Source organism: Amia ocellicauda, chromosome 3 (assembly GCF_036373705.1).
Source record: "Amia ocellicauda isolate fAmiCal2 chromosome 3, fAmiCal2.hap1, whole genome shotgun sequence".
Classification (NCBI taxonomy): domain Eukaryota; kingdom Metazoa; phylum Chordata; class Actinopteri; order Amiiformes; family Amiidae; genus Amia; species Amia ocellicauda.
The window spans coordinates 30,312,409-30,447,777 of NC_089852.1; the positions used below are offsets into that span (position 1 = coordinate 30,312,409).

The 135,369-nt window shown below is 48.7% G+C and overlaps 6 protein-coding genes across 13 annotated transcripts; 4 read left to right on the top strand and 2 right to left on the bottom strand.

The window, feature by feature from the left end:
• Positions 1–765: 765 nt before the first annotated feature.
• Positions 766–6,782, top strand: amer2 (APC membrane recruitment protein 2). Its single transcript, XM_066699988.1, has one exon. It carries the CDS (start codon positions 766–768, stop codon positions 3,127–3,129), a length of 2,364 nt encoding a protein of 787 aa, XP_066556085.1. The 3' UTR covers positions 3,130–6,782.
• A 5,755-nt stretch (positions 6,783–12,537) lies between these two features.
• phldb2b (pleckstrin homology-like domain, family B, member 2b) lies at positions 12,538–52,445 on the bottom strand. Of its 5 annotated transcripts, XM_066699001.1 has the most exons (23): positions 52,252–52,445; positions 51,413–51,794; positions 44,126–44,206; positions 43,879–44,002; positions 43,003–43,185; positions 35,696–35,812; positions 31,576–32,801; positions 28,832–29,182; positions 27,958–28,101; positions 27,091–27,228; positions 25,589–25,717; positions 24,427–24,582; positions 24,143–24,253; positions 23,742–23,831; positions 22,344–22,493; positions 21,367–21,507; positions 21,183–21,285; positions 18,506–18,713; positions 16,242–16,332; positions 15,840–15,986; positions 15,444–15,663; positions 15,124–15,209; positions 12,538–15,008 (listed from the first exon to the last, which is right to left on the bottom strand). In XM_066699001.1, exons 2-23 carry the CDS (start codon positions 51,443–51,445, stop codon positions 14,868–14,870), a joined length of 4,170 nt encoding a protein of 1,389 aa, XP_066555098.1. In that variant the 5' UTR covers positions 51,446–51,794; positions 52,252–52,445; the 3' UTR covers positions 12,538–14,867. The 5 variants fall into 5 exon arrangements, with proteins under 5 accessions (XP_066555098.1, XP_066555097.1, XP_066555099.1 ...); XM_066699000.1 differs by lacking the exon at positions 51,413–51,794; XM_066699002.1 differs by lacking the exons at positions 25,589–25,717; positions 51,413–51,794.
• A 384-nt stretch (positions 52,446–52,829) lies between these two features.
• Positions 52,830–65,906, bottom strand: plcxd2 (phosphatidylinositol-specific phospholipase C, X domain containing 2). Its single transcript, XM_066699006.1, has 4 exons — positions 65,568–65,906; positions 61,135–61,601; positions 57,975–58,216; positions 52,830–55,825 (listed from the first exon to the last, which is right to left on the bottom strand). Exons 1-4 carry the CDS (start codon positions 65,668–65,670, stop codon positions 55,672–55,674), a joined length of 966 nt encoding a protein of 321 aa, XP_066555103.1. The 5' UTR covers positions 65,671–65,906; the 3' UTR covers positions 52,830–55,671.
• Positions 65,907–69,053: 3,147 nt separating this feature from the next.
• LOC136746485 (SH2 domain-containing protein 1B2) lies at positions 69,054–75,365 on the top strand. Its single transcript, XM_066699011.1, has 4 exons — positions 69,054–69,253; positions 71,788–71,851; positions 73,692–73,854; positions 74,551–75,365. The coding sequence occupies exons 1-4, from the start codon at positions 69,069–69,071 to the stop codon at positions 74,589–74,591; spliced, it is 453 nt and encodes a 150-aa protein (XP_066555108.1). The 5' UTR covers positions 69,054–69,068; the 3' UTR covers positions 74,592–75,365.
• A 1,931-nt stretch (positions 75,366–77,296) lies between these two features.
• On the top strand, positions 77,297–87,384 carry cip2a (cellular inhibitor of PP2A). Of its 4 annotated transcripts, none has more exons than XM_066699010.1 (22): positions 77,297–77,655; positions 77,949–78,084; positions 78,331–78,478; positions 78,869–78,981; positions 79,104–79,198; positions 79,348–79,444; positions 79,642–79,764; positions 80,013–80,158; positions 80,345–80,420; positions 80,807–81,034; positions 81,444–81,603; positions 81,949–82,090; positions 82,303–82,402; positions 82,551–82,669; positions 83,391–83,583; positions 83,693–83,767; positions 84,013–84,123; positions 84,358–84,554; positions 84,969–85,082; positions 85,318–85,400; positions 85,504–85,643; positions 85,993–87,384. In XM_066699010.1, exons 2-22 carry the CDS (start codon positions 77,983–77,985, stop codon positions 86,140–86,142), a joined length of 2,712 nt encoding a protein of 903 aa, XP_066555107.1. In that variant the 5' UTR covers positions 77,297–77,655; positions 77,949–77,982; the 3' UTR covers positions 86,143–87,384. The 4 variants fall into 4 exon arrangements, with proteins under 4 accessions (XP_066555107.1, XP_066555104.1, XP_066555105.1 ...); XM_066699007.1 differs by having other exon boundaries at positions 77,297–77,555; XM_066699008.1 differs by having other exon boundaries at positions 77,297–77,555; positions 77,952–78,084.
• Positions 87,385–89,842: 2,458 nt separating this feature from the next.
• Positions 89,843–114,599, top strand: LOC136746486 (myosin-7). The gene is made up of 42 exons (XM_066699012.1): positions 89,843–90,585; positions 90,935–91,038; positions 91,282–91,425; positions 91,636–91,792; positions 92,103–92,130; positions 92,526–92,622; positions 93,220–93,312; positions 93,517–93,580; positions 94,504–94,602; positions 94,933–95,036; positions 95,152–95,290; positions 96,489–96,607; positions 100,143–100,292; positions 100,577–100,747; positions 101,062–101,241; positions 101,404–101,536; positions 101,618–101,631; positions 101,680–101,739; positions 101,878–101,965; positions 102,155–102,272; positions 102,658–102,781; positions 102,970–103,106; positions 103,289–103,544; positions 104,455–104,697; positions 104,973–105,149; positions 105,348–105,493; positions 105,615–105,705; positions 105,834–106,223; positions 107,188–107,314; positions 107,550–107,668; positions 108,413–108,609; positions 108,783–109,132; positions 109,287–109,411; positions 109,515–109,630; positions 109,773–109,965; positions 110,344–110,547; positions 111,838–111,963; positions 112,302–112,472; positions 112,843–112,947; positions 113,137–113,232; positions 113,393–113,527; positions 113,698–114,599. Exons 1-42 carry the CDS (start codon positions 90,492–90,494, stop codon positions 113,710–113,712), a joined length of 5,799 nt encoding a protein of 1,932 aa, XP_066555109.1. The 5' UTR covers positions 89,843–90,491; the 3' UTR covers positions 113,713–114,599.
• Positions 114,600–135,369: the final 20,770 nt, after the last annotated feature.

The following is a 135,369-nucleotide window of genomic DNA, read 5'->3' on the forward strand; positions in this document are numbered from 1 at the left end:
GCCTTGCTTTCAGTGCAGTGTGAACAGCCGTTATCAAACGATTCCTCTCTCTTCCCCCTCGCACTGGCTGCGCTCCTGGCTGTATGGAGATTTCATTGAATGTGATAAAAGCAGCAGATGAGTCACAGGAGAGTCAGTAAACCCTCTTCACAAGTGGAGGAGGGGAGGAGGGGAACACAGCACAAACCCCCATGTGCCAGACAAACGTGCGGCAGCGACTTACAAAATATGTCAGCGCTGCTCAGCGTAGCGGCTGATCACAGACATTAGGGCTGAAGGATTACGCTGCATATTCTGTATTCCTGATATTATTTTTAGATTCATATCTGGTAAATACCTTTCTCTGCATTGGCTCATGTGTGCTGCTGTTGTTGTTGTTTGTGTATTGATTGATTTCTTTGGAGGTCTGTTTTACCGTCATAAAATGATGGGAGCTAGGGTGTGTTTGTCTGGTGAGAACGAGGAGCAGTGATCACACCGAACACTTGAGAATGGATTTACATCCGATTGAGATGTCACTGGTTCTGGAGACAAGGGGGGAGAGACACAGAACCAACATCAACAAGGTTGATCAGCATGCTCTCCCCCCCCAAAAAAAAAACCCCAATAACATTTGTTTTCAAAATCAATCATCAATCAAGCAATCAATCAATCAATCAATAAATATGTGCTCTCGCACTGCTGCAGCGCAGGTTGATTTAGGATGATGGCAGGCCTTGGCTCTGCTCCATCGCTGACGAAAGCTGCTTATCCCCCCCAGTTGCCATGGAGACAAGCAGGAGCAGCAGAGAGAGAGAGAGAGAGAGAGAGAGAGCAAGGGAGAGAGAGTGCTCCAGTGGGGAGTGCAGAAAGGGGAGAGCAGCAGCAGCAGCAGCAAACACAGCAGACATGGACCTGCATTGTGAGTGCAGCGAGCCGCCGCCGGCCGAGCAGCCGCCAGGGAGGATCAACAGGGCTGCCTTCAAGCTGTTCGGCAAGAGGCGGTCGGGCAGTGCGGTGCCCAGCATCTTCGGAGTGAAGAACAAAGGGGAGGGCAAAAGCTCGGGGAAGACGGGACTCGTTAGGAGCAAGACTCATGACGGATTAGCCGAGACGGTGGTGGAGGGCGTCAGGAAGGAGGAATCCTCCAGCAGCGACCAGCTGAGCTGCACGGTCCCAGTCAGGAGCGAGCCAGGCCCCGGTGTGGCAGCAGGCAGCTCAGTCACCAAGTCCCTGAGCTTCTTCTCCCTGTTGAAGAAGAACGGGCGATCGGAGGGCAGCGCTGAGCACAGGACTGGCAGTAAACAAAGGAAGGGGCTGAAGGGGCTGTTCAGCAGCATGCGCTGGCACAGGAGAGACAAGAGCGGCAGGGAGGACAGAGAGGAAGCGGTGCTGGAGGCTCAGCCCCCCGCTCCTCCAGCCCCCCAGCGGCCCGACGCCACTGAGCCACAGACACAGGTGCTGCCCATTGCGGCCTGCAACAAGCCCCAGCCCCCGGCCCTGGCCCCGGAGGCTGTACAGGATGCCCCTGCAGAGACGTCCCCACAGGAGACAGCTGGGCAGCCAGCGGTGGCTAGGGAGGGTGGCAGGCCGCTAACTGCGATACAGAACGGGGAGAGCTCACCCAGGCAACCCGAGTCCCGGCCAGGCCCCAGCCCACAGCTGGAGCAGGGGTTTTCCACAGCGGGCGCCCCAGCCCCGTCCCGGGAGGAGGCAGCCACAGGGCAACTGAGACCTGTGACCCCGCTGCTGCAGCACAAATGCAAGCACAGCCGCCCCGAGGCTGCCCCCTTCTCCACAGCCCCCAGCATGACCGTCACCCCCCCACCTGAGGCCTCAGCTGCCGACCCCCCATCCGAACCCTCCATGGACCGCATTTGCTCCCTGTTTGCCGATGTCACCTCACTCAAGAGCTTTGACTCGCTAACAGGCTGTGGGGACATCATCGCCGACCCCGAGGAGGAGGCCGGTAGCGCGGGCAGCAGTGGCACTGGCAGCAGTGGGGGGGGTGCAGCAGGGGGAGGAGGAGCAGGGGCAGCAGTGGTAGCAGGGGCATCAGTGGCAGCAGGGGTAGTATGCATAACAGGGGCAGCTGGGGGAGGAGGAGCAGGGGCAGCAGTGACGGCAGTGACAGCAGTGACAGGGGCAGGGGCAGTACGGGGAGGAGGAGGTGGGGGGTTGATATTGGAGAAGGCCCTCCCTGCCCCTGTGAGAGCCAGGCTGGCCCCCAGGAAGGCCCAGGGTGGGGGTGTGGTGGCGTACCAAGGTGGGGGGGAGGAGATGGCCAGCCCTGATGAGGTGGATGAGGCTGACCTGCAGGGGTTCTGGGAGATGCTGCCGCAGACGGAGACAGAGGGGCCGCCCCACCAGCAGCCCAGGAAGGAGGCCCCTGCAACCCTTCAGCAGCCCAGGGCGGAGGCCCCTACAACCCGCCAGCAGCCCAGGGTCGAGGTCCCCGCAATCCCCCAGCCCCCCAAGCCCTCATACTCTCCTCCCCAAGCCTCCCAGCCCCCCCAGCCCCACCACAGAGCTCGAATGGAGAGGTGTGGCGCCCCTGCGGTCAAGGCACTGGGACTCAGCAAGATCCCAGTGAGTGGAGGCAGCAGCAGAGCTGGCAAGAGCCACAAGGAGCCTGAGGAGAGCCGCGACAAGGAGGCACAGGACGGCGTGCCCAACAGTGACGAGGGCTACTGGGACTCCACCACGCCCGGGCCCGAGGAGGAGAGCAGCAGGGGCAGCTTCCTGGCCAAGGAGTCCCTGCCGCGGGACAGCTGCAGCGGTGATGCGCTGTATGACCTCTACGTGGACCCGGACGAGAGCCTGGCAGGGAGGGGGTCGGACGAGGACATGTCGTCGCTGTCTGCCTGCGAGCCCAAGCTGACGCCACCCCTACAGGCCACTTTCCGCTCCCTCAAGGGCAGTGCCAGTCTGCCCCGTGACTCCAAAATCCCCGTGAGCGTCAAGCAGGTGCCCTCGCACTCGGCCAGCCACGGAGCACTAGTCCCCTGCCACGCCCCCGCCGGGCACACCCCCCCCGCCAAGGCCGAGCTGCCGCGCACCAAGATCCCCGTGCCCCGAGCGCTTGGCAAACGGACTGGCAACAAGACTGTGGGCGGGAAACTCTCCCACCACGAGCACATCCGGAAATAGACCCCCTTGGGACTGTGCAGGTGAGGGGGAGGTGGCGAAGGTGAGTCACGGAGAAACAAAACAACAAACTCTGGATTTATCATCAGTATAAATCAATCAATCAATCAATCAATAAAAGACAATTCAGAGCTTTAGTACACAACCAGGTTTTGATTTAAAAAAAAGAAAGGACACCTTGGATTCACTAGTTTCACTGTATTTGTAAGACTAACAAAAGGACTATTTGTATTTTTTACTTTATTACTATTATTTATTTTTGTTAATCGTTATTTTTTTCCCATTTCCTTTGTATTTTACTATATAAATATACTGAGTTAAGCAGGGAAAAACAAGCTGTCTTAGCTGTCGTCTTTCTATCAGGAATAAAAGACTGGACTCTCTTCTGCCTTTTCACAGTGAGACACAATCCAACAGCTAAACCAGAAACAAAACGTGCCAAGAACTCCCAAGAGAGGCAGCAAAAGATAAAACGAGAACATCCAAGCACAACGTTGCGCCACTAAAGACACACAGGATAAGAGCAAGATAGGACAGCAACAGCAGCAGCTAAAACAGCAACAGCAACAGCAGCATCAACAAAAACTGCAACAACAACAACAACAACAACAACAAAAACAGCAACAACAACAGCAACAACAACAGCAACAGCAACAACAACAGCAACAACAACAACAACAACAGCAGCAACGGAAACAACAGCAACAACAACAGCAGCAGCAGCTAAAACAACAACAACAACAACAACAACAATCACACTCCTGCCAGCTGAGGATGCCTGCTGTGGGCCTGCTGTGCAACATCTGGAGGATGCACACTCTCTGACCGTTGGGAGACTTACAGAACCAGCACTGCGTCACGCGGATCAGAAAGGTTTCTACGTGTTCTGCTCGATTTTTGTATCTGAACCAAGTTGAACTGAACCGCACCACTCTGGGATGCCCATTCTTTGCAGCCAAGGGTGGGAGAGCTAAGCAAAGGATGGGACAGAGCCCTCACCCCACCCCGCCCCACCCCCACCGCCAGGTCAGACATCTGCGCGATTGTGAGATTGTGATCGCTAGTGATTACAGCTCCAGGATCAGGGAACACTGTCCACACAGAGACAAAGTTTGTACAACGCGAAATTTGCCTCCCGATGTGAAACAGATTTTTTTCTAAGATGCTTTTTAAGAAATCTTTGTTACGTGTCTTTTTGTAGGATCTCTCTCTCGCTCTCTTTCTCCTTTTTTTCTCAGTGGAAACAATACAAATAAAAATCCTCTCCAGACTGGGTTTCTCTCCTCGGGAAGTTCACGGTGGTCTGCACTTCACTCCGGGGCCTGGAGTTGGTGAGGCCACGAGCCCCTTGAAAGACCTGCACCTGCAGCCCTGTTACTGATCAGGAAATCGCACCCCCACAGTGTGATGCCACCCAATGTGTGTTTGCACAGAGCATGGCACCCTTAAAAGCCCTGACTGTTCTTTGTATGGGTCCTTCATGCACAGTCCTCCTGAGCAGTCAGTCCATTCCTTTGGCCCCCATCGTGTCCTAACGGTAAGACTGTTTCGAACAGAAAAGGAAAAAAACGTGAGCAAAAGGAATTGAAATGTTGAGGGATGCTTCCCCTTCTTCCTCAGCTTTTCAGTGTTTCTGTGTTTGCTTTGCGTTGCACGTCTGTCAGAAGCTAAAGATTTATTTGTGTTTGTGTGATCTCTTTTTTATAGTTTTTAGATTTGTTTGCTCGTTTTTGTTGTCGTTTGGTTTTGTTTCGTTTTCTTTAATACTATGTGTGCACTTAGGACGACTTTGTAGGTTTTGCTGTAACTTCTGATGTCCCTCTCTGTCGATTCGGCAAATGTGCTGTAGTCTCTAGCCATGGACGCCATCGGCAGTGTACAGTGAGTTTGTGCTTGTTTGTATTTCCCCTTCCTGTTTACCATCAGAGGTCTCTCTTTCAATTCTGGCGGAGGGGTGCACATACGGAGATGCTTCCATCTGAGGCTTAAAAAAAAAAGAAAACTGCCAACGTAAGCAGTTAAGCTGCACATTTTAACATCCCCCCCAAAAAAAAACAGTTTTTCTGGACCAATCGGGTTTGCGTGTTACAAAATACCAGCTGGGTTCTGGACGTCACCCAGAGCTGGCATGAACACACTCTGGCAGGATTCGCAGAGCTCAGCATCTCCTTATGTAAAAGCTGTTATATAACCTGTTATATAGTGCAGAGTCCTCGGCATTGGCAGGCTGGAGGGCAGGAGCAGTCTTGTGAGCGGGTAGAATATAGAAAGATATCTCTCAGCACACTTGTTGATAGAGTGAACCAAATTTTTCTTGAGTTTCTCAGTGCAGCGGGACACACCGTTACCCCCAGATTTCACAGCTGATTTTAGTAAACACTGAAAAAGACAGAGCTGGCAGCTGGGAGAGAGGGAGGGCTTCCACACTGAAATTATTATTAATAGTAAAAATAATTTGGCAGACGCCTTAATGTGAGTCCAGGGCAACTTGAACATAATGTAATTGATATTATTTAACACTTTATTTACCACATAGCACGATCAGATTTGGATACAAAATGGACACCTGCGCAGTCTCAGCCCAGTTTGATGCACAGCTGCAGCCACCTGGGCGCTGCCAGAGCACCATCAGGCGGGATTAGGCTAACTGGGCCCAGCAGCAGCAGGGATGGGGCCTTGTAACGAGCTTTTAAAACCCCTGACCCCTGTCACGGTGCCATTAGCTGTAATGAACTGGCGACCGGGGAGTGAATTCCCATAGCACCGCCCTCATGCTTTTTAATAACAACAGGTTACAGCGGGAGACGTTTTCTTGGTTTATTATTATTATCGTGATTATCATAAAGGTGAAAAACAACAGCAACAACAATGCCGCTAGTCACATTAGCCTGGCACGTTTTCTAATGCCATGTAGGAGCAGTGTTTGTCACAGTGGCAGTGCTGCACAGCACCTTTCCACACCACCTCGGGGGCTGTCCCGGCGGGGAGACCCTGTCCTGCTGCTGCAGTTGCCGACATGTGCAGCCCATAAAGGCCTGGCTGTCGGCTCAGTGCAGACGGGAGGCAGCAGGTTTTCATGGGGGTTTTCAGCAGGTGTGTTGTGCTCTGCCTCTCCAGCGAACTCTCGCTCAGGGACTGTGCGCACAATGGCAGGGCAGGGCAGCTGCAGTGCAGGCAGGACAGGGAATCACATATGTGTGTGAGGGAGGGACTGCGGTAGACAGGTGGGGGAGAGAGGCTCGTAGCTGATCTTTAATCTGTCAGAGATGATTTGTTGGGAGATCAGAGTCCAGCGGGCTCAGAAATGGTTTCAACAGATTTACAGTGCTAGCTCACACACACACGCACGTGAGCATGTGCACACACACACACATTCGCACACGCACGCTCGCACACACGCACGCACATGAAAACGAGTTTCAACCCTTTAAAAGAAAATACAATCTTGATGAAATAAAACAATTATTAAAGAACCCAAATTCTTGTAAAGACGCGGGCGAGTGCAGGGGCAGGTCTCCTGGCTTCTGAGAGAGGGACAGCAGGCAGTGGCAGGCTGAGTGGAGGGGGACCACAGTGTTCCCAGGCCTGGCGTGGGGGGTGCCTGGCTGAGACATTTTCCAGACGCTCACTGTGCTCTCACAATGACAGGCTCTGTCAGCACCCTCTGTCATGGGGACGGGGGCGCTGTGGGGGTTGGGGGGGCTGTCTGTATACATGTTCATTGCGATTGTCAAATTATAATTAACCTGAGAGTGAAATGGAAGTGCAGGGAGGAAGGCCAAACTGCTCTGGGGCCAGAGCAGGAGAGGGGGGTGGGAGGAGGTGACTAAGTGACAAATGGGGCTTTTGTGAAGAAGAAGAAGAAGAAGGACAGAAGATTTCCCGTAAAGCACAGACCACTGATCTCGCATTACAGTTTAATATTGAACTACTGGTGTTGTTTGTAACCTTCTCACTGAAGTTGCAGTTTCATTTTGGGCCGTATTTCACCATTCACCACAATTCACTAAATTTTGTGTTGCGCTGAAGTGAGGGAATATACTTACATATATATGTCAGAGAGAGAGAGACAGAGAGAGAAGCAGGTCAGGGGCCCGGGGTCCTGCCCAGGACAGTAAGTCACTGCGCTCTCTGTGCTCTTCCTGGTGGACCACAGGCCTGCCAGCCCCTGGCATGCACTGCAACTCCCTTCCGTGTCTGTAAACAAGAGCAAATATGTCAGCCTCCCCTGGCTCTGGCTGTCCTGAATCTCCCTGCGAGAGCACCTATGTTTCAAAACAAAGGCAAATTGAGATGTTTATCATTATTGGGCTTCTTCACTACTTGCATTGATGCATTGATGCATTGATGATTAACGAACAGAGAGGTTAGTTGCTGGGTGGGCAGAACCGGGCAGAGCAGAGCGTGCAGGCAGGAAAGGCAGTGTCTACAGTGTTGGGTATCTGGGGCAGGCATGCATGACGCTGGGCTTGGGCTGCTGCTGCTGCTGCACGCGCTTCTGCCACAAACCCAGAACAACAGCCTCCAGCGCCGCCAAAAATAATAGAAATAACAGCGTTAATCACTTCTCATCCGCAGCAGGGTGGCAGCACCCCAGCAGCCAGTGCGCTTCCCAGGGAGGCGTCGCCCTGAGCTGCTGTGTGGGACAGCTCCTGCTTCACGGTCACCCAAACCCCGCACCCCCCGTCTCCTGGCACATCTGGCTCACCTCTCCCTAAGACAGGCTCTGTGTCCTCCAGTAGGACATCAGGATGTATGAAAAAAAAACACAAAACAAAACACAAAGACCAGAGTGGTGGTGATGTGATGTGATGCAATGCGATGTTTGGTTTAGTTTCTTCTGGTGCTGCCCGAACGTCAGGGCTTCCCCCAGCGACGGTGCGACTGTGTCTGGAGTAGACAGTGTAAAGCAGGTGTTTCGGTCAGGTTCACAGGCAAGTGAGGAGCAGGTGATAGGAAACGTACTCTCGAACTGGTGGCACAAGATGGGACAGGCAGACAGCAAGTACAGAGAGCGGGAACATACAGTTCACAACTTCTGTCCTCAATCTTACTCTTATTAGGACTGACAGTGATATCTGGCACTGTCTTGAACTTACTGTATAGATTCTTGAAACGTGTGGAGGTTTTGACAAGTGGGCAAGAGTATCTGTGGCCAGTGTGGCCAGTGCTGCGTCCACTAGAAGGAGTTGTTCTCTATCACAGCAGGCGGGTCAGGCAGAGGGGCCGTTGGGGTTAATGGCAGTCACTTAGTTTGCATTGATTAACGGCCGAGTGTGAGGCTCATGAGAGCAGAGGGAGTCCTTGTCGTTCGATCGCTGGAGATTGCAGGGGGAATAGACAGGGTCAGACGACCAGTCAGACAAGGTGACAGCGACACAACAGCCAGGAGGAACAGGCAGCGAGTGACTGCAGCTCTGTGCCACGCGGGGAGAGCGGAGGCAGTGATATGTCAGAGAGGGACGGGGTATGAGCAGACAGGAGAGGGTGGCGTAGTGTTTCTGTGACACACAACAATGACACGACACGACACATGAAATGCCACTTTTCACAGCTAACTCGCGCCCCTTCTTGCGAGGCCATCAGAGTAAAGTTCAGTGCCAAGTGAAGCGGGTGCTGTTGGACTCAGCTAGAAGCAGATACCAACATGGCTGCTTCTGAGCATGACACACTGAGACTGGGTGTGGAGCCTGAGCATTAGAAAGCGCACGCACGTTAAAAAAGCGACCTGGCCCCGCGACCCGTGTGCTTGTGTACACGGACCCCAGAAACCCGTGAGTCTCTGTGCCCGGCTCGGCCTGCAGTGGCACTCCCGCAGACGCTCGGTTGGAAATCCATGCCCCTAATGTTGCACACCTCACTTCAAAAGTTCCCATGGCAACCCCAGTAGGTCAACCAATGGAATGCGCCAGATCCAGTTCGCATTGGAAAAGACAGAGGGAGTAGGTGCGGGGGGGGGGGGGGGGATTGCGAGTTGGTGTGTTGGTGGATCAGGAACAGCCCTGCAGAAACAGACAGCACCCTCCCCCCACCCCCGACACCCTCACACCCCACTCAGGGTCTTGCAGCTCCCTGTATGGAGAATTCCAGAGCGGACTCTTTAATAAGTGATAAATCTGGTCCAGGAGAGTCGGCAATGGGATGTTATTTTCATGGCTCTCCGCAGCATCTCTCCAGATAGCCAGAGGCCAGGTCTGCAGGTTCCTCTGGCAGCCAGCCAGTCCCACCCTTGCAGGACTGTGCTTCAATCTCTTCTCCTGTTTTTTTCTCACACTGTATTTGCATTTTTCTTTATCATGTTCGGTCTGTTGTTTGTGTACCTCTTCCACTCTGCTCTGCTGCTGCATGTGAAGCTACAGGGAAACCCCCCCCCCCCCCAGTAGGAGAGTGTCAAACGAGGGCCCCCCCTTCACATCACGGCCATTTCAGACTACACATGCAAATCGGTTGTTTTCTGTGTTATGAGATGTAACAAATGATAATAATGAGAATAATAAGAATAAAGTCCTTTGGTTGTTAGGATGAGCCTCCTGTTCTTTTTCTTCCCTCGGTCTGCTCTCCTGCACTTGCGATTGTACATCACAAGTTATTGCGCCTCAGTCTCCTCTAACGCGTCCCCGGGGAACGCTGCTGGCAGCCTCTCTCTCCTAAACAGTGGCTCAGCGATCGCACACAGTAAAAGCCATCACTAAGAGGCCTTGGCACATCAGTGTACACCACTCACTGAGGCAAACAGAGCCTGCGCCATTTCATAAGACTGAATCAGTCTGCTTGAAGAGGTTTTTTTTTTTAATCCTGAGAAATAACGAGGGCATTGTGTACGACTGAAAGGAAACGACAACAATGGTGACGTTTGTGGCACACCAGCAGGACTCACATGAGCCACTGTGCTGCCGTTCATCTCTGGCAGCAGATGGGTACGGCGTACCTGAACACGGAGCTGCATGCCGGTCGACCTCTCTCTCTCTCGCTCTCTCTCTCTGAGGTTTCTGGTGAGCGACTAGTGAGGAGGAGCAGTAAGATAGCCAAGATGTGTAGCAGGAGACTTGAAAATGGTCTATTTGTTGATTTAACTCCAATGAGGACAGTTAGCGGTCAGCTGGGTCAGAGCCTGCCAGCACAGCTGCACACAGCGGCCCTGCGAACAGGAGACACAAGCTGCTCTGTGCAGCTCCAGGCTGCCACCCCCTCCTCAGCACGGCAGCATCGCAGCCCCGGCTCAGCTCCGAGGGTAACCAGTGCTCTGTTGTTTACAAAGGTCATGTGAGGAGGCCCGACCCGCGAAGTCATCAGTGCTCTTTAACAGGGTGTGACCTGCAGCCCTGGCACACACGCTGCTGTAACCAGGGGGCTTCAATTGCTCAGTGTGTGCAGACCAGCGCCCAGAGCTCCTCAGAGTCAGTGCCCCCCCCTCTAACTCTCACACAAATCCTGCTCTGAGCACTGACACTCTCACTACACTGATCCGTTTCTTTTTGCTTCCAATAATTTCTCCTTCCCCCTGTGGCGTCTCCTGAAGATGGGCGCTGCGTCTGTGGAGCTGCTGGGAGCAATAACACCAGTGTATGCGGCACATATATTTATATGCTACTGAAATTTTCATACGAAGCATGCGCCACTTACGGCAGAATCTCTCGGGGCATGTGCTCATGTGTGTGCTGCGTGTGTGTCCACGTGTCTGCATATGCCTGCCTGTGGTTCTGTATGCGAGCCTGTGTACGTGTGTGTGTGTGGTGAGTGGGGAGTGGCCTGTGTGTATTCATGTGTGTGATTATTGTACATGCATGGTGCTGTGTGTTGTGTGTTGGATTGCAGGCTGCGCTGTGCTGCCTGTGAGGACCAACGCATCCTCGGCCAGGGGGGATGGAGGCAAGACAAAGGGGGCTGGATGGCATTAGGGGGGCATTAGACTAAGCTGTTCTGGCACCGTGCCTTAGCTGTGACCCCTGAGACTCTTCCCTTCTGTTGTCTCTGTCTCCAGCTGGGAGAGCCCCTCCTACTTGTGCCCCCACAAGACCATGCTCGGAGACGGACGTTGTGCCCTGGTGTGCTGAGTCACACTGCTCCAGGAATGAATACATTCTCAAAACCAAAACCAAATGCAAAATTGTACATACATTTCTCAATGAAATGATCCTGTCAATTTCTGTTACTACAAATCCCATCAGATAACAAATGTATGTATACACTAAAAACGTCCCAAGCTTTGAAAAACAAAATCCAATATATTTGATACACATAACACAAGTTAAATATGAAAGTGAACCAACAATGTACCTGGAGACCCCTGCTGTATTTATACTGTAGTGCACTGAGAGGTACTGTCACAGTTGCACTGTTATAGATTATATATAACCACATTTTTATTGCAAGTCTCCAAGACCAAATTATTTGTGTCAGCAGATCTGGGATTTGGTGAGAAATTTCCAATGTCCTTCTACATGATCCCCTCAGAGAATTGAATGCATAGAAAAGGCCAGGGTGTGAATGAAGCCACCACCATTAAAACCCACAACACAACAGCCTACCAGAGGCCGTATCCCTCTCTTCATCCACACGCTGCCAGCACAATGAAGGGCACTTCTCTCTTCACATACAGCCTCTGTGCTGGCTGCTATGGTGAGGAAGATTGGTGATATGATATGGTGTCTCCCTCTGAGACACCCTGGAGCGCATCGCTTTATAACCCCCATTCAGCTGCATTGAAATTGACTTTGTTATTTCACACTACAAAACTGTAGCTTTTATTTTTAAATGCATCATTAAGAAAAACAGTTCCGCAAAATAAACGAAAGAGAACAACATGCCAACCAGGATGAATGTAAGTACCCATGAAGTGTCAGTGTATACAACTGAATACACTTGGTTGTCTGAATTTCTCAGTGTATGCGAGGTTTCACAGGGGACTGGGGTCATATAAAAGGTCAAACAAGATCATTTGGGATTTTAATATCAACTCAGGGCTCTGACTGGTCGAAGCTGATTTTGCAGAGTGGATGTTATTCCTGGAACAACATCACAGAGATGGTCACGGTTCGGTCCAGAGTATATTGTCCCAGGTACAAACAGCTACACAGCAATATCAGGTTGCTTAGGTTCGATAATGGGTCGTTTAACAGGGGGATCATCAGACAGGCTGTTTTTGTGAGACGAGACCGGCCATCACAGACTGAGGTGCAGAAGGTGCATTTTCTGGCACTCTCAACGATGCACGCTAGAGGGAGACAGAGCCACACGAGAGTCGGACTGCAGACATTAAAAGTGTCGCAGGATAATGGGGCAAAGGGGGTATCACCAAGGGTCTACTTGCAGTTACAGTGCACCAAAAAAATCAATACCACACATATGCTCCACACCATGCTGTTATTCAGACAGTAGTGTACCGGGCACAGCAGCACAGACACAGGGGAAGACCATGAAATTCGGCTTTATTTCTTTGTATGCAAAAATAAACGAAGCATGCAAGATAAACAATAGCATAAATACTGAAATAAAACAAAACACAATACATCAGACACAAGGAGGATTTGTTTTCATTTAGAACTGGAAGGAGATTCATGTTTTTCATAAATTCATGAAATAAAATGTTTGGGTGCAGTGTGCTCAACACTTCTCACAGACCATTCCGTTAATTATCAATCATTCTTATTCATTATTGCTGAAATTAACTGGTCAGTTCCCATTGATAATGGACAGGGAGGTAAGGTCTGCAACTGTGTCAGTCTCACACACAGCACCGGGCAAACAACATACCTACCCAGATGTAAACTGGCAACACACACACACACACGCACACACACACACACAGACACACACCTACCTTCTAAGCTTGCTGACAAAAGGTCATGGGAGAACGACAAACAAAAGTGACTGGAAGGATGTCGGCTAAATTGGTGTGATGGCAGCATTGCCACCGAGGTTACCAACCCTCCCGCCGCACCGCCACAGTAGCCACAGCCACAAAAACAGCGCGCACAGGGGCCAACGCAGGGGGCCGACTCCAGTCCTGGGGGCCGCAATGTCTGCTGGTGTTTGTTCCCACAGGAGCTCTCAATCACTCTGTAAATGCTGTGATTTTCTCAGCTGGGCTCATTTAAGATTTCCCCCAATTAAATTGTATCAACATCAAATACGGTGACTTACACAAGATAGTGTCCCCTCACCACTGTGGAGTCCCGGAGAGAAGTGGGAAGCCCATCCCGTTGCTGCTTTAACTATGGAGCTGCCGATAGCTGGGCTGGGACAAACCTCAGACACCACAAGCCCCTAGATGGGAGCTTGACACCCCATGTTTAACAGAAGAAGGCACTTCCTGTGAGTAATGCCATTCACAAGGGTTTAAAGCTTTATATAGATAAATGCAAGCAAGAATGAATGCGATTAATAAAATATATATACTTTTTTCTTAAAATACATACAAAAAAAGGATTTAAAAACATTCAGCTAGCACTTTAGATACAATCTGGTTAATAATGGTTTAACGAATGATATGCTTGACGTATAAAAATATAGTGCGAGCCCTATGGAACGGCACAGAGCCGGGGTTCGGGTCTGGACCTGCCCGAGGTCACGGTGGGACACCTGCTCTGATCACCGGTGCCATTACGGCATTCCTGCGCCAGGCCCAATACCTCTAAGCACTGAACACCTCCGACACTGGGCAGGGAAGGCTTCGAAGTACCGTATCAGTATCTTGTTAGTTAGCACCCCACCCCACCGCACCCAGCTCACACACACACACCCCCCCCAAAAACTGTGTCCTCAGAGGGGCGGAGTCACCTGACTGAGCACTCTGCGTTACGACACATACGACATATCTTTGGTTAAAATGCGCAGCTGTGGCATGATCCTGAATCTCTCTCTCTCTCTGGACGTTCAGTTTTTGAAGTTCGTGTTAAAGGATGCTTTGCGGGTTCAGGTGTGATTATTGGCTGCCTCTCCTTTTTTCTCAATTGTTCCTGAGCAACATCTGTCAAAATGTTTTCTGAAACGCAAGCACATGGTGACACAGGAAGTGAACACACACAGGGCTGGGGACTCAGTGACACTTCTCGGATGAAACGTCAATGACATTTCCTCTCAGGTCCGGATTATTCCTCGGATTGATCAGCTCAAAACCCCGGCCATGGGAAGTCACTGACATGCCGGATTGAATCGGCCTGGCAGGTAGCGATAAGGCACAGTAAAGGTGAAGATGACTATGAAGATGATGATGATGGTTGCTTGGTCGCACTGCTCAGCTGGTCCAGGCAGAGCAACTCCTGCAGCAAAGGCAGAGGCTCCGACGGTGGCACTAGCTCCTGGGTGGCAAACCTCGAGGGCCGTCCATTCTGGCTGCTGTCCTCACTCTCCCCAGGGCTACGGGCTTCCAGAGACCCCACCCGGCGAGCCGGGGTGCGAGGGTGGGAGGAGCTCTAGGTGTTTTCTATTGCATATGACTTAGACTCCCCCCTGACGGAAAAGTGGGTGGGATTTGTCTTGTTTTTTGGTTGTTTTTCCCCTGCTGCTTTTATAAATGCATGGAAATAATAATACAAAAATACAAATAAGATAATATAAAAAGTAAAAACAGAGGACAGGCTGACTGGCTGAGTGTACCCGTTATCTCTTATGGAAGGACACCGGTGCACAGGGCCCGGGTCCGAGTCTGTCTGGGCCTGGTGGGAGCCCTGGCTGGCGCAGTTCTTGCCGAAAGGTTGTCGTTGTCGTCATTGTTGTCGGCTGCCCTGCTCGCCCCTTGGCTACACCATGAACTGGGTGTACCCCTCGGCGCCGGTCACGATGACGTCCATCCAGATCCTCATGGCCTCGGGCGAGGGGGCCACCATGTAGTACACGCGGTCGTGGGTCTTCACGCTGAACGTCAGCGAGGGGTTCGGGCTCTGCAAGGGAGAACGCAGAGTCAGACCAGCAGGGGGCAGCAGCTGCACCACAGCGATGCACTGGCAGGCAGAATCTCATACGTACACACGGACACACAGACGCTCTCGCGTTCACCTTGTGCGCGTTCTTTAAATGATCGTAGTACACTTCCTCAATGGCCTGGAAATATATCACCCCTTTCAGCTTCGCCTCATGCTTATCTGTAACAAAAAGACAAACCAGGACATGAGCCTGTGCCAAGATTTTCAGGAGATCAACGCCACGTTACATGATCACAATATCCTCCCAGACACCGGCAGCATCACGATGATAAATACACATTTACAAAGTACCACTTTGGCAGGTGATTTCTTATCCCCGTGTGTGTGAGGTAACTGTTAACCCCTCGGGACTCAAAAACACGGCAGGGGGTTTGAAAATTGAAAGCCGCCAACCTGCGAAGTACGACAGCGTCCTCCGGCTCCTGTCGAAGACGAACCAGCGCTTCTTCCACGTCTTGATCTTGCCGCCCATCTTGACCAGGAAGCCGCGGCAGGTCTTCTCGGTGAGGCACACGTGGCAGCAGGTCTCGGTGTTGTGACCGGCCGACTCGATGTGGCTGCGCAGGTCGAAGTCGTCCTTCCTCACTGGGAGGTAGCGCGTCAGGGGTCGAGACTGGGGGACGGGACAGAGAAAGACACTGGACATCAGGAGCTGGCGTGAAATTCTGTAAACGTTACTATAAAAAGGACAAAAATAAACTAAACAAGTCAACTTCCTAGTCATTATTATTATTTTTATGCACATGGTAAACACTCCTCCTGACAATGCTGGGGGGCTGGGGGCCTCACCTGTGCCCTCTGTTTCTCTCGCAGTTTGACCTCCCTCTCGATCAGCTTCTGCCGCCGACTGGTCTCCTCCTGCAGCCTCTTCTCCAGGTCCTCCCGCCGCCTCCGCTCCTCCTCCAGAGCCTGTCTCCGCGCCTCCATCTCCCGCTCCTGGTGGGGGGGCACCACACCACATTGAGGCTGTGGCTGAAGCTCTTACTCCCTCCATTTTTTATTTAATTAAATTTGACAGTTTTTTTTGGGCCCCAAGATCTTGCCGACACACACTTGGGCAATAACCTGTCCTGTTTGTGGTTTGTGAATGTGTGCTGTGACTTTGGAAGGTGTGTGTGGATGTGTGCATGTGTGAGTGCGCGGGCGGGAGGGCGAGTGCGAGGCACCGCTGGCACACGGGTCTGCCCTTACCCTGCTCTCTAGTAGGCGATTTTTCTCCGCCTGGGCTTCTCTCAGCAGCCGCTCCATCTCCTCCAGCTTGGCCACATTGGAGGTGCTGGCACTGCAGGGAGAGAGAGGGAGGAAAGAGAAGGGATGGAGATTGTTACAGGTGAAGTTGCAGGGTTTTCGTTCACAAACTACTGCTCTTTGCCACGACAGTCTTCAAAATCAGCACGAAAATCAAATCAAACCCATATATTTTCGTTTTTTTTTTATCACACGTCATGACGGCCGACCCTCCTTATTAAGCACAAAGGTCATGCGTCAGTAAAGGTCTGTGTTGAGACCTAATGTGAGGCAGTAGCCACGCTCTCTCCAGGCCTGGAGGTCGATTGTTCATGGTGATGCCCTACCCTGGCAGCCCAGAGAGGCCCAGTGAGGCTCCACACACACACAAGGAAACAATAAGGCACGCGAGCCTGGGAGAGATTAGCTGATGCGAAATTCCTATCCTGCACTGCTGACAGCCAGAGTCATCCGGTTCCAATTTAAACATCAAAAGAAACACCTGGAGAAAAGAGAGGAGAATGACAACGCCGGCACCCCCCCACACTCCCAACACAAACAATCCCTGCCACCCCTCCCCCTCCCCATAACACAAAACATGAGTTCTCTCCTGCTGCACCTCCCCTTAATACCACAAACATGCAGTTAAAAAGAAATAAACACAACACAGCAAAAATAAATACAAAGCCGATGAGAGCCGCTTGTTGTTTTCCTGGAGCGGGAGGCTCATATTGGGCTGTAAACCCAAAGCATCAAAGCGCTTTCCCAGAAATGTGCCGCCACTCAAGATGTCTTTCCCTCCTGCTTCGAGTTATTAATAATAAAACAGCGAAGTTTACAGCCCATTGTGAATATCACCACAGAAAACAACTCTCCAGCTACACTGGGAATGCGGCTCAATGCAGGAATTATTCCTCACAAAAAACCTGAACTCAGAGACCTTCATTTCTGGGTTGGTATTGTACACCTTGCCACCTTCTCTGGCCTGGCACAGCTGCCCCTCAGAGGCCAGTGTCACCCGAGACTGCACACCAACGCCCCCTCAGCACCGAGAGCAGGGCTAGGGGTCGGAAACCATACAAACTGACTGCATTCAAATGTATTCGGACGGGCTGTAGAGACGCAGAGTCCCCTGCAGCGCATGGGAACATGAGGTCAAGCACAAAGTAATAAAAACTAAATAAAAACTGGCCAAATCCACTCCGACAGACCCCCTGCTGCTCTCTCATGGTCCTGCCATCCTGCCCGCAGTGCCCAGGCTGGTATAGTTACCCAAACAGACAGGGAGGGGTGGCGCTGGGCAGCCGGAGCAGCCCTCCCCCTGAGAGACAGCTGTCCATCGGGGTCCAGGACAGGACTGACCCCGCGCCCGCCGACAAGGACACCCACACAACCCGAGCGCGCCCTGCCAGCCAGTGACCCCCAGCAGCACGACTGCCGAGGAAACGGACACAAACCAACAAAAACAACGCCGTCCTTGTTCCAGCTGCGGCAACAAACGGCTCTTTTCCCGCAGGACTTGGATGGGGGCGGGGGGGGGGTCTGCTGAAATCCAATCCCTCTCACCCTGTGGATGGTAACTCTATATTTAACTTCCCAGAGAGGCTGCTCCCTCCCCCTGCCCCCCCTGCCCCCTGACACTGAGGCCAAGCCACAAGCGGAGATCTGATCTGATCTCAGTCTTATCCTGTGCCGAGGAACCCTTCCCTCGTAATCCCACTGATTTCATCTGTCCTGGTAATCAGAACAATACCCAGTCAGAGCTTTTTTCTTTCTCCGGATACAAAAAAACCTATGTAAACATCAGAGCTGTGGTCGGACCCAAAATCCCAGCTCCACACCGCTACTTGCCTCCCACTCTTACGGTTGTATTTATAGTTTTAATCCCCAAGACCACTCGGGCCAAACACCGTCCTCCACACTCCTGCCACTCAGAGAATTTGCATATTTCAGTTTTAAAAGAGTTTTAAAGAGAATACATATAAACACACAACCAGGATCGTGCTGGACTTGTTGGATCGTGCTTAGAGCCCACTCCCACACCACACCTCTCCTGCCCTCCACACATGACTGCCTGGACATAAACCCGTGTCACATGAAAGCCACCGTACCTACACCACACAACACAGGAAGGCATTCCGGTCCGTTTATCTCAAACGCCCCATCTCTCTCCCTCTCACTCCTCCACCCCTGGACTCAAAACGCCGCCAATAAACGGGGGGTGTTACCTGGAGATGTTGTCCGGGGAGCAGGCCGAGATGCTGGTCTCCATGCTGTCCGAGCTGTCGATGCTCAGCGTGTCGTAGGCGTGCTCCTTATATCCATTGTCAGCATAGTGGAAAGAATCCAGATACACATTCGACTCGGATGCCGTTCTGCTGCACAGCTCAGTCAGTCTCTGCCGCTGCTCCTCGCTCATATGGTCGTGATTATGCCCTTATGGAAAGAATAGAGGGGGCAAAAAAACAACACAAGGTAATATTTCTGTCTCCCAGACCCTACCCCCCCCCCCTCGGTTACTCCATTACTCAGGTAGAAAACACGCAGCTGGGGCAGGAGACCGCATGCGGAGTGAGTGAGAAACACCTGCAGGGTTACCTGGGTTCAAAGCACCATAATGAGGCTCCTGCTGCACATGCTGTAAAACACGCCGGCTTCCCGAGGACGAGATGCGAGACGCATGCTGCCCCTCCGCAGTGCAGAGCCACTGAGGATGCAATGCCACAGGGCCGAGCTCTGCCCTCGCATCACTGCATCCTCTGGCCACAACCCTCCTGCCTCCGGCGCAACGCGAGACAGAGGAAGGAGCCCGATAGAGATCATATCAGGCCATCAGAGTGGCCGCCCCACAGCCCAGACCCCTCCCCAGGGACCCAAAAAATAAAGGGGCTAATTACAGGGGGCAAGGAAGGGGTTCAAAGGGAAAGCACACTACATCTCAGGGTTAATCACACAATGGCTAGGGGTCTGGGGCCTCTTGAAGAGATGCAAAATGAAAATGACAACCGGAGCACGACAGCGTAACACACACACACACACACACACACACGTTTGAAACACTAGGTTAGAAATCGGAGAGCCTCAGAATACACAGACACCACCGCACAGAGAGCTTGCCCTGCGGGACGGGGATGGGGACAGATTAGGGATGGGATGGTAGGGGCTGGGATTCATGCTCCGGCAGCACTCAGCCCCTTATCATGCGCTTTCACACGCCCGCAGGGTCCCCTAATAGATACGCACATGTCAGGGCGGTACTGCCCGTGCACACTGAACACGGGGGATCTGATGTCGGGACACACATTTTCATTTTTAATTTTGCAATATGCGTCACTGTAACTGTACTCCCCGTACAGACGGGTACTCAGTGTGTGTGTGTGTGTTTGAGAGTAACAAGGTGTCACAAGAATGAAATAACTACTTTAATTAAATAATTAAATATAACGTGTATTTGCTTACTTTTAAATTAGACAAACACACAGGCTCAAATGTCCCATCAGAAGCAGCAGTCAGTGGACCAGGCTGCGAGTGTGCAGCTGTTACACCAGACACAGGGGCCAATTCTCAGACTGCGCTGTGCTGCTCTGGCAGGTTTTGTGCCAGGCCAGGCAGCTCCCCGTGTGTGAGAGGCGCTGGCAGCTCACGGGCCAGACAGCAGCACAGCGAGGGGACAGAGCAGCAAGCTGGGCACACCGTTACCTGCTGGCAATTACCTTTCTTAGGGGGTGCCTTGGAATGTGCTGTTGCTCCTAAGGGCAGGTTGTAAAATACAGCAAATTAAGCAAAATAAATTAAACCCCATTGGAAAGAACAACAAAACAAAACAGCCACTAATGCAAGCAGCACAGTGGGTTTCATTCCGGTCTAACCCTAAACTCTGTTTTTATGTTCGTGATAAATACATGCATATATACATTGGTCTCCTGTGTGCGATATCACTAAGTACTGTGACTGGGCATCTCTTTGCATGCTAGGTTCCCTCTCCTCACACAAGCCGTGCTGCCCAGTTCCGGTCCCGAACACACATGGTCTCACTCATTGGTACCTCAGGAGCATCACCAAGTCCCTGCCGTGTCACACACCAGGCAGTTTAAATATGATTTTCAGCACCGCTACTCTTTGGTAGGCGAATCGTTCTAGAGCTGTGAATGAAATGGCCCGACTCAAGCTGCTGAACATCAGGGGGGAATCGAAAAAAAACGAAACGACTAGTATATTCTGAGCTCCAGTATACTTGTGAAACCTGTGAAACACGAACTCTCTACCTGAAACCCTTGCAACCCACTGTAAAATGCGAGTCCCACAGAGCTGGACAATCTATGGCATGATTGTGAAAAGGGTGTCACAGGGACCAGGACTCATCCAGCAGACATGGACAGCTGGGCCTGTCAGCCTCATGTCCTGCAGCCCTCAGATACAGGCAGGCGGCCGCTCAGAGCAGAACCCCAGAGCCATTATCCACCACCCCAAAACACGCATTCATCACAACCACAGACAACTGGAAGAACCTGAAGAGCACTGAAGACAGAGACCCCGATTGAGTGGGGGGTGGGGGTTGGTGATCTCCAAACATAGGTGGGATGGACCAGTGTCTAGCCCAGATGGGAGTCTCCCATCTCCCAGTGGGCATAAAGGTACCCTGGGAGTGGTGAAGACTAGGGGGGGGGTGTTTATCATATATTGGTCTACAGCCGCTTCTGCCAGTTCTCTGCAGGGATTTGTCAGCACACAGGACATCCTACCTTTCTTTGACTTCCCTGCTGCGAGGGGAGAGGGGAGAAAGAAGGAGGGTGATTTAGGGTGCGGGAGTAACCTTGTCTAAACCAGGCGCTTAGACAAGATGAAGATGGAAAAACCTGAGCAAAGTTATGCAAGCAATCTCCCTGGCCGTGCGCTGAGACTCACCTTTGTGCAGCCGGCGAGAGTCCAGGGAGTCCTTGGGTGACACGGCGAGGCTCCGCGGAAGGACACTGCCACAGCTGGAGCTCTGTGCCAGCGGCAGGTGAGACTGCGGACAGAGACACGAAGTCAGAGACACAGATAGAGACACTTGGACAGAGGCCCTGTGATGCCAGTGGCTCACACCCACCTTGGGCGTGATGCTGCGGCCCAGCGTGGAGCTGCTGAAGTGGGCAGACACTGCAGGGGAGCTCTTCTTCCTGGGCAGGGTGTCGCTCAGGTGCGTCCCCTCCTTGCCGGACTTCTTCCTCTCCTCCAGGTTTCGGAAATGCTATAAAAAAAAAGACGGGTGCAAAAGTCACCAGAATGCTAAGGGGAGGCACTTACACGCACACCCTCTCAGCCCGCTCCATGGCACCTGTTGTAAAAAAAGTCAAGACAGATTCCACCTCGAAGAAACAAATGCCCATCGATACAGGCTGACTCAGACACAGTGCCATGCGCACACAGAGATCACCAACAAAGCAACAGAGCTGCAGGAGGGCCCCTACGGGAGCACGGTGCACCGGGCAGTCACGCAGACGCGGGGCAGACTCGGCCCAGTGCGGGGCCGCTCTTTACCTGCCTGTGGCGGCGGTGCTTTTTGGCTGGCAGAGGAGGAGGAGTTTCAGGCAAAGGTGAAGGGTCAACATAGGTCACCATCACCTCGGGCCAGTGTACAGAGGGGGGCTTGGGGACTGGACGAGCAGGTGTCGGAGAGGGGGAGAGAGGGGAGCCCTTCCCACAGGACACGGGAGAGGAGCGAGACAGCTTTGAGAAAAGGGGAGGGAGAGAGAGAGAGAGAGAGAGAGAGAAAGGGAGGGAACAAGAGAGAGAGAGGTGGGAAACTGAACAGAAAAAGACAGACTCCCATACTGAAGTTAAAGAGTTGCAGGAAATGCAGAAAGACATTGTTGTGTAACTGGCAAGAAACACAAAAGGGGAAACGCAATGAGAAGTCAGATGTCTACCCTGAACCAATAATCAATTTCTCCTCGTTTCCCTTTTGAAAGACTTCTGCTCTCAGCTGCTCATGGGCTGGAGCGCGATGCTGGCTGGCCCCCTTTCATAAACAGACTTGGGACACAGACACTGCCATCTCCCGCACACAGACACACACTCACACACCTCTTCCTCTGGTGTCTGTGGGGACTGCATCTGAATGGCTTCCTCTGGACTAGACTCTGGGGAGGGAGCTTCGGGAGGGGGCTGACAGGGCGGGGGTGCGGACACCACCTCCCCATAGAGCTCATTGATTTCACTGACTGTGACATAGCCCTGGGAGGGAGGAAGCAGGCAGGAGAGTCAGAGGAGAAGCACACAAGCTGAGGAAATAGAAAAGACTGACATTATAAAGAACAAGGCACAGTGTGTCATGTAGACAGGCAGGTAGGCAGGCAGTTGGGGTGTGTGTCAGGCAGGCAGGCAGTTGGTGTGTCATGCTGATTTGCAATACCTTGGCTCTCTTAAGGGGAAGTGAAGAAAAGAGAGATGACAGAGCCAGCAGGTCAGCTGGTAGCGGAGGCCGGAGGGGGCGGGGGGAGCCGCCACAGGCATTAACCCTACACACATCTGCGAGCGCCGAGCAGCCCTAGTGCAGACAGAGAGACCCCCCGGCTGTCAGGACAAACAGACAAGTGTCCATGGCTCAGCACTATCGCTACGGGGAGGGCCCACCGCTGACTACACCCGCGAGACGCAGGCGGACAACGTGGACAGACAGCGAGATGGCACCGCCACGACACCGACACTCCTGGAACACCATGAGCGGATCTGTGCAAGACGGGGGGCGTCGGGTGTCAGACCTTCCAGGACTTCCAGGCGTAGGATCTTGGCACAACCAGCGTGTCATTTCACAATTAACATTGATCCAGAACCTCTGTTGAGTAATGGTCAGCTGGGTGCACCTAAAGGCAACCAGCAGAGGCTACAACGAGGGAAAGTCTGGCATTTCCTGATGACCTCCAGCTGCCAGAACTCGGCTTGAATGCAGAAAGATTAACCAACCCCCCCCAGTCCCCGTCCACACTGCCCCAACTCCACTATGGCACGAAGCAGACAGATGACATCACCGTCAGCCTCATTCACCACAGAAAGCCAGCAGGCACATTATAAGCAAGAGCTGCAGCTGGCTTTGCTTGCCTGCAGGGGCCTCTGAGCCCAGACTTGGAGGAGTGCATCTGTCGGTTTTTCATTACCCAGCTCAGCTCTGTTACCCTGCTGACCTTTGTTACCACAGACCTTTTGAATTGCTCTCAGCTGTAAAATACTCTCACACAAACTGATTGGGCAGATTGAGGTTTGAGTGGAGTAACAGAGTTCAGTGGGAATAAAAAGCAGACGACAACAGGGTCCCTTTGAGCTGGCGCGGCCGCCACACTGTACAGAGGTCAGAGGTCAGGGCAATCTCACTGGAAAATCACACCCAGGGCTCCAGCAGAAAAAACTAATAAAAAGCTGAAGCTCGAAATCTGGCAATGATGTGACTGTGATGCTGGGTTGGCCTAGGCGTGCCGCTGATCGTACCTCCTTCATACTGACAGGGCTCACTGGGAAGCCCCGCCCCCCTGTCAGTTCCGTGTATCTCTTCTCCAGATGTTCAAGATTTTCTTTTTCCTGCAAAACAGAAGGAATGAAAACTCCTTAAAAAAGGGAAGGCACAAAAACAAAAACAATATATTTTATTTCCATGACAGGTATGTCTAATTCCCAAACATTCTGGTATACCCACTGCCATGCTAGTTTTTGTTGCAACAGATCTCAATTGCTTAATTGAATCCTTAAATTGATCTAACAGAATATTCAGCTGAACTAAAGGGCCGATTGGAATGTCGCGTCATCTTTAGCAAGACACAGGAGAGAGAAAATCAAGACCCATTCTGTTGCTACACCTCAGCTGTAGGCCTAGTCTAGACAAAACCACCTACCCTCTGCAGCATCAGCAGCAGGTTGTTCTTCTCCTTCAGGAAGTTCTCCTTGTCTCGCTGGGCCTGCTGGCTGATCTGGTTGGCCTGCTTCTTCAGTGTCAACAGCCTTTCCTGCCATGGAGGATACAGAGCGAGAGGGAGGAGGCTATGAGTGTGAGGCTGTGGTTTGATCACACTGACCAACCAAACAAACACAAATCAAGACACTTCCTGAATGCGCCCAGACACTCTGCATCCGCTAAATCATTTTAAATCCATCAGTCGATCAGTCCAGGTTGCTGTACCTTCCTGGAGACGGTGCTGCGCTGGTACTCGGCCATCTCGCGCAGCAGCTGCTGTGTCTGTGTCTCCTTCTCCTCGTCCTGCCGGCTCTCGCGCTCCAGCTGCTGAAACTCCAGGTCCTCAAAGCGCTTGGTCTCCCCCTCCAGCAGGTCGGCGTCCTGCGGAGACACAGCAGCCCAGCCCATGTCACAGGCCAGCCCAGCGCAAAGCACAGCAGCACTGCAGGTTCTTATTCTATAGTTTTACAAAGATTAATTTTTGTTTTGCAAGAGGGACTGTTTATAATCATTATTGTGCATTTCTATTTTTTATTATGAATGTGATCACTCTCTCAACAACAACCTCAACAAATAAAACTGATCTGCAAGTGCCAGGCATCAGCAGTGGAGTCAGACACACTCAGAACAGCGCACTGTGAATTCCTTTTCCTTCTGTACGTTTTGTTTTGTCAGGGGGTAGAAGCGTGGGGCGTGCCCAAGACCTGTGACAAACCCCTGAACGTGACCAGTGCACAACATGCAAGCAGTGAACTAACAGAGACAAGGCACCGCAGGGGGGGGTGTAAAGGACAAAGCAGAGAAGGAGCAGCGTGATCAGGAGGAGCAGCGTGCCAGGACTGTGCCGGTGAAGGGGGAGGAGCTTCACCACGATGCCACTGTGTGCCACCTCTTCTCAGGAACCCCCAAGATTAATCTACACGCAGGGGGTGGTTACAGTCTCTGTCTCTCTCTCTCAGGCTGTGAGCGACAGTACCCCCACAAGCATACAGGGCGGGGAAATGGAGATGCCGTCACAATCTTGTAAGTGTCCCCCCACCCACTCCCACCGGGGCCGACAGCAGCCTGACATTCCTGGTCAGCATTCATCCGCCTCTAGATAAAGTCGGCGTCCTTCCCCTCCTCCCTCTCCACCTCATCCACACAAACTGGCACAGAGGCACGGCATGGGAAGTGGATTTCATACCAGATTGGAAGGCTTATGGCTACCAGTCACCTCTTGCTAATCCACGACAATTAAAGTCAGGGAATCAGTGTGATAAAGGGCTGTGCGCACTTCGTGGTACTCCCGCAGTGGCTGTGGTGGAGGCTGTGGTTAGCAACAGGCCAGCCCCTGCTCCCTGTGTCCCGGCCACCGAGTGACCCCCGCTCCCTGCCCTCCACTGACCCTGCTCAGCTGCTGCTGCAATTGCTCCCTCATGGACTCAGGACAGTTATCAAGCTGGGTCTTCTGCTCAGTATAAAGCTCCTGCAGCTTCTCTATTTTTTCCCTTTCAGCATCAAGCTTTGCTTTCTCCTATGAAGCAGGGTGAAAAAAGAAAGAAAAACAAAACACAGGAAAAAAGAGAAAGAGAGTCCTTGATTAGTGCAAGCTTCAGCGGCAGGGAAGATGGGAGTTAGCTGTATTAGTTCAGTTGTCTCTACGCCGACTCATGCTTTCAAATCAAACGCACTGAGAAAACGGACCAGAGACTGGGATGAAGAGGCAGTAAGCTCCAGCAGGAGGAGGATCTGACAGCCAGGGAAGGGAAGGGCACATACAGGCCAAGAAGCTCAGGGTACAAACAGTCAAAGCAAAGAATATCGCTGGCCAGCACCAGACATGGACAGACGGACAGGCCAACAGGTAACACTGTCCTCTCCCAGCCGATCACAAACACGCATCCTGTGGAAGACCTTTTTGATCCTCTCAAGACCAGCGTGCTCCCTGGCATGGCCACTGCGAGTCCTGAACCACACGGCTATAAACAGCGAGCTCTGACTGGACCGCACCGGAGGGCAGATCAGAAACTGAGAAGCTGTCTGGGCCAGATCTCGGGCACACAAAGGGGCACGTTCAGACGGCTCTGACCACCACACACACCGACTGACTGACTTTCCCATAGACAGCAACAATGTAATGTGAAAATTCATTCTGTATTTCTTTATTTATTTTTTTTGGTTGTTTTGTTTCAGACAAGTTCCCACAGACCTCTTACATTCTTCTCCCCTCTCTCCCCCCTCCCTCCCTGTCCTGCCGTGGTGACGGCAGGGGCAGCAGCAGCATGGCCGCCGGGGCTCCTGTGTCGGACAGCTGCCAGCGTTAACGAGAGACGCCGGAAACTGGCCTGAACACGAACCCCCCGGCAGGAGACACAGGTGCCACTTCAGTCCAGCCTGGGACTTATATTTACTACCGAGCGTCCTGAAAATAGACACCCAGCCTCCTGCCTCCAAAGTGGATGTTAACATTCCTTTCAGAAGCGCACAGGGTTTTGCTTTTTTTTTACACTTCATTTTATAAGGCATATATAGAGCCGCTAAGGCGCGAATCAGAGGTCAAAGGTGATCCTCTGTCCACACAGTCCTGTCCAAAGCAGGACACACAGCTCCCCATCCTGTCATCCTCCGTAGGGCTCTCTCCACTTCCTTCTACCCTAGCTTTTAAATTGTCGAATTTTAACACTACCCAAAAAGAAAGCATGGTGAATGGGCAACGGTTTCATACTGTACCCGTTCCTCCTCAAACAGGGAACGATAATGACACCTACAACGTGACAAACTGATGTAGAGTAGCAAAACAGTACAGGTGTGTGCTTCACAGAGAACCTCTGCTGAAATGACCATCTTCCCTCCACCCCACTCTCCCCTTACATCCTCCTCCTCCTCCCCTCACCCATCCTGCATTACCTTGGACTTCTCTGACACCACGTCCCTCTCGAGGTCGGCGATCTTCTCGTTGAGCTGCTCCAGCACCTCCTTCTCGTGCTGCAGCTGCGTGCTCTCAGCATCCTGCTCGCCCTCCAGCAGCGCACGCTCCATGTCCATCTACAGTGCAGACACACACACACATGCAGACACAGAGGGACGATGCATTAGAGTGAGCAGGACCTCAAGCAGACGTCTAGTCCTGCCAACTGGGACTCTGAGACTGAAAGGACCATTCCCAGAATTCCCAGTGTTCAAAACGATGTTCACAACTGTCCCTATGCTGTCTGTGCTGTTTGGAAAATCGCGGGCCCTCGCGCCAGGGATCAGTAAGAGCTATGGTAAAGATGCTTCATCCCGTTTCTGAGGACTGCCCATGGGTTGTGACAGTGTAGCTCCAGGACGCTATACAGGCCCCTCAGGTCTCACATCACGCTGTGCTGAACTGCCTGGGGAACACGTACTGCGCACCCCTGGCGCTAATGGACAACCCATAGGGCATTACCCAGCTACGAAGAGAAGGCCAGGCACTAGACATCGTGCATCATAATTGCAGGAAATAAAAAATCAAAATGAAAACACACTGGAGAAAACATGCAGCTTAACCAGGATGGCTAGTGTCTGTCCAAAATCTGTTTTTTTTTTAATTGATTTATTTTTGCGTGTGTGCCAACAGGACTCCACTGCCTCCCGCCACATCTCCAGTCATGGATTACCATCCAAAATGAAACTCTAATGCGTCTCAGAGGCCAGTCAGACCTTCGCTCACCCTTCCCCTTCCGGCGGCAGTCTGCCCTACGCCCTGCTCATAGGACACACACTGACCGACAGACCACCCCTCTGACTGACCTCTCTGACGGATTCATCCATCTGGTTGTCCAGGTCCTTGATCTTCTGCTCCAGCTCCTCCAGGTTGTGGACCGCCTGGAACCTCTCCTCCTCCACACGGGTTACCTCCTGCCTCCGCCGCTCGTCCCCGGCCGACTCCGAGCCCTGCGACCACAGCACAGCCAATCAGCCCTGGGCGCCCGGTGTCTGACTGCACACCTGGACCCACACACAAAAGCCCACCCACACCAAGACCCCCAATCCCACCGGGCACAATATGGCAAAGTAGGCAATGCAGTGCATGAATGTGTACATCAAACTGACCTTATAATAATGACTTGTATACCTGCAATGACTGACAGCTACCTGCGGCACAAACTGAGAAACAGAAAAGAGTTCTGGAAGTTGTAGAACATTAGCAGTAATGGTGAGAGGGAGGAAGAGGCAGAAGAGGAGGAGGTGCAGCCATGCGACTGTTTCCTGACAGCCTCCAGCTCACTTCACACAGCTCAGCTCCCTCTCAATTCCCAGCTGGGTTGTGTGGTTTAAAGGTTTTGTTCCTGTCAGAGAAGTTTCCATTGCCTCTGCCTCTCCATCTGCCCATCCAATTAGAGCAGCTGGAAACGAGGAGGGAGTCTGGGCCGAGAGAGACAAAGCTGGGTTCATATTTAAAGCTGCTTTTACAGTGAGGCCTGGGAGTCGCCCTCTGAAAAGTGAACGATTTTCAAATTTGTATTTTCTGGTTCAGCGTTGTGTGTCATCATCGCTCATGATTCCTGTTTATATATGTGTGTTTATAAATATACATAGCAAATACGATCCCCACAAGAGTGTTGTGAAGTCGTGCTCTGATATCTTCTGGAAAACAGCAGAGCAGCAGACAGAGGGCACCCACCTTGTTACTCCTGAGCAGGTGCAGGGAGGACCCGGTGCCCCTCAGCGATACAGAGGGGGACTGCGACCCTAGTCCCGGCTGCCCGTGGTGTTTGGAGGGAGGGGTGGGGGGCAGGCGGTCGTCCCCAGGGCCGGCCTGGTAGGGGGCCGGATGCCGGGTCTGGTAGCCGTTCTCGAGGGAGGCGGTGGCGGCGACGGAGTCCGAGGACGCGGACTCCTCGTCGGAGAGCTGCAGCTTCTCCAGCTCCTTGTTGATCTTCTGCAGGTCGGCCACAGCGCTGCCCGCCGGCTCCCGGTCCGCCCGGCCCAGCTCTGAGCACAGACTGAGGATGGTCTCGAGACGCTGCCGCTCCTGCAACACAAACCGACACTCAGCAAAGGAGCTGACCGAGGAGGAGAGAGGCACCAAGGGCAGAGGTTGACCAGAGGGAGGGGGAGAGAGACCGAGGCCAATAGCTGATAGGAGCACCAGAATATCAGATAAGGAGGAAGATCTACAGATCTCGCCCACTTCTCCAGGTTCACTCGGCAGCCTCTCTGCAACACCCACTATCACAGTATTAAAGGATTTAATTTTTCGTTTGAAAACAGCTCCAAACCACAAGAAAGCAGGACCAACATGCACTGCGAACATCAAGACACGAGCTGGGTCTGAGAGAACGAGTTAACCAGATTCTCTGAAGGTGACGTGTCGGAAATAATTCACACCATGTTTCAGCAGAGCACAAAAACACCAATAAAGTTACTATTAAAAGCCCTGGTATAAATCACACCATTCCATGTTTTTCTTTGGTGTAAGCGCACTCCCTTTTTTTTTTTTTTTTTTTTTTTTTTTTTTTTTTTACAGTCAAGCTGTTTTTCTAATTAACCAATTACGCAATCCCTGCTCTCACAAGAACCATTTCAATCTCAGAGCTACAGCACACAAAACAGACTGCTTGCTCTGCTCACCGTCTCTTTGGTTTGCAAACACCGCAATGGATAGGGAAGCACAGTGTGAGTTGGAGAGCTGGACCAGGCATGAACCACTGACTAAGAACACCGAAGAAGACAGATTTGTAGTCGATTCTCACAGAAACCACAGTAAAAATAATCATTGAAAAAACAGATCGAAGAACCAGTTTATACTGAAAGTGCCAAACAACAAGCATCTGAGCGCGACGAACTCCGTGATCAGGACTTACCATGCCCTCCGTCGCGGTGGCCACCGGGAGGAACCTCATGGCCACCACCTCCCCTCTGGAGCTGATCACGATTCTGATGAGCAGGTAGGGTTCGGGCTCACCTGCGTCACCCAGGGTTTTAGCGGAGTGGAGTTCTCCACAGTTTACAGGCCGACTGAGTAATCACACGCGTTACGGAAATAGAGAGAGCGAATTCCAAGTGTTTATATAAACGCATATATGTATATATATATATATATATATATATATATATATATATACATACATATATATAGATATACAAGTCTCTGTAGGAACCCCCTCCCCAGTGCAGACTGATGCCCGAGGTCCGATGCAGCAGTGTGTGGGCGAGCATAGAGTGGGAGGCAGTCAGGGCAGCGAGACACTGCAATACATCTTGGAGCAACTGGGCACTCGAAATTCAATATCATCAAAAACACATTTGGCATCTGATAGGGAAGGAAATACAAATATAGGCGGCGCTGCGATTCAATCCTTCCGCTTTCCCTCCACACCGCTCTGGAGGACCGGCATGCCTCCGGAGGGACCCGCAGCTGCAGATTCCTCGCCGGCCACTGGACACGCACGCCTGCACACTGAAGCCACTAATCCAGCTCGTCTGAGGATATTTAGTTTGTTTTCTTGTTTATTAAGAAAATCCTCTTTATTTCCTGAGCTTTAACTTCCGATCTCCACAGGTCAACCACTGCTGTTATTATTGTTACATTTTCAGTTTTTTTTACCTCCCAGTGTGTTCAGAGAGAGAGAGGGAGAGGAAGCACTACACAATTTATTAAAATTAAAAACACTTTTTTTTTTCCGTCACAAAAATTATTTGCATTTAAAAGCAAAACTCCACAAGACGTGGCCTGGGCTGACAGAGGACTGCAAAATCTTTAAACGCCTGTTTTTCTGAGCCGGGTGACGAGATGTGTGAGCTTTGCTGGGATCAAGGGTAATGAAGGCAAGACATTTTCGCTGGTTCCTCCATTGAGGATTTAACCCACAGAGCTCCTGGCCACAGCCTGCCTGCCAGCTGTGGATTCTCAGGAATGTCAGAGGCAGCAGCTGTGAGAGCGAGCGGCCAGAGTCTTGAACCCTGCGAGAAAGGGCTGCCGGTGGGCCTGATGATTATACTGCACTGATTTATGTCAGGGCATGGCCAGCAGAGTGGACCCCCCAGAGGGTGGTCAGCGGGGCTTGGCTGATGCCCCAGTGGCAAACTGACAGAAAGCAGATCCCTGGCAGGCAGCGCAGAGCTGGTGCCCAACACTCATCCATCGCCTTGCACAGCGCAAAGAATTTGTAGACAGAATGTAGAATATTTTGTCAGGATGATTACTGCGATTACTTCACAGCAGCCCATCTGACTCCCCAGTACCTCATACGTCTATTTTTAGGTTAATGCCCTTTACCAGTCTGGTGAATCCTTAACAAACTAGAATCACAATAACAACAAACCTCAGGGAGCAACAGGAAGACCTCAGACTTGATGACATCTATAATAAGAAACCCAGCAGGTCAGTCCACAGGCACATGTGAAAGCAGGGCCGCTACTCACCAGCCTCTCCACCTCCTGCTCACGCAGCCGCTCGTCCCGCTGCCTCTGGTGGTAGTCCCGCAGCTCCTCCTTGCCACTGAGCGAGCTGATGCTGCCCCTCCTCTCTCGGAAGGGCGGGGGCTTCGCTGCGTCCCCCCCGGCCACCTCGGGGCTGAGGCCCGCGCTCCTGCCGAAGGAGAACTTCCTCTCGCCCAGGCCGGGGGATGAGCCAGGCAGGCCGTTCCTCTCGAGGTCGCAGGGGGAGCCCGGGGAGGTCAGGCTCATCTTCTTGGCCACCCTGGGGCTGACGGGGACGCTGGAGGTCACGGAGCCGTCGCAGTCCCTGTCCACAGAGGCCAGGCCACGCGAGGTCTTGGAGGCCAGGGCCACGGAGAACTGATCCAGATCCACCCCATTGTGCGCGGACTCGGGGGCGGGCGAGCGGCTGCGGTTGTCCAGGGAGCGGCGGGGGGGCAGGGTGAGCGGGGCCATCTGGCTGTCAGCCGCCTTATAGAGCCTGGGCAGTGAGCGGCTGTACGCCCCCATGCTGGAGAGGGAGCCAGCGGAGTACTTCCTCTGCCTGGGCGCGCAGTCGAGGCCTGGTCTGGCCTGCAACGCCTGGCTGTCCTGCAGGTTGAGTCTGCGGGCCAGGCGCGGGCTGGAGGGCATGCTGGCCGGCCCGGTTCCGCCCCCGGAAGGCAGGCTGTCTCCGAGCGCAGCGCTGTTCCACATGGACAGCAGCGAACCCCCGGCCACGCGGCGGCCATCCAGGGGGCTGGAGAAGAAGACGTTGTCCTGGGACTTGTTCCGGGGGCTGGACCTGGAGTAGGACAGCAGGTCTGCCGGGCTGAGGGACCGCTCCCTCTCCCGCTCTCTGGAGTGCAGGTCCGCAGCGTCCGCTGCCTGCAGGGAGCGCTGGCGTGGCGAGGGGGGCATGCCGTAGGACAGGTGTGAGGAGAGCTTGATGGACAGTGGGGGGCGGTCTGCGCTGTAATGCCTCAGCCCCCCCGCCCAGCCAGAGTCCTGGCCATGTGAGCCCGGGGGGGACAGCAGGCCGGGGCTGACAGGGGGCGTCTGGGCCAGAGTGAAGTAGGAGGGGCTGTACTCCCCGTTGGAGCGCAGGCTGGGGTCGGCAGCCACCTTCCTCCTCTGCAGTGAGTCCACGATGTCCTGCAGCTCCGCCCCCCCACGCACCCCCCGCGCCCTCGAGCCTCCCTGGCCGAACTCGGAGCCGTGTTTCAAATAGTCTGGGAAAAGAAAAAGCCAGAAGAGGTGACATTGAGAATCAAGAGACTAAGGAGTTTAAAAATATGCTGCACAACAAACACAGAAGCACCTTAATGTGCAATTTAGAGGCTTTTATAGTTTATGGTATAGACCTCCAGCAGATTGATCCTGTAGCCAGCGAGCTCTGAGCCGGTACATTGTCCACTCCCAGCGGTTACTAAATTACCCCCCAATAAAACAACTGCATAGAGTGGCCTTGAACAGCTGGTGTGAGAGCAGGAGAGTGATGAGGCTGCTTTTTGTTTTATGCTTTTTGGACATAAAAAATACAACCCCCAAAGACTTGAAAATCCACATCTAAATATAGAGGTCTCGGTGTGGCCTGTAGCCACGAACCTGCTGTGTGTGTGAGAGTGAGAGTGTGTGTGTGTGTGTGTGTGTGTGTGTGTGTGTGTGTGTGTGTGTGTGAGAGAGAGTAAGTGAGTGTCTGAGCTGAGCATGGGCAGATCTCCTCTTTCTGTAGCACCCCCCACTCAATCACACAGACCACCTAGGCTCTCCCACACTCTGCTCCAGCCCTGTTCCTTCACCCCCCGCCCTCCCCATCTCCCCTCCCAGGCACGGACAACACAGTTCACACGTCAGGTCAGCCCGAGCACACGCAGCACACGCTCCGCATGATAACAGAAAACGATCCTGGTGCAGCGCAGCTCAGTCTCCGTCGCACTCCCAGCCCCCACTCACCCTTTCACCCCCATTCAACTCACGACGTTCCCAGAGAGCAGCCATTGAACACCAGGGCCGCTCTGTTAATGGCAGGGTACTAAAATTAGAATGTTATTTCCTGGCCACCTAGTCCTGTCTCCACTGCCCACACCGCGCCAGGAAGCCGGGTGAAGCCGCTCTGAAACAGCTGACCCGCTGCACGGGAGCCTGGGCCTGTCCTGGTGTGACGAGGTGTGCCAAGCCTGCATCCTCAGTCAGGGAGGCTGACTGGGGATCCGCTGAAAACGGCACCGCTGTCTGTAGTGGTCCGATCAGCAGTGTGAAAGAGCGCCACCTGGTGGGCACACTGCAGTTCACAGCAGAGACTGAGAGCGGAGATAAAATCCCCTGTGTGTTGAGCTGCCTGTTGCCTACCTCTACTGCCATCATTTTAAAGACTTACTTCCCCTCCTCACACCCCGATGGCCCCTCTCCCGAGCACCGCGGGGGTGTCCATAGCAATACTACACCCCCCGCACTGCCAGAGTTTCCTGTGCCGTGCCCTGCCCTCCCCTGCCCAGTGAACAGCGTTTGGTTTTGGAAGCAGCACCGGTTCGACTGTGGGAGTGGGCAGACTGACGGCACACTCCCCGGCAGCTCTTGAGACTCTGCAGCCTCCCTCCCTCAGAGCAGGATCGGAGGCCCCTGCTGAAGACAGGGCCGCCTTCCTGGGACAGGTTCTCACGTCATCCGATCTCCGCTCACCGCATTCCTTTCTCTTGTGTAACCGTTTCCAATACAGCCATTTCCTACTGGAGGGTGAGCTACCGGCTTGGCCCCTCGGCACCAGGCCTCACACAGCCAGGAGGAGCCCCAGAGCCCTGAGCGCTGAGACCCACACTCCCCTCCGACCACACAGTACACTTATGGCTTTCTGTGTTGCTTTTATTTTTAATTTAACAAAGCTCTCTCCTGAGGAATAATGAACATTTTAGGAAAATCACTGCCAACTAGCTGTGGCATCACAGCTGCCGCACTACTGTCTACCATGGAAACCCCACCGAGACAAACAAATCAAAACAAAAACAAAGTTTCCTAAACTGGTGTCAGACTTTTCTGAGCCCTGAGTGCCCAGTCCAGAAACAGCCCGCCTTGCCATGCCCACTGCTTTAACTTATACAGATATACATAAAGGCTGTATTCTTTAGAATTAACTGCAATTTGCACAATGTTACACCTTAAATGTAGGATCTGACACCTGACATTGAGCAGGTGATGGTTGATTGACCTAGAGTGTTGGTGCACAACTCAAACCCCGCTGCCCCAGAGGTGCAGGGCTATGCAGCGCAGCGAGGCCCTGAGAGGCAGGGCAGGCACTCATGGGCACACTCCTAATGACTTCGCTGCCACAGTGCCTCTGCCAGGTTCCGGATTCCTCCGCTCGCAGAATGCTCCCTTCTATGGAACCGGAGATCCAGGGCAGGAAGAACCTCTCAGCGCGGCCCCTCTCTCGTGCTGACGAACTGGCACGACTCCTCACCACAATTCGCCCCTGAACAATCTGCACTTTCTAACCATAAATGGGAAGCTTAAAAAGTCTCAGAGAGCCTTAGGCAACATACTTTCCCTCCAGCTCCTGGTAAAATGCTCTGCTATTTCAACGCAGTCTTTTTTTTTCCCCCTCGTGCTTCCAGAGCAGGCAGGAGACGTTCACCTTAAATAGCACAGAGCGGCAGACAGCCCGGCCCGCTGGCTGTGGCTGCGCGTCTTGTCCTCACGGCTCAAGTTAGGAGAAACAACAGAGTGTGTTTATGTGGGAAGAGCACATTCCTGGCCCGGCGGCGGCACAGCCTGGCTCTCGGGAGGTCTCTGCAGGCTTCACTCCCGGTAGTAAACACGGCTCAATCAAACTCACCTGCAGCACCGACACACTGACGCTTCCAATCACCCGCTGAACTGTATGAACGGCTTCTGCACTCAACAGCACAAACAAAGCAGTCTGCGCTTTCCTCAGCTCTCGCTCTGTGCCGAGTTCACGGCTGCCTTTCTGATGACTTGGAAGAAGAAAATACCCCCTTACACTAAAATAGATTTTTTCCTGGGTGGTGGTGGGATTAATATATGTATGTATGTGTGTATGTATGTATGTATGTATAGTGGGTCCGGTGACGCTGGCTTTGTTGGCGCTGGGACTCGGACCCCTGTGTACCTGGACTGAACCCATAGGACACGGGGCTCCGCTGGGGCAGCATGCTCTTCATGCGGCTGGCCTCCTCGGGGTGGTTGAAGCGGAAGTAGTAGGATTTACCCAGGCAGAGCGTGTACCCTGAAACACAGAGCAGACAATGTCATCACAATCACCAGAAAAGAACTGGCAAATAGATGTGATACAGATATTTCTTTGCAAATATATATATCATAATTTTAAGTCCTTAGATTTGTACAGATCAGTGTGATGATGCCAGTTCACTGTAAGTGGTTGTGTTGGGACCAGGTAATCTGCTACTGAGAGCAGGGTGCTCGATATTCCCTAAGGGGCAGGGAGAGGGGAACTGAAAGCACTAGAGTTGCAAACATTGGTTCGCTCTGGAAAGCTCCGACCAACAGAACTGCGATAAAAGCAGCCGCTTGAGCCTCAAACTCTAAAGCCAGATGATAAAATGGCTTCATACGCTGCTGCTATTGTATGACGCCGAGTCCAGGTTGTGCTCACAAGTGAGATCCATACTGTGTGATGGAGATTGCTTGTGGGCTGACTCTAAAACTCACACACTCTCACTGTGAGCACATGGAAACCATTCAAACTGTAGAGAAGTGATGAGATTAAACAGTGTATTTTGTATTGTGTAGCACAATTGCTGCAAAAGCTGCTTTAAATAATCTGCTTGATCCCTCCTCACCTTCATATTCATCAAAACAAAACAAAAAATAAACAAACAAAAAAAATGATCAATCAGCCAGAATAAGTCTCCTGTGTGGTGTATTTAGCAGCAGCTCTAGCCTATTAGGCACAGAGTAGCACTTGGGCAACACAGGGACACAGCCACCTCCTCATTTGAAGGAAGATGCACAGGGAGGGTTGCTAACACGCTCAGGGGCCACAGCCCAGGTTTGAACAGGTCCCTTCCTGATCACAATACCCAACACTGAGACTGTGTGCTCCAGGTGTATCAGAGGTTTTAACTGCAAAATCCTCTCAGGTGCTACAGTAGTTTCCCCGTAGACACCAGGCCGGTCTCCAGACTACCCTCTCCCCAGAACGTCACTGACTTGCAACACGGTTATTATTTTTGGACAGGAGAAAAGAAAAAAAGATTAATTTCTTTAAGCATCAACTCCTCTGGCCACAGAGATATTTACATAGGGACTTTGATCTTTCATTTGTAGAAGGAGCTGTATATGAAGCATGGGCACATGGAAGCGTTTTAACTCTCCATGTAGCATTAGCGATGCATTAGAGGTTTGTCAACGAAGGCTGCAGCTGTGAAAATACACAACCGCAGAGAGCATGAGCTGCGATACAGCAGGCCTCAAACAGCTCTGGAAAGCAGAGGAACACGGGAATGATGCACCACACTACACACTTCAGTCATCGTGATACAGGCCGTAATGAAACCCCACTTTCAATTGCCCGGTCTTAACATTTCCTGCAGGTTTAACTTCACTTCAGTTTCCTCAGAGGTCTGAAACTTAGAGGGAAAAACAATGCGGGGAGTGTCCCACACACGGACACAAATATCACTGACTCATTTGCCCCGTTCAGCTGAAGTGAAACCAAAATCAGCAAGGCTCCCATCACCCCCCCAGCGCTGGCCATGCCTCCCAGTGCTCTCCTCTTGTTGTTGATCGCCTAGTGGATGAACAACCTGCTTTGTCTGATGCTATCGTATCCCCCCAGCCCAGCCTCTCCGCCTCCTCTTCCTCTTCCTCATCCTGCCTCGGCTGTTTGGAGGATCTGCCCAGAGAAAACGTCCCTTCTCCTAATCAGCAGTTCAGGAAGCCGCTTGCCAGGTCCCGAGCCCCTCCGCCGCACGCCCACAGCTTGCCGCATCACAATGCCAGCCTGCTCACATACCGGGCCCTCCTCGTAGGGCCAAAGTGTGATACGCCACACACTGGCACTTGTGTATTTTAATGTTTCACAGAACACACCGACTGGAGGGTCTTATGCTGCAAAACATGCCTGGCTTCTAACAGCTAGTGCAGGCAAAGGCTTGGCAAGAAGATCAATGAAACCCAAACCAATCTGGCCTGGGATTAAGTGGGACTTTCCTGGTTTCTTCTGCCTTTTAATTTCCACCGGCCAGCCCCCCCCCCCAAACTGAGAACATGATTTTTTTATTTGAGGTTATGATTTCATTGTTATGTAAATGCTGACTCATTCCAAGAGCAGCTAATAAAACACCCACAGCCCAGGCCCCGGACTCGGAGGAAAGAATTTCTGTCTGAAAGCTGAACAAACAACAGCCAGCGATTATGGCGGCTTCGGTGGATTGTCCTGCTCGCACTCACCGACACCAGGGCACAAGGAACAACTAGGCTGTCAGGATAGTGCCCTCCTCCGCCCACTCCACGCACTTCAATGCCAGAGGCCCCAGGTAACACACTAGACAGACTGTTGTCTACAATGAAAACAAGCCTACCTCCCACCAGACATGATGGGAGCCCCACCGCTGAGGCACCTTTTCTGAGGCGTTATAAAAAGGAAATTTCTCTCCAGCCAAATACGAAGACGACTCCCTGACTAGGTTTCTGGAGGAGTAAACCTCCCTCTCGTTTACTGGTGGGGGCCAAAACGGCAGTTTTAATTGGGTGTTACCATTTACAGCATCTTAATTCAATTAAGATATTGGGAAAGTGGCTTCTCACGCTGCCCTGCCCCCTGCAATGATTTGGAAGAGGCTTGCTAGTGCGTGAGCTCAGCGCTAGACCCCCGGTGTCTAACGCACTGCAGCCTGTGAATCACGGAACAGACTCTGGACTGGAGCAGGCCTGGCAAGTGAACCTCCCCGAAAAACAACTCCGATCGGCTCCCCCGTTCATTGCTCCGACTGCAGGAGGGATTCGATGACACGCATATCCCAAATCCCTTCACCAAAAACGTTGAGAACAGAAACATCTGCCGAAGCCCCCTTTCAGATAAGATAAGGACATTGCACCCATGTCTTCATAGCAAAGAGTCAACTGCCAGGAAACTAACGAATTCCCCTTGTTTCCCCTAGACAGTGCCTGACTCGGCCTCTCAGGTATGCTGGGGGTGGGGGGGCGGACATGAGTCGGAGAAGACCGTCTCCCCAGGATCTGCCTCGACCTCACAGAGGGAAGAAGGTGTTTAGTCTACACTGCTGGAGCCCAGCTGTTAAATTAAAACAGACTTTCAAACACAAACAAACACTCTCAACTTGACAAAATATAGGTTACACTTAAAAAAAAAATACACTAATAATCCAAACACAGGACAATAGGCAGCTGCGGACAAGCCTTAGGAAGGAGGGGAGGGGGTGACAGCTCTCGCTATGGCCCAGGTCCTCTCTACAGACGGACGCTGTAAACACGGAGCGCTCCACGCCTGCGACGCCATAACTTCGCTGTGGCTGTATAAACACATCTCACAGGCACACTAATGATTTGCAGCCTTATTTGACATTTAGCACCGGAGCGGGTCAGTGATAAATTAACCAGCTCCTTTTCCCTTCATTCGCCACTCTCACAATACCCACCCACCCACCCGAGCTCTACGCGAGAGAGAGAGAGAGAGAGAGAGATGGGGGAAGGGGTATGCTTTACTCTTGACAGGCAGGGTGTTATTTAGCCATCTAATCTAGGGCTGAAGTTAGTTATCATCATTACATATGCAGTAAACAGATCTGTCAAACATCGCCAACTATAACCACACACACAGGCCCGTCAGTGGCCTCACAACATGGTGGTCGCCCCTAGAGGTCCTTTTGACCCTTGACCCTGGGATCGAAGGGGATTCTCCCCTGATTGTGCAGATCTTCTCCATGGGGGGGGGGGGGGAGTGCTGTAACCACACATTAGCCCCACTGGTCACAGTTTGGCTGTGGACACGCAAACATGACTTAATGGAAACACAATGGGACTCTTGTACAGGGAGACCCCTGCGGTGACCAGGCATAAGAAACTGATTTCAACACTGTTAGCTAAACAAACAGTGTCAATCACCGATGGGGCAGCCTGTAAACCGATATACACATACATACATATAAAACATACAGCAGAACCTATAGAATCAACTGCATGCCTTGCAAATTGTGCTCCCACATGTTATTGCATTTTTGCTTGTTTCTTAGACATGCATTCATTGACCTGTATGTTTGCAAATGATGTCCTGGAAAAAAAGGCAAAAAATGAGAAGTCTGAATATTAAAAATGAATTGTTCTGCTTAACTTCATGCATATCGTCCTCTCATCTACCTCTCCCTCCCTCTCCGGGGTTGCAGAAGGGCAGAGAGGGGGTCGATGGGGGCAGGAGGGCAGACAGGCTGTCTGTCTGGCTGGGGGGCACCTCAGACCCGTGTTTCTTTGTTGACACAGCCCTCTTCTCCCGGTGAACTGAGCTTCCACTCAAACCCGCCCCCCGTCGCCAAAACGCACTGATTTATCGCGCATAATTACTATCAGAAGTCAGTACGAAACTTTCTTTTCCCCTCCTTTGTTTTCTTGCAGATGCACACATCCACACATCCGCACATCCGCCTACTCGTCCAAGTCCTTAAGTGCGCGTCTTAAAGACGGGGTTCAAGCGCAGTATCTGAACTCATGCCTGTCGGTGTCTGGGGAGAAAGCAGCGAGGCAGGGCAGCGAGGCAGGGCAGCGAGGCAGGGCAGCGAGGCAGGGCAGCGAGGCAGGGCGCAGCACCGTGTCCTGACTGCGGGCATCACCTCTGACACGCACTTCGTGAACTGGTGCCATCGTGTCCTAGTTTCACGCTTCGGTGCCGGGCACTGACCTGTAATTGTTCTCCACTCACGGGGGTCGCAGGAAGACACGCTCCTCTCTCTGGGGGGTTTGCATGACAAGGAAGGGGCTCTGCGGACAGACCCACACGGAGCGCAGCGCCTCTCCTCCCGCCCGTCCCGCTCCTCCGCGTCCGCTGCTCCACAGCAAGAGCACTGCTCCCACCGGGAGAGACCAACGCGCCGCGCAGGGGGGCGCGATCACTGCTGGACCGTGGTTCGACCCACCCGGGGGAAAAGCACACGCTCTTCCAATTAGCAACGTAGTACTTTGGGGTGGAGGCTGCTGGGTTATAAATGCGTTTAAATGCATAGGAAGAAGGAGACTATTTGTTAGTCGTGCCGAATCCAGCCGCCCCCGTTTTCATATTGGTACGTCCGCACTGTATTTAAAGACACAGCAAATGCTCGAACTTCATTCCCGTCTCTTTTATTATTATTGAGAGTTACAGTCACCGTTTAAGAACAAGGATCTTTTTAAAGGTAATTATCCGGGCTTTTATAATACATTTAATGTAAAAAAATATTATATTTGCTCTGCAGTTTGTTTGTTTGTTATTAAAATATTGTACCATTTTATCATTACAGAATAAGAAAAAAAATCAACTAAATGCTTTGATTACTTTTGATAAGATGGGAGCTACTGTGCAATAGTTACTCTTCATTAATGTACCATTCATCAGGTAAAAGAAGTCAGTGATTCTCAATAGGCGGGTATCATTCTTTCCCCCTCCCACTCTCTCTCTCTCTCTCTCTAAACACACAAGCACTTTTGCAGGATTTTGCATCCTTGTAGTGCTTGGTCTTGGCTGCAACAATAACGGCTCAGAATTCAGTTCTGGTCAGGAAAGTACACAGTCAGCACACGATGCGAGGAGTCAGAGCAGAGGGGGCTATTTTAACGAGTTTCACAGCTGCTCCCTGGAAGCTCTGGCCTCAGTCGCTAATTACTAAAGGGTCTGCTTTATTGCATCTGCCCCCACGCCACGCAAGGGCCCTACTTCTGTCCGACCGTGTATTCTGTCTATCTCTGGAGCAGAGTCCCCAGTGTCGGACCCCCACTGGCAGGGTGGTGCCGTGTGAGTAGGTGTTCTCTATTCAAATTCTGGAGCTATTGTATTATGATCCCAGACTCTGTTAGGTGAGTCCATTGTTGTCATCCCCTCCCCCTCCTCCCACTACTACCTTACTACTGCCCCGGCACTGAGCTGCGCTGTAACAGAAATGCACACCCATCGCAGGGCTTGGGCCCGGCCAGCCGCTGCTCGGAGCCGCAGTCACCATGCACTCCAGGCAAGTCATCACAGGCTGAGAGGGGGGAGAGGAGTTTGGATCAGTTCCCAAATCCTGATGATTATTTCCAGACAGCCGCCTGCAATGTAATTCTTATTTTTTACCCAGATTGAATGCAAAGGCGAATCCCCTGTGAGTCTATAACGTCCTCCAGGTTTACAGCTTACCTTCCAGAGCATTTTCCACATTGTATTTTTTATTGTATTGCATTTCTCATTTCTTGCATTTCTGCATTGCTAATTGGCTCATTTACGATGCCTCCGAGAAGCGAAGAGCTCAAAAAGCGACTGTGTGCTGCTGAAACACCGACTGTATCTCAGTGACTCAGAGGATGAATGAGGCAGTGGTGTTTACTGAAACTAAGTATGGGAGCCATCAGGGGCCAGCGATTATACAATTCATGAGCAACAGAGTCACGCCCCCGCAGCGCTCACGGTGATGGAGGAAGCCAACCTCTCCACGTACAGAGCAGGCAGATTGGAGGTCATTGTTTACCTTGCAGAGGCCAGACCTGTGTACTTGGCCAACTCCAAATATTTACCTGGGGCAGATAAGCAGACTTCCTGTAGAGCGGATCAGCCTGAGCGCTCCTCCGTCACCGAGCTCTGCCGAGTCACCGCAGGTTAAGTGCCCAGGGAGACTGCGAGAGACTTTGGCATTCCAGGCCGCTGCAATTACGCGCGATCAGGCCATAGCGTTGGCGTCCAAACCACACAATTATCAAGAGTGAAATCTCGACATAGCAGTGGTGTCCAGACTAAACAGCACCCAGAGGGCTACAGGCCAAGAAGTCTCCAGCACCGGCGTGTGCTGCAGGACACAGCTGCTCGGACTCGGACAACCGTCTGGACGACCGCCTCAGCACAGCAGCCTGGCCGGTATTGGGCTGCAGGAGCTGCACCGGAGCTGCTCATCCCAGTCCACCCCAGGTGCAAGATGTCGCCTTACTATGTGTACATTTGTTCGTGTGGAGCTGCGGTCATACGTAAGACATCAGTGTGTCTGCGTTTTGGCAGCTGACCTGAACTGGATTCCACCACAGAACAATGGAAACAGAAGAAAAAAGAAGACCGCTCACACCAGCCCAAGCTGAGTGAACTTCAGCACAGAGATGTGAATAAGTCACTGGGCGACAGGGCCAGAGCTTAGGCCCTGCATGCGTGGACACACCCGGGCCCTGTGACCGGCTGCACAAATAAACTTCACTTTCCGCTTTAGCAATCCTTCGGCTGTCTCTGCGTACCTTGTGTGAGCGGGGTGGGCTGTGTCACAGGCATGCCGTCCAGGGTGCAGAGGTTGCCGCAGGGGTCAAGCATGACCTGGACCCCCCGGCGCAGGATGCGGCAGTGCTCGGCTGCGATGCCTGGGCCCTCGATGGTGATGTCCTGGGGAGTGGGTGCATCCTCCCGTCCGATTCGAGTCACACCTGGGGAGACAGAAATTGTCAGCATGTCTGCCTGTGAGAATGTCTGACTTGTCTATCTGTCTGCCTGTATCTCAAAACGTTCTGTATATAATTGTTTTGTATTTCAGATCAGCCAATAGCACAACCAGATCTCAAATGTTTTTAGATAAGGACTTAAATGTAAAATAAAAGAAAGCTCTTTTTGTCCTTTTTTCTCTTGTGTGGCCAACCCATTCACTCAATTATGGACAAGGGTTTTCATTATTTATTTTTTAACAGAGGTTTTTTTGATTTACTGCAGAGGTGACTGTACGGTAATTGCCTTTTAATGATTTGTATAGGATTTCCCCCAGGGGGGAAAGAGCTCATTACCCAAATATGTTGGCATTCCTGAAGTGAGTGAAAACATGCTTGGCTCAGCGGGCTGGGCTGCATTGGGAGCGTGACCCGTGTGGAGAAGCCCTTCGCTCTGGGCTGAGGAGCTACGGGGTTTACAAGGGCAGGGGGCGACTCATTTCAGGTATCAGTACTGAACTCTCCTCACCCTGGGCAGGGTCTTCTTACCTGCACAGAGAACAGAGCCAGACTCTGAGGGGAACGATCATGCTTTCCTCTCATCCAGCGCCAGTGAAGAGTGATGGGGGCGTTCTATCAAAAGGTATTACAGTGTGTGTGTGTGTAAGAGCATGTCAGTGTGTGTGTGTGTGCACGTACCTTCCTCCAGGGGCAGCAGGGTGATGGCCACACTGAGTCGGCCGCTCCCCAGGCTCACCAGGTGGGGCTGCCCTGTCTGCACCTTCAGCCCCTTCCCTGTGTCAATCAGGTCCAGGGCTGCACTCTGCAGGGACAGAACAGCAGGGACAGCACTGTCATCGCTGGCTCACCACTCACACCACTACATACACCATGTGACCATAGTGGAATTACTTCACATCTCAATCATTAATATGACCGGCCTGACCTTGGGAGTGGAGGGAGGGCTGGTTTGGGGTGATGCCTCTTTCTGCTGACCCGGACTCTCCTCATTGTGTTCAGCTGCGTCCTACAGGGAAAGAGGACCATGACATCACCCTGTGCACTCACACTGTCACACTCACACAAAAACACTCTCACATACACACACACATGTCCTCAGGTTGGGGACTTGTCTGATATTATCATCATACACATGTTGCACAACTTGTGAGGGAGTCTGCTCTGTGATCCCATTGTGCACTGCGGCTGTAGCATTCCCAAACTGTGGAGAACACTGTGCAAGCCTCCCTGTGTGACCGGCAGTAGTACAGCACACTGCCCCCCTGAGAGGTCTCCAGAGATGTAACCTCTCTGCTACTGCAACACTTTCTTCTGGAGAAGCTTGCAGATATGGACAATGGCAGTTGTTGTTGCCGTTGAAGACATCTGTACCAGAGGAGCAAGGCCTTGTTGAATTGCTAATCCTCATGAACACAAAGAGCCTAAAACACGGAGCCTAAAAACAAGGGGGAATTAATTACAGACTTCCCTCCTCTGCTCCCACCCCAATTATACATCAAGTACTTTTCACATTCTGTACCGCAATCTTTGCAATGCATATGGTGTGTGTGTGTATGAAGGAGGAGGACGGGCTGGGGATCACAGAGAATAGTCCAGTTGTTGAAAAGCAGCTCGTATTCAGTGGGGTTGGCAATAGTAAGAGCCGAGTGACTCCAGGCTCCCGCAGGCTGCCTCTAATCTAGCCTGCAGTTACACCCTCAGCACCCGACTCCGCGCTGCAGGGCACCAGCAGGGTGAGAACTGGGGCTGGACGTGGTTGCACAGCGCTCACAAACCCCTGTGCAAAATGGGCTGTGATTTAAGACACACCATATTTAGTAATGGGCCTCAGCTCACTGCACAGCTTTTTGCCATTAGTCTAAACTCAGAGTCCCAGCGATGCGGGGATCCCAAGGGAGGAACACACTTTGCCAGGGCAGGGAGGAGGCGGCGGGAAAACGTGCTGTTTCTGTTTGTGCTGTTCCCACAAGGGCTGAAGACGTTCATTACTGCTTGTCAATGGTGATTGACAGGCTAAACACAGGGAGCTCCGGAGCCTGCCCTCCCCTCCCAGACTCCAGGACACCAGGGAAAGAGGAGCAGACCTGCCCCCCCACTCAGCACTGCCTCAAAGAGGCATGTGTGTCGCCAGGGGTGCCCTCCTCTCTCTTTGCAACAGACAGAATTACAGACATGTTCATTTACATGTGGAAAATTGTGCAACGTAGTTCATAACTGATTCCAATTAAAAACAGTGTTCATCTTCCCATGAACGGGTCATACGGCAGCAGTGTCCCTCCAGACTCGTCAAGCATCTTTCAGGAGGTCAGACAACCCCAATAAACAGATGTAGTAGGAGGTACATGGAGTTTATTTTGGCCTAGGTGACCTGGCCATGAGGATGACGTTGTAAGTGTACTGCAGGCACATGCAGCCTGATCAGGAAAGCCACAGCCGCAGGTCGAGTGCTCATGGCGGCCGTGCTGAAAGTGGGCAAGGCGGCACTGGAGTCTGTTTGTGGGTAGAGAAAATAAACAGTCTGAAACTGGAGTTGTGGATGTGCTTCTGTAGTGGGTAGCCAGCTGTGAGAGGCGGGGAGGGATGCGGGGGAAACATCTGCAGCCAAAACCAACACGTCTGCTTCTGAATCTAAACCTGTCTGAAATTTTGGGGGCAGGAGGTGGAGGGCTCCATTAATTGAAATGTATAGCTTAATTAAAGGAAGAAAATCCCTGCGGGTTAGAGATTCAGGAAACCGTTCAGCCGCACAGCCGGGCAACAAGGTAGTGAACGTATCTGTCCTCTGTTTCTATGGGCCGCCTCTCTAGTCTCGTACAGAGGAGATTACCAGGGGAATCGGCCCCAGCACTCAAAATCCTCCCTGGAGTGGGCAGGCATCTGCAGGTACAGTGGGACCCAGAAGTGACCAGTGGAAGAGTAGGAGTGACAAGTAAGAGGCCACTGCTTTACACAAAGAGTTGTGGTGGCCTGGAACAAGCTAGCCAAGCCATACAGCTGAAGCTGATCTGGGTTCCTCAAGGCAGTCCCTCTGAAGACCAGCCCCTCTGAAGTTAACCCCTTAGGAACCCGAGAGGGAAATGCATCCTGCAGGCTATGAACTGGCTGTTGCTGATCCTTAACCCAGTGGCAGCCTTTTCAATTGCTTTGTCTTTATTTTTAATTTTATAGTTTATTTATTCATTTTTCAAAGAGAATGCGCAGTTCTCACGGGTCATGTGCTCATGCCCTTGTTCCTGTACCTCGGATGTCTCTTGGATGAAAGTCAGCAGTGGATATCATATGAACGAGATGGGGCCGAGGACCGGTATCAGTCGGGATCCTTCTTGTGTTCTAATGCTCCTGCCAGGACTGCCGAAGGGGGAGTACACGTCACAGGAAATGAAAGAGCTCAACCTCCTTAAATTCTTGGAGCGCTGTTATCTTAGTCAGCATGTCCCCATAACCCCGTCTTAATTCCTGTTTGCATCAAAAACCTACTGCTCAGATTATCCCTCCCTTGCACAGTCACACTCCCCCGCCACAGGGTTCGCTTTGTGTTGAGCCGTTGTGTTTTACAGCCTGGGCCAAAGCTGATTAATGGGATATGTAATCAAGACCGCTATCACACTTCCAATCAGATCGGCCAGCTGTAATTCAACACAGAGAGCCGGGATAACAATAAACATGTTGCAGAATAAATCAATTAGAAGATCAAATTAAAAAATAAAAATAAAGTTGTAATTATGCACAGGAAACTGGGGGAGCTGTGGGGATCAGGCATGTGGCGCATTTCAGATGGTTGTTCGGACCTGAGTGCACGCCCCGTGTTTGCAGCCTGGGGTTTACTGTCAATGGCAGAGCAGGGGGTCAGATATTCGATGGCAGGGAGTGTGTCACTGTGTGAAATGCCCCCCCACCCCAGCTCTGCCAGCAACACATTTACCAGACCCGGTCACCTGGCCGCCAATTACACTGAGGTATGTTGAACTGGGAAACAGAAATAGCAGCACTCCAAATTCTTGGCACCCTCCAAACTGATGATATGGCCAGGTGTAGACATATGCAACTCTAGCAGGAGGATTCCATGAACAAAACTGCTGCATAAATGTGAGTAACTTAATATTTCCTTTGACGTATTATTATTATTATTATTAGTAGTAGTAGTAGTAGTAGTAGTAGTCATTGTAAGGTTATTATGTCAGAACATCTTCTAAAGCACATTATAGTATTTCATAGACAGGATGCTTTCAAAGTTGAAGAAATAAATAATTGAGAGCTGGCAGTTTTACTTTACTCCTTCTGACAAAAGCAAAATGCTCCAGCTTTGAAGAGCTGTTGAAGGACAGTGGCGAAGTCAGGGACCAGAGGAGGAGATACTGCCTGTGGCGTGACTTCTGAGGGCTGTGGCTTGGCACACACAGCTCAAGACAGGTTATTTTGACACTCGGGAACCTGATCAAATGACTCCAGAAATCAAGGACCCATCTCAGCCAGATCAGATGCCTTCATCCCCAGTTCAACACCTACAAGTTCAAGCGCATTCTGGACTGGCTCTGCGCCTCGCCTTCCCCGGATACACATGCATGTCACTCATCCTGGCCTCCTGCGACTCCAGATGCCGCCGAAGAATTTTAGGGAGGGACTTTTCAGCTGAACTGCAGATGGGAAATGATCAAAGGGTTTTTGGCAACCATGCGCACTTGATTACAAACTACAAGATCTAGGAAAGAGCTGTGGTTTGGACACTCAGGCTGCATTAAGAGTTCCTGAAATATGACACCCCCCCTCCTCAAAAAAACAACACAATAACGTGACCCTGCACGTTCCTTCACATACTCTTCTCTAATCAGAGATGGTCGCGCTGTTTGGCTGTTTCTGCTTCTCTCCTTTGTTACTCAAATACATTCATCTACAAAACCTCTCCCACACCCAGGTGCCCCCTGATTTTTCCTCTCAAGCTCCTCCGGGTTTTTGTAGCACTCAGTGATCCTTATCTGTGCTGTTTCAGGCTTTGCTTTGCGTCTCAATGCTGCTATTGTGCTCCACTGTCTCTGTGCAATGTCTTACACTGGCAGACCACGCATTTATGAGGGGAAGCATGTCACACATTGTAAAGCAGCCTCCCCGAACCACACGTTTGCCTCACTGAGGGCGAGTTGTACTCCGGAGGCACTAGCCGTCCAGTGTCCAGTCTGGAGTTGTGAGCAGCCGGCAAGCCTCTTCTTGGGAGAAGAAACCCAAGATCAGCAAATTCCAACTTCCAAATTCCAAATTCCAAGCCTTTTACAGGAAAACTGTTTTATTGCGGGAAAAATAAAATGTAATCCTGGTACGCTCAAATATAAGTGCTGCGGAGAGTCCACTGGAGAGCACAAAGGGGCTTTGTCTGGAGGAGTGAGGCTGGGAAACAGACGCCCAGTCCTGCAGGGGTTCTGGGAGGAGGTCGTCCCCCTCAGGTCCGCTCTTGTGTTCCAGCAACACCTCGTTTCCCCGACTGCTACAACACACGCTGAGGACAGACATTGCTGTGGGACCTGAACATGTTCGTTTTTACCCCATTTCTGCTTGTTAACCTCCAAAAACCACACAGTACAAACATGACTTTATATATATATATATATATATATATATATATATACACTCACCTATAGGATTATTAGGAACACCTGTTCAATTTCTCATTAATGCAATTATCTAACCAACCAATCACATGGCAGTTGCTTCAATGCATTTAGGGGTGTGGTCCTGGTCAAGACAATCTCCTGAACTCCAAACTGAATGTCTGAATGGGAAAGAAAGGTGATTTAAGCAATTTTGAGCGTGGCATGGTTGTTGGTGCCAGACGGGCCGGTCTGAGTATTTCACAATCTGCTCAGTTACTGGGATTTTCACGCACAACCATTTCTAGGGTTTACAAAGAATGGTGTGAAAAGGGAAAAACATCCAGTATGCGGCAGTCCTGTGGGCGAAAATGCCTTGTTGATGCTAGAGGTCAGAGGAGAATGGGCCGACTGATTCAAGCTGATAGAAGAGCAACTTTGACTGAAATAACCACTCGTTACAACCGAGGTATGCAGCAAAGCATTTGTGAAGCCACAACACGTACAACCTTGAGGCAGATGGGCTACAACAGCAGAAGACCCCACCGGGTACCACTCATCTCCACTACAAATAGGAAAAAGAGGCTACAATTTGCACAAGCTCACCAAAATTGGACAGTTGAAGACTGGAAAAATGTTGCCTGGTCTGATGAGTCTCGATTTCTGTTGAGACATTCAGATGGTAGAGTCAGAATTTGGCGTAAACAGAATGAGAACATGGATCCATCATGCCTTGTTACCACTGTGCAGGCTGGTGGTGGTGGTGTAATGGTGTGGGGGATGTTTTCTTGGCACACTTTAGGCCCCTTAGTGCCAATTGGGCATCGTTTAAATGCCACGGCCTACCTGAGCATTGTTTCTGACCATGTCCATCCCTTTATGACCACCATGTACCCATCCTCTGATGGCTACTTCCAGCAGGATAATGCACCATGTCACAAAGGTCGAATCATTTCAAATTGGTTTCTTGAACATGACAATGAGTTCACTGTACTAAACTGGCCCCCACAGTCACCAGATCTCAACCCAATAGAGCATCTTTGGGATGTGGTGGAACGGGAGCTTCGTGCCCTGGATGTGCATCCCACAAATCTCCATCAACTGCAAGATGCTATCCTATCAATATGGGCCAACATTTCTAAAGAATGCTTTCAGCACCTTGTTGAATCAATGCCACGTAGAATTAAGGCAGTTCTGAAGGTGAAAGGGGGTCAAACACAGTATTAGTATGGTGTTCCTAATAATCCTTTAGGTGAGTGTATATATATATATATATATATATATATATATATATATATATATATATTATATATTTATAGTCATTTTTTCCAGAAGTACAATATTTATAACCCGATATGAGGACTGCAAATACTTCGTGAGGCCTCCCTGCCACAGCAAAGACGTTCCCCACCCCTACTACCCCGCTGACAGCACCTTAAAGGAAGTCTTCCCTTGCGCATTAAATCACTTAACTTTCTGCTTTCGCTGGCACTGCTTAAAAGCACCTTAACTGGAAGCAGGTTTCGGCTCTCTGTCTGGGGTGGTACCGCAGGCAGCGCAGCAGACAGCTCAGTCACAGAGAGCGGTTAAGCATCTTCAGCAGAATGGGAACCAAATGGACGGGGCTGCAGTGTCAGCCTGTGTGCTGGGCTTGGAAACCCCCAGGTAACCCGCGGGGCATCACCAGAGCGGCCTGCAGCTGGAACCTGGGCCTGGGCTCACCTGCTGGTCACCTGTGTGCAGGGCTACCTGTGGCCCTACCTCACCTGAGCCAGAGATGACCAAGCGGACATCAGACTGGATTTCATCTCCAAACCCAGTACCGTTTCACCACAAAGTTATTTTCCCCCTGTAGAAATGTAACTGAACATCAGCTACAAATACAATATTTTTAAGAAGTAAAATACAGAGATCATAAGTCATACACAATCACTCTGTTGTGGCTGTGATTGTGATAGTGTGAGCAGACTGGGTCCTGTCCTGCCTTTCTGTGTGTACCTACAGGGCACTACTGTGAAGAGGAATTCACCTGAAAAATGAATGCCCTGGTAGTCCAGTTCTTGAAAACACGAAAAGTGGGTTTTGTGGATGAGGTGGGAAGTCAACAAGATCCCTTAAACGTTCAATCATTTAAAGTCCACTGACTTCACTGGGACTTGAAGTGTGATCCACACAGTGAGGTCAAACGCTTCTGCAGTGATCAGAGAGCTGCACCCCCACCACCGCTCTCCTCGGGAATCCTGACTGTCTGCGCTCCAGTGCATGTGACAGCACCCCCACCCTCACATCCCAGACATAACAACGCCCCCTTCGTGTCAAGCTTTGTATAGTAACTGGATCGGTGGCAATATGTAACAAAAACAAATCACGCAAAACAACAACACTGTACTGGATTAGGAATCGCCCTTTAATCAATCGAATTAGAATGTAACCTAATGATAATGAAATAAGAAAGCGAGCACACAGTAGTTGTATTTGAGTATATTTTATCGCGCAACTCATCCTTAAGAAGAAAACAAATACAGAATCATAACTAAAAATATGAATATGATAAAACACTTTGATTACACGTCTTCATGCCTGGCGCTGATCCTTGTAATATTAAAGCGGCGCTGCTACTGGGAGCTACTCACCGTTTTGGAGCCGGTGCAGCCCACGTCGGTCATTGTTGCTTTAGTGAGCAGGACAGGAGAAAGACCGAAACAAAATCAACTCCAAAGCCTCCCCTCGACGGGCTGTCAAACCCCCGAGGCTGTGGCCCGGCGCGTCAAGAGCATCCCGCAGCTACTCCCAGCCGCCTCGCAGGGTCTGCCGCACCGCACCGCACCGCACCGCTGAGCTCGGTGCTCCCTCTCCCCCTCTCTCTCTCTCTCTCTCTCTCTCTCTCCCAGCGCTGCTCCCTCTCCTTCCTCTCCCCGCCGCACAGCTCAGGAATGCGCAACAGCTGGACACGACCTGTGGCGGCGCGCAGTGGGAGTGGGGGGGGGCAACAGGGACCCAGCGGGCAACTCGCAGCTGGTGGAGGGCAGAGAGATCAGAGTCAGGTGTGACTTATAGACTTATCATTAGCTCCAGAGTCCCCGGCTCCCTTTGCCACCCAAACAGCCTGGCTTCGTGCTTCACCTCTGCTATGGTATCCGACACTCATGCAAAGTGCCAAGACTTGAGTGTCCTGTGAACTCAATTCTTCGCTCTCATTAAAGCCCAAAAGGCTGTTCCAGTCAACTCCGCGCCGTGTCCCGATCGACTGTCAAACGCACTGTTTTGTTCATGTTTTATTTTTAGGGTGAACAAGATTTTGGGCGTACAGGCAAATACACCAATTTACAGAAATAGAAAACTTGAAGGAACACACTGCACTTTCTGCACACCTCTTTTGGTTTAGTAATGAATAAACCTGCTATAAAGGCATCAAGTGAGAGCAGAAATAAACAAGGTGCCAGTCTGGGTCAAGCCGACCCCTCTGCCCTACCTGCAGTGTCTGTGCGCCTCGGTCGAGATCAAACGCCCTTAGCGCCGCAAACATCTGGCGCCGCAGCTGGGGGACGGGACGCGTGAGCAGCGTGCGTGTCTATCGGCGTGGAGATCGCCGCGCCACATACCGGGAATGCAAGCTCCCAGAGACGGACAGAGAGGGAAGGGGGAGGCAGAGGAGATGGAGTCGGCTTCGGGTTTCTCGCAGGGAAGGATCTCCTGCGTAAACAGGAAGCCGTGGCTTTGGAGGCGAAGGCAGGCTGATGGGGGCTGATCTCTCTCGGGAAGCTGCAGACGATAAACACCTTCACTGCCCCGCACACACGGGTCCACACCGACCCCGACTACCACCACGAAGCGGGCAGCGGAAGACATGGCGTAATGCTATCCTATGCACTAGGAAACTGTATGTATATACAGCTCTGGAAAAAAATAAGACCACTTGACATTGATTTCTGGACTTGGAGTGGTCTCTTATTTTTTTCCAGAGCTGTATGTATGTGTGTGTAGGTGAAGTCCTTCAGATTTACATGTTACATTTTCAATTAGAACAAATAAATAAACCAAAACACAAAATACAATTGAAACGGTTTATTTGGCAAATTCACAACATTCCATCGAGATGTATGTAGAATTTCCTTTCCCATAAATAACAGCTCTCCCTATTACAGAAGAACCCACAGAATGGTTAATTAAAGTGCATTGCAGAAACACTCAACTATACAGCATGTCCAAAAGATTCCAGAGGAATTTCGTACCCACGCAGCAGAGCACATGCTGTTGTAGATCACAGTCCCTCAAAGACCTCTATACGGCTGCAGTCTATAAAGACAGTGCTTCAAAACAACACCCCTCAGCCGTTACTAAGCCCCGGGAAGATATATTGCACAGGTGATTATATTGTCCCCGCTTTCTAAGACCCTCAGTGCATGTTTGCAGCCATCGTGCTGTATATACACAGCGAATGAGATGATATAATATATGGTCCTGGCAGTGGCATCGCTCTGGGACCTGATGGAGTAACCACTGCATTCCAACCCCTTCCTATAGCGATGAATGACATTCCACAGTGACAGTGATTGCACAAGGCAAGGATGGGTGTCCTGCAGCTGATCCCTGAGGTTTCCTGTGAAGCACCACATCCCAGCGGATATTGAGATGCACAGGGCCCTATAAATCACCTGCTGCTTTTTATAGAGGTCGGTTGGCCAATCAGACTCACATTGTTGAAGAATGTGGGCAGAGTACAGGGTGTAGGGATGGGGCTTGTGCAGTGCCCAGGCACAGTCACATTTCTGCACCGTACCAACAGCGGGAGACATTTCACAGTGGTGCTCGTAATGGCCCTCTGGTACGTGCCTCAGGTACGTGCCTCAGGACCGAGCTCGTACATGCTTTGGCGCGATTATGAAATTCAGTCTCAGACACACATGACCAAACACAGGCAGGATCAGTAAATATCCTTATCTTGCTTTGACCCTCCCCCATCCCCCCAACACTATCTGATGTGCATTTACTGAAAACATTCACATTCAGTCGCTTATCTTTACAAGCCCTGTGTTGGGCAGAACACACAACACAATCCTGTGATCATCTCAGTTGTTTACACATCAGTCCAGAAAGCCAGTGTTAGTCTAGGTCCCCACAGTTTACTGCGTCGAGTGCAGAGGTTTGTAAAGCTGAAGGCCCCAGACGGAGCGCCGGGCTTCAGCAGCCTTTCAAACATCAACCCTGACAAGCGGGAAATGGAGGAGAGACCTGGAGGAACCGGAAACACAAATGCATCTGTGCTGATGGTACATCCACACCAGCAGCTGAAAAACACATACAAACCACGGACTTGTCAACAGAAGGGACACGTAGCAACTGGTGCTACTGCAGTGCACAATGGTTTCTAAAATCCTCAGTGCATTACAATAAATACATATAAATAAATAAATAAATAAATAAATAAATAAATACAAACATAGATAAATAAATCAATAAACTCATAGATAGAATGATAAATAGATACATACATATTTTTATAATAATATACACAAACTGAATTAGGCCCCAGCTCCCAGTATTGGATGAAGGGGTTATTGAAAATGACGGATGGATGCCTGGATGAAATGGAAAGTATGACCAAAGGATGTGTGTTTTCGCCAGGCCAGACACAGAGCTCCGCATGCGCTGTGTGACTCGTGTGCAGGGTAAAGCCAGCGCCTGTGATCAGGAGCTGTGCTGCAGCTGGAGAGAGAGTTAGGATCTGTCTGCGCAGCGGACTGCAGCCTCCGCAGGCTTCTCTCTGCGAGAGCGTTGGGCTCCACTAAGACACACAGCCAGCCTCCTCCCCCGGCCAGTGCCAGCCCCAGCACAGGGACGGGGAGCCGATATAATCTGAGAACCACTTTCTGGAATGCAGCAGTTCCCAGAAAGCCCACAGCCTGAGGAGGACTGTTCTCTGGTTTTATTTAGGGTAAATATTAAAAAAACATTGATATTGAAAAAGTCCTCTGGAACCACTTTCCCACAGTCCAGGCTCAGAATACCCACTTGACCCCAGGACATAGCGGGATACGCAGACCCTATCATATCATTTCTGTTCTCTTTCCCTAACAAATTGTACTCATTGGCATATTTGCAGCTGGAGAGCAAGCATATCTATAATTGAAGCTACCTTTGTCTTCGCACACCCCTCAGTCGCTTTTGCAAATTGATGCAGCCAGTGAGGGAGTCTAAATGGGGAAGCTGTATTTTGCTTGACTGCACTGTTGTGCTGAGCTGGGCGGGCTGGGTCCCCTCCCTGTGGATTGTGGTCAACTGTCAAGGACAAATTTAACACCGTTGGCATCTGAAGGAGCTCAAACCCACAGGTTCACTGGGAAAGCATCAGTCCACCAGGCCCTTCACCACTCCGGGCTTCATCTAATTCTGAGTCACGGCTGCCAGCTTAACAAAAGTATCCCGAGGGAAACAAACCCACCAAACCACGCACACATATCTCTCCAGCCCACAACCATCATGCGCAGAGTGCCAGAGAGCGCTGCAGCTGAAACACACGCAGAGACCCTGCCTCAGAGCGGCGCACAGGGTGCCACCATTGATCTTTACCTCTCTTTAGCTCTTCTGAACTGATGTAAGGTTTCAGCCCTTTCTTTATACACAGCTCATGGTAGTGAAGTAAACACCTGAATAAATAAACAATTCAGACGCATGTACAGTCCGCAGTCCGTGCCGACGCTGCGCAGTGTGCTGTCTACAGGGGAAGCGCAGTGTCCAGGAGCACGCTGGCACTAACTGATAAATGGTAAAACACTGACGGCGTACAGTACAGCAGACACTTCTCTTCTAGGTGCTGTAAGACAGGACAAGGGCAGTGTGGAGACCTTGACTGCACAGAGTCCAGCTGCGCAGTGTCCATCTGTGCAGTGCCTCAGGTGATGGCTCTGTCTGGGAGCAACAGGTTGTTGAGCTTGATGACAGTGGTGGCAAAGTCCACCAGCTCCACAAAGTCTGAGGTGATGATGTTGACTCCGTTGGCGCCCGGCTTCTGTGCCTGCACCCAGCTCATTATAGTGGGCAGGTTCCTGAAACCAAGATAATCAATCAAGTTAATTATTATTATTATTATTTGTACTATTATTATATGAGCAGATTGGTACCCCAACCATAAGGATTTCCATCTTTTGAAGCAAAGCCCACTCTATAACTCACCCTGGCCTTGTTTACACAGTAGAAGCACAACCATCACCTTCTTAGAAGTCCAACCTGACAGGAGCGAAAGACCCCTAACCCTAACTCTGGTGAAATCCTTGAGAAATAAAACACCCAGAACAATACTAGCTCAGCCACAGGCAAAAAGAAAAACACATCTATGTATACATAGTGAAGAAACTCCCAATCATCCCATCTTAGCTGACCCAGCAGAAACGTATTCACTGTTAGAAGCCCTGAGTTCTTGGTCTAACAGGAGTGGCAACACGAACACACAAAACGAGGAAGCAGGTCGGCCTGCTGGAGGTTTATTGTGGGATAAATAAACAATCCACTGACCCTGCCATCCTCTCGGTCACCAAATTAAACAGTTTCCTGTGAGACAGGCGTCTGGTCGGGGTTTCCTGAGAGCTCAGCCTGGCTAAACACGGCCACCACCTCCTGGTCCCCCCCGCGCTGCGGCCGGGACCTGCTCTGTGTCGGCTTCTTCTGTTGCTCTGCGGGGATTCGCGTCAGGGGCTGCTTCTCTCAGACGTTGCCTAAAGCAACAGGCTGACACCTCTGACAGATGGACAGAATGGGAAAAATGCAAAGAACCTGCTCTGTGTGACTTTTACTTCAGGGGCAAACTCACTCTCTCTCACGTTTTCCTCACTTTCAGCTCTCCATTTCCCTCAGGGTGGGCTGGTCTCGTTAGACACTGTCCTTACTTTGCCAGTTGTTCTTCGTAGCACCACAACACCTGCTCCGGTTTGAACCACCATCTCTCAGACTCGCCTCCCCGTGCCTGTCCCCTGAGCACCCCTGTACAGGGACAGCGCCCTACTCCCACCCAGAGCCGCACAGCCCAGTCACGAGCTCCTTCCCGTGGTGTGTCCGGCCCTGTGCTGTTATGCTGGGTGTTTCTGCACTGTGTGGTTTTTACGACTGCAATGGTGGGGGCGTGAAGAAACACAGCTCCACTTTATATCAGAGAGCAAACGAGGTCTGGGCTGCATACTTGTGCCCCAGAAGGCATTGTTCTGGGAAACGCTTTTGGCAGATCATCAGGGTTCAGAAACACAAAGGGGCTGGAGCTGCGGTCCGGGAATCTCCGAGGCTCCTGAGCGCCGGGAGGAAGTCCTGTCTGCTTTTCTATCGGGGAGAGAAGGTGTATGTGTGTGTGTGTGTGAGAGGGAGAGAGTGAGTGAGTGAGTGTGTGTGTGTATGTGTTCCCCACCCCTTCTTCTCCGCATCCAGGAAAAGAGTGCTTTGCTTCTGCAGGGTCATCTTCACAGTGTCATTAAATATTTTGTTGTTTTCTTTTTCGGAACAGGTTTCTAGCCTTGGAGAAAGGGAAGGGTGCAGCTATATTATTTCAGGAAAGGAAGAAGGGGGTGGAGTCTGAGGAAACTCAGTGCTTGAATTGAGGCCACTATGATAAACAGAGAACAGTGGCTAATAATGAAGTGTACAAATGGCACATGTCCTTCGATACCTGGAGATTAGGTTAGTGCTTTGAGATCTGGATCAAAATGGCAGTCAGGGCCAGTCTCTTGCAGTCTGATTGAGGAGTTAGTGACTTCAGATTTCTGCTTCTTATCTCTGCAGCCTGTAACCTCTGGCTTCACTCAGCTCTAAACACAACGGAGACTGTGAAGTCACACACTGCACTGCCAGCCCTGTAGCTGCCAGCTGACCTGCTCACTGCCGCCGCCTGCTGGCCAGTCCGTTTATTACACCTCAATCCTTTCACTACACTTACTGTAACTGACATAGAGTGACAGAAACAGAGAAAGAAAGATAGAGGGAGAGAAAGAGAGAAGGACAAGGAATGAAAAACACAGACGGAGGGAGGGAGACAGACAGAGAGAGATGGAGAGACGGACAGAGAGAGAGAGAGACAGGGAGAAAGTGAGAGACAGAGAGAGGGAGGGAGGGAGACAGAGAGAGGAAGATGGAGAGATGGACAGAGAGAGAGAGAAAGAGAGGGAGGCACAGAGAGAGGGAGAGAGGGAGGGAGATGGTGAGAGCACTCTGCACCTTTCCACCAGGTGGTTGCGCAGGCCCTTGATGAGCCCGCGGACGATGGTCTTGACCCGGGGCGTCAGGATGGCCTGCGACACGTGGAAGGAGCCGTACTTGTGCCTCTCCCCCAGCGTGGTCTCCAGGAACTGGATCAGCTTGCAGGCGTCCGTGGTGTTGGCCCAGGGAGCCGGGATCTTGTTGCCCGGCCACATCAGAGGGCATTCCTCGGCTGAAGGGTGATGATAAAACACAAGGACCTAAATTACGACACAGCAGAAGACAAAAGCGTCAGAGAGGGGGCTTCTCCATGTGGGAACATAGTGATATCACAATACCAGCACTGTAGTCCCCGTGTGACCATAAAGAGCTGATATGAGAGGCGTGTGCTGGCCTGTTTGCTGCTGACAATCTCATCAACTAAAGGAAATATGTATTCAGTATTCTGGAGTTAATAAACACCATTGCTGTGTGTATTTGATCAGATATCTCTGTGGACAAGTCTTGTCAGCACCTCCAGAGTGTAGCTTCAGAGTGTATTACAGAGACTGAAAGAAATACAATAATAAAATAAATTAAACTTAATTTGAATCAGTGTAAGTAAATATTGTCAGTATCCTTCCTATTAAACTGCCTAAACAGGTCAGGCAGCATTTGAAGGGCATATTTGCTCAGTGACAGCAGCGTGAAACCAAAGTGTCATACAGCCTCCCCTACCAAGTCTAACACAGGTGCTTGATTAAACACAGCCTTACTGACTAATGGGACTTAATGGTTTGGTTTCTGTTCACAGCAATGTGAGGGAGGAATTTATAGAGACTTGAAGAAATCCATTAAAACACAGGAGCAGCGCTCGCACCAACACCACTCGCAGCAGGAACAATGCAGTTGAAACAACATTGATTACCGACACTGAAGTAGCGTTTACAATCGACTGCATTTGCAAATGGAACGGACATTGAATGGTCAACATAGTTTCAACCTCCAATTTCATCTGTAAATGCATTAACAGCTGTTGACTGAACCCGGACAAAAAAACACCTCAACCTGTCGCTCAGCAGTGCGTCTGTGTCTGGAAAAGCAACCCTTCTGGGTCTGCTGCAGTTCCAGAGCGTCTCTTGTAGGAACTATGGTTATTATTAAAAAAACCTGGCAACTGTCACAAAAGTAATTACATTTCAGGTCCTCACAGAGATCACAGAGTTTTTTTCTTGTCGAATTCCTCTATAAAATACTTCAGTAAATCGGGACAGACAGTATTTGTAGCATTTGGAAAGGGAAGCCCCTGGCACTGAGCCTTGATGACATTCCTGTGTGCTTGTGCGGAGCTTAAAGGGGAACTCGAGTTAATTTATGGATCTCTGAGAGGCGGCCAGAGCTGGGAAACACTGCCATGCGAGCCTGAACTCCTACGAGTGCGTTCTCAAACAAAGCAGCTACCCACAGGCACACTGGCCTCTGTCCACACTCTCCCTGCTGCTGTCACATGCTCAGATCCGCCGCTCAGCCTGTGCCACCTTCACCTGACTGCCCCCTCTCGCTGTGCTCTCTGATTGGTCAGCGGGGCCAGGGTCAGCGACTCGCACACTTCCTGGATTGACACACCCCCTGTACTCGAGCTGTGGAGTTAAGCCCTTCCGCCTCGTGTGACAGCGCTGTCAGTTACACTGAGATGACAGGAGCTCAGAGGCCTGGCCTGTAATCTGTACTAATCCAGCCACAGACACCCTCGTCACACAGCCACTGATCAACTCCCTTTGCCTGGGCCCTAAAATGCACGGCACTGTCCCCTGACACACACACACGGCACTGTCCCCTGACACACACACGGCAATGTCCCCTGACACACACAAACGGCACTGTCCCCTGACACACACAAACGGCACTGTCCCCTGACACACACACGGCACTGTCCCCTGACACACACACACGGCACTGTCCCCTGACACACACACACGGCACTGTCCCCTGACACACACACACGGCAATGTCCCCTGACACACACACGGCAATGTCCCCTGACACACACAAACGGCACTGTCCCCTGACACACACAAACGGCACTGTCCCCTGACACACACAGAACTGTCCCCTGACACACACACACGGCACTGTCCCCTGACACACACAAAGGACTGTCCCCTGACACACAAACGGCACTGTCCCCTGACACACAAACGGCACTGTCCCCTGACACACACACACGGCACTGTCCCCTGACACACACACAGCACTGTGTCCTGACACACACGCATAGGACTGTCCCCTGACACACACTGCACAGTCCCCACTGACACACGCATAGGACTGTCCCCTGACACACACAGAACTGTCCCCTGACACACACACACGGCACTGTCCCCTGACACATACAAAGGACTGTCCCCTGACACACAAACGGCACTGTCCCCTGACACACACACACGGCACAGTCCCCTGACACACACACAGCACTGTCTCCTGACACACACGCATAGGACTGTCCCCTGACACACACAGAACTGTCCCCTGACACACACACACGGCACTGTCCCCTGACACATACAAAGGACTGTCCCCTGACACACAAACGGCACTGTCCCCTGACACACACACACGGCACTGTCCCCTGACACACACACACGGCACTGTCCCCTGACACACACACACGGCACTGTCTCCTGACACACACGTATAGGACTGTCCCCTGACACACACTGCACAGTCCCCACTGACACATACAAAGGACTGTCCCCTGACACACACAGAACTGTCCCCTGACACACACACACGGCACTGTCCCCCAACACAAGCACAGCACAGCATAAGCTATTGCATGTTGTATTGAATGTTTTTGTCATTGCAGTTAGAGATCATTAATCACTAATCTGAGCTGGACACACTAACTCCCACCTGACTTCCGATAATCTCCTAAATGTCTTTCCTTAAGGTTTTTACCTTGTAAAGCAGCTCGGATTAGTGACACAAATAGGCCAGATGTTCCCGTGTCAGTTTTACTTTTATTAAGGGCTGACCAGGGGAATGCACTTAGCATGCTTCTTCCTGCTTGAGCTAATCACTTCTGCTCTAATCCCTGACGGCAGCCATTCCTCGTCCAGCCCCGGCTGTAATATCTTTACTGCTGGCAGCCAGTTATACTGTATTTGTGTAAATGCATGAATCAAAGCGCAGGCTGTACCTGATATTTCTCCTGCCACAGGTAGTCGAGCGTGATGTCCTCCACGCTGTTCATGCGGCAGAGCTTGTTCCCGAACACCTCCTGCAGCATGGCGATGAGGTAGCGGTGGTGCGCGTCGCCCATGGCGTAGTGGTGGTTGAAGTCCAAGAAGACCACCTCCTTGCTGTGGGCCGTGAGGAAGGTGACGATCTCGGTCAGGCCGTCCCGCACCTTGTGCCCGAACAGGCCATGGATGAAGTAGATCTCGTGGCCGGGCTCCCCGGGCTTGGAGGACACGCGCAGGTCGAAGTAGCGGATCCCCCCCTCAAGCTGCTCCTTGAAGGTCAGGTTCTGCGTCATGGACCACTTCTTCATCACCTTCTTTGCCAGTGAGCGGAACAGCCCGGCCAGGTGCTTGACCGCTGCCTTCTGATCGGGCCCTACTGGAGCCTTCTCGTCCACCCAGAAGCTGAAGGAGTCGTGAGACCCTGCAGGGGTGAGACGGCAGAGCTAGAGAGCAGCACACCGCAGCTGCAGGGGGCACCCACGCAGTCGCACAAGGAAGTGGTTTTGCGGGGTAAGATACATCGAGACACAAAGGGCATAAACCACACAGAACATCACAACTGCTTTATAAAGTATCCAGTGCTGTGTGACACGGCTCAGAAGCCATATATTATATTACAGCTGCGCAGGGTGGCACTCACTGGCATGGTATCGTCCACAGACTGCTGTGTGTCATCAGGCACACCAGAGTCAGGCATACAGGGCATGTTTGCTTGAGCGAGTCCATGCATAATTAGTGTGTCCGCGCACACACACATCCCCACACGATGAAGTGAAGACAAGGCACTGTGAGTCACCACAGGCTGAGCGACAGTGTTTGTTGCAGAAGGTAGAGACTGCCAGCGAAGCATACAACAATAATCTACTGACAAACAAAACAAAAGGCAATAGAGTTTTACACAAAAATTAGGACAAGCTGAACTGTTATACTGAGGACATCGAACAAATAAAAAAACAAAGGTCTGCTCTTTCTCCAGTCCTTTCAGAAACAGTTCCCCACAGGACAAACGGCCTACAATCTTCAGAGTACTCCAGTGCCCTGCAGACTGCTCTGATCGCGGTGCGGATGAAAGGGTTGCTCTCTCTCAGGGTTCGGCACTGTGCGCTCTGCTTTGTTCCAGGGATGTGGGCCATGTCTCCTGTGGGCTGGATGGAGAGCAGGGTGTGCTGTCTCCGCACTCACAGCTGCTCCACCCTGAACACTCACTGCCCCGGCCCTGTCCGGCACCACTGCGCACTGGAGCTGCGCTTTCGTTACACTTTTGTGAGGCCGGACTCACACGACCCCGGAGGAGGCTGGGCACAGAGAAGACGCCCTGCACTTCTCTGTGTGGGGCGTTAAAGCACATATATAATTAATCGCATGCAAATACATTCACAGGCGTATGAATAAATGAAAGTTCAGAGGAGGAAATGTGATCACGGGGTAAGAATTTTAATAAGCCCCAGGCCATCTGTAATGTAACTAATATGTGTAGCAATAGAGACCTGGAAATCAATCATACCTTTAAACAAGTAAAAGGATACAATGCAATATAGTACATTTTAGTCCTATATTGTGTCCTGCCAGGCCAGGCCTCACAGGGATTTCCTCTTAGAGCTATGGTGTTCAGGAGGCTTAAAATAAATGGGTACCAGACACTTACAAATAAAACTGACATTTTGTAAGCTATAACAGACCCTGTTTTTTCTTCTTCTCTTTCTTCAAAGTGAGAATACAATACAAGACGGCTTTCGTGAATAGAAAGAGCCCTTGATGTACTGTGCCTTCGGGTCCCTACTCAACTGCGGCAGCTGCTGTCTCAGTGAGAGTCCTGTGTGTTTTACAGGCTGTGTGGATGCATTTCAGATAGGGGTAAGTGAAGGCAGGGGACATGTGAACAAAATACCTTTAGAGAATCAACCTGTCTGTCACAGTGGATGATGCAGGGGGGGTTGCTCGTTTCTTTGCTTCTTTAAACAACAGGGGGGTGTTTTGGATTGTAAGCCGGCCTTCGGTAGTGCACGGCTGTCTAACAATATAAACCACAAGCCCTCACAGTCGCAAGCCTGGGCGGTAATCCCTGGTGTCCTTAGTCTGTCACTGTGCCATGGATGCCAACACAGGTGATTCTGTAATTGCTGTCACGGAATAAGGTGAAGTTGCATCAATATTGTCCGAAACAGCAATGCAGATTAAGTATGGCAACTCTACACAAAGTATTATTAATGTATTCGTCTATGACTGCGTTTACACTGGCTGCTGCTACAGTCAGACCAAAGCCGACCTAAACATGGCCTGCTCAAGAGGACAATTCACACACAAAGGCCCAGCACCGCCTACAGTACAAATGCAGCACAAAATCTTGATAAGAATCACGACTTTGCAGTGTAAACGCAGTGGCGCAATTAATCCAATTAGGAGTCGAATTAGCAGCTCAGGGTGGAATGACAACCTGAGGACACTGGGACACTAGGACTGGCCCTGTGCTGCTGTTGAACTCCTGCCAGGTATGACACCACGGCACAGACCCTTGGTGACTCGCTTGTGTCAAGAACTTTGAAGCACAACAGTAGAGACGCAGTTTGGAGACGTGGAACATGTAACAGAAACGTTCATTCAGACCGCAGTATGTGTTGCTGTTACCTCTGAACACATGGAGTTTCATTATTACATGAGAACAGGCCCCATCACCCCTTCCTCGCAGACTGTGTGTTAGTCTCTTTATTAATGTGAGCTTTTCTCTGTAGACCACTGCCTATGGTTTTGCACCACTGAACTCTCAAATGTGCATTTGTCTTTGTAATGAGGGGTTTATGCACTGCAGCCCTAGTGTAGTGTCCCTCTCTGTGTCGTTCTTGATGGACTGTTATTGTTGAGTCTGATCACGTCCTGAATTGACATTCTCAGTCACCTGGGAAAGAGTTGTTTGTCCTTACATATCACAGTAATGCACAAGCATCATGCTCATCAAATGTATGCTTTCAAACACAATTTCCAACCCTGTTTACTGATGTCTTACCGATAGATGTAAATGCAGATGTAAATAGATGTAACTTTATCCACTGTTCCTATTGAAACACTAGCCAGTTGAGAAGTCTTTGTGACTGAAGCTCCTGCTGTTCGTGCCCCAATAATGACCCCTCTTTCACAGTCACTTAGATCCTTTCCTCTTGCCATCTTGATCCAAAATCGAGGTCAGATGGGCCTGCTCAGCATTTTTATACATGCCACAGAGCATGATAGGATGTTCATTGCTTAATTGTATCATGCAATGCACCTGTTTGGAGGCATCTGCATTTTTTAAGTTCCTCCACTCATTTATTCAGGTTTTTCCTTTAATTTGTCACCCATCTGTATGTGATGAATGAAAAATGCAATGCTAACTATATCTTAATAAATAAAATGTCATAAAATAGTAAACAGTATACATACATCAGATCCCATACATAGTTTGGAATGACTCATTTGAAATGGAAGTAAAAGACATTCAGTTCAATAGAGGGATTATTTATTAATTTATTTTTAAAGAAAGAAACCGCCTCCGTTCTCTGGGACAGTGGGAGCCCTTGGGAAACTCGCACAATCACAATCAAACCAAACTTGCACATCTAGGTTAATCTGACAGCGCAAAAAGATGTCCAGGGAACATGCACTGCCCTCTGCAAACTGATGAATTCCATACAAAACACGGATCTGTGTAGTTTCTTACAGTCTCTGTAGGATAGTCTCTCCTGCATATTCCAACACAGATAAGTATTTTTTTCTATGAAATGCACTCAATATCAGTTTGTTCCTTGTTGTTAGTAAACATAAATGAATATAATTGTATAACTAGATAGAGATTGCAAATCTATGCTCTTGGCTTCTTCATCACAGTAATCCAATCCGATTTGAATTCAAACTGCAGAGCATACCTCTGAATGTGTTTTATTCGAACCAATCAGGCAAACTGACATCATAACACGTGTCAATAAAGCAGATCTATCAACATCAGTTATAAGTCTCAATAATAATAATAATAATAATAATCATAATAATCATAATCATAATAGGCTAGAAGAAGAAGAAGAAGAAGAAGAAGAAGAAGAAGAAGAAGAAGAAGAAGAAGAAGAAGAATCGATTAAAGTCACTGTCCTGCTGAGGTAGTTTGATATTTATATTCCAAACTCCAAAGAGGCTGCACTCGGTTAAGTACATTTACGCTGCATTGAGAAATGAAACGGAAAGAAAAAGAGTCTTCTATCCAATAGGCTATCTGTCTTCTCCTGGGTCACAATCAAATGTTATAGTTGGTATTAAAGCCGTATATATGCCGCTCTGAAAGTTTCCCACACAGAACAATCTCTGGGTGTGAAGGTGAAGCGAGTGCCCGTCCTGTCAGAGCCTCCCACAAGTGCTCACCTACCTGGGACCGCCAGGTGCTTCAGAGGCATGGAGGACAGCGCCGGGCACAGGGAGCCCATCCAGTCAGCGTTGTTGCCGACAGTCCCCTTGTGCGCAACCTTCATCGTCGGGAAAGCGGGGGCAGACACTTGAACGGTGCTTTAAATGCGTCTCCAGCGTCGGCTGTGCACGTCTACGCTGAAATCCAGCAAGAGCGCAGAGACCGACCCCCCGAGGAGCCCTCGTCCCGGGAGCAGGCGAGGATCCTGCGCACCTGGTCCGCCCTGCCGCGGCCGGAGCTGCGCCCTGCTCTGTCACCCAGTAATCCGCTTAGTGCGCCAGCGCCCCGCTTAACGCGCTCGTCAACATTAGAAACCTGGGGGGTGGGGGGGCTGAGACAACTGCAAATCAGCCGGCCTGCCGCACACGCGTCCCGGGCAGAGTGGCACCGGACTGGCAGACTCCCGGTCGAAATAACCCGTCTGTGTCTGGGGTGTAATGCACTCACGGCCGAGTTTCAGCTGCTCCCCAACCCGATGCTCTCACACCCCCAATGAGGAATGTGTGGAAACCATGGTTAACATGTTGTGACATTGTGACATTGTTAGGATGTGTATTCCACTACTTTGATGTAACCGCACTACTGGGCTCCCACTGCACATTAGTTCGCCTTTAAATAACCGGCAACCAACTTTTGGTCAGTCAAGAGTAAGGACATTTCAGGTGAATTTAAGCAGATAAAGAATGTGGTTGAAATGAAATCATTTGCAGATATTTAAAATTGATTTTCCTGCTTTTGCAAGTGGTTTATGAAAGATGTGCCCTGAGATGATAGAATCACTTTCTGATCTGTCATAGAATTATAATTAATTAAAAAGAATGTATTATCTACTAATAGCTGGTGTGAGAACTTCATTTCATAGCCCCCCCCGCACACACACACAACGATACCTATGAAGTTACATGTTAATTCGAGAAAACTGGGCTTACTACCTGGGAGACTTTAATGGAGGTTGACAGCTCCGTGACCTCACTCACTTAGTGACCTGATCTCAATAACACATTATAATTTATAATAGGTACCTTGTAATCCTAGTCTGCTGTTATATGATATAGCAGATGAGTGGCTGATTCTAACTGAAGCAGGCCTGTGAAAGAAACACACACTCTTTACACATTAATACATCACCCCTTGGTTGGTCAAAATGATGCGTTTAGGGACAGCCAGGAGTCCTGTAGCAGTCTCTTCACAGACATTCAGATGAAGACATGAAAGCGTGGACACAGTATATTAAAGAATCTGGTTAATCGCTTCTATTTGACGCTAGTAGGCAGTAGAGTTCAGCCTTCACTCTTTCCTCTAAAGTTATTTAGGTAAGACCAAAACCTCTTGAACTGGACTGTGTGGAGATGCTTGGCTCCTCATTCCATTAGGATTATATATACATTTTCCGGACCATGTGTTTCCAGGGATATGATTATTTTTTGTTTTAATAATGTCAGTCAGCTAAAGCAACTGAGGACAAGATCTCCTGCTTTATGTAGTTCCTATTGCAAACGTATACTGATCAAATGTCAGTTGGTTAGGCAACTGATCACGCAGGTCTAAAGGTATGTGATTGGATGAATGCTGTGCAAAATTGCTGTGTGAAATGCATATTTACCCTGTGCTCTGGCTGTGTTTGTGTTTATCCAATAAATAAAGCTCACTGATTTGGTAACCACCTTTGGTACTGCAGCTTCAGGGCCTTTCCACACGTACACCACAACAGTGCTCTGCTCCACCACAGTTGCTCCACGCCTCCCTGCTCTGAGACTCTGCCATGTTAGCACACAGGCGCCTTCCCTTGCCAGGCACCGGGGTCTGAGTCTGCACAGAACAGAATCCACAATCTCGGAGGGAGGAAACCAGCTGGGGTCACTCAGTTACCAACCAGCCAGATGGGCAGAATGGGACAAATGCTTTGTGAGCTGTGCCTTGTTCTGTAGAGAGATGCCATGGCTGCTGTATTAGAGTCCAGGCGCTCCAGGCTGATCGTTCAGTCTGGCTGGGGTTGGACTGATGCTCACACACAAGTGCCCCTCTCCAGCAGGGCTGCACAGCTGTGGCCCAGGAGGCGCTTTGGAGTCACATCCCACTGCGCACTCCTACCCCGCCTCTGTGCTGGCTAACATGGAGCAGTGCGAGCACAGAGGTGCCAATATTGATTCAATGAGACATTAAATTGAGTTGTGCGGCCTCTTATGTGAGGCCTCTTTCTCACTGCGGACTCATTATCTGCACTCTGTTAAAGTGTACTTGGCCTCCAGTTCCTCCTCACTGTTTATAATATCTGTGAGAAATGGTACGTATGATTTATTTCATTCTCTGTTGTGGTTGATGTTAGCATGCAAATGAACATTCAGGTTATCTGCGCGAGCGACCAGGTGAGTGTGGTTTGACAGCAATGTTTCAAACATCTAGTGATACTACAGAGTGTCTCATTTTGGTTTTTGCCATTTTGTGGGGACGGCTTCTAGAACAAACTTTCCTCCATCATACTGACAGAGCAGTGCTGTTTACTTTTGATTGAGCTCCCTGGCTGACAACAGCTGAACCCTGTACCCAATTAACACACCACTGCATGCCGAGAACATCATTAGATCTGAGTGGTATCTCTGTTGCTTCTGGAGGGTTGAAACAGACATTGAAAAAGTTTCCAGGAAGAGAAAAATAATGTTTTTACATTAAGCAAGATGTTAATACAGTTCATAAAATAAACCTCTATGTATGTACTATATGCCATTATTTATTAATTAATTTTTTTGTACAAACTAAACAAACCTAACCCATATTCCTATCAGTATTTGATTGCTATGAAGTCTGACCAGAGTACATTTGTCTCACACTAGTCAACACAATCCAGTTTCCCATTTTTCGTGTCCCAACTAGAACAGTGTTGAGGAAGTCATTGCTATTGAAAGACAAGAATACACATTGTTTACTTAGAAATGGTTGGAGGCTGAGTAGCAGTGCGATTGCCTCATACACCACAGACTGTTCTGAGGTTAAAATGGTTCAAGAAGGAAATCTCCCTGTGCTGCAGCTCTTGAAACGCTAAACATTTACCTTACCATACCATGAACAGACCCCAGTAAAGTGAGGGATAGCAAACTGAAATCATTACAGAGCATGGAGAGCTATGGCAACACTACACACATTATTTGCAGATCATTATGCAACTCTGTATGGCTGAGATGTTTGGTATGCATGTAATTCAGTAGCTGTATGTCCAGCAAAGATTTACCGGGCATATGGAGAAGTTACAAATATTTGGAAACTTTTAACTGAAGTGTGAAATAATGCAAAATAATGAAGGGTGGAAAAAACAAACACATTTGCAGTTCCTGAAGCCTGTCAAGATAAGGCAACCACAGCAGCTTGGTCTGCGTTGACTACACTGACTGCGTAACTTCCTGTGTGAAGCTCTAATTAAACTTACACCACCAGTGCAGGTATTAGCATTCACGCCAGAGGAACTGAATGTGTGTCTGGAGAGCGTGCGTTTCTTGGTCGCCTCGGCCAGACTGCGTGATGGATTGCCCGATGTACCATGGAAGCATCAGCAGGCAGACCTGTGAGGAGCTGCTGTCCAAAAAGGGGAAGGACGGGAGCTTCTTAGTGCGGGATAGTGAGACCATCTCTGGAGCCATGTGTCTCTGCGTCTAGTAAGTACTCGACGTCCTCTTGTCAGTGACTGGCGGATATTTTGGGGAGGGGGGTACTGAGCTTGCTTTTTGACGGGCACTGAAGAGGTAGGTGAGGCGCAATTAAGAGTTCTTCACTGACAGTATGGAATCTGTACTCACAGCAGCAGTGATCTCACTGGAATTAAAATCAACTTCATAAGAACTGATCTGTCATAAAAGTCTTCAGCACACATGCTCCACACTTCCCCTGTGTTAATTAATGGGTGAAAGAGACAGCTGTTTAACATCAAAGATTTAGAGGTGAAGTATATTAATAAAAGTAGCAGTTTAAATGACCCAAGTCTTTATTTGTTGGAACTGAACATTATGTGCATTGTGTTGACATCAGTCTGTGACTTTTTTAATTTGAATTTGTATGGATTGAAATGTAAATATAAGATTTTTAGCGCTACTACAATTCATAATAATAATAATGCTTTTAATGATTATGACCCATTGTCCAATTATTTGTTTTAATCATGGGTTACTGACAAACATAACTGTTCTAATCACACGCAAATCAGACAGCTTGTTTGGTGTTTGGTAATAGTTTTTACTGCGCTGTTATCATTTAAAAACTAAATCTAAACCACTGTGGCTTCATTTGCCACCACCCAGCTGTGGACAAGAGACCGCCGCATACAGGGCCTTTCGCCCCATTACCATGTCCGATTGTATGTGTGTTCATAGCTGATACGCCATTCCTAGGACATTATAAGGAAAAGAGGAAACCCGTCATTAAGTTTCTATTGAGCAAGGACTTAAACCAGCGCCCTTCCCAAGCACTCAACCAAAGGCCAGTTACAACTATTTTACAAGTTTATTTGTGCAAACAGCAATTGATTAAGTGATTAAGCGCCACATGTTCCAGTATAGCAGCAATATTGTTTATGTAGCTGCCATTTTAACTAATAGCAATAGTTTTCATTATCTCCCTATAACCATGCTTTCAGTATAGCAGTAGTAACGTTAACCCCATTAGGGGAGACCGGGACTAGTTGTCAGTTTTTACTCATACACCTTCAGGTTGCGTGCCAGAGCAAAACGGTAAGGCAAGATTTAATATTTCTTTTGGAGTCACAAGTGTACATCAGATGCCTTAAATATGTTTTCTATTAGCTGCCTCTCGAACTGATACTGTTATGGGCTTACGCATGTGAAAATGTGACAACTAAACCCAAAATCCATGTGACAGCCTGCGTCAAACAGACTTTATGTTGCCTACCTAACTTGATGTAGCCTAGATTTTCAGATAAAGTATTAAAATAAAGCTGATTGCTTGCTCTATTCAATATATATTTTGATAAACCCAATGTAACAACGTATGTTTTTAACCTAAATAATGGGACACCATTTTATTGGGGGAACAAAAATACACAAAACTTTAAATACCAGTTTTGTTGTTGCAACATCTAAAACTATTAATCAAATATTCGTATTACACTAAATATGGGGCGTGGAGAGCGAGACTAACGCAATTGAAATGTAATTAGAACCGCTCTGCAGAGACCTTCAGTCCAAACCTCCCGAACAACCAATCACCACGTTGGCACTGCGGTGCCCAGGTGCCCATTACCATGTACTGACTTATCATCTTTCACTTTCCCAGCCCCTCGACACTGGAGGTTGGCTCCTCAAGACGGTGTGAAAGCCAGCTCTCACACTTCTGGTCTCAGTCACACTTCACTGAGGTTTTGTGCTGCACATTTTAAGTCACATGATTTCACCAATGTGAAGTCAGCCATGTCAGTATCCGTGTCCGTGTGAGGCGGCTGCAAATGGCCCTCTTGCTCATCTAACTTCTTGAGACATTTCTCATCCGCTGAAGAGAAAGAACTGCATATCAGTGTGTATGGGAGGCAGTGACTGGAAGCCAGCCTGCTATCTGTGGTAGATGTTTTGGGTTTTGGTAACTACACAGCGTGAGCTCCCATAAGCAGACCCCGCGTTGGACCTGAACCACTTTCACAGGTTCATGTCATAAGCGCCAACTATGCAGGGGCTCAGTGGTGGTTCTAGACCATTTTAGCTGGGGGGCATGGCCGGGGCAACTTGTGTTTTAGGGGGGGCCATCATCATCCCCACTGTTAGCCAGATTAACGGGGGGTGCTGACGGTGTTTTGTCCGCGGAGCTAGCAGGGGGATATGAAAATGTTTGGTCCGCGGTGCGGGTTGGGGGGGGGCAAGCACCACAGTTGCCCCCCTGTAGATCCACCCCTGCAGGGGCTCAAGGGCTTCAGCCCCCGCCGAACAGTAAAAAGTGGGGCTCAGCCCCTCCTTACCGTGGAAAACGCTGCCCCCCCGCTCCCACCAGAGAAAGCACCGTCACCCCCCCCCCCACCGCTCCTAGCGGCACTGGCCGTAGGGGTTTCGGTTTAGTAACTCAGCCCCCACCCCCGCCCAGAATTTAAAAACTCGGTGCCAAACCACTTACTGATTAACACTGTCATGGTGACTTGGGAGCCTGTTCTCAGAAGGGTGCTGACTGCAGATCTGCTCTTCTCCCTTTGCAGCAGACAGAAGACTGTCTACACATACCGAATCCTATCGACCCACAATGGCTATTTCACCTTGCAGGTAAGAGGTGGCTGCTCCTCCTGCAGCCGAGGTGCTACAGGTTCAGAGGGCCTGCTCTCCCTCTTGAAAAGAAAATGCCCAGATCACTAGCTGTGCTGTTGGCACATGTTGTTGTTTCTCTCTAGAAGGGCACAGGTGAGGTACTTTGGCCTGGTTTCACAGACCACAATTTAGCACGAGTCATAGACTACTCAATGCTATTTTAGGTAGAGTACTGCTAGACTAGTGCTAAGCAAGATCTGTGAAAGCGGCTGCTATACTCAGAAGTTAAGGCTAACTTTATCTTTTAGGAGTGTAAGACTGTTGCAGCTGCACAACAGCTAGTGCAGGACAAAGTGAGCTCTATATAATATATAAGTGCTTAAGGGGCTGACCATTGCTCCCTAACCCCTGGACAACATTGCCCCATTCCTGAGGAGAGCTGAGGAGCTGGGTGAGACTTCCTTCAGGGCCCAGCTGGGTCTGCCCTCCAGCACCCACGCATTGCTCTGTGAACCAGGCCTGCATCTGCACTCTCACTGTGGCCAGGGGGCAAGGACTGAGAGATCAGCGTACAAAAGTGAATATATACATTGTTTACACTCATTAAACTTGTTTTAATTTCTTCTTGGACCTCACCCCCCCTTACACACACACACACACACACACACACACACCATTCATTAAAATTACATTTTATAAAACTATTAAATCAACACACAATAAAAGTCCTGCATTAAGAAAATGAGAAGAAATAAGTATGAAAGTACAGGAAACCTGTGTGCTGCATTGAGGGATTAGACAACCAGAATAAACTAAACCAGAGACAGAGATACAGAGAGGCAGCTACAGAGACAGTGGTGTGGGTTCTGTGGTAAGAGGACATCACTAAAAGCAATGGTAAGGGTGTGTGTGATGTGCTGCTCACTGCAGGTCCATACCGAGGAGGAGATTGTGACAACTCTCTGTGTGAAGAAGTGTCTCCTGTCCCTGTCTTGAATGCCTGAATGCTGGAAAATCTGGAAAAGCTCCTCTGGTTTGATGTGGTTGATGCCTTTCATGATTTTGAAGACTTGAATCAAGTCCCCACGTAGTCTCCTCTGTTCCAGGGTGAAAAGGTTCAGTTCCCTCAGTCTCTCAGTAGGACATTCCCTTCAGACCTGGAATAAGTCTGGTTGCTCTCCTCTGAACTGCCTCTAGAGCAGCGATATCTTTCTTGAAGTGTGGAGCCCAGAACTGTCCACAGTATCCAGATGAGCTCTAACTAGTGCATTGTACAGTCTGAACATCACTGCCCTTGTTCTCAATTCTACACTTTTGACAATATACCCTAGCATTGCATACCCTAACATGCATCAGAGCCCACCCTGCTGAGGACATTATACACAGTGCCGGCTACAGGAAGAGCATTAATTTCCACCAACAGCACATGTTAATAGGTGCAATAGTGGAAATAGAGTCAACTGTCTTTCCACTGGGGTTAACAAAATGCCACAAGTAATGGACACTACTCCATCACTCGTCTGTACTTGACAACATTTTGAAAAGTGGAAGACAAGAGCTCATCAATTCCCCCTCACCCCCACCCCCTCCCACACACACAGACACTTCGTCTCGCAGTCCTGATCAATACTAAGCATCTGTCTCATGACTGTATTTATTTCCCAGTGCAACATACGTAAAATCCACTTCAGTATGTAGGTCTCTGAGGCGAGTTTGTTGTGATGCGTGGGTACTACCGAAACACCCCAATTTACAGCCTTCACAATCTCAATCAACAGGGCGGGACAAAGACAAACGACGGGGATCAATGCCCTTAAACAGAACTAATATTATGTGACCTTTCTTGTGTTGCTGACAGGCATCTCCGGGGGTGGAAGAGAGATTCTTTAAGACTTTAACAGATCTGATTAACAACTACAAGAGACGTGGGCAAGGACTGGCATACCGGCTACGTCACCCAGTGAAAACAAAGAAGCCGCCGGTGGTCAGCAACGTCCCTGACGATACCCCCGACTACGAGGGTACGATCAATAATCACATACACTCGACTCTGTTGCATCAGTATTTCCAAAGCATATACACACAGATCCAGTGCTGAAGAACAGGGCAACAGCGGGCAATACATAGAGAATATTACTTAACCAACTCCTTTCCCTGGACTCTAAGATCGTTTGTGATTACAAAAGTTCATTCTGTTTACTTTTCACCAACGTGTTTCTGGTCAGTGCGAGACAGCTTGAACATGTCATAATTTCCTTCTCACTGCAAATAACATCCACTTGCACTTCATTCGCAACACAACATCATAACAACTGAGAGAAAACCTCATTCAGACATGCGTATGATGTGTTACTGTGTCACACCACAAGACCTGTAACAAAAGCGTCTCCTCTCGGGTAGGAGTAGCGTGACAGATCTGTCAACTTTCCGTTTAGCCCTGGTATCCCTCCATTCTCATATGTATTATATAAGTATTTATCTGCAACCAAACGTGAAGTCTATCATTACTAATCTCTTATGGGCAGACTTCTCACAGTCTCTTCCTCTTATTTACAATGATTTCAGCTACATGTTGTAAAAATATTTAGTTGTGGGGGATTTTATATAATGCACAATATTTTACATTATTTTCTGATAATTTATGATGATGATTAAATATTTGTATTAATGAAACAGGCAACAACAGTGGTGCTGGAGATTATTGCTCTGTTTTGCAGATGTGACCGACCAAGATTATGTTGTGGTTCTTCCGTCGTGAATCATCTGAAGGGAACTGTGAAAAATTGCAGTTACTGCTACTGCTGTCAGATTCCACTTGATTCTGATGGAGTGACTTCTCGTGGATGTGATGCAGGAAGGGATATGGACAGCATGACTGCACGGTGCCCCATGACTTGGCTTTGTCATCGTCTTCTTCTTCTTCTTCTTCTTCTTTTCTTCAGGGAAAACACTGATTTTTAAAAAATCAATATCTGAAAAACAGGATGATTGTAAAACAAGCAGTGTACTATTCCCAGCTTGAATGGGAGTGTATTTTTAATGTATTTTTCAGAAGAGAGTAGCATGTTTCCAATGGTTGTAAATCAAGAAAGACCTTCACTGTGGGGAACTTCGCTCATTCTTCTGCTTACAGTAGGGGGATGCCAGAATAAGCCAACCAGTGAATGACAAAATCAAATCCTTTCCTCGAGCCCCTACAGCATGCAGACTATACTGGACTACTATACTGTCTACAGTACTGTAAACTGTGGTACTAGTATGATAATGCCAGCAAGAATTGCATTCACTGCTGGGCTAGCGGTTGTCTGTTCCTCATTCAGATTGGAGACAGAACGAGTGACAGAGCATCTCACAGACAAGGAATGTGTACAAGACAAAGAAATCTGTGTACTGAATCAATGGTTGGCACAATGCAGCATGTCGGTGTTGTAATTCCAGAATGGGCAACTTCTCCTTTCTGTGGGTTGTGTAAAGCACTTTTGTAAATAACACACGATTACTTATATTTATGAATTTAAATAAATGTAAATTATACGTCTGTGCTCGGAGCTCAGTTATTCATGTTTTTCACTTAAAATGGTCATGCTTTTGTAACTTGCAGGGGTGATTTCACGGTGAACAGAAGTGGGTGTGATTTGCTGTATGTTTTAACCATGGTGAGGTCTTCAAAACTCTCTTCTTTCCTGTCTGTAAATTAGGCTGAATTGGACAAACTGCTCAGGGAACCAAATCTTGAAAACGTTCAATCAGCTGTCTATGTGGTTTAGCCTGAGCCAGAATTAGAAGTATGAAACCAAGAATTGAACTTAATTGTGACCACAGCTTGACATGCAAGTTTACTCGGATGCAAAGAGCAGATCACCTAGCAGGACCAAGCCAGGCTGCACACCCTCACATCCGGGCGCCCAGCCTGCGGCCCCTGAGGTTTCCGTGACGTCGTGCGCGCTGCGCCTCTCGGAAAAAGCGCCGGACTGGAGCAGGACAGCGGACGTCACGGAATCACAACGACAGCAAACATGTGCAAGTTGTTTTTTAAAACCCGTTTGAAACAGCCAAACATCCAGCGGTGTGCGCCCCCTTGGAAACAGCTGACAAGCATGCTCGTCTGTCTGAATATCCGTCGGGATGCTTCATGCCTCCTCTCTGCTGTGGTGAATCTGTTCATCTAGTTATCTGGTGCTTGTGCAGGTCGCCTGGTGCAATCTGAGCTGGTGTGTTTGTGTCACCAGGCTTCAGTCCTCCTGCAGCCCCTCTCTCGGCTTCGTCCAGAAAGGGGTCATTTCTGCAGCAAAACTGACGCCGCACGATATTGCTCTGGTGTGCCCCCTCTCCCAGCTCAACCCCCCGGTACACTGCGTCCCGCGGGTGCATGGAGGGTTGCAGGCCTGTACTGCGCATGCCCACTCTGCACTGGTCCACTCGAAGGGAGCAACACATGCTTCACCAGTAATGTAGCAGTAAATAAGAACAAGAATCCGGTTCACAGATGTCAACCCACAGGATCTCTGTAATGCCATTGTGTGGACAGGACACAAAATCATAGACAAAAGCAAAACCAATCACTTCGGCAGGCTGCAGTCGGACCCCCCCGGCGGCGCAAGGAGCTGCGTTAGTTTCTGTACTCACGTTGCGGCTGGTCTCAATAGGGTCATCATAATTAGCACATGAGAAAGAGGTAGTAGACGGACCGTGCAGACCAGTCAAACCTTTTAAAAACTTGTGACATCTAGAAAAACTACTATAAGGACAAAAAGAGGGAAAACCTCTGATCTGACACTGATCCAGCAGTATTGACTGAGTTCTCCCACCTAGTGCCGATAGCCTGTCATATCCAATAGGCACAAGCGCAGTCCTTTTGGGCATACTTGTAGTTTTATTTACATTATGTAATAGTTTTTTTATATAGTTACCGTATTAAGCAATGTGCAACTTATATAATCGTGCAGTTTCGAAATGAATTGTTGTATATTGTATGAATAGTGCACATAGACTACTATAATGTAATATAGTGTGGAAATAAGGGAATTTATTTTGAATCGTAAAGGCGTTTGCTACCGCACTACGGCCATCAAAGCAACGGGAGATGTGCAGGACTGAGTGAACACGGAAGACTACATCGTGCGTATGTCTTCATACTCGTTTTTCGAAACTAAACACATAAACCAACCTGAGATCTGGGATTCATGTTGGAGAGAGAAACACAGGAAGGAAACTATCCCAAACTCTACCCTAATGCTTGAACCGCCTGTCTGCCTCTCTTTATTGTGCCCCTGAGTGGGATTTCAGTCCGCCATCTTGAGTGATAATAACGCCGTTTCCTTCAAATGATCGATCTAGTTTGGCTGTATATCTATGGTTAGAATGCTATGCAATATACGGCTGTCAATCAAAGACAGGAAGCGCTGCCTTTGCGTAATTGCGTCACACGTTGGCGATCCTAAGTGACATGAAAACGGAGGGGGGGGGTCGGACACGAACACAATAAAGAGTCACGGTTCCGATACAGATTTAAAAAACACACGTCGCTTGAAATTAATGCAAGTCTAATTAACACTCTAAAAAGTGATTTCGGGTGTTTTAAATTGAAAACGAGGATTTTAGCTTAACCTGTGTACAGCGGTTCCCCCCGTTTCGCGGTGGAATTTACTTTCTGTTCAAAGTCAAGGCGGGTTTTGAGGATCGGGAAGTTTAACGGCTGCTTGATGACAATAACAACACCAGGGTAGTTTGATTATATTAATTTGATCCACAGTAACATTAATCCGCATGGCCTGTGCGCCTTGTGTCGTGCTGTAGCTTTGAGTCGATGTGCTGCGAGGGAGGTGAGTGAGAATCGGTTCCTTAGACTCAGCCATGTTCTTATTGTGCGCCTGTGACGCAACGTGAACCGAGTTCATTCAGAAACACGTCCAGATCTGTTCACACGACCCTCTGCATCGGTGAACTGTAAACAAGTGCGAAGTAGTTGTACCCCACGATAAGACAATGCAGTTAAACACAACTCGAGTGACGCTCTGAAGTCCTGTCGGTCAAGCTGGCTACAGCTGTCATAAGCACGTTATTTGAATAGAAACGTATGCCATTACTTAAACATCTCTGTTTACATCTGGACCAGCAGATTGTCAGGGCTGTGCGGTCAGGGTTTCAGGATGGATGCGACGACGTGTTTGAAGTCTTTACTCTTGGGCATCAACCAATACAAGAACAACAACTCCGCCACCAACGCCGCACAGCTGCAGAGACAAATAGATGTAAGTAAAGACATGCATTGTGTTTATTGTGTTTGCCTGTTTTGCAGCTTTCTGTGGGTAGTTGCATGCATGCATAGTGTAGTCTTACCCAGCTGTGGTGGAAGCAGTGCATTGTGTCCCGCCTGTGTTGCTCTGTGTTTTCTCCTGCTGGGGCGCACACTCCTTGTGGGGACTGATAGATGTGTTGTCTGAAACGCAGAGGCAGAGAGAGGAGTCAGTCCGTGTTGTGTTGTCTTTTAAATGCAGGATGTCTCCGGACTGAAGTGTGCCAGGCTGTTCTGCCCTAATCAAGTGCTGCCCAGCGAGTGTGTGGGGGGTCTGGTGGAGCTGGCAGGGGACCCCAACACCAGCCCTACCCTGAGGGGGAAGATCGTCTCCCTGCTGTCTCAGCTAGGTACGGGAGCCACAGTAGAGCCATCATATGCTGTCATAGTGTTGCAATCCTGGCCTCCCTAGAGAGAGAGCTGGCAGTGCCCTCAAAACATAAGACATACCCCCTGGAGGGTGTCTGCTTTGTGAAGACCCTGCTTACAATTAGTTGTTTTCTCTGTAAAACCATATTTGGATCATCAATCTTAACAAAATATTAACACAATTAATGTTCAATGTAAATGAAATTGGTTTGACTGCTTCTGAGATTCTCAAGAATATACGTGGACAGTGTTTTTCTTTTTCTCCCCCCCCCCCCATAATGGACCTGTCTGCCTTTGAATGCAGAAGCTTAGGTTACTGTAGACTGCTGTGGACTGTGTTGCAGTGTTGACTCTCCGTGTTTGTTTCTCAGCCTCAAATGAAGAGACCAGAGAAGCTCTCCACAGCAGCTATGACCTCACCAGCGCCCTGGCGTCCATCATTCACTGCAACAGCACCACCCCCAGTGAGCCCATCGTACTGCAGGTACTGCGCAGCTGGCCGCTCCGTACCCAGGCTGGAGATCAGCTCCCGGAGGCTGCAGGCGCTGTGCTCTGCTGTGTGCTTGTGCAACCTGACCGATGCTGCTTGTCTGTCCTTCCTCACAGTGCATCCAGGTTTTACAAAGGGTCACCTACAACACCAGGATATTCCACTCCACTGCCTACATCGACGAGCTCATAGCCTTCCTCATGCACCATATGTAAGTGTTCTGTTTCAGTAACGCGAGGGGCATATTTCCCCCGCTGTGTGGCAGACGCTAATGGAACAAAGCCCAGGAAACCTCTTTCCTGATGCATTGCTTTCTGACCATGTTTTTAGTCTTTGCTTCTCCCCTGTTTCAACACGCAGTCAGTCCCCTAATGATGACCTCACAATGCCCTGTCTGGGTCTCCTGGCCAACCTCTGCCGATACAACCTGGCCATTCAGGCTCACATCAAGTCTACGGTAAGCATCTTTACACACATTACACATTATTAAACTATGTTCTTCTCCTGAAGTATGGGTTTTCCAATATTTCAATACTAATTAATGCATACCCCACTTCATGAGCTCTATACAAATGAATCGCATTATCTTACACTTTCTCATTCGGTAACCTGTAGGAAATCACTGAAGCTTAATTTGTGTGTCTTATCTCCTAGAGTCAAGTGAAGGCTTTCTATCGCACCCTCATCAGCTACTTGGCGCACAACAGCCTGACCGTGGTTGTGTTTGCATTGTCGCTGCTGACCAGTCTGACCCTGAATGAAGAGGTTGGGGAAAAGGTAGGTGCTTCCTGCTGACCCTTCAGTAAACACACTGACCCGTAAAATCGAGCTCCAAAGCCTAGAGCCCAGTCTGAACCTCCGTTCGGGTGTTGTGCTGGTGATGGTGTTGGTTTGCAAAGAGTATCTACATTTCAGACTGATTATTTATTTATATTAACCCAGCTGCTGCTATACAGAGAAGAAGGAGTGAGCCAGGGCTGTTTTGATTCAGTGTCTGAACAGTGTCTGTCTCCGGCTCCTTGCAGCTCTTCCATGCAAAGAACATTCACCAGACCTTCCAGCTAATATTCAACATCATTGTCAATGGAGACGGGACTCTGACCAGGAAGTACGCAGTGGACCTGCTGGTGGATCTGCTGAAGAACCCCAAGATTGCGGATTACCTGAGCAGGTGAGCAGCGGCTCCAGCTGTTAAGGGTTGGCGCTATTGAAGTGAAAGGCGGAAGATGTCTTGCTGTCCCTGCCTACTTTGTGCCTCACAGCTCTGCATGTTGTTTATGTAATTTACCCAAAATACGGTAGATCTGAGCGGGGGATAAATCGAGCTGATCACCCTGCTGTCTCCCCTCTCCCCCAGATATGAACACTTCTCGCTGTGTCTGACCCAGGTGCTGGGCTTGCTGCAGGGGAAGGATCCTGACTCCGCAGCCAAGGTGAGGCAGGGGCTGGTCAGCACAGGCCTGTCCCGACAGCGGGGTGGTGCTACACTGTTGGGGCTTTCCTCTGCAGCCAGGAGCGCCTCTGTTGATGGGCGGATGCTTTCACAGACCTCTGTGCCTGAATGAATGACTCTTTATGGATGATTGCTGCTCAGTGGTTTTGTCTTTCCTGTAGGATTGTCGCGAACAGACTGTATCGAGTGAGAGCACGTGTGCGGAGACGCAGAGCCTGGAGTGTTGTGTTCATTGTGTGGTTGCACTGCCGTTGCTTTGCGGGGGGATTCTTTACAGTGGGAAATGATACGTTTTCAGACGAGGTCTCCTTCTAAATTACATGATTTGTTCGGTATCAGTCTGACGGAGCTGGTGTTTCATGGCAGGTTCTGGAGCTGCTGGTCTCTCTGTGCTCTGTCTCCAGTCTGCGCCGCATCCTCTGTCAGGCCGTGTTCCGGTCCAGCGTGGCCCAGCCCAGGAGCTGCGTGAAGAAGGACAGCCGGGGCCGCACCCCCGAGCCGGGCCTGGCTCTGATCCACTGGGCCAGCCTGCCGCTGCAGGGACCTGACAGTTGCTGCCTGCAAGCCCTGCAGCTTCTCTCTGAGCTGTTTGAGGTTTGTAATAAATTCCTGTGCCTTCAGGATCAGTCTAAAACAATCGGTCCTGTCAGGTGAACCAGTACCTGTCCTGTGAGAGCAGTTGGAAAGTCAGTGTCACTGTCAGTGTCAGACAATGAAGACACCCCAGGAGCCCTCGAGAAGCAGCTGGGCGAAAGCCTGGGATCAATTGGTCATTAGCAGGGCAGCTGGATGAGCCAGGAGCCCGAGCCATGTGTAATCTGTCTTCTGTTATTGTCATAACCAGTACAGTAATGCGGGGTGGCTTCAGGGCTTTGTTTATTTAAGTCCCCCCTACTGTGGAGATGGGGACTCCAACTGCTCAGGGGCACAATTTCACATCTCAGTGTCTGTCTTTGTGTTCAGGAAGTGATCGTGTTTTGTGTTGGTTTGTCTTTGTGTTCAGGAAGTGATGGACTCCTCCCTGGGTGCCTCTGTGCAGCCGTTCACCGACCTGCTGCTGCCCGTCCTGCTCGACCTGCTGCAGCCCCCGGAGCTGCCCCTTGAGGAGCAGCTGGCCCGGAGGAACTGCGCGAGGGCCGCCTGCGCCATCGATGTCCTGCTCGATATCCTTTCAGTGAGACCAGAGCCGGCCTGGGAGCCCCGGGAGCTGCTGCAGCGCGGCCACAGCGGTTGAATTCAGGTCTTTGGCTGAGCTGGTTCTTTAATTGTTGTACCAATTAACCAATTAGAGAGAGGGTTGTTATAGCCATTTAATGCGTTGGCTACAGTAACCATCGCAACCACTGTTTCAGACGCGGAAGCACATTCCTGCACGTTACGTCTCGCTGCAGAGTCTAGCATCTCTTGTTTCTGAGATGGGCAAATGAAACGCTGAAGACCTCTCGATATATATTCATCCCCAGCGTACACCTCTCACTCAGATTTAAATGTTTCCTTGACTGGCCCACCGCTGTGTGGGGAGGAGGCGCTGAAGCTGCAGGTGTCTCGGAGGCTGACGGCCCGGCTGTGCGTGTCCCAGGTGGAGTACCTGTTCTCCAGCAGCAGGATGGACGTGGGCTTCGACTGCCCCATGGCGGAGTCTGACCTCAGGTGAGACTCTCTGAGCCTGAGCACGGCACCTCCCGGGGAAACTCGCTCGCTGCTCCATCCGCCACAGGCAGTCGTCTTGATTTCTCCTTCTGTATCTGAGTGAGAGACAGAGAGCTTGTGTCATTATGAATCATTACATTCTTTGAATCCTCTAACCCTTTCCCCTGCATGCCTTCCTCATCCGCCTCCTTCCTCTGTGTTGGTCACTGAAGCCAAGCTGGGGCCACTGTGGTGCTGAAGATGCTGGACCTGATGAGCCGAGTCAAACAGGTGGTGCCGGACATGGAGACCAGCTTCTACAGAATCCTACAGGTAGGCCCGCGGCTCCTGATGCCCGAGATAAGAGAAAAGACACTGCGCCCACCCTGAGGAGGGGAACCAGGATCGGCAGCCCAGGCGTTATTTGGCACGCCAGTCTCGGGTGCTGTCACTGACACTGTCGTCTTCCTCGTGTGCGCAGGACCAGCGGCTTGTCACGCCCCTGTCCGTGGCCCTGACCTCTGACCGGCGGGAGCAGGTCCAGACCGCGCTCCGGATCCTGTTCGAAGCCGCCCCTCTGCCAGACTTCCCCGCCATTGTGTAAGAGCCGGCCCCCTGAGACAGGCCAGCGTGGCGGCCCGGAGCCCCGGGAGCAGGGCTGTGTGAGGCATCCGCGGCGTTTACATGGCATGAATGCCGGGTCGCTGCGTCTCTTGCCTTTTCTCTGTCTTCCTTTTCCTGTTTGTCTCTGTCCTCACTCTGTGTCTCAGTGTCTACCTCATCCTTTCAGTCTCTTTCACTATCCCGCTCTTTTTAGCTCTGTCAATTTCCCTCTCTCTGTCGCTGTTTCACTTTCAGTCTCTGTTGCTCTCTTTCCCTCTCTCACTTTGTCTGCCGCTCTTCCTTTCTGTCGCTGTTTCAGTTTCCTTCTTTTATTATTATTATTATTATTATTATCATTATTATTTATTTCATAGCAGATGCCCTTGTCCAAAATATAAGAGCAATACAAAGTTCAATAATACAGTGCAGTTCAAGGCATAATTTTACAAATTCCAATTTACACAAGTGTATACGAGATAGTCAACAATATATAAGGTCTTACAATCCTTCTCTTTTGTTCTCTTTCCCTCTGTCGCTCTTTCGGTTTGTCTGTTGATCTTTCAGTTTCCTTCATTTTCCCTCTATTTCTTTCACTTTCCCTGTCACTCTTTCAGTTTGTCTCTGTCACTTTCAGTCTCTGTCGTTGTTTCACTTTCTCTGTTGCTCTGTCACTCCCTCGCCCTCTCCCCTCACTCAATCATTCACTCTTGTTCCCCAGACTGGGGGAGAGTATAGCCGCCAACAACTCTTACCGGCTGAGGGAGGCGGAGTTCACCCCACGCAGGATGTCAGTGCAGGATCCGGCCCTGGCCACTCTGAGCAGACCCTGCGCGGCTCGGACCCCCAGCGTGGGCAGTGCCACGCAACACAGCATCCACAGCCTCATCGAGAGACTGCAGACTGGGATGGAGGTCTGTGTCTTTCTTTCCCTGCCATAAAATGGCCAGTGCAGAGTGGAGGGGGTCACCCTTTTAAAAAAATAAAAGAAAAAGAAAAAAAAAAGTTTCTGTTGCTTCTCAGATGAAAGAAGAAATCAAGGATGTGAGGATTTCAGAGATCATGGATGTGTACGAGCAGAAGATCTCGGCCCTGGCGGTAGGCACTGGGAGTTCTTTGGTTTGCCATCATCAATCAGCATTGCGCTGCTTTTAAACAGGGTTGTTATTGTTAATAATACAAATGAACATAGTGATATATATATAAGAAGACAACCTTTGACCATAGTGATCACAGGTGTTTTAACAATGAGTATTAATGTCCTTTATTTTGTTATCTGCTTCCTGTTTGTTTGTGTTGCTTGTGCTGTGTGTGTGTTTTCTTTGCACTGCTGCCCCCTGCAGTCAAAGGAGGGCCGCCTGCAGGACCTACTGGAGGCAAAGGCGCTGGCTCTGGCCCAGGCGGACCGGCTCATCGCACAGTACCGCTGCCAGCGTGCCCAGGCCGAGGCCGAGGTGAGCGCAGCCAGACTCACTCCCCCCCGCCTCATTCACTCACTCGCTCTCCACCACAGTTAAGAAAGGGCCACCTTTAGGAGATAACCCTCAGATATAGACGTGTTTCACAGAAGCAGTATTGACTTTTCCTAAAGTGGACAAAAGACATGTGCTCTGAGACTTCAGTACTACAGCTCTGTTCATCATCTGCTAAACTGTGTTTCTGTGTGTGTGTCTGCGTCCCCCCTGCAGGCGAGGAAGCTGGCGACTCTGCTGAAGGATGCGGAGAGGAGGAAGGAGGAGCTGTCCGGGGAGCTGAGCAGCCAGACCCTGGAGGCGGAGAGAGCCCAGGCCGACATCCAGCAGCTGCTGCAGCACAACGGCCGGCTGCAGGCTGTGGCCGAGGAGCACCAGGCCCTGAGCGCCTCCTACAACGACGTGGTGCTGAAGTATGCAGACTTCCAGCTCCCACTCCACTCCCACACCCCACACCCACCAGTGTCATCACCTCTCCACTGGCATCTGGTGTCTGAACCCACACCCGTTGCCACTTCCACACCCATTTCTGCGCCTGAAATCTGCCCACTCACTGAGGGGGCAGGTTTCAAAGGGAACCTGGTATCTGTGATCTGAGCTGTGTGGAAGCAGTCTAATACACAGGCTACGTTTTGTCCCCTCTGCAGTAGTAGTGCATTCACACCACACACACTCATTTCACACTCCCAACCCTCAACCCTTGTTTTGAGGGTAATGTCCAGAAAACCTTAGTCTCTTTGAAACATACAGCTGACAATCCATTATGTCTTGTACGGGTATGTAAGCAACAGCAGTGTGCAGTACTCCGTCTGCCATTGTCGTTCCAGGTTCGGTGAATGTGAGAAGATGCTGCGAGACCTGCAGACTGCTCACAGCTCCTTAAACAAGCAAGCTGAGGCGATGAAGAAGCAAAATGACACTCTGAAACTGCAGCAGGAGAAGTGAGTGCCTTTTGGCCGAGTCATGGGTGTTTTTTGCGTCTGATTTGGTGCATTTCCCCCACAAAGTTGTATATTTAACGCTGCGAGAACTGGGAATGACTATCGAGGAAAGCTGGATTATGCTTATGGACACTTTTAGGTGTAGATGGACCTGTAGGTGGCATCTTTTTCATTGAGTGTTTTGTACACAGCCAGTGTAATCATTACAATTCATCGTTCTTGCTGTCCTCGTCAGGATGCTGTCACAGCTCGCAGGCAAGGAGGAGAAGATCCAGGCACTCAGCCAGAACCTGGAAGACAGAGAAAACAAAATATCTGGTAAGAATGTGTCTTCGTCCTTCTGCATCCTGACACATTTGCTTAAAGGAGGAAACTGAATTTTCAGCTCCTGCACCCTGATGACCTAATTGTTTGTTTTTAGGCTTGGAGCAAAGAATCCAAAGCCTGGAAGAAAAGGCAGAGCTGAGAGAGAAACAGAGCGAAGACATGGAAGAAACAATTGACATCCTGAGGAAAGAGCTGAACAAGACCGAGCTGGCCAGGAAGGAGCTCAGCATCAAGGTGGGTCCCAAACACCTGCTGCCCTTACAGCCAGGCCCATACACTGTGTCCCCCTCTGAGGAAACATCTACCCATGTCAGGAGATTCATCACGCATCCTGTGATGTATTCCTGTGGATGATGTCTTCCTGGGCTGCAGACTAACTGGGAATTACATCAATTATATTGAATTAATGAATAGATGAAAAAGGTGGATGATCTTTGGTCGTCCACAGAGGGACTGCCTTCTCAATAAAGGCTGAGTTTTTGGCTCTTGCTCAGCATGTCGTCCTTGTGCGAGTGCAGGGTCCGCTCTTTCTGGCATTTTGATTTCTGTATTTTGTTCATCTTTTCTTTTTCTTCCTCCTCAGGCGTCCTCCCTGGAGCTGCAGAAGTCGCAGCTGGAGACACGTCTGGAGAAGAGGGAGGAGGAGCTGAACAAGCACTCGCACATGATTGCCATGATCCACAGCCTGAGCAGCGGCAAGCTCAAGACTGACAGCGTCAACCTCAGCCTGTAGCTCCTGCTCAGGGGCGCCTCTCATGCCCTGCCCCTTGCACTGCTGCCCCCGCACTGCCGGCCCGGGTGTGTGACTCACACTGCGGTGCAACCCAGAACTGAACACGGTCGACATGGGCCTGTAGAGCCCGCTGGAGAGATGTGGTCCCGGGCGCTGCCAGGGCTGGAAGACTGACTGAGAAGGCTGCCTCCCACACCCTGGCACTGCTGCAACGGCACTGTCTGTGACTCTCCCTGAGATTAGATTTGTGACTCGCAGCCTCCCTCAGCCTCCGACAGCCTCGGCGGGGGCCTGTGACCAGAGCGGCTGCGCATTGAGTCCCCTCTGCATCAGATTTAGTCACGTGTCCCATCATCCAAATGTCTGTTCCATTAGGAAAACAGAAAGGGAAGAGACAGGTTAGAGCAGACCCAGATTGTGTAAGAGGTGGTATATAAAGGTATTTAAGATAAAGTCGTACATCATGTTTGAACAGAAGTTGAGTGTCATCTCAGCCTGACCATTCTTTTTAATGGAAATTTTATCTTTCTTCATCTGTTTCCGACACATTTCTCTAAACTGTATTTTTATATCAAATGTGCAAAATAGTAATGTCTCTTTGTGTATTCACTCTCCCACGCATTCCTCTTTTTACTATGGCCTACTTTTCTTTTATTTAATAAACCTCAGATGTCTCCGATGGTTCACTATGTAAGTTAATGCTCTGGGACCATGACTGGCATCTTTTAAGTGGTAAAGTGAAACATTTATTGAATTACCAATATGTGTTTAAAAAACCAATCAAACCAGGAAATCAAATCACTGGGAGTTGACAGAGTGTATTTAAATGGAAGATGCTTAATCCTTTGAGGAGCTGGTGCGCTTACGCAACCGGGATGATTTTACATAACTGAAGTGCAGGCGGCCACGCCCTCTGCCCTAATCTGAGCCACCATATGGATAACGTTAGCAAGATAATATAGATTTAGGGCAGCTTGTTAACATACACTGGATTAGGGGAGAAAACAAAAAGCAGATGTTTTCTTGGTTGAGAGTGGCTGCCCAGACTGGGGCTCCTGAGGAACCCCGGGCCAAGTGAACAGGGCGTCCTGTCTGGTGGACTCCCTCGTCTGCAGAGCTGCCGGCGGTCGTCACCATCGTTTGCAGTGGAAAATGCAAATACATTTCGATCGATGTAAATTAACGGGGTGGAAAGTGCTTTAGTTTGTTTTGCAATAAAGACATCCAACTGTGGAACAAGAAGTTGCCTTGGCCAGAACCACTGTTCTTGCTTTTGCCGTGTGAGTGTGTGTCTGTATGTGCGCCCCCAGGAGGGTTTGGGTGTTGACCTCTTGCTAGGCTGCCTGGGTGACTGTGCTGGGGGCAGGGACATTTGGAGCCCCATCTGTGCAGAGAGCGGACTCGGGGGGGATTCTGCACTGGCTTCTCTCTGCCCAGTAGCCAGAGCACACGTCAGTCCCTGGGCTGTGGGAGGTGGGGTCCCTCTGGGCTCGTCTGCTCTAACCCGTATCTTCCCTTTGCAGCAAATTAGCACTGCCAGCATTTTTCCTTGTTTGTGCAAATCAGCCACTTTACAGATGGTATATTTTAAGCAGCCCACTTGTACAATGCTGTACATGCAGAAATCCCCACGTCAAAGGGCACCGTTGTTTCATCGGGTTAGCTTTCCTGCTGCGTCCTTCCTGCTCTCATTCTGCAAACTCTGACCTTTCCCAGCCCCCTTCAAAGGCTGCGCAAGAGCCGGCGACTAATTCGAGCGCCCTTCTGCATACCTCTGCCTGGAGGGTTCATCTGTGCAGTCTTTCTGCAATTAGCTGTGGGAATTATCGCGGTCTGGTTACGGCACAATCAAAGCGCTGCGTAAATGCTGGGCTCAGAGTCTGGCTGCCAAGGCAAACTTACCGGGACAATCATGTTAACCTTTCGCGCTGCCGTCTCCTGCAGTGCGTTGCTGGAATACGTGGCTAAGTCGCAGTAATGAGCTGCTGGGCGTCCTCAAATCCTGCTGGCTGGGGTGTGCTCTGTATTTTGCTACACTTTCACAGAGTACTGTCAAGTCTCAGCATTTTGATTCCTGTTGAGTTTTTACACCTAATCACTAGTAGTCCAGGGGCCTCCTTTCTAAGCACAGCCCCAGTTCTTCTCTTCAGTGGCATTAAATCTGAGTTTAAATCTCTACCTAGTCTCTAGAGTGTAGAGTACAGTACCCTCAACTGCTCAGCCAACACAGGCTGCTGGAACACAGAAGAGTCTCGGTTCAGATCGAATGTGTGTGGCTGCTCTTGGACTCGGCTTCTGGATGTGAACTCTGCCCTCTTTAACAGTGGGAAAGTCTGCCTGCTGCCCAGTGACTGCTAAGGCATAGGGTTCAATTAATGTAGTGCTCTTCCTCTCCTCAAATTGGCAGCATGATCAGCCAGACTGCTTCTAATTCGGCGTAATACAGGAAAAATGTCCTAACTATAACTGCATTAACCAAGGGCTTTGTGTTATCACTGTTTCCATGGCAGTGAATTCCTGTCTGCTCGTGGCATTAACATCCCGTTGCCACACAGGAACATTCAGAATAAATCTGGGTATTTTAAGTCCCAATCAGACATCAGAACGCCACCAACAACAGCTGGGCCGAAGAATATTTCCATTAATTAAGCCTAGCTAATAGTGCTAGATCTGAAACTAATTTGACTAGCCAGAGAGGCTGGTTGGTCCTGTAGCTTTGTTCCCGGTTTCGTTAAAATTGCAAATGTGAGAAAATTGTACCTGAGTGATTAATGGTAAAAGTGAGCCGCCCTCTGTGTTTCTCTCTGAGGTGTCACCGCACTAGTCTATTGCACAAGATGAAGTATTTAATGAAATAAGCAGAGACAGAGTCCACGCCTGTTCTTGACAGAACAAGAACCAGACTATGTTTGTATGTGTCCAGCCTTATAATAACTTGTAAATATAATTTTGAATAAACACTAGACTCAAACCCAAATCTAGACCAGAAATGTAGAGACCAAGACCTCAAAATTTGGCCTTGAGGAAGAATTCCTAACCCTGTAGACCCTTTAGTGGAAGGGGGTCTGATCCAAAGGAACAGGACAGGAAGGAAAGCTGCTTTTCATTAAGCCACAGTGGCCCGTGCACATTTCACAAAAGCTGAGGAGTTGCACTCTGTGGGATTGTTCCAGAACCGCTCTGGTGAGCCTGCCACCCCACCAGACAGTTGGCTCCCCCAGTCTGGATTCCCGTCTCCTGGCTTCCTGCACTGGCCCCTCAGCCCTGCCCTGTTTACCTGTTATAGTCTGGCACAGGCCTGGGCTATATTGTGGATGTACACAATGTTTCAATGTGCATTGGTTGTGAAAGAATTACATTTCAGATTTTTCAAAAACTGAGATTATTGATATTATTATTATTATTATTATTATTATTATTATTATTATTATTTTGATTTCCGTGCTGTCCCAGAGAGAGGGACATAGGAGTTACTAGGAATTTGACAAGCAGTCCCTGGGGCTTTAAGTGCTCTCTAAAGTGCTTGGTTAAGCAAATAAGCCACCAGCGCTTCAGACGACCTCGGAGGCCTAGCAGTTGTTTTGGTGATGAAACGCGTGTGCGCGAGATTAAGCCCAAATTACGAACTCGGGCTGTGTTTGTGTTTGGGTAAGTCCGGCATTAATTGCATTATGTTCTGTCAAAGAGTTATATCCCAAAACCCTCCCCTTCATTCCCGGCTTGTTTTCTTTTTGTCTATTTTTCGCCCTGAGGACTTTTATAGAAGTCAAGAGTCACATGTCTCGTACTCTGCGGTGTCTGCTTCGAGTTTATAAAAGCAAGTGGCCATCGCAAGCCCCCTCATCTCTGCAGCCTCTGCCTTCCTGGGTGAGTGCTGAGCTCTCGTCTACTCTTCCTGCTCGTGAGTGTTGCTGTGTGGTGGGTGGAGTGGGTGAGGGGGCTGTGGTTCTCTGGGTGCTGCGTGTGCCCTCAGCAGTATTGCAGCGTCTTTGTCTTCTCTGTCATTTCCTTTAAAAAAAAAAAAAAATCTAACACTCTTTGCCGAGGGGACTTCTGAGGACAAGATGCAGAAGGCCAGGTTTGGTTAGTCTGAATGCTTCAGCTTTGTTTTTGAATTCCACATTGGAATTGTTACACTACAGAAATGATGCTGGGTTATTTTGGTCCTGGGCTGCACTGTAGGGTCAAGTGTAGGATAAAAGCAGGTGGAGCAGACGGCCCTTCTCCCAGCTGGTGGAGGTTGTGCAGGGTGTTTGTCTAAAGCGCTGACCCCTCTCCTCTCTGCCTTCCCTGTGTGCTCTGTCTCTGGCAGGACCCCGGCTCGGCTCGGCTCTGCTGCTGTCGTCAAAATGAACGTGGACGTGCCAGATTTCGGGGAGGCCGCTCCCTTCCTGCGCAAGAACGAGAAGGAGATAATGGTGCTGCAGACGGTGCCCTTCGAGGGTAAGAGGCTCGCCGCCACACTGCAGCATGCTGTCCTGTACCACCCCACACTACACCACACCAATTCACACAGCAAGACTCCACTACATCCCACACATCTTCACACCACACCAGCACATGATGTACCCACACTGCTATGCGTCTCACAACTATAACGACCTGAGAGATTCAAGGATGGGCTCTAAGGGATGCTTAACTTTGGACAAGGCAGGAAGTAGATCAAGAACAGTTTTATTTTACAGTCATTGAGGGAGTTTTCTCTCCATGTTCGGAAATGGAGTTGAACATCTCAAGAGTCCCATGTTTGTTGTGTGTTGGTCATGTTCGTCCCTCCTGCTTCTCCCCACAGGCAAGAAGAAGTGCTGGATCCCCGACGACAGGGAGGCTTACGCAGAGGTCGAGATCATGGAGACTCTTGGGGACAAAGTGACCGTGATGACGGCTGATGGCCGGGTGGGGACACTCAGCTCTTCCTGAGTATAAAGTTGCTGATGAGCATGAAAACTGCCCCGTCTTCTCCTGGTCAAGTCATGAATGAACTTAAACCCTTTGTGCTAATTTTTAACACTGTCGGAGATCATTGAGCACTGGTGATTTTGCTGTGTAAAGGTGTCCCAGCAGTGAGCAGTTGTGATGCCCTGCGGGGGCTGCTCAGTGCTTTCTGCTGACCCGGGCTTGCTGACCTGTCCCCTGCAGACGCTGCTGGTGAAGGAGGGGGACGTGCAGCAGATCAACCCACCCAAGTTCGATATGATGGAGGACATGGCCATGCTGACGCACCTGAACGAGGCGTCCGTGCTGCACAACCTGCGCCGCCGCTACGCCAATTGGATGATCTACGTAAGAGCAGCCAGCAGCCACACAGACACACACACACACACACAAAGTCATAGCGCCCATGGAAATTATATTTATATTAACATTTCAGCTCTTGAAGGCAGTCAATCTGTAGTGAGAGTTTGTTTCTTTCTTTCCTTTTTTCTTTCCTTGTTGGTGTGTGTGTGTCTGGGGTGTGTGTGTGTTTGTATGTGTTTGGGGGGGTGCATGCAGACATACTCTGGGCTGTTCTGTGTCACGGTCAACCCGTACAAGTGGCTGCCGGTGTACAAGGCCGAGGTGATTTCGGGCTACAAGGGGAAGCGGCGCACGGAGATCCCTCCGCACATCTACGCCATCGCGGACAACGCCTACCACGACATGCTGCGCAGTGAGTGACGCCTTCCAGGCAGCTTCGGTTGTGTCCTTCTCTTCCTCCTCCTCCTGAATCAGAGCATTTAAAGCATTGCGGTCCAATATCCCCCTGGTTAGCGATGCTCTATTTAATCTTTATGTCTGTAACAAGATTAACCCTTGAGCACTTATTGGTAAACAGTACAGTAGACTTCAGCACAGTGCAGAAGGATGTGGGTTAGATTGGATTGACAAGTGCTTAAGCAACACTGCACAGAGAGTTTTTCAACGTTGAACCATGTTAGTGGCCTGTGTGTACATGACTTGTTTCTCGGTTGTGTTTGCAGATCGGGAGAATCAGTCCATGCTAATCACGTGAGTATAGTCAGTGAGAGACTCCGGTGAGAGAACCGTGGCCCTTGCAGTGCTGAGATATCCTCACCGCTCCCTTAAAACACTGTAGAGCCGAAGCACAAAAACACAGACTTCATTAATGGATTATCAAGTCACTTTTGGTTTCTTTGTCTCTGATATCTGTGAGCGTGGAAGAGCCCTGACCAGCACACACATTCTACATGATTCACATTCACGTTCTATGATTCTGCATGATCACAGTGTTAATTGGTTAATTTGTTAATTGAGGTTTCTTGGTGTGGCCAGTGCCATGGCTGTGGTGAGGGACAAAGCTGTGTTTAAAATAAGCGGAGGCAGGGAGCAGTGACCTGTGCGTGAGGAGTCTGTCTCTGTGTGTGTGTGTGTTTGGGCTGCAGAGGGGAGTCCGGTGCTGGGAAGACGGTGAACACAAAGCGTGTCATCCAGTACTTCGCCACGGTGGCGGCCATCGGAGACGCGGCCGGCAAGAAGAACGTGAGTAAGAGAAATAAGAGGCTGTGAATCTGAGGGAGAGAGGGTGGGTGGGAGAGAAAGAGTTGGAGTGGGGGAGGAAAAGATCGGTCTCTCTGTCTATACTTACACTTGCCTGCTTTCTTTTCCTGGGTCTGTGTGTCTGTCTGCTCTCCTCTCGTGTTACAGCAGCCAGCAACCAAAACAGGTGTAAGTTGACTCCAAGACGGGCATGTCATCTTGCACACCGTGTGAGGCGGGTGTACAGCCCACTCTGGGATTTTTGAATGTCTGACAAATTATCACGAAAAAATAAGATTGCAAGATGTGGACCTTGCTATGTTATAAGCTTTGAGTTTCATGTAATAGCACATAACAAATCAATTAAATAAATTACTGTAGTGATTAAAAATGGAAAATAAGGTCTGTTTTGCTTTTTGTTTTGATAATTTTTTAATTTAAATTCTTCGGAGATAATACCAGCTCCTTTAAAACTGGGTTTTGGACTGCTTTGGAGTTTGTATACAATTAGAAAGCCCCGTTACATCAGACTCGATGAATTGGAGTGCAGTAGGTCAGGACAGTGCTGTTGACGATGCTTTACTGATACTGTGGCTGCAGGGTAACCTGGAGGACCAGATCATTCAGGCCAACCCGGCACTGGAAGCTTTTGGCAACGCAAAGACCCTCCGAAACGACAACTCCTCCCGATTCGTGAGTACAAGGCTTACCTGTGAACAGAGCAGCCATCACCCCACTGAGGCCACTAGACAAAACACCATCCTAACCTGTCTCCTGCTTTGAAAGTGTGTGTAAAGAGCATGTTTTCCTCCCTGTGTCTTATCCTTAGTATTTTTGTTTGTTTGTCATATATATATATATATATGTATATTATAATTCTTTTTTTTTTTAATCTAGGGTAAATTTATACGTATACATTTCGGACCGTCGGGGAAACTCTCCTCTGCAGACATTGAGATCTGTGAGTGGGATATTTCCATCCTTTCTGAAGCCTTTTGTCTGTTTGTATCTGTATTTGTTTAATCTGTCAAACTGCATGACTAACACATCTTGTATTCAATTTAATCTGTAATCATATTGCAGTTGCATGTGCCACGGACAGTTCTGACCTGATCTCTGGGTTTGGAAGCTCAGTTTTATTATCCAGCTCACAATTCTGCATTCTTTCCACCAGGGGGCAGCAAGTACCAGACACAGGTGCCACACCTTTCTACCTGTAAGGTGTGATTGAATGTGATTGGATACTATTTTATCCCAGCTCCTATTTGCACTTACTTGCCTTTCTTCTTCATCAAACTCTTGTATATTAAGCAACAAAATATAGCCAAAAAGGAGTATAGTAGCTCTTCCATGATGACATTTTTTATTAAATCTGCAGTTATACATTAACTTGACTAACAGACTTGAACTTGAAAAGAAAGCGACAGAATGCACTCGAAACTACTAAATTGCCGCTGGCTTTCGGGTTGCTAAAAATCAAACATTAACATTTAATTACATGGTTCACTCAGAGAACATAGACTGTGTACTACTTCAAAAACATACTAGACTCCACGGGACAATCATGTTGAACCTGACACTTGTTTCTGTGTGTCCCTGGGCTCAGGTGACAGCCCCCTTTGTAATGGTGTTTCTATAGACACACGGGCAGAGCTGTGCTGGAGTGTGTCAGACTCTCTTAGCCCCACAAACTGGGCCCGATTTTCAGGCTTGACTGAAATCTGATCGCCTCCAAGTCTTCGTATGCCTTGCGGTACTCGAAACAGAAGTGTTGGAATTGTGTGCGTATACAAACAGGGAAATGCAGTGTAAATGTGTCCGTGGTGCTGACTGTCGCAGTGCTGTGTCTGTCTCGGTGTTATTTATTTATTGTTTTTTGGGCAGATTTGCTGGAGAAGTCGCGGGTGATCTTCCAGCAGCCAGGGGAGCGGGACTACCACATGTTCTACCAGATCCTGTCTGGGAGGAAGCCGGAGCTGCAGGGTCAGTCTGGGTCTGGGTCTGCCTGCCCATTGCTTCTCACCGCCCCCAGACTGGGACGGGCCCAGTGCTACCCTAACTGTACCCTTCACAGACACAGTGCCCTAACTGTACTCCACGGGAACTGAACCCTATCTACCTCACACAGTACCCTATCTATACCCACAGTGCCCTACCTGTACCCCACATAAGCACAGTGCCTTACCTGCACCAAAACAGACAGAGACTCACTAGTACAGCAGTCAGCTGATTGGACCTGGATTGACCTGGATTGTCCTGTGTCTAACATGAGTGGGGAAACCTCACAGCTGGTATTGCTCCCTCTCCTTCCAGAGATGCTACTGGTGTCCAACAATCCATACGACTTCCAGTTTTGCTCTCAGGGCGTGGTGACAGTGGACAACCTGGACGACGGAGAGGAGCTTCTGGCGACTGACGTAAGACGTGTGTCTCTGTGTCTCAGTGCGTGTTTCTGTGTGTGTGTCTCTGTGTCTCTTGTGTGTGTGTGCCCGTGCTGTGTGACCCCTCTCTCTCTCTCTGTACTGCCCTCAGGAGGCCATGGACATTCTGGGCTTCACCTCCGATGAGAAGTACAGCGCCTACAAGCTGACCGGAGCCATCATGCACTTCGGCAACATGAAGTTCAAGCAGAAGCCGAGGGAGGAGCAGGCGGAGGCGGACGGGACGGAAAGTAAGGTGTTCTATGTCCGGATCCACTGCCCTGCCCTGTGACTGAGACTGCTTCGCACCCCTTTCCCTGTGAATCAGACAGATGACAATGTGATAAGAGCACAGGCCGATGCAGAGAGAGAGAGAGAGAGAGAGAGAGGCGGGGTTATTGTCTCAAGGCTAGTGATGCCAGTCGGTATTTCCTTTATCTGGAGGAGCCCCTGCCTACCAGATAACGCGTGATTGCGTTTATGTGAGTTTGATTGTGTGAGTGTGGGATAATGAACACACTCCTGCCCCACCTGTCTCATAGTGCATTTGGCACAGCTCACCGCAGGGGCATCTCTCTTCATTCTTGGGAACCCTGGTGTCTCATGGTTGATGTTCAAGCCCAACTCCGGGCTCCTGATTCAATGATTAACTGGATTAATTAAACTCTTCTCTCCAGCTTCCGCAATGCTCTATGGATACAATATGGGAATATGTTAAATAAGCCTAACTGAGAAAATAATTAAATTAATTCAGTAAATGGCAGGTCCTGTTGTCCCCCCCTCTGCAGCTTACACTGTACTTGGTCCTCTTATTATTATGGGCTTAGCTAGAAAGACAAGAACATCATGTAGTTATCTTTGATGATCAAAGCGGGCGACTTAGCCAGGCTATAAATGATTCATGTGAAGTAGTTTTTATTGTGCTCTATACAATGAGTTTGATTTAATAAGCATGTAGTTGAACCTTCACTCCAGTCTCTCACGACTGCAGAATGATGTCATTCTCTCTATCAGCTCTCTATCATGAGTCTGTTTTATCAGACTTTGAGATAAGTGATTTATTTATCTCTTATTAGTGAGTTGTGAGTACATTATTCAAATTAATATCACATTTATAAGAAATATTTTGTTTCCTGCCTGCCTACTCATTAAGTATTATAGTACCACTACTATTAATATTATTATTATTTTTAATCATTAATCCTCATTCAGACTCGATCAACTTTATTTTTCTAAATTAACGTGTATGATTAATGATGGAGATCTGGGATGGGGGTTTAAATGAGATTTGTAGCCTCATGTTTTCTGTAATGCACACATGCACCCATATGAACTGGGGGCTCGGGCTGGGGTGGTGGGGTTCAGTTGGCAGCTGTCTGTGAGTGTGTGTGTGAGAGTGTGAGATGGTGAGAGAGGATTGACTCCTGACCCCTGACCCTTCTGTTCCAGACATGGACAAGGCTGCCTACCTCATGGGCCTCAGCTCGTCTGACCTTGTTAAAGGGCTGCTGCACCCTCGGGTCAGGGTGGGCAATGAGTACGTCACCAAGGGACAGAGCGTTGAGCAGGTAGGACACTGTGTTGGGGGGTAGGTAGGACACTGACACTTTATGGTAGGGATGGAGTTCTCAGGATGATGTTCCTAGGCAAAACGTAGTGCTTAGCGTTGAGGTCGACAAGCTCTATTTTGGTCTCATCAGACCATAGAATCTTCCTCGAATTGGGAATCTCAGAGTCTCCCACATGCCTTCTGGCAAGTGTTTTTTCAACAATTTTTAAGCAACAGCTCAGTCAGGTGTGTCATAGCAAAGGCGTTGATTACTTATGCATTCATGTATTTTCTGTTTTGTATTTGTAATTAATTTAGAACAATGTGCAGATTATATTTTTCACTTTGGCATTTTGGACATTTTCTGTGTTGATCAGTGGCAAAAACTCCTGGTTAAATCCATTCTGATTTCATGCTGTAACACAATGTCAATGGGGTAATTAGTGCACTTTCTCAGCTTGGGGCAGATAGACATCTGTGTCTGTGTGGGGCAGGTAGAGAATTGGGTATAGAGGGTAGTTGGGCACTGTGTCCTTCTTTGTGTGCTTGCAGGGCAGGTAGGGACACATTGGCTGCGTCCCAAATTGCACACTTGCTCCCTACACCCTTCGACAAGTGTACACTTTGCGTGACGTTGTGCTTACTTCACAGAGTGCGCTTGAGTGAGGAGGGTGCAGGTGAAACTAAAAGCGCTCAATGGGACACACTTCAGTGCCAGCATTCAGCGCCTTTGCCTGAAAAAGTACTTACGCAGTCTTTTCTTGTATTTGTATTTAATTAAAATAGTAATAATAATAATAATAATAATAATAATTTTGAAATACACTGTTCATTAATATCACCTCCTAGTTTTATAGGATACTACTTCAGTAATTAATTAAATGATAGTTTCCAAAACGTGTTTTGGTTTAACTTTCTAATCGTATATTTAAATCATGATTATATAATAATTTTATTTTATCTATCTATGTATTATTTCCTTGATACATAATTTAACCATTTCTACAACTGTGTAGCTAACATTAAATTTATATGCACCCGCCGCTGCTATGTTTTCCCAGTTGACTTGTCTCTGCCTTTAACGCAAAGAGTTCTGGGACTTCAGCGCTAAAACACTTCCGCATAAGTGTACTCTTTTGTACACTCTGCTGAAGGGAGCATTGAAGGGCACAAACGGCTTGATTAGGCTCCCTTCACTCGCTCCCTAAGGGGTTGGGACAGCCCTTAAGATGGCAACCGTAGTACTTCCGCCCCGCAAGGGAAGGGAACGAGGGAACAAGTGTGCGATTTGGGACGCAGCCATTGGCTGAGTGGCAGGAAGTTTTCAAGCACTCTGTCGCATTGTTCTGAGCTCTGGGGAGGATGGGCACTGATGCTGAGAAGACAGGCTTCACAGTTACTTTTAGTGGTGTCACTGGTGTAACTGCTGTATGACGTCCCCAGTGACGACTCTGTCCCACTCTTTGGGGTTGGGTTTGCCTGCCTGGCCCATGAAAGGCTCTCTGTTCATATGAAGTGCAAGGAATTTGTAACAGGAAGTGGATATTCCAGAAAGGCAGGTTACTTACAGTGAGGGAAAAAAGTATTTGATCCCCTGCTGATTTTGTACGTTTGCCCACTGACAAAGAAATGATCAGTCTATAATTTTAATGGTAGGTGTATTTTAACAGTGAGAGACAGAATAACAACAAACAAATCCAGAATAAACGCATTTCAAAAAAGTTATAAATTGATTTGCATGTTAATGAGGGAAATAAGTATTTGATCCCCTATCAATCAGCAAGATTTCTGGCTCCCAGGTGTCCTTTATACAGGTAACGAGCTGAGATTAGGAGCACTCCCTTTAAGAGAGTGCTCCTAATCTCAGCTCGTTACCTGTATAAAAGACACCTGTCCACAGAAGCAATCAATCAATCAGATTCCAAACTCTCCACCATGGCCAAGACCAAAGAGCTGTCCAAGGATGTCAGGGACAAGATTGTAGACCTACACAAGGCTGGAATGGGCTACAAGACCATCGCCAAGCAGCTTGGTGAGAAGGTGACAACAGTTGGTGCGATTATTCACAAATGGAAGAAACACAAAATAACTGTCAGTCTCCCTCGGTCTGGGGCTCCATGCAAAATCTCACCTCGTGGAGTTTCAATGATCATGAGAATGGTGAGGAATCATCCCAGAACTACACGGGAGGATCTTGTTAATGGCAGCTGGGACCATAGTCACCAAGAAAACAATTGATCACACTACGCCGTGAAGGACTGAAATCCTGCAGCGCCCGCAAGGTCCCCCTGCTCAAGAAAGCACATGTACAGGCCTGTCTGAAGTTTGCCAATGAACATCTGAATGATTCAGAGGAGAACTGGGTGAAAGTGTTGTGGTCAGATGAGACCAAAATCGAGCTCTTTGGAGGAGGAGGAATGCTGCCTATGACCCCAAGAACACCATCCCCACTGTCAAACATGGAGGTGGAAACATTATGCTTTGGGGGTGTTTTTCTGCTAAGGGGACAGGACAACTGCACCGCATCAAAGGGACGATGGACGGGGCCATGTACCGTCAAATCTTGGGTGAGAACCTCCTTCCCTCAGCCAGGGCATTGAAAATGGGTCGTGGATGGGTATTCCAGCATGACAATGACCCAAAACACACAGCCAAGGCAACAAAGGAGTGGCTCAAGAAGAAGCACATTAAGGTCCTGGAGTGGCCTAGCCAGTCTCCAGACCTTAATCCCATAGAAAATCTGTGGAGGGAGCTGAAGGTTCGAGTTGCCAAACGTCAGCCTCGAAACCTTAATGACTTGGAGAGGATCTGCAAAGAGGAGTGGGACAAAATCCCTCCTGAGATGTGTGCAAACCTGGTGGCCAACTACAAGAAACGTCTGACCTCTATGATTGCCAACAAGGGTTTTGCCACCAAGTACTAAGTCGAAGGGGTCAAATACTTATTTCCCTCATTAACATGCAAATCAATTTATAACTTTTTTGAAATGCGTTTTTCTGGATTTTTTTGTTGTTATTCTGTCTCTCACTGTTAAAATACACCTACCATTAAAATTATAGACTGATCATTTCTTTGTCAGTGGGCAAACGTACAAAATCAGCAGGGGATCAAATACTTTTTTCCCTCACTGTATGGCAGGAAAGGCAGGAATGCATCTAGTGCTCGTGCAGATTCTTTGAGTTCTTTGTAGAGAGGTGTTTACTTTCATTATCACCTCCCTGGACAGGTTTCATTGCGACTAATGGGTAGGTGCCATGGTTTCACAGTTTCTACTGGGCATGTATGGAAAATATCTGATGACAGACAAAGTGACATGCAAATTCAGTAGAGAAACTGATTTAAGTGATTGGTGCTGAAGTCGCTTGTTTGTTCTGGCCCTGACAGTACTGATAAATAGGCAACCATAATAAAAACCATGTGGAATGTATGTAAGCATGTATGAATTGTATGTATTCCATGTCTGTCTGTTTTGTAAGTCTGTGTGTATGAATGTATTCTCAGTTTGTCTCTATGTCCATTGCTATGAGTTCATGTATGATGTATGCTGGCTCCAGGTGATCTACGCTGTTGGTGCCCTGTCCAAAGCTGTGTATGACCGCATGTTCAAATGGCTGGTGACGCGGATCAACCGGACCCTGGACACCAAGCTGCCCAGGCAGTTCTTCATCGGGGTGCTGGACATTGCCGGGTTTGAGATATTCGACGTAAGTCGTGCTGTCAGATCAAAAGCAAAATGGAACCACTTTCCCTGTGATTACTTTAGGATCTTTCCCCCCTCCTTGTCATTAAAGTTCCTCTTCCTGGCACTAATACTCTGGACAAAAGTTGTTTTGGCGGGGAGTAGAGTGTGTGCAGGAACATGAATGTGGCGTGGAGAGCCATTTATAAGCCAATACATACATACACACACATACATACCTACATACATGAACAGAGCATTGGTTATGTTCGGTGTTGACGTTGTTGTCGTCTCTGCCGCCCCATGCAGTACAACAGCTTCGAGCAGCTGTGCATCAACTTCACCAACGAGAAGCTCCAGCAGTACTTCAACCACCACATGTTCGTGCAAGAGCAGGAGGAGTACAAGAAGGAGGGCATCGAGTGGGAGTTCATTGACTTCGGCATGGATCTGCAGGCCTGCATTGACCTCATCGAGAAGGTGGGCTGCCCCTCAGCACCATGCACCCTACCTCACCCCCTTATCTGAGCCACCCCAGCAGCACACTCCCCTGCTCTTTCCCTAATGGGTTCTAGGGAGTGCACCATGGTGAGAGAGTGAGTAGCAAAGTGAAATCATAGTAAAGCATGCAGAGGTATAATACACTTAACAATGAGGCACATCAGGGTGAACCAGGGAAAAGCAGAGCCCATACCCTGGTATGAAACTGCCGAATTGCTGTGCACGTTTGCAGTCCTCCCCCATGTAGGCTTTGGCAGGGACAATGCTCTTACGGTTGCTGCGTGGTGTTTCAGCCCCTGGGCATCATGTCCATCCTGGAGGAGGAGTGCATGTTCCCCAAGGCCACCGACATCACCTTCAAAGCCAAGCTGTACGACAATCACCTGGGCAAGTCGGGGAACTTCCAGCGGCCCAAGCCGGACAAGAAGAGGAAGTATGAGGCCCACTTCGAACTGGTGCACTACGCCGGGGTGGTAGGCAACGACTTCCTCTCCCTCTCTCTGTCTCCCTCTCTCTCTCTCTCTCTCTCTCTCTCTCTCTCTCTCTCTTTCTCTCGTCCGTTTCACATCCTTGTTGGTTGCCAGCATCAGTTAAAAACCGTTGCATTGTTTGGTTTGTGCGTCTTCCCCCGCCAGGTCCCCTACAATATCAGCGGCTGGCTGGAGAAAAACAAGGACCCCCTGAACGAGACCGTGGTGGGGCTGTTTCAGAAGTCCGCGAGCAAACTGCTGGCGAGCCTCTTTGAGAACTACATCAGCGCTGACAGTGGTGAGCTGATTCTTGTGTGGTCTCCCCATCACCATATCACGATTAATATAATGTGCTGTTTAGTCATAGTAATTACGTAAGTCTTGTACCCCAAAGCTGATGCATTATTTTTTTTTTAATGGTGCTTTTGCACTTCAGATCAGTCCAGCGAGAAAAAGCGCAAGAAAGGAGCTTCTTTCCAGACGGTGTCCTCCTTGCACAAGGTATCTCCCCTCACCTTGCTTTTACTGTTCTTTGTGACAGAATAAGCTATACTGAATCAGACTGTAACTGGGCCCACACCTGGCTGTGGGCAGTAAGTAAAGATGAGTGACCGAGCTCTGGCCGTCCTGTCGTTGTAGGAGAACCTCAACAAGCTGATGACGAACCTGAAGTCCACGGCCCCTCACTTTGTGCGCTGCATCATCCCTAATGAAACCAAGACTCCAGGTAGCTTCTCTTGACTGGTTTTCCGTAGAAAAGCTCGCTCTGAGGATTTGTATAGTAGAGTGTTTTAATTAGTTGATTTAACTAATCAGAAGCTCAGGTGGAATGGAAATCAGAAGACATCTGTGTTGTTAGCCTCAGGAGGCTGAGCTCTCCATGCAGCTGATCTGTTTCTGCCCTGCTCTGCCCCAGGAGTCATGGACCCCTTCTTGGTTCTGCACCAGCTGCGGTGTAATGGCGTCCTGGAGGGGATCCGCATCTGCAGGAAGGGCTTTCCCAACCGCATCCTGTACGCAGACTTCAAGCAGAGGTACAGTGCCCCCAGACCCCAGGCTGGGTCCTGTTGAGCTGCACTGCCCACGTCTCTCTTATGAAGGCTTACTGTAGCACACCAAGGGCAAGAGTGCAGGGAATTGCGACGTGAGAGTATGGTTTCGCTTTCAGTTTAATTATATACAGTATCATAACATAGTGGATATGAATCACATTTGTTTTTACAGCACACACAATAGATAGGGGAACAATGTATAGCTGAAACAGACAGAGAATATATACAAAAACTGAGAGGTACAGTCAAATGTGATACACACACATCCACCAGTGTACCTTGGTAAACTGTGCTGAGGGCAGAGTGCCCCCTTCCCAGCCACGGGGGCAATGCCAGCACCTGAGAAACTTCACTCTGCCTCCTGCAGGTATCGGATCCTGAATGCCTATGCCATCCCGGAGGACAAATATGTGGACAGCAGGAAGGCAGTGGAGAAGCTCCTGGGCTCTCTGGACATCGACCACACCCAGTATCGCTTCGGCAACACCAAGGTAAGGTGGGGTGGGTGGTGATGGGGTCAGCACAGCCCACCAGGGCTTGAGACGGAGCCTCTGCAGAGCATCGCCTTCCCTTCACTCCAGGGCAGACAACACCCAGCTTCCCCTCAGTGCTGGACAGGGCCGCGGTGTTGTTTAGCACTTCATAAGCCCTGTGCTTCACCGACCCTGTGTGTCTCCAGGTGTTCTTTAAGGCGGGGCTCCTGGGGCTGCTGGAGGACATGAGGGACGAGAGGCTGGCCAAGGTCCTGACCATGATTCAGTCCAGAGCCAGGGGCAGGCTGATGCGCATGGAGTACCAAAAGATGCTTGATAGAAGGTAGCAAAGATATTGTGACTCTTTTGCTTCTGTTTGTTTCACTTATACTGAAACACAGACACACACACACACAAAACCCCAACAAAACAAAAACAGCCGCAGTAAACACACGCTTCTGTGGGTGAGCTGTTCCTGGGTGCAGTGTGAAGAGACAGGCTCCGGTGTGCTGTGTCGGCCCACAGGGAGGCTGTGCTGGTGATACAGTGGAACTTGCGCACCTTCATGGCGGTGAAGAACTGGTCCTGGCTGCGGCTCTTCTTCAAGATCAAGCCCCTGCTGAAGTCAGCAGAGACAGAGAAGGAGATGGCCACGCTGAAGGAGGAGCACCAGCGACTACAGGAGACGCTGGAGAAGTGCGAGGGCCGCAGGCGGGAGCTGGAGGAGCGGCAGGTCTCTCTAATCCAGGAGAAGAATGACCTTTTGCTGCAGCTGCAGGCTGTAAGGACCAGGCAGGGCTCCCCCGTCTCGGCTGTTGTCTCTTCTTGTCCCTGTTCTTCCTGGTGCAATTTGTGCATTCATGATTCTGTTGGGGGGAAAACTAACCAGAACAGTTACTAGTCATTCTTACAGTGAGGGAAAAAAGTATTTGATCCCCTGCTGATTTTGTACGTTTGCCCACTGACAAAGAAATGATGAGTCTATAATTTTAATGGTAGGTGTATTTTAACAGTGAGAGACAGAATAACAACAAAAAAATCCAGAAAAACGCATTTCAAAAAAGTTATAAATTGATTTGCATGTTAATGAGGGAAATAAGTATTTGACCCCTTCGACTTAGTACTTGGTGGCAAAACCCTTGTTGGCAATCACAGAGGTCAGACGTTTCTTGTAGTTGGCCACCAGGTTTGCACACATCTCAGGAGGGATTTTGTCCCACTCCTCAATCTTGCTGATTGATTGGGGATCAAATACTTATTTCCCTCATTAACATGCAAATCAATTTATAACTTTTTTGAAATGCGTTTTTCTGGATTTTTTTGTTGTTATTCTGTCTCTCACTGTTAAAATACACCTACCATTAAAATTATAGACTGATCATTTCTTTGTCAGTGGGCAAACGTACAAAATCAGCAGGGGATCAAATACTTTTTTCCCTCACTGTAGCAATCAAGTTACACTAACAAAACTCTGTCAGTCTGGTTCTCCGTCTGTCTCTTTCTCTGTCTCTCTTTGTATGCCTGTATCGGTATCTCTAATTGTCTTTCTGACTATCAGTTAAAAGCAGTGTGTGCTGACTGCTTGGCTTGTGTCCTTTTATATCAGTGTCCTTGCGTGTGAGAATTGGTTTGTCTATCAGTGTAATGCTGTGATGTACCGAGTGCCTGCTCTCTGCTTGCTCTGTCCCCAGGAGCAGGACACGCTGTCGGACGCGGAGGAACGCTCCGACCTGCTGATCAAGGCTAAGATCCAGATGGAGGCGCGGATGAAGGAGCTGGTGGAGCGCCTGGAAGAGGAGGAAGAGAGTGCCTCGGAGCTGGCTGGCAAGAGGAGGAAGCTGGAGGACGAGTGCTCGGAGCTGAAGAAGGACATCGACGATATGGAGATCACCCTGGCCAAGGCGGAGAAGGAGAAGCACGCCATGGAGAACAAGGTAGACACCAGCTCTCCCCACCAGCTGTGAACGAGGGTGTGCAAATTCCTCCCATACAGTCCAGGTTCACCAGCATTTGCAGTTTACTGTCCTAAGCGTTGGTGCTATCTGATGCTGCTCTGCTAGGCCTTGCTCCTCTTGACTCCCCCTTGTTCAGCATGTTCTCTCTTGTTTTCAAAGTCCTCCACTTCAGCAAGCTAGCAGAGCCACGTACTCGATGCTCATGCTCGGTCTGGCTCTTCCCCTTCTTCAGCCTCTCTCTCTCTGCCCTGCAGGTGAAGAACCTGGTGGAGGAGCTTTCAGGGCTGGAGGACACGGTGCTGCGACTGAGCCGGGAGAAGAAGGCCGTGCAGGACAGCCAGCAGCAGACCCTGGACGACCTGCAGGCTGAAGAGGAGAAGGTCCTCTCCCTCTCCAAGGCAAAGACCAAGCTGGAGCAGCAGCTGGATGACGTAAGCAGGAGCAGGGTTTTGATACGACAGAGGATGGGAGGAGGACAGATTGATTTTCTCTGCAAGGGAATTAAACCAATAAATACTGCACATCAATACAGTTCGTAAACTGAAGCAGTGTTAAAGGAGCTCCAGGGGCTGTTGAGCTCTGCTTTGCCAAGTAACAGTGTGATGGAAAGGGGGTGTCTGTGTTATCAGATGGAGGGCACACTGGACCAGGAGAAGAAGACACGAGTCGACCTGGAGAGAGTGAAGCGGCGGCTGGAGGGGGACCTAAAGCTGATGCACGAGAGCATCATGGACCTGGAGAACAACAAGCTACACCTGGAGGAGAAGCTGAAGAAGTGAGGCACTCTGCCACTCAGGGTTGTGTTGTGTTGTGTATAGTGTGTGTAAAGTGTGCAGTGTGTCCGGTGTTTTGCTCTAGAGGTTTGTCCTGGTTTCCTGATTGTCCTGTAATTGCAGGAATGAGTTTGAGATCAACCACCTGAACTCCAAGATTGATGAAGAGCAGGCGGTGGCCAGCCAGCTGCAGAAGACCATTAAAGAACTCCAGGTAGGTGCTTTGACCTTTTCTGTAACTAATGTCCCCCTTCATCTGAAAAACATGTTCTAAATCCCAAATCCGTGTACAGCAAAATCACGAGCTGTGGTCGGTGCCTGACTGTGTCTGTGATCATGCAGGCGCGCATCGAGGAGCTGGAGGAGGAACTGGAGGCGGAACGGGCGTCCAGGGCGCAGGCGGAGAGGCAGCGAGGAGAGCTGGGCCGCGAGCTGGAGGAGCTGGCTGAGCGGCTGGAGGAGGCCGGGGGGGCCAGCTCCGCCCAGGCCGAGCTGAGCAAGAAGCGCGAGGCGGAGCTGCTGCGTCTGCGCCGGGACCTGGAGGAGGCCACGCTGCGGCACGAGTCCACGGCCGCGGCTCTCAGGAAGAAGCACGCCGACGCGGTGGCCGAGCTGGGGGAGCAGCTGGATGGCCTGCAGAGGGTGAAGCAGAAGCTCGAGAAGGAGAAGAGCGAGCTCAGGCTGGAGCTGGACGATGTGGTCTCCAACACGGCACAAGTCTCCAAGGCCAAGGTACACCAGGGGCAGTGGAGCTCATTGTGCGGATTCCCTGGTTTCAGATGTAGGTCAGGCATGCTGTTGTCATTTGTTGGCAGCATTCAATTTTCACCATGCTTATTTTCCCATGTTGCTCTCTGCCCTGAGCCTGAGATTGGATTCTCTCGCTCAGACACAACAAGTTGAATCCTTCCTCAGAAGTTGCCTAAATCTCAAAATCTCACTCACCCCACAGGCACCTCTCCATGCAGGAAATTGTGTCGGTGAAAAATGCTTCCATCTGTGCTTAATAAGTTATGTTTTTTTCGTTTTTTGAAGACAATGTTATCTTAGTTTTAGATCGCCTGGCAATGAAAGTCGAGTAACAATATGCGCTCAGAATTAATGAACTTTAGTTTTTCATTTTGTTCTCCGCTAAAGCTTCTTTGTAGATTAAACAGCAGCTCGGCCGTCTGCCACCACTCCGCGATGCGGTCTCACCCCGAATCCATTGTGTGCTGACCGTACTGTCACACTTTCTATTTCTGTGTGCTTTGGACAGCTGTGTATTAACCTACTTCCTTTGATGACGATTAATGCAGCTGGAGGGAGACCTGTCCTGAAACCAGCGTGATGAAATTATTTATAAAGGTTAATCCTACAGTTTCCAGAATGACATTAGGACACAGAGGGGTAAGAAACCACGCACAACCAGCCTCTCTAGTTTTGTTTGTTTTTGAAATCAAGGAGGACGGCTCTTAAAAAACATAACTGTAATTTCCTTCTCTTAAGATATCTGCACAAGTCAGTAAGGCTTGCCCACACCTGCATTCGCCAGCATAGTAAGCTAGCACTGAAGGAGCATTTCTTTAGTGCACTTCTTTATCATCATTTTGGGGATTTGATACTGATTTGGAGCTCTTGGAGGTGTGCCTGTGAGGGTGACTTGAATCCAAGAGCAGTTTTTCCCAGGGAATTATGTCTACATCTCTCCCCGCAGGCGCTCTCGGACAAGCTGTGCCGAACCTATGAAGACCAGCTGAGCGAGGCCAAGAGCCGCATCGAGGAGCTGACTCGCCAGGTGTCTGACCTCGGCACCCAGAGGAGCCGCTTGCTGACTGAGAACGGTACAGCACCATGCTGACCTCTCTGACCTCTCTGACCTCTCTGACTTCTCTGACTTCACAGACAGACAGGCAGACAGACAGTGGACCTCAGGCAGAAAATGTATTTCATTTTAAATATAACATGATTTATTTTCTAATAAGTAATTATTAGTAATTAAGTCACTGTTGCAAATGAAACAGACAGACAGACTGAAGATTAATCAGAGCTATGCTGAGCCTGTGTGTCCCATGACAGGTGAAATGAGCCGACAGCTAGAAGACAAGGACGTCCTGATCAGCCAGCTGTCCAAGGGCAAGAACATCTTCACTCAACAGCTTGAGGACCTAAGGAGGCAGCTGGAGGAGGAGACCAAGGTGAGGATGGGTAACGCCACACAGAGTACAGGTCACGACCCCAGCACAGTGGCAGGGCAGAGGCATCATTTGAGGACTTGTCATTTTTCAAAAACAAAATGAAATGACAGGAATTGAATCAATCAGCTCAGGTTTGCCTGATCTCATTCTTGCACAAGTTTAATTTGGGCTTAACATGCTTGGGTCTCAGTGGAAAATCAAATCAATCTATTGAAGGAAATTAGGAAGTTAACCAGGTGCCTTGTGAGCCGGGGTCTCCTCAGGCAGCAGGGGCTCTTGTGCTGAAGGACTCCCATGCAGCACAGCTCAGTGTCTGGGGGGGAGGGGTGGCCGGTGAATCATCCCCTATAGGGCAAGATGTCCCTCTTCTCTGGGGACCGCAGTGATTGAATAGACAGCTGTTGTGGGTCAACAAGCAAACAGAGAAAGAAAAAGCACTACAGTCAGTCTATATCTATATTTCACAATTAGATAACTGCTTGGAGGGGAGGCACACCATCTGGCCCTGGACCAAGCTTTTTGGTTGTTCTCTCCTCTGTGCTTGATGGTTATACTCAGTCTTATGGCCACAGTGAATGTATTGTAACTGCTCTTGCTGCTACTTAATCTATGACAGTGAGTGCTCTGGGCCGGCTCTGTGGGGAAGGGGGCTATACCCAATAGAAATGTAATGCATGGATTAATGTTTGTGCACGATGCCACGTGTGTGATATCTGAGCTCCTGGCACTCGCGCTGCCCCGCAGGCGAGGAGTGCTCTGGCCCACGGGCTACAGGCGGCGCGCCACGACGGGGATCTGCTGAGGGAGCAGTACGAGGAGGAGCTGGAGGCGCGGGCCGAGCTGCAGAGGCTGCTGTCCAAGGGCAACACGGAGGTGGCACAGTGGAGGAACAAATACGAGAGCGACGCCATCCAGAGGACAGAGGAGCTGGAGGAGGCCAAGTAAGGCCTAGGGAGCATGTGCACACACACACACACACACACACACACGCACACACGCACACACACACACACACGCACCATGCAGAAACACACATGGATATCTATATGTGTGTTTAACATATGTATAAAAAAGGAATTGCACAGATCATAAGGCATCAGTCTCTCTCTCTCAGGAAGAAGCTGGCTGCTCGGCTGCAGGAGGCGGAGGAGAGTGTGGAGGCGGCGAACGCCAAGTGCTCGTCGCTGGAGAAGACACGCGGCCGCCTGCAGGGAGAGCTGGAGGACCTGCTGCTGCAGCTGGAGCGGGCCAGCGCTGCGGCCGCCACCCTGGACAAGAGGCAGAGGAACTTTGACAAGGTGTTGGCCGAGTGGAAGATGAAGCATGAGGAGAGCCAGGCCGAGCTGGACGGGGCGCAGAGGGAGGCGCGCAGCTTGAGCACTGAGCTCTTCAAGCTCAGACACTCGTACGAGGAAGCCCTGGACGGCCTGGAGACCACGAAGAGAGAGAACAAGAACCTTCAAGGTCAGTGCCCAAAACTGCTTTGTTTAATTAATTTAGATGATTTGATTAATTGTACAAGTCAAAGGGCCCAGGGTGGACAGCACACACTCAGTAGACACGGGCAGATATGTCCCAGTGTCTCACTGCATGCTAACACCCCCGTGCCCTTTTGCAGAGGAGATTGCAGATCTGACCTACCAGATCAGTGACAAGATCAAAGCCCTGCATGAGATCGAGAAGATGAAGAAGCAGCTGGAGCAGGAGAAGATAGAAATCCACACTGCTTTGGAGGAAGCCGAGGTAAGGGAAAGGCAGAGGGTGTGTGGGACACCAGTAGCTATAGTATGTGTGCCTGTGTGCAAAGGGATCTGCTTTTGTGTTAATTTCCCTGTTCCCCCTTCAGGCGGCTTTGGAACATGAGGAGAGCAAGACCCTGAGAGTGCAGCTGGAACTGTCCCAGATGAAGGCGGACTTTGAGAGGAAAGTTGCTGAAAAAGAGGAGGAAATTGAAAACTACAGGTAAGCCTGCCAACTGCAGACCGACGTACAACTGCAGTACCAAAGTATTAAGTTACAGACGTTATGTTCAATGTGTAATTACCATGGAATTACATCAGTGCAGTTACAATTACCTCTATTGTCACACCTTGCCCTCCTGTAGGGGTAATTACCAGCGCTCCATAGAGGCCCTGCAGTCCGCCCTGGACGCCGAGACCAAGAGCAAGATGGAAGCGATGCGTCTGAAGAAGAAGATGGAGGGAGACCTGAATGAGATGGAGATCCAGCTGGGCCATGCCAGCCGCCAGGCCATTGAGGCGCAGAAGAACATGCGTGTGCAGCAGGCCCAGGTCAAGGTAACGCATGGTGGATGGATTGGAATCTTTTGAAGATTCTGTCGTGATCTAAACCTTGATTTTGACAGAATCTTTCCCTGATATTGAAGTAATTATGAATATTGATAAACGTTGTGCATTGCACTTCAATAAATGTACAGCCAATTGCAAATAGAGGGGAAAACAACATCATAATAAACCTTATTTAATTAAATACAGGCTATTATATAGATATGTCCTAATTAATGATTCAATAAATAAATGAATGTCTGCAATTTTTCTTTTTTGCTCTTGGTGTCAGCCAATGGGTATATTTCAGCTCAAGCCTGTGACATTTGTTGTATATATACATCTCCATTGTGGTGCAGTCTCCTGGCAGCGTCCTCCCTTTTTGTGCAGGAGCTGCAGGTGCAGGTGGACGAGCTGACCCAGGAGCGTGGTGACCTGAAGGAGCAGGGCTGTCTGGCAGAGCGGAGGTCAGTGCTGCTGCAGGCGGAGCTGGAGGAGCTGAGGGCCGCCCTGGAGCAGACGGAGCGCAGCCGCAAACTGGCTGAGCAGGAGCTGCTGGATCTCAGTGAGAGGGTCACCTTGCTGCACACTCAGGTACGCCAGGGACAGGGTGCCAGGAGAGAGTCTGAGACATTGAGAGGCAGGACTGGCCAATTCCAGTCCCTAGGGTTCCTGTAGGTTTTATTGGCACCTATTCATTAGTAACAGATTAAGACCTGGTTAAACAGGTTATGTGACTTACTAACATACTAATGCTTGTGGTATTTAAGACCTGAGAAGGAATGACAAACAGAATGACTGTGTCTCGGGGAACGGTATTGCCTAGTGACACTGACACACTGAGACACCGATACACACTGGGACAAACAAAGACAAACTCAGAAACTGATGCGCAGAGACACAGAGAGTGAGATACAGAAAAACTTTCAGACTGGCACTCCCTGAGACACAGACTCACACTGACACACTGAGACACTGACACACTGAGACACAGACACACACTGACACATTGAGACACAGACACACACTGACACACTGAGACACAGACACACACTAACACACTGACACACAGACACACACTGACACACTGAGACACTGACACACTGAGACACAGACACAGACACACACTGACACTGAGACTCAGACACACATTGACACACTGAGACACAGACACACACTGACACACTGAGACACGGACACACACTAACACACTGACACACAGACACACATTGACACACTGAGACACAGACACACTGAGACTCAGACACACACTGACGCACTGAGGCACAGACACACACTAACACACAGACACACACTGACACATTGAGACACAGACACACACTGACACACTGACACACAGACACACACTAACACACTGACACACAGACACACACTGACACATTGAGACACAGACACACTGACACACTGAGACTCAGACACACACTGACGCACTGAGACACAGACACACACTGACGCACTGAGACACAGACACACACTAACACACAGACACACACTGACACATTGAGACACATACTCACACTGACACACTGACACACAGTGACACACTGAGACAGACACACACTGACACACTGAGACACAGACACACAGACACACACTAACACACTGACACAGACACACACTGACACACTGAGACTCAGACACACACTGACGCACTGAGACACAGACACACACTGACACATTGAGACACAGACACACACTGACACACTGAGAGACAGACACACACTGACGCACTGAGACACAGACACACACTAACACACTGACACACAGACACACAGTGAGATGCCCTTGCACACCCACACCAAGGCTGGCCCTGAGCCACTGTGTGACCCACTCTGCAGCCTCTCTCCTCATTTCCCCTCCCAGAACACCAGCCTGATGAATCAGAAGAAGAAGCTGGACAGCGACATCACTCAGATGCAGCAGGAAGTGGACGAGGCCGTGGAGGAGAGGAAGAACGCGGAGGAGAAGGCCAAGAAAGCCATCAACGATGTGAGCGGATGGGGGATGGGGGCTTATAGTGCAAAGCCGTGAGCAAAAACATCTCTAGTTTAATCCCCTGGTAAATGATGGTGAATTTTATCCAGTGTCCACAAGAAATGTTGTACGGTTTATGAAATGGTACTGATGCTGAGTGCTGGTTGTGGTGGTTGTCATAACTGTGTGTGTGTATGTGTGTGTGTGTGTTTCACACTGTGAGAATCACGAACAACCTCACAAAAGCAGGATCAGTATTTTGTAGGTTGCCGACAACAGCCCCCAGTACACAGAAAAGTATTGCCCAATCATTTTGTTGGTGTAAATGCCATGTGAACTCTGCCCCCCCACAGGCTGCGGTGATATCGGAGGAGCTGAAGAAGGAGCAGCACACCTCCACCCACCTGGAGAGGATGAAGAAGAACATGGAGCAGACCATCAAGGACCTTCAGCACCGCCTGGACGAGGCTGAGCAGGTGGCCCTGAAGGGAGGCAAGAAGCAGATCCACAAGCTGGAGACTCGGGTACGAGCATCCTAGCTGCCAAGGTGGAACGATTCTGTGCTGCAGCGAGCGCTGGGCTTCTCTCTCACTCTCACCAGGCAAAACAGTTTGTCTCTATGCTTTCTTCCCACAGTGCTAATTAGTCTCTTAAACCTTTTGCAGCTGTCCTATAGCACGAAAAAAACGCCATCCCAATGGTTGAATAATCATGTTGTGCACAACCAGTGAGAGTAATGGGGAAGGTGTCTGAGAGCTGCCCGTGAGAGCGATACGGAGTGTGTTAGGGAGACATATGGGTGTGTCCGTGCTGCTGCTGAGGTGTCTGTGAGAGGGGATTCAGGAGTGATTCAGAGGTTTGCATGAAGGTAATTGCTGGCTGTCCGTGCTGCAGGTTCGAGAGCTGGAGAGTGAGCTGGAGGCAGAGCAGCGGAGGCACGGCGAGGCGCTGAAAGGCCTCCGCAAACATGAGCGCCGCGTCAAGGAGCTCACCTTCCAGGTACCGCACCCCCTCTCGGCGGCCCTGCCTTGCCGTCTCTGCACCTGCATTTGTTTGTTCATTTGTTGCTTTGGTGTTTTCTGTTTTTGTCCACCATGTTGGGTTTAGCTGTATCCTGGCTGTCCTTTGATTATGAATGTATTGATTTCATTCAGATTTGCATTTGTGTTTTTGTCTGAACTCCTTTAGACTGAGGAGGACAAGAAGAACTTGGCCAGGGTGCAGGAGCTGGTGGACAAGCTGCAGCTGAAGGTGAAGAGCTATAAGAGGCAGGCCGAGCAGTCGGTGAGTGTCACAGAGCCAGCGACGCTGTGTGTTATTAGTCGGCTGTGTTTGTGTGTTACTGCGTGTCCAGGTGTGTGTGTTACTATATGTTACTGAGCTGTGAGTGGTGACTTGGCTCTGTGAGTAACACTGAGCGTTGTTACCTGGCTGTTGCCCCCAGGAGGAGCAGGCCACAGTGAACCTGGCCAAGTACAGGAAGGTGCAGCATGAGCTGGACGATGCCGAGGAGAGGGCAGAGGTCGCGGAGTCGCAGGTCAACAAGTTGAGGAGCAAGAGCAAGGACCTCGGGCCCAAGGTCAGTGGACACTGCAGTGCAGGGTGGAGGCTAAACACGGCATAGGACAGCTCTGTTAATCAGCGTCAGGCATTTCAGTAGCTCACTCTCCTTTCTCTTCCCCTTCTCCTTCTTTTCCTTGTCACCTTTTATCCTTTTCCAATTCTTCCTCCATCTCCTTCTCCTTCCAGGCGCGAGGAGAGTAGAGCTCGTAGCCGGGTGTCCAGCTGTGTGCCCTTGGAAATCACACTTCAAGGGGATCAGTGGACCATTCCCATCACCCACCCCCCCGAACAGACTGGGACACTGACTGGGGGGCAGGATGTCACAATGGTCCCCTGAACACCCTGCCTCTGGCACAGCTCCCTCCGCTGAGTGAATATACCAGCAGCCTCAACATTTGTCCCCCGTGCAGCAATCCTGGCTGCCCTTCTGAGTCCCGAGGCCAGCCCTGCTCTGCCCAGAGGGAGTGGGTGCTGCCTTGATAATGTTGCACTTGATTAGATTAATCTTACTGTGGCCTGCATGGGTGTAGTCTTTATTATCATTATTATTATTTAAATCCCTGTCAGTCACGAGCATGAGTTAAGCATCCTCTCTCTCGGGTCATTGTCGTTTGGTTTGTGTGTTTGTGTTTTTACGGTTGCGGTTCTCTTTCTAAACATCTGAGATACTAGACTTGTATTGTTGTGTTTGTGATTTTGACTTGTGTTTCTTTGGGTCTGTGTTTGCTGGTGGCCAGTGGGGCAGTACTGTAGCAGTGTGCTGCTCACTAGGAGGGCTGCGTCGGCCCAGCGAGGTCACAGTTCCTGTACTGGCTGTGCTGGCTTGTGCTGTGGTGTCGTGCTTCTGGTTGCAGTGTGTTGAGATGACATCATTACCAGTGTTGCGCAATTTCTGAAGGGCGCTCTGTCCCGCTGGAGCCCGTGGGCTGTGGAGGAGCTGCAGGGACTGCTGGTCTGAGAAGTGGGAGCAGCTGAGTGAAGTCCCTGTGTGCGGTGTGTGTGTGTTTTTACAGAGTGATGTTCACATTGTGAGTTGGTCCCGGTTTTGAAAGTGTGTCTCATAGTCTCATATACTAGTCATATAATAAAAAAACACATTTATTTTTTACAGACATTGCTTCCATGACACACAAACTGAAGGAAATACATATATTTATTTCTTGGCTGATGCCCGTATCAAGACAAAATTATACAAATAAAGAATATAAACTCTACTATTTTATTTTCATATAAATATTTACATGAAAAACACAACATACTCGCCATAAATAATCACTGTCCTTAATCACTAATAAACAATATGTAAAAGCTCTTAAGCTCTTCCCTCGTGCAGCTCAAAGTATCAGCTTTGTTGTCAGGGGCTGTACGTACCCCTCCGCACTTGGCATTGACTGTTACTGCATATCTCTGAACACACTTTGATTATTCATCTTTATTGCCTGTTTTTCTCCCTCTCCCTCTCTTCAATTCTGTCTGTCATTGCAAGGAAACCATATCCTCAAATCCCTTAAAACATTAAGTTAAATATTAAGTACATTCTCAAAATGGAATCGCTCAGACAATGCAATGTAAGCATTCACCTGCAAATAAAAATGACTTGTTTTCCCCCAGTTTGTGAGTGAATAGCTGTGTGGTGCTTACCTCAGTACATTCAGCCCTGCAGATATCACATCATATAATACATCTTGATGCAGACATACAAAGTTATAATGTTACAACAGTGCAAAAAATGACAACATATTCATTAAAACAACATTTAAAAAAGATCCTTCTTAGACTGTTGCATCTCCAGCTGTCATTTTAAAGTTGCTATTCCTGGTTCGAGTCCCAGCAAAGGTCTTGTCAGTTTATGCATTTTAAGGCCCCTCTAACCTGTTTAGTTCATCCGTTCATTTATTTATCCATCCAATGATGTCTTCAGGGGGCCTGGTTGGTATTCTCAAACTGAGGGCACACTGGAGCAGGGCAGACTGAGCATTTGCTCCTCATCGTTGTCACATTTCACTTTGTTGGTTATCGCTTTGTGGAACATCAGAATACCTTTTATCTGTAGTGCCAGGGTGGGTCATGGCTGTTTAATGTGAGGAAAAGGAGACAGTGTGTATAAAAACATTATGTATTATCGTGTGTTTCCTGTCCTGTATTTCCAGAAACACAACTTACATTTATGATAAACATTTAGAATCATTTATTTTCTGTGATAATTATTAAATATTTTAATGTAATATTCAAGTTACTAGCAGTTCACGTGAAAACAAGCTGTGATGTTCATTTTTCACAAATTTCTGCTTTTAGTCAGAGCATCAGTTTACTACGAATGTACAAAATAAATACTTAAATCTGATACCTGTAATTGTAATTTCCATATTTTACTTCACAGTTTTAGGTAAAGAACTAAACATTATTCACCACTTTTTACCTTTGGTCTCAAAAATGTATTGAAAGACAAATTATCAAGATTTTATATATACTTCTTCTTCTGCATATAAACACTACTGCTACTACTGCTATTGCAAATAGAAACACTGCAGTTACAACAGTTACAACAATTGTTCCAATAGAAACTCCAGCATTCTCCTGCTTTGTGTCATCTGGAGAGATGAATGAGCAATATTTTTACATACCTTTTTTGTATTTTCTTATAGTTTCTTTGAATTTATACCAATTATGGCCTAATATTATGGCCAATATAAGCAATATTGCCACTGCAATTACAATGCCAACAATTGCACCAGCAGAAAGTCCAGCAGTCTCTTGTTTTGTGGCTGTAACTGACACACAAAACACATGTAATTCAGTCATTGGGCACAATCATGGGAATGCTTTCACATCCTTTGCATGAGTTGATATTCAGATTTGTCCATAACTTACAGAGATATTAGAATTAAAAGAGAAAATTGACAAAATCACACTAGGTCATGGCATGTCACACTTCATGTCACACATTTTGTCCATTTTAAATAATAATTATGCATCAATGTACAACTGCAGTTGAAGATGCTGTTCAATTTCTAATGCCACGTACAGTGAGGGGAAAAAAGTATTTGATCCCCTGCTGATTTTGTACGTTTGCCCACTGACAAAGAAATGATCAGTCTATAATTTTAATGGTAGGTGTATTTTAACAGTGAGAGACAGAATAACAGCAAAAAAATCCAGAAAAACGCATTTCAAAAAAGTTATACATTGATTTGCATGTTAATGAGGGAAATAAGTATTTGATCCCCTATCAATCAGCAAGATTTCTGGCTCCCAGGTGTCTTTTATACAGGTAACGAGCTGAGATTAGCAGCACTCTCTTAAAGGGAGTGCTCCTAATCTCAGCTCGTTACCTGTATAAAAGACACCTGTCCACAGAAGCAATCAATCAATCAGATTCCAAACTCTCCACCATAGCCAAGACCAAAGAGCTGTCCAAGGATGTCAGGGACAAGATTGTAGGCCTACACAAGGCTGGAATGGGCTACAAGACCATCGCCAAGCAGCTTGGTGAGAAGGTGACAACAGTTGGTGCGATTAATCGCAAATGGAAGAAACACAAAATAACTGTCAGTCAGTTTCAATGATCATGAGAACGGTGAGGAATCAGCCCAGAACTACATGGGAGGATCTTGTTAATGATCTCAAGGCAGCTGGGACCATAGTCACCAAGAAAACAATTGGTAACACACTACGCCGTGAAGGACTGAAATCCTGCAGCGCCCGCAAGGTCCCCCTGCTCAAGAAAGCACATGTACAGGCCCGTCTGAAGTTTGCCAATGAACATCTGAATGATTCAGAGGAGAACTGGGTGAAAGTGTTGTGGTCAGATGAGACCAAAATCGAGCTCTTTGGCATCAACTCAACTCGCTGTGTTTGGAGGAGGAGGAATGACCCCAAGAACACCATCCCCACCGTCAAACATGGAGGTGGAAACATTATGCTTTGGGGGTGTTTTTCTGCTAAGGGGACAGGACAACTGCACCGCATCAAAGGGACGATGGACGGGACCATGTACCGTCAAATCTTGGGTGAGAACCTCCTTCCCTCAGCCAGGGCATTGAAAATGGGTCATGGATGGGTAATCCAGCATGACAATGACCCAAAACACACAGCCATAGCAACAAAGGAGTGGCTCAAGAAGAAGCACATTAAGGTCCTGGAGTGGCCTAGCCAGTCTCCAGACCTTAATCCCATAGAAAATCTGTGGAGGGAGCTGAAGGTTCGAGTTGCCAAACGTCAGCCTCGAAACCTTAATGACTTGGAGAGGATCTGCAAAGAGGAGTGGGACAAAATCCCTCCTGAGATGTGTGCAAACCTGGTGGCCAGCTACAAGAAACGTCTGACCTCTGTGATTGCCAACAAGGGTTTTGCCACCAAGTCGAAGGGGTCAAATACTTATTTCCCTCATTAACATGCAAATCAATGTATAACTTTTTTGAAATGCATTTTTCTGGATTTTTTTGCTGTTATTCTGTCTCTCACTGTTAAAATACACCTACCATTAAAATTATAGACTGATCATTTCTTTGTCAGTGGGCAAACGTACAAAATCAGCAGGGGATCAAATACTTTTTTCCCCCACTGTATGTATTTTTTCTTGGCACACTTCATGCTCGGTCCAATGTGACCCACACACCCTGCAGGTCTACCTACCTATGACTACATCTGTCTGTATCAAGTGCAGCCTCTCAGTGGCTTCAATGCGACAGGTGTAACTCCCGGCATGTTTTGAGCTCTTGGGGTTTACAAGGACCAACGAGCCATCACCATTGTAGAGACTCTGCATGTCCAGTTGGGTGTCCTTATGCCAGTCATTCTCCAGCATCTTTGTCCGGTTGTTGAACCTCAGGAAGGTGCTGCCGTTTCTGAAGCTCCATGTCAGAGTGAAGTTCTCCAGATTGTCCCCAGGAGAGGTGCATGGAATTTTGAGATTCCTGTCCTCAAAACCCTCAATTACTGTAACAAGCAAGCAAGCAAACAAACAAACATAAATCATAATTATAAGACATCAATAACACAGATGTGCTGTATTTGACACTTGATCTTGAGTATGCTTTCAGGTAGAGAGGCAAGACGATGGATGAATAGATCCATGGATGAAGATGGATAGTCTTGCAGTTTAAAAACAACTGTGCCAGTTGTTCAGTTGACTCAACTGAGCCAGGCAGGGTTTTGCATTATGGATATCTCTGATTGATGTTGTATCAAAATATTATAGAGATGATGCTCTATAATTCTGGCCAGTTGAAAAGCATCTATAACAAGGTGGCCAGTGGTACCTTGTTTTCTCAATGAGAGCCTCCATTTCTGCTGCTCGGAGTTGATGGCGCAGATGTAGGTGTAGTTTGAAGGGCCATCTGGTATCTTCAGCCTCCTCTCCACATTGTACAGCCCTTCCATGTTGACTTTGTTTGTGGAGTTTTTCAATTCGACAACCACTTCAGGTATAACCAACCACTCAACATGGGGCTCTGGGTAGACCTCTGAGGACTTACACACGACCTCATTATCGCCTTTCTCCTTCCTGAACTCTATGGTCGGAGACTTAATGGGAGCTGCAGTAAGAAGAGAATACATTCAGTGTCAAAACGTGTTCTGGGACTAAGATCAGCCTGACCATCTAACTAGACCATGTCGTGTGAGCTGCAGTCTCAGTGGGGGATTACAGTGTGTGTGCATGCACAGACAATAGAAACATTATCTGTTTGAGAGCTAGAACAGAAATGTATAATCAAACTCAGCTTCAGACACTGACCTTCCACCTTTAGATTAACGAAGGATTCCTGGTTCCCCAGATCCGTGCTGGTGTAGCACTGGTACCGTCCTGTGTCTGAGATGGTCACATTCTTGAGCACCAGTGAGGCGTTGCCCCTTTGCACCTGGACAGAGTTCAGCTCAGTCCTGCCCCAGTACTGTGGGTCCTGGCTATTCAATTGGTCATTGTTGTGGTAGTAGCTGTGAGCTATGATGTCTGAGTCAGTGCTTTTCTTCTGCCAGTGGATGACTGCCGCAGTGGCACTGGGGAATTCACAGGGCAGGAGGCAGTTCCCAGAGTAGAGACACGTCACTGTCACCTCTACAACACAAAGTCATTCTGGTGAGAGACACCCCCTGCTTTGAATAATGACTTCCTATCAGCAGTACTAGTAATAGCAGTCACACACACACCTTGTCTGGGTCTTTTCAGCGCTTGTGTAGGACAGTGTGCTAGTATCTAAAGGCCTACAGTATCAGGACAATCTAGAAATTACAAATCATCAGACAGAACGTAAGCAGTGAGAGTGGGTCTGTGTCATCACATCTGGCTGCATGAGATGCTAATTGAGTCGAAATCTTATCCAGCTGTATTTTTCTCATAGTTTTGTAAGGATCTCAAGGAGTCATTTTCAACACTTGCTGTAATATAAATAATTCATGATGTCCTATAGGTTGAAAACAGCTGGCAATTGTGTTTCTATTAATTTACCTTTTAAAAGAATAACGAATAAAGGCGCCGCACCTGCAAACCACCTGAGTCAGTGCCAGGCGGGCACAGAGAACCCTGCTGAACCAATTCTATTAATTCAGTCAATCAGTTACTTCAGTCGCAGTTTAATAGTGGTGTAAACCTTTTCTGTCAAGTATTTGAAAATGGTTGAGTTCCTGCTGAACAAGTTATATTTAAAGCTGAAACACACATTGGTATCGCTGGAATGTGGACTAACAACATTTCTAGTCTCAAACTCATCTGGTGATCTCTCCCTTCTGTTACAAACAGAAAGAAAGAAATAAAGAAATAAAGAAAGAAACCCCTCACACAGACCCAGTCACCAGCTTAGATTCTTGATTTGTGAGTGGGTTAGGTTATCAGCTAAGGCAGTGTCTTTTACAGGAAAGGAAAAGTAAACGCTTGAGCAATCAGAGGTTAATGCAATACTGTGGGGGAAGGTTAGTTGATCAATAACCTCAGGTTTCACTGAAGGGCTCAACATTTGCAGCCATAGTCACTATTTTTTATTTTCTATTATGACACACAGTAACAAAGTCTACAGGTCACATTCCTGGGAAAAACACAGTCTAAAGGTTAACTCAATCCTGATAGCTCGGGATTTAAGGGATAAGAATATAAAAATGTGAAGTCTGCTTACCTTGCGGCGCACATTCTAGGTATACAACAATCCAGACGAAGACACAGAGGATGACCCATTCACTGCCCATCGCTGATCTTCTGACCTACCATCCCATCCCTGAGACACAGACCACCAGACAGTGACGCTGTGAACTTGAACACGTTTATGATACACAGGCAGTCCTTTACATAGCTATATACAATAGATCACAGTCAATAAGATGTTTGCTAATTTAAAAGGATCAGAACCCCTGAAACAGTCTTGAAGTCTGAGCCCGTTCAATCAATTAATTGTTACTAGTATTAGTATTACTAGTTAGTATTAATTCAATACATTCCAACACAGCTGACAGTCACAGTGGCAGCTGAGAAATAATATAAATCACAGCTCCTGACTCCACAGTGCTCTGCAGTGTTTGCTATTGACAAACACCACTGTGTGACTGCACTTAGTAGCTCAACAGAACTTTGGTCTGTCTTTTCACTACATTTGTAATCCGCAAATGGATAAATATGTTTACTTACAGTGTGTGTTAAGTGCCTGTGATCTGGATTCTGTCTCTCCTTCAGCTCTTGGTGACAGGTCTTACAGGTACAGTACACCTTGGCCCCACCCACTCCTATTAGATTTATGTCTAATTTATTTGACTCACCATTTACTGAATTGGTCAGAAGAACCACAGGAATTGTCACTCCAGCAGGCTGAGGTTTAAAGAGTGAAAGTGTAATTGGATCGGATAGGGCTGGACTTTGACCTCCCCTCCTGTTCACTGTGATTCTAGGCATCGCATGAAACTGGGTGGGTGTAGAAACAGGGTGAGTGTCATTGCCTTGCCTGACTCCATTTGTGTGCTACTGTATTTATTTGCCTGCTAATATTGAACAAGTCTGGCTTCTGATAAGACCAACTTTCAGATCACCCTTTTAGGTTTTCTATCCTCCATGCCTAATGGTTTATTTTATTTTATTTTATTTTATTAATTGTTTTTGGTTTATTTTTTGTTTGTCTATTTATCTATCTGTACAGTGTTCTGTGGCTACCCTGCGAAGGACACTATACAAAATACAAATTGATTGATTGATTGAGATTGTAGTGAACCCAGTTCTGCTTGCTATGTCGCTGGCCAGCAGCCTCCTGCTCTCCCCCTCAGGTACAGTGCGCTGGAGGAGGGTCGCTGCAGGCCTGTTATGCTGGAGTCGTCGATAGCTTGAGCCCTGGCAGGAGTGCTTTACCCCACAGTGAGCGACAGGTGCCGGGGTGGCCTTTTCCTTGTGCTTGCGAGCTGAGGCCAGCAGGGGGAACCTATTTCAAGTACAATTTCATTTACTTTAATGATCTTGTGTAGAGTGTGTCTGACTACAGACAGAGTATAATAAACTGCTGTTTATTATAATTATGATGTTTTGCAGATGCAGCATGAGTTGGACGATGGCGAGGAGAGGGAAGAGGGGAAGAGTGTATGCTGGGCAACACTGGGCTGATATCACCGCACTTGTTATGTCTGCAGGCAAACCTTGCTTCGATTGCAATCCCTTCACATCTGCACATACAGAGTCCATATCACACCCAATATTATATCAATTGATTACAATTTCTTGCAATCCCACTGCAGTTCCCTTGTGACTTTCCCAATATGCAATACGGAGCAAATTACAAAATTGCAATCATTATATACGCAAGGTGTCCTGCTTTGATTGCAACACAGCACTACCGCCACAGTGCCAGGGCAGTAAAACACATGATTGTACCAGCCAACCATTTCCTATAATCCTTATCATAGATTAAACCGGTTGAATCGCCTATATACCTGGGGTTTCCTTCCATTGCACAAGTCTCTCTCTTTTTCCTCTTAATTTACAGTGGAGTGGCACACGTGGTGACAATTGATATCTGTACAGATCACTAGTTCACAGTGTGGTATTGAAAAATCCTAAACTCACCCTTTTTTCTTGATCCAGACTGGCTAGTACCAAAGTCCGGGACACTGAAGCCACTATCCTGTTTGTTATGGCAACTGAAGAGTCCAAAATAATCTGGAGAAGTAGATGTGGAGTTAATTAAAGGAATTTATTAGGAGAAGCCGTAACGAGGACCTTTCATGGGGCTGTCCCACAAACAGTCCTAAAGAAGTACAAGGAATTGTATACTGGTAGCACAAGAGATAACAAGAATCACATGCTGTCCTGTGTAAGTCTGCTTCTTTCTGCACGATATCTCTGGCGAAGTACCAGCATGAGCAAACTTAAGTAATGTGTAATATTTTATATTAGGGGACTCGTGTAATGTATTAGTCCCAAAATGCTGGTAAAAAGTGGTTCTAATCACACCTTGCTCATTTGGGTATCGAGGTTGAACTATGGCACAGTACAGTTCACAGTAAGGCAGGGACAAAATGCGGTCCTTCAGTCTCTCCTGTCGGCACAGTGAAAGATATGAGTGAAAACCAAACAACTGAAATACAGACAGAGAGACAATAAAGCATCACAAGAATTACAAATAGCGTCAGTAATCTGATCAGTAATCCATCTGATCAATACAGAGTCCCCCCCAACCCCAACCAGACTGCTCCAGTACAGTAGTCCGTTCAGAATGCCGATGCACTTTGTGTCATCCACTATCTATTTCAATCCTGCTTTGGACAGGGATTTGTGAAGAGCTGCCACAGTCTGTGTGCCAGGGCAACAGGTGGATTGTCCGTTGTTAAATGTCCATGCTACCAAGGTTCAAACATCAGGCCCTTCAGCATGCGCCCTGAGATGTGGAAGTCTCTTAAGGCCAGTGTATCATTCACCTGAAGACACATTGTTGGTTTCATTGGGCATGTCAGTGGGCTGAACCTGTATATGGGCAATTAAGTCAAAAGCACCATTGTGTAGTGGACACCTTACAGCCTCCATGGCATCTGTCAGGGGAGGCACAGTGATGATGGCAGAGGAGGTAGAATGGAACAGAATCAGTGCAGACAGAGGATCAGTGCTATAGTCGGTTGATGTCGTCATAATGCCCTGTGAGTCTGACATACGAATATCCAACATGTCATATTTTACCAAGAGGCCTCAGCGGGCACGCCCAGGACAGCATCACTGGGGATATCCCTCCAACAGTCTCCCTCAATAGAGGTCGCAGCGTCTTTATAAGGCAATTCTTTCAAGCATTTAATTGATTTCAGCATTCAATAACATATCACAGTTGCAAATAATACAAATTGAAGGCGGAGAAATAAGGTTCTATTGTAATGTCCGGGGCGGGTGTGTGTTTGGTGCTGTGGTTATCCTGGTGGGGAGTCTCTGTGACCCGCAGATAGCACTTGCTACAGTTTTGTCCTAGTGAGGTTTTCACATGTCATTCCTGACTTATTCCCCTCAGTTTTCTTCAGATTTGTCTTCGTCTTTTCTGTAAGCTGCAGTGTACGTTTCACCTGTGGGACCAGATGAGTGGTAAATGGATACAGGTCAGCAGGAATGGTACTCACACATGCTGTACGTAGTCACACTGTGGAAATCTAACATTACAGAAGAAGACATGAAACACATAGTAACACACTGAAACAATGAGCAGGGCCTCACTGGGCCGGGACACAGAAACAATGCACAGTGCGCTGAGCCCTGCTAGGAAAGCCTCTAGCAACAGATTTGTTTCTGAGTTTGAAAATGGTATCAGCTTGGCATGTGTTGTGTTCCACATTTGCTTCTGTAAGGTCAGTTGGTTTAATATTTTAAAAAGTAAACTTCATAAGACTGCATTTATTATTATTATTATTATTATTATTATTATTATTATTATTATTATTATTATTATTATTATTATTCATATTGAGTTTTCTGTTTTCTGATATATTTCCAATAAAAAAGGCAATATCTTAAGTCATCTGAAACTTCAACAAGGGCATTTTTAAGAATATGATTTACAACCTGCTATAATAACTGCTGTAAGTTAATTATGTGGAGTTTCAGATAGTATACACAGAGTATAATAGACTGCCATATCCATAGAATGAATGAAAACACATATTTAATAGACACTATACAGAGTTTCAACAGCTTAGTTACTGCTTGTACATATCTAAAACCGGCTTAATGAACTAGAACTCCTCCACTGTTTTACACTGTGGTCTTGAAAGGGAGACATTTACTCAATAGATAGACGGACAAGGAATTCTCAGAGCCCGATTTAACTGAAATAATACCAAAATAGTTTATGAAGCGCTCTGGAGATGGCCAGTCAGGAAGACGCATCTAAAGTTTTTCTAAAGAACACACTGTCATATACAAGATGACTCCCTTTGGTTGCCAGGCAGCTAGATGATGTCAATGAGGTACCCCAAACTTTATCTCACACTTCTCCCTCTGTCTTCTGTTCTCTCTATGACCTTGGATGAAAATGTTTTTCTAAAAGTCACCTACACAGAACTACTGCAGCTGGCCTATCCGGAACAATACATACACAAAGTTTAAATTCATACATGTCTTACACAATCTTGCTGCAACAATGGTGCAGATATAATATATTTGGCATCTAGAAAGGGCACTGTCCCGCATCAGTCTAAAACTGGGATAAGTCATCACATCCCAACATGAATGATCAATGTTCTCTACCTACCGTCTCTTCTTGTCCTTCCTTTCCTTTTATACAAAACCATTGCTACTATTGCGGCCAATATAAGCAATGCCAGTCCACCACAAACAATGCCAACAATTGTTCCGACAGAATTTCCAGCAGTCTCCAGCTTTCTGCCTGTGACACACAACACACATGTCAATCAGTCATTGGGCACAATCATGTGTGCACTTTCACATCCTTTACATGAGGTGATATTCAGATTTGTCCATACCTTCAAGAGACATTCAAATTTAAGGATAAAACAGACAAAATAACACTGGTTCATGGCACGCCACATAGTCTAGTCTGCAGTCTCTGTCCATTTTAAATAAAAAATACATATCAATGTACAATCACAGTTGAAGATGCAGTATAATAATATGCAGTATAATGCCGTTATATATTTTTTCTTGGCGCACCTCATGCTTGCTCCAATGTGACACACACACCCTGCAGGTCTACCTACCTATGACTACATCTGTCTGTATCAAGTGCAGCCTCTCAGTGGCATCGATGCGACAGGCATATCTCCCTGTGTGTTTTGAGATCTTGGGGTTTACAAGGACCAACGAGCCATTGCCATGGTAGAGACTCTGCATGTCCAGTTGGGTGTCCTCTTTCCAGTCATTCACCAGCTTCTTTGTCCGGCTGTTGAACTTCAGGAAGGTGCTGCTGTTTCTGAAGCTCCATGTCAGAGTGACGTTCTCCAGATTGTCCCCAGGAGAGCTGCATGGGATGGTGAGATTCCTGCCCTCAAAACCCTCAATTACTGTAACAAAACAAACAAAACAAAACACAACCATAAGAAACATAAATCATAATCATAACACATCAATAAGGAAGAAGATGAGTAATTTTGTATTTAAACTCCAACCGAGCTTGCGATCAGTGGTAGGTATGTCAGTGGTACCTTGTTCTGTCAATGAGATCTTCCATTTATGCTGCCTGGATGTAGAGTTGATGGCGCAGATGTAGGTATGGTTTGAAGGCCTGTCTGGTATCTTCAGCTTGCTCTCCACATTATACAGCCCTTCCTTGTTTGGTTTTTTGGTTGTGGAGTATTTCAAATTGCCCTTCACTTCAGGCACAACCGACCACCCAACATGAGGTGCAGGGAATACCTCCGTGGATTTACACACAACCTCATTATAGCCGCTCTGCTTCCTGAACTCTATGGTCGGGGACTTAATGGGTGCTGCAACAAAACAAGAACGCATTCAGGGTCAGAACGTGTTCTGGGGCCAAGATCAGTCTCAGTGGGGGATTACAGCTGAGTGTGTGTACATGCACAGACAACAGAAACATGATCTGGTAACATTTAATAACAAACATTTTCTAATAGAACCCAATTAATCAGTGATTTAGAGGATTGATCAGTTTTCTGGTATTTTATATATATATATATACACTCACCTAAAGGATTATTAGGAACACCTGTTCAATTTCTCATTAATGCAATTATCTAACCAACCAATCACATGGCAGTTGCTTCAATGCATTTTGGGATGTGGTCCTGGTCAAGACAATCTCCTGAACTCCAAACTGAATGTCTGAATGGGAAAGAAAGGTGATTTAAGCAATTTTGAGCGTGGCATGATTGTTAGTGCCAGACGGGCCGCTCTGAGTATTTCACAATCTGCTCAGTTACTGGGATTTTCACGCACAACCATTTCTAGGGTTTACAAAGAATGGTGTGAAAAGGGAAAAACATCCAGTATGCGGCAGTCCTGTGGGAGAAAATGCCTTGTTGATGCTAGAGGTCAGAGGAGAATCGGCGGACTGATTCAAGCTGATAGAAGAGCAACTTTGACTGAAATAACCACTCGTTACAACCGAGGTATGCAGCAAAGCATTTGTGAAGCCACAACACGTACAACCTTGAGGCGGATGGGCTACAACAGCAGAAGACCCCACCGGGTACCACTCATCTCCACTACAAATAGGAAAAAGAGGCTACAATTTGCACAAGCTCACCAAAATTGGACAGTTGAAGACTGGAAAAATGTTGCCTGGTCTGATGAGTCTCGATTTCTGTTGAGACATTCAGATGGTCAGAATTTGGCGTAAACAGAATGAGAACATGGATCCATCATGCCTTGTTACCACTGTGCAGGCTGGTGGTGGTGGTGTAATGGTGTGGGGGATGTTTTCTTGGCACACTTTAGGCCCCTTAGTGCCAATTGGGCATCGTTTAAATGCCACGGCCTACCTGAGCATTGTTTCTGACCATGTCCATCCCTTTATGACCACCATGTACCCATCCTCTGATGGCTACTTCCAGCAGGATAATGCACCATGTCACAAAGGTCGAATCATTTCAAATTGGTTTCTTGAACATGACAATGAGTTCACTGTACTAAACTGGCCCCCACAGTCACCAGATCTCAACCCAATACAGCATCTTTGGGATGTAGTGGAACGGGAGCTTCATGCCCTGGATGTGCATCCCACAAATCTCCATCAACTGCAAGATGCTATCCTATCAATATGGGCCAACATTTCTAAAGAATGCTTTCAGCACCTTGTTGAATCAATGCCACGTAGAATTAAGGCAGTTCTGAAGGCGAAATGGGGTCAAACACAGTATTAGTATGGTGTTCCTAATAATCCTTTAGGTGAGTGTATATATATATATATATATATATATATATATATACATTATACATGTGAACTATAATTGTTATTATAGATGTTTTAAAAGATGCTCTCTTTTGTGGTCTATTTCCCCCACTCTGGCTGGGATGGCTTGTAGGTTAAAAAAGAGTCTGAGTGCCATTAGCAGGTCTTCACAGTTGGATGCTTGTTTAATCTCAGGTCTCACAGTCGTGCAGACAGCTGCTACGGCACCACAGAGCTGCCCTGGCTGTACAGGCAGTGCACTGGGATGTCCTTCTCTCTCTTTCAAACTGTGGTGAATTCATGTAGCTGATTATTCATTGTTTTTAGATGGGTTTAAATCTGTCCACCCTCTGCCATGGAGGCTAGTCGTTTTGTTATTCTGCTAGAGAGAAAGCTCCCCATCCATGTGTTACCAGTCAGATCTTTTCCAGAGAAGTGCTGTGGAAAGGAACTCATGAACTGTTAAAACCCCACACACTGACCTTCCACCTTCATGACAACTAAGGCCTCCTGCTTCACCAGATCTGTGGTGGTGTAGCACTGGTACTGGCCTCTGTCCAGGATGTGCACTCTCTTGAGCAGCAGCGAGGCGTTGCCCTTTGCCAGCTGGTCACTGAACAGCTGGGTCCTGCCGCTGTACTGTGGGTCCTGCATCTTCAGCTGGTTCTGGTTGTTGTAGTAGCTGTGCACCCTGATGTCGGCGCCAATGCTTCTCTTCAGCCAGTGGATGACTGTTGCATTGCCACTGGGGAATTCGCAGGGCAGGAGGCAGTCCCTCGAGTAGAAACATGTCACCATCACCTCTGCAACACAAAGCCATTCTGGTGAGAGACACCCCCCCTTTGAATAATTTAATATCCAAACTGAACCAAAGCAGCACAATGTGCATTGATGTGTTAGAGTCATTGCACTTTCTAACAAGACAGGATTTGCCAACAAGTTTACACAGTGATACAGACAGAAATTTGCACCAGTTGCTGCATCTACATGCTGGAGACTCTGCTGATCTGGCAAACTGGATGATACGGCAACAGAAATGGCTTGGCCATAAAACTGAAGCTGAAATTATTGAAATCACGGTTCTACGTCAGCTACATCACTAGTTTTTGTAGCACTATGCCATATAAATGAAAAGTCTGAAGTGTTTGAGGACTTTGTTGGAAGGTAGGTGCTTGTACACTTGGCATACCCTTGCAGAGCTGCAGAAGGCAGTAGTGCTGTGATGGTGCCAGCGCAATGTCTGGCAGATCTTCAGACTCAGGCTAGAAATGCAGATGAGCAGCCCAATGCTTTTCATGTGCATTGCTACGCACATGTCCTCAATTCTGTTTTGCAAGATGCATCAAGATCAGTTCCCCTAGTGGAGACACCATTCATTTGGTGCATGAAATTTGTCAGAGACTCAACACTACACCCAGCAGCTTTCTCAAAACTTCAGGTTGGAGACCATCCACATGTGTCCAACATGATGGGCCATGCAAAGTTCCTCAATCAAGAGGACCCTGGAGAACTAAAAAGAACTCCCATAAGTCCTTCAGGACATTTCTGATAATGAGAATGGACAAGCCTGGCGAAACAAATGGATGACTTCAGAACAGTCTTTGGGCTGCTAATCAGTGAAGCCGTTTTCTCAGAATGTGAAGAGGACAGTCGCGTTTTTCAAAGCACAGTGTGGCAGTGTCAGAGGCAAGGCTGGGGTCAGGGCGGGTCTTTCAGTGGAGGAGACTACAAAACCCCTCCTCCAAGACTCCAAACCCCAGAAGCCAGCAGGGCTCCTGATGGCCATAGCCCCGCCCACCACTTCTTCTATAAAAGGAAGAAGGAAGCGAACCAGTGTGTGCATGCTTGGCTAGGGTAGCAAGGGGCACAGGAGAGAGGAGAGAGGAGAGAGGAGAGAGGAGAGAGGAGAGAGGAGAGAGGAGAGAGGAGAGAGGAGAGAGGAGAGAGGAGAGAGGAGAGAGGAGAGAGGAGAGAGGAGAGAGGAGAGAGGAGAGATAAGTTCACAGTTGATGGATTCACTGGCTTACGACCCTTTTTCTGGACCTGGACCATTCTCCCTCTTAAACCCCGGACTGCCTGACAACCTCCCATTGGTAACGAACTTTGGTTACGGACTGTGACTACGAACCTGCCTTGCCCCTGTCGTGCTTCTGTTTGCCCGGTGTTTGGCTCCATTATTGTTAGTGTTTGTTTTGTAGTTAGGGATTGTTTACGTTTAGTTAGTGCTCGGACAGAGCTAGGTTTTGTTTTGCTTTTTGACACTGTGCCTGCCCTTTAGGGAAACGATAAAACGGCAAGCCTGTTTTGTACCCTTTGCCTGCCTTCCTACTGTGTGTTTCAAGACCAGACCCCGCCTACATACAGCCCTTTCTTGTGACACGCCCCCCAACCCGTTACAACCGCTATCTCAATTCAGAAATGACAGCAGTGGTGTCTGTGGAAGAGCTTTCGTGTATAAGAGGGCAAGAGGTGAAGAGGAGCTCTCTGTCTTTGAGAGACGCAATGCAGAAAAGGTTGCCATCAAATGGCTCAGAGTTCAACTGCATGTGTTCAGAGCTTCTGTCACATACCAACATCTGCATGGGAATGTTGTCCAAGCCATTACTGAAGCATTGAAGGAAATGGGACACGTAGCAAGACTTTTGAATCAAGTGAAGACTCTGCTTCAGATTGCATTGTTTTTCCCTGCTTATCTGCTTCAGCTGAGAGAAGCTTTTCTGCTGTAAGACTTAAAACCTGCCTCCAAATTAAACCATTTCCTTATTTTACATATGCACAAAGCAAAAGTGGATGATCTTTACCTTGAGGCCACTGTGCAAGATTTCTATTGCTCCTCTACATGCAGGGCTAATAGATTTGGGAAATTTTAAAATGCAGATACATATTTAAATGAATGAATGTAAACACATTACGACATCCTCTGTTTTCTCATTCCTAAATCAAACTGGCTGCATGAACACTCCATGCATTAACAGGTATTGAGTTTAATCAGTTTGCGTCTCTAGTGATTAACAAACTGCCTGTTTGATACTGAGAGGAAACCAGAATGGTATTTGAGAATAAACAAACATTATGTTGCCTCAGACAGCGTGTTTATTTGTCTGAACACTGAATTGATAGAAATGCATTCGATTAGTTACAGTGCTGGGGGTGTCTTATAAAGCTGGCAACGACCACAGCAAGTAGTATACCTAAATTGCCTTTTTTCCCCTGGGGGAGGAATCCCAAACTGCCTTCTCAAGTTTGGATTCTCCCCTCCCACTTTTAATAAAAGTAAGAAAGGAGAGTCTGTTTCATCACATCTGGCTCCATGAGATGCTAATTGATCTGGAATCTTGTCCAGCTCTTTGGTCTTCATTGATTTTAAGGATCTCAAGGAGACCATTTCAATAATGTCAGTTGCAGTATTATAATTAATGTATGACATTGTATGACCATCTCCCCCCATCCGCACACACCCAACCTTTTATTTTCAATACCAGTTGAACAGCATTTGACCCCACCTGCAGCTCCAGTTCAAACCTGTCACAGACAACCGTTCAGTGCACCTGGGTTTCTTGCAGATTGTGAGTGAGATTACATTGGTGCAGAACTTTTTGTGCAGAACATTTGCACCCTTAGTCATGCATTGCTTTTAAAACATACATTATTTTAAAGATGATGACACAGTAACAAAGTGTACAGGTCACATTCCCTGTTTTTCTTCCAGGGTAAACCCAGTCTACAGGTTAATGAGTCCATCCTGATAACTATCACTGTTACAGGGATAAGAATATAAGGATGAGGATGCTCACCTTGCTCCATGCATTCTAGATATGCAACAGTCCAGAAGAAGACCCCGAGGATGACCCATTCACTGCCCAATGCTGTTCTTCTGTCCCACCGTGCCATCTCTGATACAACAACCACACAGACAGTGATGCTGCAAATAGTGACGCCTGTGCTTGATCTCCTTTACAATATATACAATAAGGCAGTCTGTAAGAAATATTACCGTGCACTTCTACACCCCTTCAAAGAACTGCATACAACAGATCACAGTGAATGAGATCATTGCTCATGTAGAATAATCAAGAACACCTGGAACAGTCTTGTGACTAAGGAATACATTCCAACACAGCTGGAAGTCATAGAGGCAGTTGAGAAATATTTTAAATCACAGCTCCTGACTCCACAGTGCTCTGCAGTGTCTGCTATTGACAAACAACTGTGTGTGACTGCGCTGGTCTGCCTTTTCACTACATTTGTAATCCACAAATGAATAAATATGTTTACTTACAGTGTGTATGTTAAGAGCCAGTGATCTAGATTCCAGTTGTTCTTCAAATACAGCTTTGCTGACAGGTCTTACAGGTACACCTTGGCCCCACCTACCTGTGGGAGGATCGTTTCTGTGTTCTTACAAGCTTTCTTTCATTCTTTTTTCTTTTTCTTTTTTATACACTACGCAATTAGTTCAATGATTGCTTTCAACTTATTATGGGGCTTTAGTGATATTTTGATTCATAGTATGATTAACACCGATGGTGCAGTGCAGTATTTCTTGTAGAAGGTGTTGTGCTTTAACTCGAAATTCTTCTCAGTAGCTGTTGTTTTCAATTTTGCTGTGGCATGAAATATCTCATTATTTGAAGTTTTGCACAAGAGGAAAAAAACACTTCCTTTTAATCAACAACTTTGTATGTGTTACATACTGTAGTCATTTGTGGCTAAGTTATTGGTCAGAAGAACCACAGGAATTGTCCCTCAAGCTGGCTGAAGTTTAAACCGTTAAACATGTTATTAGATCTGCCAGCGCTGGTCTGTGGCCTCCCCTCCTCTTCACTGTGATTCTAGAAACAGGTTGAGTGTCTGGCCCAGGGGCAGGCAATGCACATTGTGAAGCAGAAATAATAACAGTGTAATCCAAAGCACATTGCCTTGAAGAGGAAGAAGTGTATGCAAACCTTGGCTACAACTTCCCTGTATTCAGCTGTATGTCAGTGTGTTTATTCGGCTCCTATGGAAGTATTTTTTAGATTTTTCTGGCTGATAAGACCAACCTTCAGAAGGAAAATGAATTCTGAAATCTTTCAAGCTCTCTGATTGGCCAACAGTGATACACCTCTAGCAAGTGAAAGTACAATTAAGCAGAAAACACTGTTGATAGCCTGGGGATGAGACTTTTCATGCTAAGTCTTAGTCAGTATTAATTAGACTAAACTGTCAAATTAAGACTAGTCTTATAGTTTAGACTAGTCTAATATATGCAACCGGCCCCAGGTCTCTGGGAAGGTTTGTCCCGAGCTCCTTTATTGTTTGTGTCCATTTATAGCTTGCTAATCCTTTGGTCAGATGAGATTACTTCAAAGTACAGATATATGATAATAAAAATTGCACTCTCCTTCTCTCTGTATATACATTGCCTGCTGTATATGATATGTGCTTACGGGTCAGCAGAATACCTACCTGTCAAAATTTTTATTTCTATCTGACATCAAAGCAACCTCACTCGCAGAACCATCAATGAATTGTATAATGATTATATGTTGATATCAGTATTATTTTATGTGTCCCCCCAAAATAGTTTAATTGATAATTAATTGATGTCCTCAATAGGCAATGTCAGTCAGAACTGAATATGGCACCATCAAGATTAGCACCAGTGAGGTCATGGACTGTAGGGCTTGGACTGCGCTGCGGTGCAGTACCTCTTGTGGCGGAAAACCGATTCCTCCTGCAACTTTCTTTCATTCCATAGAGTTTGTACGACTGGAATCTGCCAATGTGTTTGATCTCTACTTCTATAAGTGACAGAAAGGATAAAACCCTCTCTCGACCAGTGATTGGTCCCAGCTGATGTTGTTTTTTTTCTGTATTTATTTATTTATTTGGTATATAATTCTTTCTGAGAGCTCTGCCTGAGGATACACAGAGCCGTAATGCACGAGTTGTTGTGGCAACTGATGGTAAGGTCAAGAGTTGGGATTAGAGTTAAGGGTGTTGTTAATCTCCTGGCCTCAACTGGCACTCTAATGCCCAACCAGACACATCTGCATGGAGTCTCTGCACCTTCACCTGACAGCTTCTTCCTCATTTCTCTGGGTTTTCATCTTGCTATTTTAGGACTGAAGGAGCTTAGCAGCTGGACTGCACATCAAGGCCAGGATTACAGTTTCCTGCCTAGCAGGCTGTGCTTCCCCAGTTTTTTCCCGAGCTCCTGCCGCCCGCATAATCTACTGTAAACGCCAACCGTTACATGACAGACAGCGTCATAAGAGTTCGTTGTCATCAGGCTGGGGGAAAAAAAACATGTATTGCATTCAGAAGCTGATGTGAAACAAGAGCTTGTGTAATGCTTAAGGAGGCATGTTTCTGTGAATGAACACGGTGTAGGGCTGTGCGTCTCACTGCTAGCATAAAAAAACGGTACATCTGCAGTTTGCTTGTGGCTGCTGCCCTCAATAAGGGAGTAATCCATCCCAACACAGATTAGGCCTCCGTGTCAGAGGCTGTGGATTATTTGCTGTGAAGTTCAATTTGATAATTGTTTTTCCTCCCATGCCCCCCCAACGCCCCCCACCCAAACTTTCCCCGTAAATAGAATTGATACTGTCAGTGGATATTAACCACAGAGTTTAGGACAATGGTAAGCCATCAGATTGTGAATCTTTGCTTTGATTAAATCCTGAATGTAGAAAATAGGTTACAGTCCAAACCATTGTTTATGCCCAGCCCACAGAACCGCATCCCACTGATCACTTGCCCTTTGATGTGGATGATTTCTGGAGGCCTTCTTCCCAGGGCCTTATCTAGGGCGACTTACAAAATATACAGTCCTACATCCTAGATTTGTGAGCTAATAATTGCAGATAAAATGTGAGGTCATAATTAAGGGGGGAAGGGGACATAGGGAAAATGTAAATAAACAACATGAGTGCTAGCAATGTAAAAGCAACTTGTACGATGAAAACTAGGTATAAAGTACAATTTTACAGGAGAGCTGAGGGCTGAGCCACACAGGGGAAAAACAACTCAATTACAGGTACAGTCTGAATAGGTGTGTCTTGAGTAATTGCCTTGAAAAGGAGAGGGCTCTGGAGGAAGGGGAGTGGAGAGGAGGCAAAGTTAGTCTTCTGGCACCGGAAGACTGGAGGGGTCTGGTGGGGATGTACGGAGAGGTCAGGGTCTGAAGGTAGCTTGGTGCAGTCTGTTCGAGACAGCAGTAGGTGAGGGTCAGTGTCTTGAACTGAATGCGTGCCGCTATCGGGAGCCAGTGGAGGGAGCGGAGCAGTGGTGTAGTGTGTGTGAATCGTGGCAGAGAGAATACCAGACGAGCCGCAGAGTTCTGGATGAGCTGGAGCGGCGGGTAGTGGATGCAGGCAGGCCGGCCAGGAGGGAGTTGCAGTAGTCCAGGCGGGAGAGGACCAGTGACTGGACGAGCAGCTGAGTCGAGCAGTCGGTGAGGAAGGGTCAGAGTTGACGTATGTTGCTCAGGAAGAATCTGCAGGTGCGTGTCAGCATGGTGATGTGCTCAGTGTAGGACAGCACAGGATCGAGGGTGACTCCT

Coding starts and splice junctions, on each gene's coding strand:
- LOC136746486 (XM_066699012.1), top strand. CDS start 90,492: ATGAACGTGGACGTGCCAGATTTCGGGGAGGCCGCTCCCTTCCTGCGC. Junction 91,039..91,281: donor TGATGACGGCTGATGGCCGG/GTGGGGACACTC, acceptor TGTCCCCTGCAG/ACGCTGCTGGTGAAGGAGGG. Junction 112,948..113,136: donor TCAAGGAGCTCACCTTCCAG/GTACCGCACCCC, acceptor GAACTCCTTTAG/ACTGAGGAGGACAAGAAGAA.
- plcxd2 (XM_066699006.1), bottom strand. CDS start 65,670: ATGAAGGTTGCGCACAAGGGGACTGTCGGCAACAACGCTGACTGGATG. Junction 61,602..65,567: donor GAAGCACCTGGCGGTCCCAG/GTAGGTGAGCAC, acceptor TCACCCCTGCAG/GGTCTCACGACTCCTTCAGC. Junction 58,217..61,134: donor TGTGGCAGGAGAAATATCAG/GTACAGCCTGCG, acceptor GTCGTAATTTAG/GTCCTTGTGTTTTATCATCA.
- cip2a (XM_066699007.1), top strand. CDS start 77,536: ATGACAATAACAACACCAGG. Junction 78,085..78,330: donor AGCTGCAGAGACAAATAGAT/GTAAGTAAAGAC, acceptor TTTTAAATGCAG/GATGTCTCCGGACTGAAGTG. Junction 84,555..84,968: donor TACAACGACGTGGTGCTGAA/GTATGCAGACTT, acceptor TTGTCGTTCCAG/GTTCGGTGAATGTGAGAAGA.
- LOC136746485 (XM_066699011.1), top strand. CDS start 69,069: ATGTGTGTCTGGAGAGCGTGCGTTTCTTGGTCGCCTCGGCCAGACTGC. Junction 71,852..73,691: donor ATGGCTATTTCACCTTGCAG/GTAAGAGGTGGC, acceptor TGTTGCTGACAG/GCATCTCCGGGGGTGGAAGA. Junction 73,855..74,550: donor CGATACCCCCGACTACGAGG/GTACGATCAATA, acceptor TCTGTTTTGCAG/ATGTGACCGACCAAGATTAT.
- phldb2b (XM_066699000.1), bottom strand. CDS start 52,305: ATGTTTGCGGCGCTAAGGGCGTTTGATCTCGACCGAGGCGCACAGACA. Junction 43,186..43,878: donor CCTGCTGCCCCTGGAGGAAG/GTACGTGCACAC, acceptor CTGTCTCCCCAG/GTGTGACTCGAATCGGACGG. Junction 21,508..22,343: donor CACAGACACCAGAGGAAGAG/GTGTGTGAGTGT, acceptor TTTTTTTTATAG/CATTTCCGAAACCTGGAGGA.
- amer2 (XM_066699988.1), top strand. CDS start 766: ATGGAGACAAGCAGGAGCAGCAGAGAGAGAGAGAGAGAGAGAGAGAGA.